Source organism: Microtus oregoni, unplaced genomic scaffold (assembly GCF_018167655.1).
Source record: "Microtus oregoni isolate MIOR12 unplaced genomic scaffold, Mior012 000006F_ref0000085, whole genome shotgun sequence".
Classification (NCBI taxonomy): Eukaryota; Metazoa; Chordata; class Mammalia; order Rodentia; family Cricetidae; genus Microtus; species Microtus oregoni.
Window position 1 is genome coordinate 43,973,865 of NW_024543065.1, and position 141,244 is coordinate 44,115,108.

Below are 141,244 nucleotides of genomic sequence, written 5' to 3' on the forward strand. Positions count from 1 at the left end.
TGAGGACGACTAATGAACATTTAAAAATGCCTATGACCCAGCACCTCATGGGTCACCCACCCAAAGCCACGCAGCAGAGCTTGTATAGAATGCATGTGTAAAGTGCAGATTGGAGCATCCTTGCCTGTCTCAGCTGCTTTTCTGTGCGCCTGAGGCAGAAGGGCCCGACTGTGTCCTATGCCAGACTACTCCGGGCATAACCTGAGCCGAGGCTTGCTCTCATTCCCCTCTGTACTTTGGGTATGAAGTGTTCTCGTCCCCAGCTGGGGCAATCAGACTGTGACTCACAACAGCATTCTCTCTTCCTCTCTGTTGCAGAAAGCTCAGTGCGTGACCCAGAAGGCGGCAGTGGACCAGTTCAGAATGACAAAGAATCAGATGATGAACGGCCACCAGGTTTGCAGGCAGGGTTGGGTGTAAACATGGATACACTTAAAGCCACGTGGTATATAGTTAGAGCCCTGAATTCTCTTTTTGTCATTGTTATTTGTTTTTTGAGAAAGGTTTTTCTGTGTAGCCCTGGCTGTCCTGGAACTTGCTCTGTAGATCAGGTTATGTTAAACTCATAGAGATTTGCCTGCCTCTGCCCTCCTGAGTGCTGGGACTAAAAGTGTGTGCCACCGCAGCCCAGCTAGACCCCCTGAGTTCTTATGTGTGTACATCCAGGATTGGAGTCTGGCTCCCAGCCCCCTCATCAGGTGGCTCATAACCACTGGTAACTCCAGCTCCAAGAGACCAACACGTCTGTCTTCTGTGGGCACAAGTGCTCACACATACCCACACAGACATGTAATTAAAATTAAACATCTTTTTAAAGGGGATTGTTTCATGAGGAATGAAGACTAAGGTTGACCTCTGGCATCGTCATCCACACTCAGCCTGTACTTTCCACATACCACACATACACACACAATTCTACTAAAGTGTCGAGACAGGTGCGGGAGGGTGATCTGGGGTTTCTCAGTTCTAGCTGACTGGCCTTTGAGCCTGTCCTTATACCACTACCCCCACTGACTTAAATGCTGTTTCTTTCCGGATCTATGACACTCTCCATTTTATCTGCAAAATTTGGAGGCCATTCTCAGTCCCACTAATTCTATCAGAAACTTTAAAATCACGTTGACAGTTTCTTGAGGTCAGCTGGACTCTTGATATAGATTGCGTTAAGCTGCATGAGCTGTGTTTGGGTATATAACTAGCTCTATTAATAAGGTTGAGTCCTGAGGCTTAAATTGTTCAGTCCGAAAAATGTTTGCTGCACAGGGACCCGAGTTCAAGTCCCAGAACCCATATTAAAGGGCCACGTGGGAGCGGTATGTGCCTGTAATACCAGCACGGAGGAGGCAGACACAGGAGGATCTATGGTGCTGGCTGGCCAGTCTAGATATATTGGTGAGATCGAGGTTTAGTAAGACACTCTCAAAAAGTAGATTGGGTTCCAGAGAGATGGCTCAGCAGTTCTGAGCACTGGCCACTCTTCCGGAGGAACAGGTTCAGTGTTCAGCACCCCTGTGCCAGCTCACAGCCATCTGAAACTCCAGTTCTAGGGTATCTGCTGCCTTCTGGCCTCAGCGGGCATAGCATGCACAAGGCCAAATAGTCATAAAGTAAAAATAAATACATCTTTAGAAATTTAGAATGAGGGTGATTGCAAAGGACACCAAAAGTCAGCGTCAGGTCCACATATATGCCCTCGAATGTGCACGTGAACCCTACCCACACGCGTGCACACATACACATAGAACATGAACAACCAACCAGAGGACACACCACCAAACAAAAGTGACTCCAAATGCCGAGACTTCCACAGCCAGCAGCAGAGTCTCCAGAGCCCCCGCCCAATCTGTGGCGGGATTGTCACCATGCAGGTGACCACAGCTGCACGACCTCATGTGTGCAGCAGCAGTAGCGTGTGCAGAGCACAGCATTTCGCAGCTCTCCTCCCCATCCTCCAGCTCTTACGTTCTTTCTGCCCCCTCTTCCCCTGTGCACCCTGAGCCTGGGGTTTGGGTAGTCGACACAGATGGCATCTCTGTTTAGAACAACAGACATAATCGTGCTAGATGATTTTGTGTTGTAGGAGGCCACTTGTTTGTTCCCAGCTGCTCAGCCCTGAAATAATCACACAGAAACCATATTATTTGCAATACTGTTTGACCAATAGCTTAAGTGCCTTGCAAGGAGGGGCTGCTTGTTTGTCCCTGCTGCCCAGCTAGCTTAGCCCCGAAATAATCACACAGAAATAGTATTTGTTAAATGACTGCTTGGCCTATTAGCTCTAACATCTTATTGGCTAATTCTTAAACACCTTGATTTAGCCCATTTCTATTAATCTGTGTACCGCCACGTGGCAGTGGCTTACCAGGAAGATTCAGCTTGTCTGATTCTGGTGGCTCCATGGTGTCCCTCTGACTCTGCTTTCTTCCTCCCAGAATTCAGTTCTGTCTTCTCCGCCTACCTAAGTTCTTCCTATCAGGCCAAAGCAGTTTTCTTTATTCATTGGTTAAATACAAGCAACACACAGAGGGACTCCCACATCATAAGCGTATTTCTGGAATAACACGTATCTTAAGTTAACCCATCTCCAATAATCTGTGTATCACCACGAGGCTGTGGCTTATTGGGTAAAGTTCCAGCGTCTGTCTCCAGCGGGGCTACATGGTTTCTCACTGACTCCACCTTCTTTTTCCCAGCATTCAGTTTAGTTTTCCCTGCCTAGCTCTGTTCTGCCCTACTCTGCTCAAAGCAGTTCTTTATTACCACGGCATACAGAGGGGAATTCTGCATCAATTTTGTTCTGTCCCTTTTACAGAGTTCTTTCAAGCTGAGGAACAAGATTCAGAGGCAGACAAAAGTGAACAAGGTGAAGAAAATGTCTGTGGCCAATGATAAGGGCATTCAGAGAGGAGGTGGGGTCCTGGTGTCACTGGTGTGTTCACCTGAACCTTCCTTGAGAGTCCTGGGGGTGAACATCACGGACAGAGCCATGTGGCTCACGGCAATTTATGTTGGGTGGTAATTTATGAGACGTTCAAAATAACCCATAATTCCAGCAATCTGGATACAAGCACAAGCTTATTTGATGTGTTCTAAACACAGCTGAGAGTAATTACCTACCCTGACCAAAATTAGAGATTTTATTTTTACTGTAAGTCCCTTCAGGTTCCTCTCCTCTATTTTTGAGATGTTGGTAGGCCATTGATAATTAGACTTATCTTGAAGAGATACATGTCCAGTTTCAACTACAAATAAGTTTTTTTTTTCAAATTTTGTTTTTCTTCTGCTCTCTTCCCTGACCTCATACCATCTAGACGGCCTGCATAGCTATAAGGCCCATGTGATAGCCAAGTTTGACACACATGAGGAAGTACACTATGACAGCCCGGAGATGCAGGTGCTGCTCAAGGCTTTCAAGTCGTACCAGAAAGCCTTCTGGCCTCATACGGTCATCCTACATGGAAAACCAGGCGTTGGAAAGTCATCTTTGGCCAGAAGTATCATTCTGGGCTGGGCACAGGGTAAACTCTACCAAGACATGTCCTATGCCTTCTTCTTCTCTGTTAGAGAAATAAAATGGACAGAGAAGAGCAGTTTGGCAGAGTTGATTTCCGAGGAGTGGCCATACTTGCAGGCTTCCGTGGCAAAGATCGTGTCCAAACCTGAAAGACTCTTGTTTGTCCTGGATGGTTTTGACGACCTGGACTTGGCCCTCCTGCAGGATGACATGAGGCCCTCTGGAGACTGGGAGGACGAGCAGCCCATATACATCCTGATGTACAGCCTCCTGATGAAGGTCCTCCTACCCCAGTCCTGTCTCATAATCACCACCAGAGACACGGACCTAGAAAAGCTCAAGTCATTGGCGGTGTGTCCCCTCTACATATTGGTCGGAGGACTGTCGGCGACGAGGAGGACTCAGCTACTCCTCGAGGACATCTCCAATGACCAGCGAAGAAAGCACGTGGTCCGTACTGTGATAGAGAACGACCGGATATTTGACCAGTGTCAGGTCCCCTCCATATGCTCACTGGTCTGTGAGGCTCTGAAGCTACAGGAGAAGCTGGGAGAGAGATGCGCCCCAGTCTGCTGGACTCTTACCAGTTTGTATGCCACCTTGGTGTTCCACCAGCTCACCCCACGAGAGCCTTTTCAGAGTTGCCTCAGTCACAGAGAGCAAGTTGCCCTGATGGGTCTGTGCAGTATGGCGGCGGAGGGGGTGTGGAACATGAGGTCGGTGTTCTACGATGATGACCTGCAGAACTACGGCCTGGAGGAGGCTGCCATCTCGGCCCTCTTTCGCATGAACGTCCTTCTCCGGGTTGACGACAGCACCGAGCGGTATTACATCTTCTTCCACCTCAGCCTGCAGGATTTCTGTGCCGCCTTATACTACCTCTTAAAGGGGCTGAAGAAGTGGAATCAGCAGTGTCTGTTCGTCGAAAACCCAAAGAGGAGCATCATGACGCTGAAGCGAACCAACTTCAACACTCACCTCCTTGGGATGAAGCGTTTCCTGTTTGGCCTCATGAACAAGGACACGATGAGGACCCTGGAGGCTCTGCTTGGATGTCCTGTGTCCCCTGCTGTGAAGCAGAGGCTCCAACATTGGGTCTTTGAAATGGGTCAGCAGGTCAGCGCCACCGGCCCAGAGGATGTTCTGGATGCCTTCTACTATCTCTTTGAGTCTCAGGACAAGGAATTTGTCTGCTGGGCTCTGAACAGCTTCCAAGAAGTGTGGCTCCAGGTTAACCAGAAGATGGACTTAATGGTGTCTTCCTACTGCCTCCAGCACTGTCAGAGCTTGAAGATACTCCGGGTGGATGTCAGAGACATCTTCTTAGTGGATAAGAATGCTGAGCTGTGCCCCATTGCTCTCCTGCAGTGAGTATCGGATGATTTTCATCCTAAGTTAGTAATTTTGTATGTTATCGGGTTAGACATGGCGTTCAGAAATATTTAAGGTACCAGATAGCTCTTAAAGGGTCTCACCATTTGGGCTCATGTATGGGTGGTCAGTTCTGACCCTTGGTCTTTCACTTACTAACAGGACCTGACAAGTCTAGGTCCTCATTAGCTGCTGGATAAGCCCTTTAAAAGAGTCCGATGCTGGGGGGGATATAGCTCAGTTGGTAGGCAGATCTCGGGAGACTGCTTGCCTAGCATGGATGAAGCCCAAGGTTCGATCCCCAGCACTGCTCAGACTGGGGATGTGGTGCACACCCACAAACCCAGCACTCAGGAGGTAGCAGCATCAAAGTAGCTTCCACCGGTAAGCCAATCAGAAGAACCAAAATAATAGTAAAATGCAGGCAAAAAGATTCGTGCAGGGTTGCCACATTGAAAAAAGGGACAAAAATCAGTAGGTCTCTATTGATGCCCGTCCGCATAGCCCATCTTTGGATCCCGCAGTGAGGTAAAGGTGCAGGTCATGCATATCTAAATGGTTCTGATCAAGGCATAATCCCTGCCCACCACTGACTCCTGGCCTTGCCTCGGTCTCTCCAACAAGGTGGGTTGCTCTGTGTGGAATCTTTTTCTGGGAGGCTAGTGCCAGGCTCCAGCCTTTTCCTTCTCCCAGCTGGCATTTGACTGTTTCCAAGTCCACATGCCTACGTCATCCATTCACCATTTGCATGCAGTCTGTTCAATAATCCTTCTTGTCTTACTGTTACCTGTAAACACGCATCACTCTCTGCCGCCTAAAGGCAAATGCGCGCGCGAGTGAGAAGTGCAGGGCACAGTGCTCACTCACTCCGCTTCGGCTGATGGCCCTCTTTGCGTCTGTTTCTACAGACAGCTGACTGCACTCGCCACAGACACATGGCACAAAGCCTGGAGGAGTCGGGGACCATAAGTCGAGAGCTGGCGCGAGTCACAGCACAGGCTATGACTTTTCTAGAGATATGAGCAGATCTCTTTAGACCTGTGAGGTCTGGAGTCCCCAAGAATGTCTTAAAGGGACAGGCCCATGTTGTAACAATACGCCAGCATGGGGCTCCTGTACCATGTCTTCCTTCTAGAGGTCCCTGTTTATTTCTCGTAGTAGCTTGCTCTGTAATGTTTTCCTAGAACGACACAAGCAAACCTCTACCCGCCCCACATAGGAAGTCAGCAAAAGCCTAGAGTTATCATTCTCCCAAAACTATTTTGGTGAAGGAGCAAGTTTATTGGGTTTGCTTAGAGAAACATGGATAACCCAAAGCAACAGCATCCTAATAAAGTCTCCCTCGTGCAGACAACAGCCTCATGGGAAACTGTCATGGAGTTGTTTTCAGTTAACCATTTATTTCCACATATAGTCTGCGGCACCCTCCTAAATTAGTTGCAGCTGAGGGAGGAGAGGAAGGAAGAGCTGGGCTAGCACCCAGGACAAGGGTCCTGTAATCCTCCTCCACTGCTAAGGAGTATCAATAGTTCGATTGCCGTATACCTGGCTGTTCCATTAATTGCCATAGCTAACTGAAAGTGGAAATCTCTAATACAAGAGATGAAATGATGATCGTATCATCTCAGACTTTAAAACAGATCCAGGCTAGACAGATGGCTCAGCAGTTAAAGAGCACCTGCTGCTCTTCGGACCGGAATGTGTTTCCTAACACCACACTGAGTGGCTCATAACTGCTGATAACTCCAGCTCCAGGAAGATCTGATGCTATCTTCTGGCCTCCATGGGCACATCTACACATGCATGTACATACCCACCCATTGACACGCATACATACGCACGCATGCGTTTAACCTTTAAAATAAAATCTTTTTAATGGCACCATTTGACCACTAGGGGGTGCTAGACTTTAAGCCGCCTGTGACAGGGAGGACTGTGAGGCTAGTGTGAGCACTCTAGCGTACCCCCCCCCCCATGTCCGCCTGTTCAATACTCTGTTTTCTCCTCGCTGACCAGGGCACAGGGTAAGTCCCTCATCATGGAGCTGTGGGAGGACTTCTGCTCAGTACTCAGCACGCATCCAAAACTGAATAAGCTGGATCTGGGTAGCAGCGTCCTAAACGAATGGGCCATGAAGATACTATGTCTCAAACTGCGGAATCCAGCCTGTAATATACAGAATCTAATGTAAGTGCCACCAGCCGGCTACAAGGCAGGGCTTGCCTTGGCAGGCTTCTCCTGCCTAGACAGGGCCCATCTATAAACCCTGAGAGGACCAGCACTGTAAAGGGTGCATGAAACAAGTTCCCAGAAACACAGGATGGGAGCTGACTGGAAAAAAAACTCATAAAGAGGTGCATAAGTTTTTTTGTTTTTTTAATATTTCTTATTGTTTATTTTATTTTATGCGCACTGGTGTGAAGGTGTCAGATCCCCTGGAACTGGATCTTCAGACAGTTGTGAGCTGCCATGTGGGTGCTGGGAACTGAACCCTAGTCCTCTGGAAGAGCAGTCAGTGCTCTTAACCGCTGAGCCATCTCTCCAGCCCCGTGAAGTTTTTATTAAATCCACAGAAATAAAAACCATTTTGTGAAGAGGGACTGGAGGATAGGGCCACCAAGAGCAGGAGTCAGGCCACCAAAGGAGGAGAGGGTATGGGGTAAAAGGACAGAGACCAGAGCTTGACCGGGCTGACCACAAGAGCTCCAGCTTCAGGGACCATCACCAGGGCCACCGGACAGCTCCTGAGAACTTAGGCTAGCACTGGGAAGGTTCAGCGGTGGTGGTTCTACCAGCACAGCAGAAAACTTGGTGTCACCAAAGGCATCATTCATGCGCGTCTCAAAGAAGCGCTGCAGGCCGATGATGGACTGCACATCCGCCTTGTCCTGGACCAATTTAAGAGTACAACGGTGAGTAGATCCTAGCTTTTTCCTCCCCCATCCCCACCCTCCAGTGTTCATTCTGCAGGCTCACCTCAGTCAGCTTGTTGAACTGCTTGAACATGCGGCCCACATCTTGGGCAAACTCCTGGGGAGAACTATAAGGGGGTGACAGCTTCTCTTGAAGGCGAGCACGTATCAGGGTCAGGTCTAGGGTACCACCAAGCTGCTCCTGCAGGGAGACACAACATTGGCATGAGGGGATACACCACCACTTCTTGACATCCCCAACCTCTCCTACGTTCTGGAACTCACCATGGAGAATGTAGAATCAGTAGCCAGCTTGTGCAAGGGGCGGCAGGGTTCATGGCAGAACAGGGCCAGAAGGACGCGCTCACATTTCTAGACAGCACAAGAGATGGCAGTTAAAGGATGGAGGGGGCTTCAGCCACTGGGCCACCCAACATCTAAGCATTCAGCCCTTACCCGCTGGTTGACTGGTGAGAGCTTAGCAACCACACCAGTGTTATCTGATCCATCCAGGCTAAGGCTTCCATCTTCCTCCTTTAGGTCAGGGATCACGTGGCAGAGTGAGCAACTCCACTCTTCCCTAGGGAGAAGAGTAGATGTGAATGATGACAAACACTCAGCTCTCCGTGATCTATCTTGACCCAGCCCAGCCTCACACATACCCTGGAACATCCTGCAGGGCAGGGAGGTGGCAATCCAGGTGGAAGCAAAACTCGCACTGGTTGCACATGACCAGGTCACCTGGCTTCTGGCAGACGCGGCAGATAGTGGCGCTGTCATCCAGGATACCTGGTCCCCCTACTGGGACTGAGGTACCCTCAGGAGCCACCACTTCCAGGCCTGAGCTAGTACTGCCACTCGGTGAAGCCAGGCATGGTCCCTTATCTTAGGCTTGTCCCACCAGCTCCCAGAATTTAACCCATTTCTAATCGTCTCCATTTTGCCTCGTGGCTTTCTATCTTTTTTTTTTTCATTCTGTATGTCTGACTCCCTTCAAGTCCTGTTGGTGTCTGATGAGCACCTGGATTCATCTACTTCCTTTCTCTCTACCTGGAAGTCCTGTCTATACCTCCTGCCTAGCCTCCTATTGGCCGTTCAACTCTTTATTAAACCAATCACGGTAATCTGTCTTCACACAATGAGCAAACATGCTATAATTTAAGAGAAAAAGGATTAGGATGTGACTGCATTCCTCATCTCTTCCATTTCTGCAGGCTTAAGGGTGCAGAGATAGCCGCTGGCCTTCAGTATCTCTGGATGACCCTCATTAGCAACCGAAACTTAAAATACCTCAACCTGGGGAATAATAATCTGAAGGATGATGACATCAAGTTAGTCTGTGAAGCGCTGAGACACCCTAACTGCTCCCTGGAGACTTTGCGGTGAGCTTCGTTCTGGTTATCAAATGCGTGGCTTTCAGAAAGTCTCCAGAAAGTCGCAATAAATAGAGGACTTGAGAGACGTCCCGGAGAAGGGTGGCCGTACTGATTTGGCAACACTCTCACTGGGAGTGGGAGAGCTGGGAGAATTGAGAAAAAGAGTGGACTGCGTGCCAACAAAGGGCGCATCTCAAATAGTAGATTTCAAGGTATAAATGCTGTGCCACGGTGAAACTCCTCAGTGTGTTGTAAAAATTAAACAGGACCAGTGAGATGGCCCAGTGGATAAAGAAGTTTGTCACTAGTCTGGTGACCTGAGGTCCATCCCCAGAACCTAGTTGATGCGGGGGGGGGGGGGGGGAGAGAAATGACCCCTGACCTCCACGTGCACACTGTAACATGTGTGCGCACACACATTCAATAAATGTGGGGAAAGACTGGAAACACTGCATGCTGCGGAGTATGTACCTGGAACCGTGGTCGCTGAGCTGGGGATGGTGAGCTTGAGAGGCCAGCCTGGTTTGCCTAGCAAGATCCTGCGTCTAGAAAAACAGGGTGGGGAAATCTGCGGATGTTGCTCGGTTGGTGAAGGGCTTGTCTAACATGCAGAAAGTGTCCCTTTAGTTCCCATCACTGCACAAAACCAAGCACAGGGCTTGTACGTTGAAATCCCAGCACCCAAGAGGTAGAGGCAGGAAAAGCAGAAGCCCAAGATCATCCTGGGCTACTTAGTGATTTTGAGGCCAACCTGGGCTACGTTGAGGCCTTGTCTCCAGAGGAAAAGAAGGGGTCGTGTGCACCCTCCGGGATTTTCTTTGAGTGGCCATGTGACCACGGCAAACTTTCTGAGCTAGAGCTGACATGGGTCACTTGTCAAGTCATGCTGAGGAGTTGTCACTTTCGTTCTTTTGCACTGGATTGTGTTTACTAATTTTGGGTGTGCGCGTGTGCATATGTGTGTGCTCATGCCACCGTGTGTGTGGTCAGAACAACTTGTGGGAATGGGTTCTCTCCTTCCAACGTATGGGTCGTGGTATCAAACCCAGGTCTCAGTCTTGGCAGCCAGCTCCTTTACCCCAAGCGTTCTCACCAGCCCAGCACTTTCTTTCATTTAGCGAAGCATAGATAACTTATTGTATCTATGGGGTATGGGGCGCTAGGTAAAAGCATTGGCGGGCTACTATAAGGAAAAGGAAAGGGGAAGCTATTTGTGTGCACCCACCTCCAGTTCCTAAGTAGCTGAGTCAAGAGTGTGTTACCCTGGGTTACCCAGGAGGGATGAGAAAAATGTCTCAGGCTATTATCTGTCTCTGCAGATTGGATTCCTGCGATCTGACCTCCACTTCTTACAGTATGATCTCCGAGCTCCTTCTCTCATCCACCAGCCTGAAGTCTCTCAGCCTGGCAAGAAATGGGGTGACAGAGAAGAGCATGGGGCAGCTCTGTGGGGCCTTGAGTAGCTCCAGGTGTACACTCCAGAAGCTGATGTGAGTCCCGCTCGCTCTCTGTCAAGCTGAGGTGTCTGGAAGACCAGGTGGGAGTGGCAGATGTTGCACTCTAGAATAAGGCCTCACAGGAAAGCCCTGTTCACTCCATCATAGCCCTCCTGTGCAAAAGGAGAGTAATAGGAATCAGCCCAAGACCTCTGTACTGACAGAGTGCCTTTGGAGCGTGAGGCTTACATGAGCCAAGTGGATTAGTTCACACTTGACTCCACGGTTAGAGATGATCTCGTTCAGTGACTAGTGACATCCTTCTTGCCTGGCCAAGCCCAAAACAACATGGGCATGGTTGGCACAGGGTCTGGTTGTATACGACTGTAATTCCAGTACTCAGGAGGCTAATACAGAAGGGCCATAACAAGTCTAGGGAGGCCTGAGCTACAGAATGAGCTCTTCACACACACACACACACACACACACACGGGAAATAGGTGTGCTGGTCAGGTGGATCTGTGGGTAAGGAGCATGTAGGAGCATGTAGAGCAAACGTGGGGACCAGAGTTCAGCTCTCCAGAACCCACGGAGATCCAGATAGACCTGATGGATTACACAGCACTAAGGAGGCAGAGACAGGATCCCCAGAGCAAGTAGCCATATAGCGGAAAGAAAATGGGCAGCCACCAAGTTGTCCTCTGCACTTCATGTGAAAGCTATGGCGCACACATGCCCCACACATACAGATAAAACCCGAGGGATGAGAGGGGAGCCATGGCGCACACATGCCCCACACATACAAATAAAACCCGAGGGATGACAGGGAAGCCATGGCGCACACATGCCCCACACATACAGATAAAACCCGAGGGATGAGAGGGGAGCCATGGTGCACACATGCCCTCATACATATAGACAAAACCTGAGGGATGAGAGGGGAGCCATGGCGCACACATGCCCCACACATACAGACAAAACCCGAGGGATGAGAGGGGAGCCATGGTGCACACACACAGACAAAACCCGAGGGATGAGAGGGGAGCCATGGTGCACACACACAGACAAAACCCGAGGGATGAGAGGGGAGCCATGGTGCACACATGCCCTCATACATATAGACAAAACCCGAGGGATGAGAGGGGAGCCATGGCGCACACATGCCCCACACATACAGATAAAACCCAAGGGATGAGAGGGGAGCCATGGTGCACACATGCCCTCATACATATAGACAAAACCCAAGGGATGAGAGGGGAGGAAAATTTTTAAATTTTTTGTACATGTATATACTAAGATTTACTTTATCTTGTAGGTATCTGTTAGGGCAGTACCTACAGAGGACAGGAGAGAGCATCGGATCCCTAGGAGCTGGAGTTACAGGTGGTGGGGAGCCATCCCGTCCAGATGCTGGAGATGAGCAGCGCTCTAACTACTGAGCCGGTCCTCCAGACCCCACACCTATATATACTGTCTGTGTAGCAGCTGTACACCCTACACCCATATTCTCTCTCACCCATAGCCGACGCAGCCATTTCTCTTCCCATGATATTCACAGTTGTATGTATCTACATAAAATCTTGGGCTGGCTGGTGAGGTTGCCGCCAAGCCTTGGTGATCTTAGCCCAGGTCCTTGAAGCCACATGGTAAAGAGTAAACTAACTCTTCAGTTTCCTGCTAAAACACACGGTGCCCCCATACATGCACATAATAAATAAGTAAACTGTGCTTTAAAAAGTATGAGGTGGCTGGAGAGATGGCTCAGTGGTTAAAAGCTCTGACTGCTCTAACAGAGGACCTGGGTTCAATTCGCAGTACCCACATGGCAGCTCACAGCTGTCTGTAACTCCAGTTCCAGGGGATCTGGCACCCTCACACAGACATGCAGGCAAGACACTATTGCACGTAAAAAATATGTAATTTTTAAAATTCTGTTAAAGTGTGAGGCTGCCAGTACTTGGGAGGCAGAGGCAGGCAAATCTCTGTGAGTTCAAGGCCAGCCTGGTCTCCAGAGTTCCAGGACAGCCAGGACAGAGAAACCCTGTCTCCAAACAACCAAGGGGTGGAGCTGGAGAGATGGCTTAGCAGCTAAACACCGTTGCTCTTCCAGAGGACCTGGGTTCCGTTCCAGCACCCACATCGGGCATCTCCTAGGTGCCTCTGACTCCTGCTCCAAAGAATCTAATGCCTTCTTCTGGCCTCCTTGGGAACCCAGATGGCGTGCACATATACAGACACGCACACATACACACACTTTTAAAATTTTTAGATTTAGATCTAGGAACCACAATGAAATTGGTTGAGTTCACTTAGTACACCTGTCTCTGGTTGCCTCCGTTTTCCTACAAACAACGCAACTTCGTTCTTTATGGTGAAAATGTTTCGCTGCCTGCATGCACATTTTCCATGTTGGCTGCTCTGTGGCTGAACACTGTCGCTGGCTCCATCGCTAGGCATCCTGGGTAGTGCTGTGGTGAACAGGAACTCATTGTCTCCTCTGGGGGGGCTCTCCTTGCAGACTGGACAGCTGTGAACTCAGCCCGGTCAGCTGCCACGGTCTGGTCTCAGCCCTTTCCAGCAACATGACCTTGACCCACCTGTGTCTGTCCAACAACAGTCTGAGGACGGAAGAGGTGAGACTGCTGTGCCGGTTCCTGAAGGGCCCGCGGTGTGCTCTCCAGCGGCTCATGTGAGTCTGGCTCCTTTCTCAGTTCTCAGGGGGAGTGACGGGCGGTGGCCAGAGAGATGGGGTGTGGTGGGGAGTGTGTTATAACACCCCGGCAGAAAGCAACTTCAAGGAATTTATTTTAGCTTACTGTTCCTGAGGGATAGAGTCCAGCATAGCTGGGGAGGCTTGGCAATAGTCAGGAAAAACAAAATGGCCAGACAGGAAGCAGCTGGGCAGGTTTTTATACACTCATGGGAAGCAGAGCAGGAAGTGAAGGGAGGCCACCACCTCTCTAAAGAGCACCCCCAACTGGGAACCAAGTGTTCAGACAGGACCCTTAGGTTGATATTTTGTGTTCAACCCACCACACCCAGTATGTGTAGGACTCTGGTTCTAGGACCCTCGTTGGTATAAAAACCATCTTGTTATTGCTGCATGGATGACGCAGAAGGATTGAGTGTATCAGGAAAACAGTCGTAGGTTTTTATGTTTGCTGTGTGTGGGGTGGAGGGGACAAGCATGTGCACCACCGCACACAGGTGGGAGTCAGAGTCGTCATAGACTCGTGCTCGGCACCTTTACCCGCTGAGCCGTCTTGTCAGACCACAGCTGGTAACACCGTGTTGGAAAGGGCATGCGCTGTCTGTCTCTACAGAGCTGAGAGTCTGTGTGAGAATTAAGGTTTCCAGGGAAGCTGGGCAGACAGCTCAGCAGTAAATCACCTGCCACAGATGCATGAAGACCTCAGTTCGGATCCCCTGAACTCACCTGATGATTAAAACAGGTGCTTGGTGCACCGTTCTAATCCCAGTGCAGAGAGCAGGAGACTGAATCAGCAGCCAGTTAGAGGGCTTGGCTCAAGAAACAAGCTAGGGTTGGGCTTGAGAGATGGCTCAGCAGTTAAGAGCACTTGCTGATTTTGCAGAAGACTGAGGTTCAGTTCCTAGCACCCAGGTGGAGGCTCACAACCATCCCTAACTCCAGTTCCAGGGATCTCATGCCCTCTTGTGGCCTCCAAGGGTACTGCACACAATAAACATCCATACGGCATCCAAACACTTCCACATACAAACTAAAAATCTTTAGAAATGAAAGTGCTCATGAGCAGCAGCTCAGTGGCTGCCACACACGCACATGAAAACACTTTTAGGTGGGTGTAGAGGACTCAGAGCTAAGGTCACAGATGTGTGGGATTGGCGGCTCCTAGGAAGGCCACACGCGTGGACTGCAGTGGGAACAGCCTTTCCCGTGGCTGCTGTGAGGCCATGTTTCCATGTAATTTCGTCAGCCTCTGCTATCTTCAGCCAGAAATCTTAGGCCTGGCAGAGTGAGAGGTTCTTGTTACTCGTATCGATGCCATTTGCTTACTCTGGCTATTATGGGCTGGCTTCTTGCTGCTTATTCTCTTTGAACAATCGGTCCACTGGTAACATCGTGTGAATAAAACATATACGGGGTGTGGCAGCAGGTGAAGGAGCTGGCCGCCATGCCTAATGGCTTGAGTTCAATAACCCAGGACCCACATGGTGGAGAGAGAGAGCCAAGTGTCACAGTTTGTTCTCTGACACACACACACACTGCGATCTGAACTCGCTGACACACATAGTAAATATATACGTGTGTCTGTCATAAACCAGGAGGTGTGTTAAGATAACCCGAGCGTGGTGGGGTGGTGTTTTACCTTATAACTACAATATTCAGGACGTGGTGGGGTGGTGTTTACCTTATAACTACAATATTCAGGACGTGGTGGGGTGGTGTTTACCTTATAACTACAATATTCAGGACGTGGTGGGGTGGTGTTTTACCTTATAACTACAATATTCAGGACGTGGTGGGGTGGTGTTTTACCTTATAACTACAATATTCAGGACGGCGAGGCAGGAATGTTCTGGGCTATCCTCATCTACAAAAGGAGTTCCCAGCCAGCCTGGCCTGCTGAAGACCCTGTCTCGGAAATATTAACTAGTGCCAGCAAGATGCCTCAGTAGGTAGAGGTGCCTGCTGTCAAGTCTAACAGTGTGAGTTTGATCCCGGGGACCTATTACGGTGGAAGGAGAGAGCCAGCTTCACCAGCTGTCCCCTGACCTCCGTTCACGCACTGTAGCATATGTGCAGTCTCGCACACAAACGTAAAATGTGATTTAAAATGTTTGAAATTCTTGCCAGGCGGTGGTGGCGCATGCCTTAAATCCCAGCTCTCGGGAGGCAGAGGCAGGCGAATCTCTGAGTTCGAGACCAGCCTGGTCTACAAGAGCTAGTTCCAGGACAGGCTCCAAAACCACAGAGAAACCCTGTCTCGAAAAACCAAAAAATAAAAAATAATAAAATAATAAAATAAAATGTTTGAAATTCTATTAAAATACAGGGGAAATAGGTTTGGAGAATCTGTGCACACACGTGCGCACACATACATACGCACACACACTACGCACACATACACATACGAACACACACACGTGCGCACACACACACACATACACATACCAACCACAGCATACATACGGGTGGCAGAGAAGCTAGGAGTTGGTAATCTCCTTCCACCATGTAGTTCCCAGAGAATGGATCCAGGTTGAAGTTCTCAGGCTTAAGGACAAGCACTTTACCTGCTAAGCCATCCTGCCGGCCCCGGTTGGAGCTCTCGCTTTGAGTGTGTCCAGTGCTAATAAGTATCCCGGTAACTGCCAGGGTCTTTAACCACCCACCACTTAAGGCTCACGGCAGTGGTCAATGTAAACATGAGCCCCGTCGTAGAGTAAACTGAGGCAGAGAGGAGCCCATCCCACCCTCCTCCCCTTTGTGTCCCCGTAGACTGAACCAGTGCGACCTCAAAGGAGATGCCTGTGGCTTCCTGGCGCTGACGCTGATCAACAACAGAACGCTGACACACCTGAGCCTGACCAAGAACCCCGTGGCGGACGACGGCGTGAAGTTTCTGTGCGAGGCTATAAAGGAACCAACCTGTCACCTGCAAGAGCTGGAGTGAGTAGACGGGGGTGGCTAAGGGTCGTCTCTGCCACCCTAGATGGCAGGAGAGGTGGACACGGAGACACGAGACTAGTCTAAAGGTCAAGTGCTCAGCCCTCTGCAGTCACACTGGCTGGGGAATCCGCATTCAGAGTCACCCTTGATCCCTTGAAGTTTGTTCATTTCTTCACAGATAATTTGGTTTGGTGACTTATGGTTGGTTGATTGGGTTTTGTTTTGTTTTGTCTGTTTGGTTTTGGGTTTTGTATTTTTTGTTATTGTTTTTGGTTTTATGGTTTGGTTTCCAGGAATGGAACCAAAATTCTTGTATGTGCACTCTACCACTGAGCCACACCCCCAGCCCTCACTGGGGGATTCTAGGCAGGGGCTCTACCACTGAGCCACACCCCCAGCCCTCACTGGGGGATTCTAGGCAGGGGCTCTACCACTGAGCCACACCCCCAGCCCTCACTGGGGGATTCTAGGCAGGGGCTCTACCACTGAGCCACACCCCAGCCCCTCACTGGGGGATTCTAGGCAGATGCTCTACCACTGAGCCACACCCCCAGCCCTCACTGGGGGATTCTAGGCAGGGGCTCTACCACTGAGCCACGCCTCCCAGTCTGCACAGTTCTTTTTCAAAAGATGCCTCCACTCATCCATACCTGCTGCAGGTTCCCCTCCACTGCTACCCATCTCCGAGGCTAACGGGCCACCCGCTCTGCTCCACTCGTGAGAACAGATAGAAAAGCTGTCTCTTGGGGATGGGGTCTGCCTAGCAAACCTGAAAACCTGCATTCAGATTTGCAGAGCTCACCTAGCTGCCCCCTGCATGTGCTTATAACCCCAACACTAAGGAGTCGGCCAAGCAGATCCCAGGGGATCACTGGCCAGCAAGCCTCTCTAAAATGACAAGTTTAAAGCATAGGGAAATAGAGGCGTATACCTGATGTCAGTCTCTGGACTCTCCACAGGCATGCACAGGTGTGAGAACATCCCTACCCGCCTAACACACATACGCACGCGTGCATACTCCATGCACAGTAAAGGCCATCTCCCTTTAAATTGCAGTGTGTGTTTTCTTATTTGGAGTGGAGGGCCTTTATGGGCAGCGGTGCCCACATGGAGGTCAGAAGACAGCTTGCAGGAGGCAGTTCTCACCTCCAACCATGTAGACTCCGGGGATGAAGTTTAGGATCATCACTCGGGTAGCAGGGACCCTTTATCCAAGACAGCCTCGTAGGAGAAAATAAAGGCAGCCGTTCCCAGTGTTCCTGAATATTGCTCCTGTGCTAGTCTGCCCCACTGAGGGCGTGGATTTCCCGTGTCCCTTGCAGACTGGTGGAGTGCTGGCTCACCGGGGACTGCTGCGAGAATCTGGCCAGCATGATCACCATGAACCAGCACTTGAAGAGCTTGGACCTCGGCTACAACAACCTGGGTGACAACGGAGCCATAGCCCTGTGCAAGGGGCTGAAACAGAATAACAGCTCCCTGAGGAGACTTGGGTAATCTCTTAGGGTCGCCTCTTCGAGGGGCTGAGCTCAGAGGAGGTGGTGGGAGGGACCCGAGCCATGACCCCAAGGTGGTGTGATGGGTGTCAGGGTCTAGCGGGTGGGGAGCTTTCAGATACTCGCTGAGCCTCCCCTCTGTGATTGGCACAATGCTGGGTACTGGGTATTGTGTGGTGGAAATAGTGACAACAAAGGCCTTGGTGGCACCGCACATAGAATCTAACGGGGAGAATGAACCCAAAGCAACCAGTGGTTAAGACTTTTAGTCTCAGCATCTCAACCATCTGACCAGAGTGCTACCCAGATATGGCAGCTCACACCTGTTGTTCTAGGAGAATCGTCTTGAGTTTGAGGCCAGTCTGGGGTTACATTGTGAGGTTCTGTGAGATCCTATCACACACGTGCACACCCACAGACACACGATATACACATAAATAAAAATAAAAGTAATTTTTTTTTAAATACTATGGGCCAGTGACATGGTTCGGTAGGTAAAGGCACCCAACCATCTGAGTTCTGACACTGGGATTCAAATAGGAGGAGAAAACTACCCATAGTAGATTGTCCCTTGACCTCCGCATGTACACAGCAAACACACACGTGTGTGCATACACAAAACTAGTCAGTGTGACTTTTCAAATATCAGAGCACACCAATAGACCATGATCCATTGGTTTTCTTTCCTCGGAGGTGGATGCTTTCTGTTCAGCACAAGTGGCCTGGATCTTATGTGTCTGTCTCAGCCTTTTGAGTGTGCGGGTGAACAGGAGGGCACTCCCATGCCCAGCTCAGTGGCTGCTGAATCTTTTTATTTACAATTTGCCCTGTGTGCTTGGGTGTGTGCCTGCTTGTCTTTATTTGCGCCACATGCTTGTCTGTGTCCACCAAGGCCATAAGGAGAGCACGCTCTCCTGGAGCTGGAGTCCCAGGCTGCTGTGAGCCATCTGACAGGAGTGCTGAGAAGCAAGCCCGAGTCCTCTCCAAGAGCAGCAAATGCTCTTAACCGCTAAGCGTCTTTCCGACGCCCTTGTCAGTGATGTTCTCTGGCATGCTGCTCTTCTCGGGAAAAAGCCCTAATTTTTTATTGCCATGCATTTTTCCTAGATAGTACTGGGTTTCCCAGGGACGTTCTCATTCAAATATACGTAGTTACTTCGACCATGTCATACACCTTTTGACCCCCACACACATCTCTGAACCTTCCCCTCTCACATCCCCCTCCCCATCCCACCAGTCCTCTTTATTGGCCTGGACAGCTTCACAGCTACTTTATGTATATGACTTTATGTATCTACTTACAAGCTAGGCTCCAAGAACAGAAAACAATGCAATATTTGTCTTTCCAAGTCTGACTTAATTCATTTAATACACTAATCTCCAGTCTATCCATTTTCTTCGATGCTAACCCTTTACTATAAGGTTTTCAGCCTCCCATGGCCCACAGAGTCCCTGAGCAAGCTCAGACCCGGACGTGGTTATCTGTTAAGGGTCCTCCCACTAGAGCAGGTCCATGCAGCTTCCGTGGATGTGCGTGTCTGGACATCTGCCTCCTTCACGCACTTCCCCATCCTTTGAGTCTCTGGAGCAATATCACTTTTGGGGGGAAGAGGGGTTTCTAGACAAGGTTTCTCTGTGTAGCCTTGGCTATCCTAGAACTTGCTCTGTAGCTAGGGTGGCCTCAAACTTAGAGATCCACCTGCCTCTGCCTCCTGAGTGCTGGGTTTAAGGATGTGTGCCACCACCACCAGGCATGGTATCACTTCTTAATCAGCTAGTATTTCTGTGTTCCTGTGTCCTTTGTATTCCCTATTTCAGTGTCTCTGGTCCCTTTCACAAAGACAGTTTGAGGTGTCCCCAGAAGCTCTCAGATCCAGAACAAGAACTTAAGGGTTGGGACTATCTGGGCTCTTCCCAAGAACAATTAAATCAAACTCTGGGAACAGAACCCCACTCAGATTTTTGTTTGTTTGTTTGTTTGGCTTGGTTTTGAGATAGTTTCTCTGTGGCTTTGGAGCCTGTCCTGAAACTAGCTCTTGTAGACCAGGCTGGCCTCAAACTCACAGAGATCCACCTGCCTCTGCCTCCTGAGTGCTGGCATTAAAGGCGTGCGCCACCACCGCCTGGCTTCCCACTCACCTTTTTTAAACACTGGGTTGAAGCTCTTCTGGGCTGAGTGACAGATTCTTGCTTGGGCTTCCGTGTAGGCTGGAGGCGTGCGGGCTGACTTTCGAAAGCTGTGAGGCCCTGTCGTCGACCCTCGATAGCAACCAGTGCCTCACCAGCCTCAACCTGGTGAAGAACAGCTTCAATACGCCGGGGATGTTGAAGCTGTGTTATGCCTTCCGCCATTTCACCTCCAATCTGCGTATAATTGGGTAAGTCCCTACTGATCGTCTCCTGAGACGTAAACTTGACTCTCTGACACGTTACTCGGAGAAGCAGCAATGCTTGGAAGTGATTGGGATCCTTGGCTTGGCAACTATCTTTATCAAAAGCTTTGGTTTTCAACCTTCCTAATGCTGTGACCACTCAGTACAGTTCCTCATGTTGTGGTAACCCCCAACCATTAAGTTATTTTCCTGACTTTTTTTTTTGGGGGGGGGGACAGTTTTGAGAGCGGGTTTCTCTATGTAGTGCTAGCTATCCTGAAACTCATTCTGTAGACCAGGTTGGTCTCAAACTCAGAGATTTACCTATCTCTGCCTCCCAAGTTCTGGGATTAAAAGTGAGCACTATAACTGCCCAACTCATTCGATTGTTTTCATTGCTGCTTCATAAATGTGATTTTGCTACTGTTAGGAATCATGATGAAAATATCTGATATACAACCCATAGGTTGATAACCATTTATCTAAAAGGTGAATCCCATTAAGTTGTGGAATGCTAGGCTAAGGGAACATGGGTGTAAGACAAGACGCATGACTCAGGGAGCTGACCTTTGAACGGGCAGCAGGAGGGAGGACAACACACGTTTGCCCTCACACTAAAAGCAGAATTGCTGTAGGGTCATCAATTTTACTTCTGGATATGTCATCAAAACCGTTGAAAACAAGGTCTCAAAGAGACGTCTGCACCAGGCATGATAGCACGCACTTTAATCGCTGGAGGCAGGTGAATCTGAGTTTGAGGTCAGCCTAGTCTACTGAGAGCAGTGCTTCTCAGCCTTCCTAACGCTGCGACCCTTTAATACACTCCCTCGTGTTGGGATGACCCCCCCCACCATAAATTATTTCATTGCTACTTCATAACTGTAATTTTGCTACTTTTATGAATCATAATGTAAACATCTGGTATGCAGGGTGTCTCATGGGGGACCTCAAAGGGGTCATGACCTACAGGTTGAGGACCGCTGACGGTTCCAGGACAGCCAAGGTTATGCAGTAAGCCCTGTTTGGGAAAAAATGTTAAAGAGATAATTAATACAGTCATGTTTATAGTGGCATTTTTCAAGACAGGGAATTTGATGCCTGCTCATCATGGCTGAGACACAAGGACTCTATGTTAAGAGAAGTCAGTCACAAAGCTGTTGTGTAACCATGCACACGAGGGCCCTAGATTTAGACTCCAGACAGGAAGACTGGAGGTTACTAAAGGATGAGACAAAGAGGGCCAGGTGGTGTGGAGAGATCTTTCTTAGATAGGTAAAGCCCTGGGTTCCATACCTGGCACTGCCAAAATTATTTTAAAGGGGAAAGGAACATTTAGAGTTCCCATATAATGTCTGCAGATTTTTCAGTTTGGAATGATGGGAAAGTTCTCTGGGTGACGGGCGTGGTTGCTCTACAGTATAGCTGTTAGTGTGATGCCTCGTATGCGCCCCAGGATGGTTAAAATGGTTCATTCTGCTGAGTCTCACACCTGCAGTCCTAGCCCTTGTGAGACTGAGACGAAGAAGATTGCCACAAACATGGCGCTAGCTTTGACTACATAGTGAGTTCCAGGGCGGTGTAGCCCACAGCCTAAGACTCTATCTCAATCAAAAGTAGACAAGTTTGTCCCCCATGTTAAACATTGAATGGAGCCACTGAGAAGTTGCTGTGTTCCGATAATTAACACCCCCATTCATGCAAGCAACTATAATTAAATGGAGTGGGACTCGAAAGATGGGTTGATGCTTGAAAGCATTTGCTGCTCTTGCAGAGGGATGATTTCTGTCCCCATAACCCACATGGTGACCCACAACAGCCTATAACTTAAGTTTCGGTGTCTCTGTGCTCTCTGCTGGCCTCTGTGGGCCCTGCACGTGCACAGTGCGTGCAGACACGTGCACAGTGCGTGCAGACACGTGCACAGTGCGTGCAGACACGTGCACAGTGCGTGCAGACACGTGCACAGTGCGTGCAGACACGTGCACAGTGCGTGCAGACACGTGCACAGTGCGTGCAGACACGTGCACAGTGCGTGCAGACACGTGCACAGTGCGTGCAGACACATGCAGTCTATTTCTTAAGATATTGTTTCTTTGTGTGTATGTGTGGAAATCAGAACAACTCGCAAAAGCCAGCTTTCTCATTCCATCATGAAGGTCCCGGGATAAAATTCAGGTTGACAGGTTAGCAGCCAAGTATCTTTATCCACTGAGCCATCTCACGTGCCCAAGTGTACTTAGAATCCAAGAAAGTAATTTGGCTGAAGTTCCAAGCAAAATGGCACATGCCTGTAGTCCCAGCTCTAAGGAAGCAGAGGCAGGAGGATTGCTGCACATTTGAAGCCAGGCTAGCCCACCTAGTATGTTCTGGGTAAGATCCTGCCCACAAAAACAAAGAATTGGGCTGAAGAGGATAGGGCTGGCAGCCCAGATGAGGTTGGTGGTGAGGTGGCTCAGTTGAGCGACTGCTCCAGGTAAGAGCCACGGGATGTATCCAGAGTACACGTTTTAGCACATGCCTATAAATGCATAAAGCCCAGGGGTGACTGTAGGGATGGAGTGTACCATTGGAGACGACAGGGAAGGGGCGGTAGGATGGGGAACCCTGGCTGGGTGAGGCTGGCAGTCTTTACATAAACATCTCACAAGGTGCGTGTGCAAACAAGCCCAAAGGGCAGAATGTTGGTTTAAAGAACCAACTGGAGCCAGGAGGTGGTGGCGCACACACCTTTGATCCCAGAACTTGGGAGGCAAAGGCAGGTGGATCTTTATGTGTTTGAGGCCAGCCTGGTCTACAGAGCCAGTGCCAGGACAGGTTCCAAAGTTACACAGAGAAATCCTGTCTTGGAAAAAATAATTTAAAAAAAAAGAGAGAGAGAATTTTACCAATGAGCCAGCAGTCTGACAGGCCCAGATGGTGAGTATGGTCTTAGTAGTTGGTGCAGTCTTGGGGAGATGGCTGTCTGTAAAGTGCTTCCTATACAAGCCTGAGGGCTTGAGAGTTCTGCTCCCTAGAACCCCTGTAAAAGCCAGATGTGGTGGTGCACACACCTGCAAGCCAAAACAGAAGATCTGGAGTTCATTGGCCAGCCGGCCTGCCTAGCCAGTCAGCAAGCTCTAGGTTTAGGGAGTTTCTCAAAGTGAAGAGTGAGGGAGAAAGACAAACGGCCATGATGCTGACCTCTGTTCTCCACCTGCACACTTGCATGTGTGTGCACATACACACAAAACAGCACAACACACAGCGCACACACGCGTGCACACACATACAAAACACATACACAACAATTACATGTACACACAATACACACATACACACTAAAGACACAACACGCAAATGCACTCACACATGCACATACACACAATACACATATACACACAAAAAACACAATACACACATGTAGACACAATACCGTGCACACAAAAAACAACACAGTACACTCACATATGTGCACACACAATATATACAATACGCACACACAAAAACATAACACACATACACATGCACACATACAATATGCACACATACATGCACAGCACACATACATACACCCATGCCCACACATACACAATGCAACACATACACATATGCACACACACACACATACTGGAGCACACCCACACACATTCACCACTACCAGTCCCACCTAGTCAGTTTTACCAGCTGATCTTCCAGAGGCCAAGTGGGATTTCTCTGCAGCTGTTGAAATGTTTTAAATAGCCCTCTTCTCAAGTGGGATGGGACAAACACAGCACACAGAGTGGATTTCCTTTGCATTTAGGACTTACTTTTACATGTGTGGATTCATGTGTGTTTGAGTGTGTGTACATCTGTGGTTCACATGCCTGCATGTGCCTATGCATTGAAGTCCCCAGAATGGCTGGGATGTTGTGCTGTTTGAGACAGGGTCTCACTGTATAGTCCTGGCTGTCCTGGAGATCTAGCTGCTGGGATTGAAGGCCTGGGCCACCATGCCTGGTTTGTCTTTTTTTATTTATTTTTTAATTAGTTCATAACTGACTGACCGCCCCCCTGTTAGTGCAGCCCACATGCACACGGGTGTGGAGTCCTCCTCGGGGGTTAGGGAATGAGCAGCCAGCAGTGGCCACGACCCCAAAGAAAGAAAAGTGATTCTCCTTCCTCTTCCACTGGGGGTGGGGCCTTGGGAACCACACCCCCGGTGCTTTTTAACTGTGGCAAATGTACTACTCTCTCTCACTGCGAGTTCTCAAAAAGGTTTGTAGTCCTTGGTTTGGCTTCCAGGACATCTGAGAAGGTGGGACAGGTCAAAGATGGGTCCTAGCATGACAGTCCTTTCTTCCCAGCCTGTGGAAGCAGCAGTACCATGCCGAGGTGAGAAGGCAGCTGGAGGAGATACAGCTCACCTGGCCCGACACGGTGATCACTGGTGACTGGTATTCCTTAGAGGAAGATGACCGGAACTGGTGGAAAAACTGAAGGCATGAGTCCCCCTCCCCCTTCAGGCCCTAGGACCTCCGTGTCTGTGAAAAACATTTGTCCTGCCTCGGAGGATGTAGCGGGAATGAAAATAAACACTTAGCATGTGGAAAAGCACCAGGTGGTCGTGTTGATCAGTCGGGGTATGGCGTGAGGGCAGAGGTGGAATGGGAGATGGCTCAGTGGGGACAGGGCTTACCGTGCCAGCAGGAGGACCTGAATTTGATACACAGAACCTATGTTAAAAAGTCAGGTGTGTTGGCGCATGCATGTAATCCCGGCACTGGGAGATGAAAAGATTCTGACAAAATCCACTGAAGGGAGAAACAGTTGATTTTTGGCTAATGGCTCACGAGGAGACAGCCTGTCATGGTGGGGAAGATGGGCCACATCCGTCACACCTAGAGAGTGAGGGATGAAGGTGTATTGCTGCTTGGCGCCCACTTTCCGTTTGTGCCGCCTACAGCGGGGTGAGTCTTCCCTGTCATCATCAGCTCTGTGTTGCTGTAACACAGCACCTGAGCCAAGCCAGGCAGCGGTGGCGCACGCCTTTAATCCCAGCACACAGGCAGGCTGATCTCAGTTCGAGGCCAGCCTGGTCTATAATAAAGTGAGTTCCAGGACAATCCAGGATTGTTAAACAGAGAAACCCTGTCTTGGGGGAGGACCAAAAACAAAAACTCCACCCAAACCAACTTAGGGAAGAAAGGGTTTATTTGACTAACATTTCCATGTCAGAGTCCACAACTTAGAAAAATCGGGGCAGGAACTGGAGCCGCGGCCGTGGAGGAACGCTCTTACTGGCTTGTTCCTTGTGGCTTGCTCAATTGGCTTTCTTATACAACCGGAACTTCAGTTGGTGACACTAACCCTCACATGGAGGGGACAGAGGATCCCTGGCACTGACTGGCTGGCCGGCCCAACCTCAGAATTCCAGAACAAGATACAGAAAGGTGGACAGCACCTGAGGAGTGACGCCTGAGGTTGTCCTCTGACATCCCCCACATCTTCAAAGCAGGGGCACCAGGCATGTACATGTGCAAGACATGCACGGAGGTAAAATGCCTACACATGTAAACGCAACGGAAGGTCAACAGGACCAAGGAGTCCAGCACTCGAGCTCCTCCCACACCTGTCTGTGGAGAGCGGCGAGGGTCCAGCAGGAAAGCCCCCAAGTTTATGGAAACGAAAACCACCCTCACAAACAGCATTTGGGGCTTACTCAAGTATGAATATTTATCAGCTGTGAACCTTCAACATTTCAGTTTGTCTTGGCTGACTCAAGGTGGGGAATCCTTATTTGGTTTTGTTTTGTATTTTTGTTCTTTCAAGAAAGGGTTACGCTGTAGTTTTGGAGTCTGTCCTGGAACTGACAGAGATCCGCCTGCCTCTGCCTCCTCCTCCCTAAGGGCTGGGAACCCTTAGTTGCGGTGTGTGCCTCCGCTAACGCCCTTGACAAGTTTCAGGTTCCTGTTAATTCTCTTGAGCGCTTGATGTTCTCTCAGTGAACACCAGATGGCAGTAGAGCACCATGTCTCAGAACGAGGGAGCTGGAGGAGAGGACGGCTCTCTTTCATTCCTGGTACATTTCCTGACATTGGGGCTGCCTACTTCTGTGTTGAGGGACTTCCTGTACACTGCAGGATGCAGGAAAGCATGCCTGTCTTCAACACACCACATGCCAGGAAGACTCACCCGCTCCAGGGGCAGCAACCAGAATTTTCACTAGATGTTGAGGGGGCAAATCTCCCTGACCAGGGTTGGAGAGCCAGGGGCCTACATTATTCGTGGAAATCTCAGTAGCACCCAACGGCTTTCCCGTTACCCTTGTAAAATACTGATTAAGACACGGTCTGTCCCAAGGTGTCTGCTAATTTCTGATTCTGTGATGGGGAAGTCACAGCCCTTTGGGGTTGTCTGTCCTTAGCAAAGCTGACCCATGCTGTAAGTTGTATCTCCACTCCTTTGGGCGGGATATTCCATCACGTGAGGATAGACGACCTCTCTGAGCAGGGCTGGGCCAGGACTTTTTTTCTAACATCTTTGGTTTTTGTTTTGTGGGGCAGGGATGACAGGCGCATGAGAAAGTGAGAGGACTAGCCAGGGTGGTGGTGGCACGTGACTTTAACGCTGGCACTAGGGAGGTGGGCAGATCTGAGTTCAAGGTCAGAGAGCAAATTTCAGAACAGCCAAGGCTACATAGAAAAATCCTGTCGGGGGGGGGGCAGGGGGAGGAAAAGAAATGAAATCAAGAGGAGCACTTGTGAGCAAGGGCTCTCTCTTTCCACCGCGTGAGTCCTGGGGATGGAACTGTGGTTGTCCCGTTTGGAGATAGGCACCTTTGCCTACTGAGCCACCTCGCTGGCCCCAGCCAGGTCTTTAGAGTACAGTGGAAACTGTTGGTCAAGGCTAGACTTACTGTGCCACCTCAGAAGCCCCTGATCAGTCCCTTGATTCTCTGGGTTGTAGTAATAGGGGCGGCGGGGCTGCGTTCCCAGCACCCCGGCCGCCTGCTCGGCTTATGCCCGAAATAACAACACACAAACTGTATTCATTTAAACACTGCTTGGCCCTTTAGCTCTAGCCCTTACTGGCTAATTCTGATATCCCGATCAACCCATCTCTAATAATCTGTGAGAACCGGTCTTACCGGGAAGATTCTAGCCTAGTCCATCCTGGGTCAGAGCTTCATGGCGTGCATCTGCCCAGGAGCCAGGAGCATGGCGTCTCTCTGAGGCGTTTGCTCCCGAGAGGAGAGCTGTTGAGTCTGAGCTCACTTCCTCTTCCTCCCAGCGTTCTGTTCTGTTTACCCCTCCCACCTATCTTCTAACCAATAAAATGGGCCAAGGCAGTTCCTTTATTAGCCAATGACCTTCCTCCATCACTGGGTCTACCTTCTCCATCTAAGGGAAGTGACATCTACAGTGATCCAAGCTGGTGGATATTAAATTCCCCCTCCTAGCCGGGCGGTGGTGGCGCACGCCTTTAATCCCAGCACTCGGGAGGCAGAGGCAGGCGGATCTCTGGGAGTTCGAGGCCAGCCTGGTCTACAAGAGCTAGTTCCGGGACGGGCACCAAAGCTACAGAGAAACCCTGTCTCGAAAAACCAAAAAAAAATAAAAAATAAATAAATAAATTCCCCCTCCTAGATTCAGGCATCCACCATGACAGTGCCTTGACTGGAGAAGGTGGGGGGTGTGGGGGTCAGCAGCCACCGTGTGCACCACTTGCTAAAGAGCACTGTAAGTTAGTCTCATGTCTCAGGAGTGAAACAGCTGTAGCCGTCGGAATCGAGCAAATGCGCATGCTCACACATACTTGAGTGCATACACACACACGTGCATACACCACACACACACACACATATGCACGCAAACACCTCTTTCATGGGCATAGATTCCTGCAGGGGTATTGGTGACCAGGAGGGATCCAGAAACAAACTGCATCCACCAAGAATGAACTGGAACCCTTGTGTCCATGCAGGGAGATGTGCGGCTGCTGTCCAAAGAAACAGATGGGGCCAAGCCTGCGGCTTAGTTGATAGAGTACTTGCCTAGCATGCTTGAAGCTCTGGATCTGAGCCCCAGCGGCACTTGTAACCCATCAGAGTGGCATACGCTTGTGATCCTGAGGGGCAGGCAGGATGATTACAAGTTCAAGCTTATTCTCGGCTGTGTAGCAAGTTTGAGGCCAGGTTGGGATGGGGAAGGGAAAAGCGGGGAGAAAGAGAGAAAGAGAGGAAGAGAGATACAGTGGGGAGAAAGAGGGAGAAGGGGGTGAGGAAAGGAGAGAGTGGGAGAGAATCCCAGATAAAGACACAGTTGATGGAGACAAACTGGAGCCGGGGGTCTAGCTCAGTGGCAGACTGCTCGCTGCGTGTGCACAAGGCCCTGGGCTGGACCCTCAGTGATCGGGAGAGGGTGACAGAGGGGTGGATGGGAGATACGCGGTTCCTGTTGATGACAAGTCATCTATGAACAGGAGGTGATGGTGCTAGTGGATGACAGGTGTGTAAATGGAGGGTGTGGGCACAGGCACAGGTATGTGCAGCACACCTTTGGAGGTCCAGGGACACCTTTGAGCAGTCAGTTCTCTCCTTCCACCTCGTGGAAACCAGGGAGTAAAGTGAGGCTGTCGGGCTTCCATGGCGACCGCTTCCACCCGCTGGAAAAGGCAATTCTTTAAACCCTCGAGTGCACCTTTTCCCAAGTGCAGAAACCAGATGTGTTTCTCTGAGCATATGGCATAAAAGCAGAAGGGAAGTGTTTATAGGACCATAGGAACTAACGAGCGAGGTGAAGGGAGGTGGGGGAGGGGCAGACATGAGCGCAGTACAGACACATTAGTCATAGCAAGACGTTTAAGATTGTGAGTGCATGTCTACACATGAGGGGGCGGGCACCTGCAGAGACCATATCAGGGCATGCAGGTGCAAGCAATTGTGAGTTGCTTGATGTGGGTGCTGAGAATTGAATCCAGGTCCTCCGCAAGAGCAAGAGGTGCATTTAACCACGGAGCCCTCTCTGTGGCCCCAGAAATACATCGTTTTTTAGCTGTGTGAGGCAGCAGACATCTGCAACCTCAACACGGGGAGGTGGAGGTAGGAGGATGGGTTGACGGTCGTCTTCACACAGCAGATTCCAGGTTAGCCTGGACTACATGACACCATATAGTGTGTGTGCATGCGTGTATGCGTGTGAGTGTGTGTATACATACATACATACACACATACACACATTATGCTAACTCTAAAAATATGCCCTATTTTTGTACTAAGTATTGCCTATGGATGATGCATGGAGTAAGGACTCTTGAAGATGGTATAGGAGGGACTTAGTATTTCCTCCAAGTATCCATGACTTTAAAAAATAAAATCATCAGATAGTGGTGGCATACACCTTTAATCCCAGCACTCGGGAGGCAGAGGCAGGTGGATCTCTGTGAGTTTGAGGTCAACCTGGTCTACAGAGGGAGTTTCAGGACAAGTCAGAGATACACAGAGAAAAAAACAAAAACAAAAGATCTGTTACCAAACATGAATTCCTTGCCCAAACTCCCCCAGCGTAGTTCTCATCAGCCTGCCCAAATAATGATACCGGTCAAGACAGTCTAGGCTGAGGAGGGGGCTCAGCAAGTCGAGGTGCCTACCTCCAAGACCAGTGACCTGAGTCTGATCCCCAGAACCCACATGGTAGAAGTAGAGAAACGACTCCTGCAAGTTGTCCTCTGGTTGCCACATGCGAGTGAGCGCACACAATCAAATCGATGTTAAATCAATTGACTGCTTCAGGGAAGCATGGTATATGGACTTAGATTCTGGATGGCTAACCTCCGCTATTCAACTATGGGAACACAGCACTCGGCCTCCATGAACCTGCTTCCTTTGCTGGAAAATGCGACACTGTTCCCCTATTCGGTGTACTCCCCTCAGACCAGGATGCCTGTGGACTAGGGCGGGGGGAGGGGGGGGTTGGGGAGAGGAGGGGCACCAGAGAACCTAGGGCCAGGCACTCTCAGGCTCTCTGTCCATGGTGCTGACATCACACCATGGTGGGATTTAACATACCACCCAGCCCCGAGATGCTCCATGAATGGAAGGTTTCCTGACTGATCAAGTTCAGAAGACACTGGATATGACATCCCAAGCAGTGCCTGCTCCTGTTCTTCCCCTTTCTCCCATGGCCCCCTTCATCACTGGACAGGAGCAGCCCACCCCTTACAGCCTGCTCTGCAGAGAATGCGGCTTCATGACTAGCTGGGAATGGGTTTGGGCAAGGAAGGGGTGTGCCATTTTCAGGTCTTCCAAGAGATGCAAGCTTGGGGGAAGGGTGCCTGACATCATGACACATGCCATCCACTGAATCTGGCACTCTCCCAAGTTACTGGCGCAGAGAGCCCAGTTTTCTCCACACATCACTGTCCCCCCAGCCACCCTCTAGGACACATTGAGGAGCAGATGATGTGTACTGCACTCAGGGATGGGAGGAGGCCAAGGGGGCACGTTCCTCTCTGCCGTGTCTGTCTGTCCCATACGCCCTTGGCACTCTCTCTAAGCAACTGTGCCGTGCCTTGCTGGTGTGTCTCCCTTCACCCCAGAGGACAAGCTTCACAAGGGCACAGACTGTGGCTGTCAAGGTCACCACCATGTTCCTGGAACTCAGGTGAGCCCCCTGTGTATAGCACATGCTCAGTAAACACAACCGGGTAGGACTTGACTCGGGAGAGTGTGGGGTTGCGGCTGTGGGTTGGGGGAGGGGTGTTCTGCTTTGCACAGGGATCGGGGTCAGACTATCCATGTTGGCTGTAACAGCAGAAGCTCCACATGGAAGCAGAGCTGGGAGCTTAGGTGGTTCAGTGGGTAAAGATGCTTGCTGCTAAGCCTACCGCAACCAGATTCCGATCCCCAGGACCCAGGTGGTGGAAAGTGAGCAGACTGTTGTAACTTGTCCTCCATATGCATGCACACACACACACACACACACAACATAAAATTGTTAGAGAAATGGATAGCATCATGGATGCAGAGCCACTAAATGGCATGGCATGCACCGAAGCAAACAGCAAACGGTGTTTCTGCTGTCACCACCTCTGTCTTCCTAAAGTCGAGGTTGTCCAGCCTTGTCTGTCCATCTGTCCACTCGTCTACTGGGACAGCTGCACCTCAGGCTGAGGACTAGATGGTGACTCCCAGGGGAAGGCACGCCTCACAAGACTGAGGCTGGCCTGGCACTGGGGGAGAGGGGACATGACACCCTGCCCTAAGTGCACAGACACATTTGCTCAGTGAATTCCCTATTAACTGAGTTACATTAAGCACCTGAGGCCCAAATGCATAGCGCAGAGCCAGAATTTAAGCACCAGCTCCTCACCGTTGTGTTCAGCTCCTGCTTGGGAGAGGTGCAGAGGCCCGCGACCCCACATCTGGCTTAGAGCACCTTCAACAGTTCATGAGACAGCCCAGCTCTTCCTTCTGCAGAGAAGAAAGCCAGTGGAGGACTAGAGAGGGTGGTTCACCTGCCCAGAGTAGCACAGCCTGTAAGAAGCAGAACCTGTCCATGTCCTGGCGGTGGGCTCCGGCTTACATCCTCAAGACAGAGTCTCCCCTCTCTGGCCTCCAACAACGTCCTAGGTCAGCATTCGGCAGAAAGAACTGAAGGGTTTTTAAGCAACATTTCTGTGATCTTTAGGAACCTGTGGCTGCTCCACACATAACTCTCCTTTGTGGTAGTACCTACCAGATAAGCTATTCTAGTGCCACTCACCCAAGCCGGGCAGTGAACACCCGAGCATTTTCCTGACCTACAACTACTATAAATCTTCCAAAGGACAGTTGCCCACTGTGACCTTGGGTTTTGACCTTCTCAACCTTCAGATGGGACAGGATGGACAGATATAGATGGGCACACTCAGGACTCATATTTCCTCCAACACCCATTAACAAGAAGCCTCACTGCTCCTTGGGATGGCTGGAGGAAATCTGTGTATCACCCCCACTTCCCCAGACTAGGCTGAAAGGACTCCCTGGCAGGGTCCACAATACGGCCTTCCAAGGCTCAGGAACAGGCGACATTGAGCTGAGGGCTGTGGGCCCAGGAAACTACACCCTAACACTAAAGGTGCCTTCTAATCCTGTGGGTGTGGTGTTCCGAGAGATGCCTTGGACTGACACTGAGCAGAACCTGAACAGAACATGCCAACATCCTGTCCTCACTTGGGTGCTGGATCCAGAGACACTGTCTACCCCAAGCTCATCTTCCTCCATTGAGATCCCCTTCCCTGGACAGTAGCAGTCATCACGATATAGCTTGCTCTGCAGAGAGCGCAGATACATGGCTCACTAGTAACCAGCACTTGGATGAGTCACAGCACTGGGGGTCTCTGGGAGCTGCACCCTTCTATAGAGATGTCAGCATCTTCAGTGACTTTCAGTGACCCTGTACCAGGTCAGTCAGGAGCTCCTTGGCAAGCAGGCCTCTTTCCTGGAACCGGGTGAGGGCAGTCTGGCCCAGTATGGTCACCCCTGGTCTGGCGCTTATCACTTGTATTTAACCTCTTTCCCTTCTCCGTCCCAAACTCAAGAACCAGGCAGTGCTGGATCAATTGAATAGTGCCATTTATTGCCCCCACATCCCTTCTCCACCAGAGTCCAGGGAGCACACAGGACTCTGTCCTCTCAATGAGACCGCGATGGGAACAGGAGGCTACTTCTTCACTCCTCTGCTACTGCAAATCCAGGAGGGAGAGGAACGACTTGAGCTAGAAAATCGACAAGGACCCATGGGGCAGAAAAATTAATGAACGGGAGGGGCCAAAAAGGTATGATTAAAAGAAAATTCTAGAAAGGAAGACCCTCTTGGTGCACAAGGCCAGGATCCCTCCATTCCTTAGGACACCGCAGCCCCACACCTGCAGTGGTGGATGGCCTCTCTATTGAGGGTCTAGTGCCGATTGATCTACACAGTTCTCTCACATAGTCTCTGATTCCCAGGCTGGGAACCTACAGGGCCGGTGCGAGTCAGCAGAGAGGCTGTGGGCAGTCCTGAGAACCTGCCCTGATGACTGCGGGACCTCTCAGACCCAGGTCAGCGTGGGCCAAGGAAGAAGGGAGGCTGCTGCTCCGCCCGGTCCGGTTCTCCTTGGGCCTCGTGGTCTTGCTCGCTGATAGTCCCCACTGAGCCCGAGGGGCCCTGCCCACCCCTCAGGCACCCCCGTCCCTACCGGGCCTCCCCACCACGACACTCCGCACACCGCGCACCGGACGACTGATCCTCGCCGTCCTCCTCCCCACCTGCCCGATAGAAACTCTGTCCGCAGCTGCTGCAGACCGAAGGCGCCCCAACCACGTGGATCTTCTTGTGTCTCCGCAGGGCAGCGCCCTGCACGAAGCCCTCGCCACACTCCACGCAGATGTGTGCAGGCTCCTCGCCACCCGCTGCCCCCAGCCCGTCCCCGTGCTGCGCGCATTGGTGGGCCAGCAGCCCGGCCCCGTGCCCAAAGCCCTTCCCACACTCCATGCACACGTACGGCTTGGGCGCCGGAGCCCTCCGTGACCGCGGCCCCGCTGCCCGCTGCCCTGCTCCGGCCAGGGCTGCGGCTGCCGCAGCACCGTCCCCCGGTGTGCCCACCACGATGATGCCCTCGCCGTCACCCACTGGGATGGCGATCTCGCCGTCCACCGCCGCAGCCTCCTCGGGCGCTTTGGCGCGCCGCACACTAGCCGCCAGCACCTTGGCCGCCACACCGGGCCCTGACAGCTCTGGGTGCAGCCGCAGGTGGCGAGCCAGGCTCTTGGGCTGGCTGAAGCCGCGGCCGCAGCGCGGGCACACGAAGGGCTTGAGGCCACTGTGTGAGCGCCGGTGCTTGGCCAGGCTCTTGCTCTGTGTGAAGCTGCGGCCGCAGTCGGGGCAGGTGTAGGGCTTCTCGCCCGTGTGGATGCGCTGGTGCTGCATGAGATTGGAGCTCCAACTGAAGCGCTTGCCGCACTCGGAGCAGGCGTACGGCTTCTCGCCTGTGTGGATGCGCCGATGTTGCACCAGGTGCGAGCTCTGCGAGAAGGTCTTGCCGCAGTCGCTACAGGCGTTGGGTCGCTCGCCTGTGTGCGTGCGCTGGTGTCGGGTCAGCTTCGACCAGTGGCTGAAGCTCTTGCCGCACTCGTTGCAGATGTAGGGTGCGGGCGGCCGCGGCCGGGGCGGGGGCCCAGGCGGAGGCGCCGACTGGGGTGGGGACAGCTTGGTCGGGGGCCAGCTGGGGACGTCGTCGTCATCCATGATGAGGATGTCCACTATAAGGCAAGAGGAAAGGAGGCAAGTCAGAGGTGGCGGGCCCATAGTGACTGTCCACGTGCAGGTGGCCAATGGATTGATTTCAGTTTAGTGAGCAACCTGGGGGCGGCTCATCCTTTCAGGGTTCGGACAACCCAGGGCCAGCTGGGTTGTGCCAGCTCGCAGCCTACACCCCTTATCCCATGGAGCACTGATCACTAGAGGTATTTCATAGCCCATCTCCCTAAACCTGCTCTTATTCCCTCAGAGAGGACTTCTCTGCTAGCCTTTCTCTGGACCTGTAGACCAATGGCTAAGGCTACCAGGGTCCCCATAAAGGTCTACCAACCAGAGCTATAGAGGGTCAAGGGTAAAGATGCTAAGAGAAACCCCAGCATAAATGGCACCTGAGTATCAGTGTGGGTGGGAGGGCCAGACCTGATCGCTGGAAAGGTAGGTCTCAGGTCTGCAGGCTAGGACATAATGGGAATGGTGTCACATTTGGGCAATCTAGCTGCAGGGTGGGAAACAAACGGGAAGGAGTTGGACGAACAGGAGGGAACACCAGCTTGTGATGTGCCCTAGCCTGACTATCTGGGCATGCAAGCCCCACAATTAGCCTATTACACCCCCACCTATCAAGGACAACTACAGTCTAGGGGTCTTGCTCTGAGCAACTGAAAACACCCAGGGTAGCCCCAACTCACTCCACATACATCCAGCTGCCTCAAAGCCTGCCTCCTGTCCAAGTCTAACTTGTCCTGCTCTTGAGGCGGGCTACACTTTCTCCAGGGGTCTACCCACCTCTTAAACTCCTCCAGCCCCCCCCCCTTACAGCAGAGCCGAGGCCCACGGTCATATGCCAGGGCCTCACCAGGTACATCCTGCCAACCAGCTCAGCTGAGCAGAACCCTGAAGTCTCTTCAAAATCAGGCTCACAGCCCACTGAAGTTCTCTTCCTCTCTCACCAGCTCCAAGTGCTCATAAATGCGGCCTCGGAGGCGAAGCTGGCAATGAGTAACTGGCCCAGTAGGCCGGAAGACACACTTGAGGCTGTCAACCCCACATCTGGTGGCTGCAGTGCAACCTGCTTCTTTGTAATGGGAGCTAGGTAGGAGGGAAGGACGCAACTGTCAAGGTCAGCTCTCTGACAGGTGTGTGAAGCCCCTGTCCCCCGTCAGGACTGGGGGAGAGTGGACTCGAGGCAAGGTCCCTTCTACTTCTACACTGAAGAAAACGCTTCCAGTGTCATAACCTAAGGAGGCGGCCTAAAGTCAGATGGACACAGGGAGACAAGGTAAGAAAATGCAGTCTCTGTAGTAGAGAGATGGACTTCATATGCTCCAGGGGCCCACGGCTGCCTGCAGACCTCTACATGTGTGTAGGTGTGTGTGTGTGCATGCATGCGCATGTTCTATGTCAAAGGTTACAGAGAACTCTCCAAGCAGCCCAGAGTTCCCATTCAGGAGCTGTCACTCAGGGCCTAGATAAAAAATAAACTCAGGAGATAACAATCACAGACATGCTGGGTGGCTGATAAGGGGTTAAAGCTGAAGCAATGGACAGATGTTTCAAAGTGGCTCCATTAGTGAAGCTGGGCAGGCGAGAGTAAACATGGCTATTCTGTCAGGGCCCAAATCTGAAAGGTAAGTGGAGCTTCCTCCGGGGGCAAGTTCCAGGCCACACACAGCAACTCTTAGCTGGCCAAAGGGTCAGGGCAAAGACTATAAAGATTAAATACTTCCTTCTCGGTGGATCCAAAGAATAGAGCTGCTCTTTCACCTAATACCCACACCACCCTGGGAGAACTGTGTGCACCCTCAACCAGGAACCCTAGTCTTCCTCATGTCTTGCAAACTCTATTTTTAAAAAAAGGAACCTCTACTGCAGGTGTGGCTGTCTCCCTTCTTTACCTTCTCCCAATACTTTGACCCTCAAGCTCACAGTAATCCCTCTCCCTCTGGCATGGATCGAACTGTCTGTCCTCAAGTCCCCTTCGGCATCTGGGAATGCTTTGATTAAGAACAAGAACCTTGGGGGGAGGGAGGCTCAATGCCCCGGCTATGCTTCTTTGCTTGGAAGAAATGTTCCTAGTTCCAGGTATAAGGGACTAAAGTAACAGTTCATGGTGACAGAACCAGAAATCGGCCAAGCCAAGATCTAAACAGCCACACCGATGGTCACTGCCCAACACATCTGCAGCAGTTCCAAGCTTAGAGTAGCCAAGGGCACTCACCCACCGAAGCCCTAGGACCTTCCGGCTTCACTCTGTTCCCCAATTTCAGCTGCACCGTCACAAGGCCAGCAAGGTGGCTCTCCAGGTTCAAGGCTGTGACACACTAGTCTAAGGCAAAGACTTTGAGAAGCGCCTGGGTAGAGAGCAAATCCAGGCACACAGTGGGCAGAGATACTCACTGCCAGTCTAGAAATTAAGGCAGCCTAGACGCCCGTCCCCAGAAGGATGGATAAGGAAACGTGCATGCGTACAATGCAATTTTATTCAGTGGTACAGAATGAAATGTGCAGGACAATAGGTGGAACTAGATTATTACATGAGACAAGCCAGACTCCAACAATATCACTTTTCCTCATACTAAGAAGCTAGGGTTAAGCTAGGGAGTGGTGGCACAGCCTTTAACCCCAGCACTCAGGAGGCAGAAGCAGGTGGATCTCCGTGAGTTCGAGTCCAGCCTAGTTTACAGAGTGAGTTCTAGGACAGCCAAAGCTACAGAGAAACCCTGTCTTGAAACACACACACACACACACAAAAGCAAGCAAACAAACAAACAAAAAAAACCAGCAGCAGCAAGATTTAAATATACGTATGGAGCTGGGTGGTGTGTGACTTACTGGGTAAAAGAACTTGCTGTGAACGCAAAAGGTCCCAAGTTCAAATCCTCAGCACCCATATAAAAGCCAGGCATGGCAGTGCAGGCCTGAATCTCCAATGCTGGCTGGTGGGTAGAGACAAATGGACTCCCTGGAAAGGCGACCTAGCAACAAACACATGCAGCTTCAGGGTCTGTGTGAAAATCAATACACTAAAACAATCTGCATGTGCCTCTGGCCTATGCACACTAGTGGATAGCCACACACAGTGGGCAGACACATGTTCGCACACTCTACACATACACAGACAAACATACATGTGGGAGGTAGAAAGGAGACTGGAGGAGGAAGAGGTCTAAAAGGGGCAGGCAAAATGCAAGAATAATGGAATACATGAGAGAAGCAGAAACAAAATAGTGACACGTATGTATTCAAGTGTCCTAATAGGGCCTGGGAGATGGCTCAGCAAGGAAATGTGACAATCTGAGTTCAGTCACAATGCCCACATGGTGGAAGGAGAACACCAACCCCTCAGGTTTTCCTCTGGCCTCCACATGTGTGTGGTGGCATGTTTGCACCTGTGCACATACAAAACACAATTTAAAACACTAAAGATTCAAAGTGCCAGTGTACCGTGTCTGTGCATCTCTGAGCAGTATTCGCAGTCATGACATGGAATCTGAATGTTAAATACAGCAGGAAGTCTGGGAGCTCAGGACAGAGACCTACAGGGGGCAGAAATGCATCCACCTCCCTTCAGGGCCATCACAGGCTAAGTGACAAGCTAGGGAAGAAGTGGATAAGCAGTAGGGGCAAGAACTCTGGTCACATGTGTTCCTTCCCGGGGCTCCAACTTTTTCTAAGTTGTCTGATTATTCAGTTAAGTGTGCCTGTTTTGTAAATGGGGCAGGCTGTTAAGTGATTAAGTAGAAGTTCCAGGGTTAACTCAGTCGTTAAGGGCACTTGTTGCCCTTGCAGAGAACTCAGGTTCGATTCCCAGCACCAACACAGTGCCAGAAAAATCACCTGCAACTCCAGTTCCAGGGGCTCTGGCACCCTCCTGGCCTTCACAGGCACCAGACAGGCACATGGTATACAGACATGCATATAGGCAAAACACATAAAATTTAAAAATATCAGAAAGAGGCACGCCCACATGCCTCTGCTGGCTACAGTCCACTCACCTCCTCTCGACTAGTGGACTGACAGACCACCCCTTTGTAGCCCAGCCTTGCCAAAGACAGTCTCGAGATGCCGTCCTGTCCTCTCCCCAGAGAAAGGCTCCTGGGATGATATTCAGATCATGGACCAACTGGCCACAGAAGGGGCAGCTATTTGTTCTGTTTGTGGGATAGCAGCTGTGATGATCTCAAGACAACACATTAGAAGTAAGCTCTTGGTGCTTCAAGAGCCCACTTCAGGAGGTTGTAGGCAGGACATTGGCCCAGTTTTTGAATGTAGGTTGGTTTCCTATTCTTCACCAAAGTGACCAAGTCTTTCCCCCTTCCCAACACCATAAAACGCAAGGACTACAGGCTGGTCCTGGTGGTGCAGGGTCTGCAGTATCTGCTTTCTGGGAGGCTAAGGCCTGCTCAAGGTCAGTATGGGCAACTCAGCAAGATCTTCTGACCACAGAAAAAGTAGAACAGGGCTGGGAATGCAGCTCTGTGGCAGGGCCCTTAGGTCCCCAGTACCACAACAAAAACAGGCACTCTTACATTCACTCAGGCTGAAACTGCCCATCTCCAGTGTGAGCGAGCCTCCTCAATGCTGCTGTCCTCCCTGGGTGCAGGACAGCATACCATCTGTTCTATATGCTGCTTACCCAGACCCATCACGGACAGCTTTCCAAAGCAGGACTCCGGAGCAGAATCGAAAGTGCCTGTTTGGGGTTTTGTTTTCAAGTAACTTGTGAATCCATACTGGCAACTGCCACGTGCACTCTCGGCAACCCAAAGTTTTTATTTCAACTATTTAGCATCTCCCACTTGGGTTGGCTCCCATCATCACTGTGGGCAACGATGGAAGCAGAACACAGGAATCACTTACTTGTGTGACCCACGCTGCCTTCTAGGGACAGCCATACTAAGTGCCCTAAGGGGTCCCTTTCCATTTTCACAGTATTTTCATAGGCAGGTATCTGGGTGGCCAGCCCCTGTTCACTGCCACCTTTTGCCTACCTCTCTTTGGTCACTGGAGTTGTCCAAAACTTATTCACCATCACATTTTTGGGGAAAGGACCACAGCTAAGGGGCTTAACTGGGCTCAAGTTCTGTCAAGACCCTTCAAATCCTCGGCCTGGTTGTCAAGGTTACGTTACTATTGTTTTGTTGGGCTGAAATGTTGCTGACAGGAAGTCTAACTTTACTTGTTGCCTTTATTTTTCCTTATAAGATATTCATTCTTTCTGCCAGGAAGCTGGATTTTGGTTTTATAACAAGTGGGATCAAGCGCTGAAGCCCAGGCATGGGAAATGAGAGCGCTACACTGAGCCACATCCTGGCCCTCGGCTCTGAACAGCTGCTCTCAGTGTTTGTGACTTGTTCTCAACAGAACTCAATAGTGGGGATTCTCACTTGGATTAGTTGTTAGGATATATCTGTGTTTGTGTGCGCGTGTGTCTGTGTAAATGCATGCCACAAGTGTACGATAATGGAGAGGTCAGAAGAAGGCATTGGATTCCCTGAAGCTGGAGTTACAGGCAGTTGTGAGCTGCCAGACATGGATGCTGGGAACGGCATCTGGGTCCACGGCAAGAGCAGCAAGTGCCATGTAGCCCATGAATTACAGTTTTGCTATAAATCCTATTTCTTTGCTTTGCATGTATCAAGGATTCAGTCTAATTGTGTATCACACCTTCTTTGCCTAACTTCAATATTCTTTACTTCATTGTAATCTTTTTTTAAAATTTCATTTTTGCTGGGAGACGGTGGCACATACCTTTAATCCCAGCACTCAGGAGGCAGATGGATCTGAGTTTGAGGCCATCCTGGTCTACAGTTCCAAGACAGCCAGCACTACCAAGAAATCATCTTGAAACAAACAAAAATAACTTGTTTTCATTTTAACAAGTATCCTGTTTCTCATCTTCTTAAATAATTTTAATTATATGTACTATTGAGGGGGCTGTGTATGTGGGTGCAGGTGCCCAGAGTCCAATTATCAGGCCCTCTGGAGCTGCAGTTACAGATGGTTCTTCTGCAAATACACGCTCTTAACCACTGAGTCATCTCTAGCCCCTCACCTTTAATATTCTGGGAACAATGTGCTTATTGACTTGAGCTCCTTCTAGTCTTTCCATTCTGAGATGGTTTGCCCCATATAAGAGTTCTATGATCACATGGTTTTTCTGTGTGCCGTGTTCTCACAATACACCTAAGCAATCTGGACTTTGGGGAGGGGGGGAATTCCCAGTCACCTGGCTGTGAAGAGGCTGCCCTGTTTCCTTATTAACCTAACAGCCTTCTAGGGCATGGGCCACGGCTACTTGTACAGGCAGGTGTCCTGGCTCATGAAGCAATAGGATGGAATTCTCCGCTGTTTTCATACTGTGGTCACACAAATGGCCACCAGTTTCCATCAGAACATTCTCTCTTTCCTCCCTCCCTGCTCACAATTAGCTCCCTAGACCATGCCACGCAAGTCTAGGTTCATTGGTTCAAGACCCCAGGCTGCTCCTCACTGGCCTCCCTGGCCTCTCATGTCTCACAGTTCTGCATACAAAACCTACTTTATAGCTATGGGTCCTCAAGTGTGTCCTTGCCCCCAAGCTTCCCAATGAACACCTGAAAGCCATCTCCTCTGCTTCCTTTCCCTAAGACATGCCTACACACCCAGGCTGAGGTGGCTTAGCCCATTTAATGTCTACTAGAGCTAGCAGGTATGCTCAAGTCCTGACACTTGCCAGTGTGGTCTAATGGCTTGGGGTTTGGCTGTGTTGGTGTAATACTACATAGGGACCTGGGAAAATTCAAGGACCATTGCAGTTGAAGTGAGCTCTACCAGGTGATGGAGGTGCATGGCAGGGTGAGTGCTATGTTCCACAGGGAGGACAGAGCCTCATCACCCAGTGGGAGTCTACCGCAATACTGGATGAAAGCCCTTTCGACTGGGACTACTCTACTCTTTGTCTGGAAATCCTGTTGCCAGGCTAAGAACTAAGACAATCTAGAAGGATTACTCTCGTCACGGCCACTGCCCATCTCATACGGCAGCTGGAGCAATCAGGAGAAAAGGAGCTTCGGGGACTGTGAAACCGCTTCAGCCCTAGGGAGCTCTAGCTCACCTGTGCACCCCATGCCTGAGCAAGCTGCTTGGCCTCTGCCCCAATTCGGCTCCCACCCACCACCAATATCCTTTCAGAAATAAAGCAGATTAACAGCAGGCAGCTTGACCTTCCCAGGCTCTATGCATGCTCACTGAGATGGCAATGATGGTGGGACAGACTGCAAGTGCCATTCTCGGTAACAGCATTAGTGCCTCTTTGAACAGGCTTCCCAGAAATATGCAAGAGTCCAAAAAAAAAAAAAAAAAAAGCCCTGCGATCTAATTCTCTGGAATGCCTCTTATTTTCTCAGCAACCACTCAGCAGAATGAGGTAACAAGGCTTCCGCTGTTCAGAGCAGGGCTCTGCTGAGGACCACCTTTAGAGACTAGTCAAGTCTGTGATGAACAGGCCAGCACCTAGACAAGGCAGAGCCCAGGAAAAGCAACGTCAGTGTGCTGGCCAGCTTTAACTGTCAACTCGACACAAGCCAGAATAACCTGGGAAGTCTCAATAAAGGGTCGTCTACACTGGCTGTCCTGTGGGCACGCCTGTCAGGAACTGTCATCAGCTAACTGATGTGGGAAGAGCCAGTCCATTGTGAGGGCGTCACTGCTCAGGGAATCCGAAACTGACATGAGGGGAAAGAAAGCAAACTGGGCCCGCGCAAGCAAACATGCATTTATTTCTCTCAGCTGTCGACTGTGGATGTCTGTGACTAGATGTTTCAAGCTCCTGCCCCTGTGACTTCACGCCATGATGGACTGTAACCTGGAATTAGAAGTTCAGATCAGCCCTTTCTCCCCTACGTTTCCACGGTGAGTTATTTTATCACTGCAACAGAAAGGAAACTGGGACAGTCTATATGCACTTCCGGCGCTCAGGGTCGGGCCAAACTTTTATTGTAACGCACCTCCCCCATGGATCTGTGGTTGTGTACAGGTGGAGGTGACGGGACAAGCCACCTCGGGTCATGACAGCAAAGTCTAAGGAACACTGAAGCAATGTGTTGCAAGCACTGATTTATTAAAATGGAGGGAGCCAACGCATCTGCCACAAGCGGCAGACAGTGTTCACTGTGCTGAATCATGAGCTTTCTTGTCATCACGCTGGTGTCACCAAGGAGAGGGATGAGGGTGCCACAGGCCAGGTTGGGTCTTACCCAACAAACCTAGGCACCACATACCCCACAGGGGAGTTTTGATCCACCCAATAATCCTTTATTAAACAAACAAAACACATGTTGCCAACACTTAAAAATGAATGACTTCATATTTAGCCCAGCCCACCCTTCCCAATCTTACCACATGACTAGATTCCCCTTCCTAGTACTTCACTCATTCATTACAACTTGCAGAACATGAGTTTGGGGGCCACTCCTGATGTGAGGAGTGCCCGTAAAGCAGCCACAGTGCTCCTAGAACCAGAACAGAGCATAGGGCACAAAAGGGAGTGCTCAACAATAGCCAGCTGGAGACATGAGACAAAAGGTGGACCCCAAGGATCTGGAGGGGCCTGTTAAAAGAACCCTTAGGGACTGGAGCATCAGCCTCTCACTCTAGCTGTGGGTGTGGGGCTCTTGGAGGGAAAGGGGCAGGGGTTCGGCTACCACAAAGTCAAAAGGATGGTTCCCCGGCCTGGTGGTGAGGCAGTGGGGTTGGCTGAAGAATCACAGAGGCCACCTCACCTGGGTTCTCATGACTGGCCATCTGCTGATCCTCAGAATCCAGCGGCCCCGGAGACCAAGCTTCTTCCCGCAGCTCCATATCTGGGTCCCTGCAGGAAGGGATAACACAGGAAGACAGATTACAGATGTGGACGGAATAGACGACTCTGCACAGCAAGCACAGTCACCACAGACAGGAGCCTGCACTGAGACAGTGGAGGCTAAAGCTGCAGCACCCTGACTGTTCAGTCCCCATGGCTACACAGGCCACAGCCAACTTCCCATCTCCATGACTCAGTTTCCTCATGGGCGAGATGGAGGGCAGAGGGTGCATGGGGCTACACAACCATGCAGATTTGACACTTAGTACAAGAGACTCATATGCCTCCAGACTGTGGCAGTGACATTCAGGTACAAGAGAGGAGAGAGCAGTGACAGATGCTGTCGATTTCTACATCAAGGTAAGAGCAACAAAAAGAAATTTCAGAGGCAGAAAGCCTGTACCTCCTGTATCAAACATGGACCGATTGGCTGCTCAAGTTTAGAACCATAGCAACAAGCCTGCTCCACAAGACAACAATAACACGTGGGTCTTCTAGGCCAGGCAATAGAAAGCCTGGGCTAGGTCTAGCCCTCAGGAAAACCCTGGACCACAGGTCCCCTACCAGTACAGCCACCTGGGACCCTTCAGGTGGTGTTCCTCCTAGCTCTGGAGAGCCTTTGAGCAAGTGATGACTGCTATGGTCATTGTCCCTGCCAGGCTGTGTTTGAAGTGAGAGTCACCTCCTTGGAAGACCTGTTTACCCTCCTCTACCCCCACCCGGCCTTTTCTCCGTCTCACCCTTGTAGTGATATTTTGTTTTTATCTTAACAAATAAAGTTTGCCTGTAGATCAGAGTGCAGAGCTAAACCACTAGAGGCCAGGCAGTGGTGGCACACACCTTTAATCTCAGGAGACAGGCAGACAGATATTTGTGAGTTCATGACCACCCTGGGCTACACGAAATTGATACAGTCTAAAAGAGAAACAGAGCTCACACAAAGGTGAACCTAGCACATAGGATCACACGCTTTTAATCCCAGCCCTATGGAGGTGGAGACAGGAGTGACTATGGCTGGGCTAGGTGGAGAGAGGACTATAAGACAGGAGGAGAGAGGAGCTCAAAGCAGTCTGAGAAGGCAGTCAGTCTGAAGCAGCTTGAGGACAGGATCACCCCTTTGGTCTGAGGATTCAGTAGAGGTAAAAACTCTCTAGTGACCGGTTCTGCTTCTCTGATCTTTAGCGTTAATCCCTGTATCTGACTCTGAGTTTTTATTATTAATATCAATTAGAATTCGTGCTACACACTAGGGCTCCTTCATGTTACCAGGTTAGTCTGTCTTCATTCATCCACTCCTAAGCCAGCACTACCCATAGGAATCCCAGCACCTACAACAGTGCCAGGCAGCCCAAGTACCTCAGAGAACAATAGTATGAATACATATGTGAATGAAACTGGGCCAAGGAAAGGTTTAAAAGAAAAACCCAATGAATTCTAGTACTTGGTTCTGCCCCAGGTCTGGTTCAGGAGGGGGAACCACATGAAACAGACACAAAGACCCAATAGGGCCCCAGTTGCTGGAGCCAGGTCTGAACAGTTCCGTGACTGCACAAGGCGGCCCTAGGTGCAATGTTTAAAGGAACCCTAGGTGATGACCTCTCCAGAAGCTACTGAGAGAAAACTCAAAACACTGAGGATGCTTCTCAAAAGAGCAAAAAGGTTTAAAACTGGGAAACCTGGAAGGACATCAGCCTATGGACAGGACAGAATGTCAGCAAACAGCTGCAGGCAAGCACATGCATGGTTGGGAAGAGCCATGGGTCATGGGGCTGTGACACTAGTGGGTCCTCCAGCTCTCAGAAGTGAGTCCAAATCTCTTCTGTTCTCTTCATTCCCCTCATCTGACAACCTTCAGGACTATATAACACAGAATAGGCAGGGGTGAGGGCACAAACAAATCAGAACACACACCCCAAGGTCTGTGCGGACATCAGTGACTCCCTTTCGCTCCTGAAAGCCAGAGCGCAGCTTCCTCTTGAGACAGGCTCTCCCTGTTCCAGGGGAGGAAACTACCTTATCAAGGCTGGGAGCCAAGGCCAAGGGATCTGGGAACAAACAAGCTTCCCCAGGCACAACTCTCTCAGCAGCACACAAGCCCCAAAGGGCCCTGCTCTTACATGATCCCACACACAAGGAGGCACCTGCACTTTCTGCTGGGTAATCGGCTTTGTGGCAGCTTATTTCTCAGACAGAGTGGAAAGCTCTGAGAGAGAGGAAGCTCTGTCCCGCCTACACAGGACGCACACTACGGGGCTCTCGGATGGAAGGAAGCTAGGTGTGGTGGTGACCATGTGTTAATAACAGCACTGAGAGGTGGAGGCAGGAGGAACAAAAGTTCCAGGCCAGCATTAGCTACAGAAGGCATCCAAGACCATCCCGGGTTACGTGACATCTTGTCTCAGGATAAAAAAGTGAGCCAACAACTCCAAGGAGAACTTGCAAGTACACTAGGAAAGTGCCAGGTGAACTGTCACATGGAAAACAAGCCACTTCTCAAACAGAAGGAGTGTCCGAGTTGCCCTACAGTTGCACTGTTGGCATATACCAGAGAAGAAACCACGCACCTGCATGACAGCGTGAGTGAACAGCATGCAGTGCTGTGCGTGCCAGCTAGAAAGCAGACAGCAAATACTAGGGAAAGAAACAGGCCTAAGCCTATTATTCCACGTACGTGGACTTCCCAAGGTCATGGACCCATTGAGAGCAGGGCCACATGGTTGCATGAAATGCCAAAGGTCACTATGCCCAGGGCACCAGTGTATGACTCAATGTACATGAACTGCCAAGGTCACTAAGCCCAGAGCTACAAAGTGTGTGGCTCCAGTGAATAAGCTGGCCAAGGTCACAAAGTCCAGGGCACTAGAAGTTTGTGTGTGAACTGCCCAAGGTCACTAAACTCAGGGTCAAATAAGCCAGGGTCACATGGTGTAAGGGTGTAAGATTCTGTATTCACCAACTACTCAAGGTCACTGAGTCCGTGGCCACATGGATTCCGTGGGTACGGGCTCTCTAGAGAAGCCCACTGACAGAAAGTAGACTAGGCCAGGAAGTGGTGCACGCCTTTAATCCCAGCTCAGGAGGCAGAGGCAAGTGGATCTGAGTTCGAAACCAGCCTGGTCTACAGAGTAAATTCTAGGACAGCCAGGGCTACACAGAGAAACCCTGTCTTGAAACAATAATTTAAAAACAAACAAGGCAGCAGCAGAAGTGACTGCAGTGCTGTGACAGCGTTGGAAAGGACCGAAGGAGGCGTGGGCTCCTGACACGGAATCACACACGGGACTAGACAGCAGCGACTGCCCTGAGATTCTGGACGGAGCAACTCGCCCAAGCGTGTGCTTTAAAACAGCGCATTATCAGCACACAAATATCTTTAATACAAAGAAAAATTTTAAAAACTACATATGCCTGATGACCATAAAACTGTCAACATTACAAGTACCTTAGGGGAGAAAAAACAGACAAACTACAGGCACTGGCAGGGGTCAAAGAGGTGGAAAGAGGGCTGTCCTACGAGAGGCTGCTGCCAGTGTGATATTGTGTTCTCACTTAAGAAGCCCAGAGCTCAAGCAGCCGGGAATTCCGTCTCCAGCCTACTTCCTGCAGGCAGGAGGGGAGGCAGGGCACTCCTGCCTCCTCTCTACTCACCTCACCCCTGCAGCAGGCCTTCCACGGTCAGACGAGGACAGACTCCACAGCCTGAAAGCCAGGAAAAGAAGCCTTGCTATTCTGACCAGGCAGGGAGGTAACCCTCAAGGGGACTGGCAGGGTGACCTGTGCTAGTTGGAAAATGTTTGCCAGACTAGCCAAATTCTTCCTCCTGACACTTACACCACGATGACTCCCCTCAAATCGCCACATTTTATATGTTCCTAGTCACCTATTAAGAATGACAGTTTTCTGTCACGCGGGAGACTGGGGTTCGATTCCCCGATGGGGAGCCAAAAAAAAAAAAAACAAAAACAAACAAAAAAAAAGAATGACAGTTTTGGTTCACACTGTGATCCATAAAGTCTAACATATTTAATACCTGGCCAAATAAAAGGAAGAGTTTCGTTGACTCCTAATGTTAAAGAACAAGAGATACAAAAATAAGGACAGCTTTCAAATCCAAGGACTGTGGGAGCCATGAGGAGAGCTAGGGTTGGGAGCACAGACAGGAGGCAGCCTCGCTTAGGTTTCAGGCCATGTGCTGCTGTGTTGATTTCTGTCTGTGAAGCCAAGTTGTATGTGTACGTTCCCCTTACCAAGGGAGCACACAAGTCCACAGCACTGCTGGGCCCAGGGTACAGGAAGGGTTGGCTCCTATCCCACGGGTAAAATAACACACAAAATGTCCCGGAAGGGTTTGAGGAGATGGATAGCTCGGTCCATGGAAGCCTGCCACACTAGCACACAGAGTGAGTTCAATCCCAGCACCTATGTAAAAGATGGATTTGACAGCGCACATGTGCCCCACTGCTGGAGAAAGGGACACACAAGGATTCCTGAGGCCAGGTAGTCTAGCAAAATGATGAACTCCAGGTTCAGTGAAAGACAATTTTAAAAAATAAGAAAATGACTGGGAAAGACTTGCCATCATCAATCAAAACCTGGCCTCCACACCCACACAAAATGTCCTGAAAGATTTAGACTTCAGAAGAGAAAGCATTCTGTTCTTCCTGCCTCGCTGCAGTCTTTTTGTTTTGCCCCAGGCCCCTGGGCACAAGAGCCTAAATTTCTGTGTGGGGTAAGGCAGATCTTCAGCGAGCCTCACAGGCTCTCTAACGTCCCGACTCCTCTAGTTAGCAGAACTACAGGGCGTCTAGATGGCTGCCTAGAGCAGTCCACTGTGCTCTCCAAGAGCTGAAATACCTGGCAGACATAGGCAAACAAGCTGGAAGCAGGTCTGGTACCAGCCAGGGGCACACACCTCTCTTCACCTGGCAAATCCCAGTCTGGAAGCTCAACCCACGTGTTACCACAGCTTCATGCTGTGACCCTGAGCAAATAAAAGCTCTTAGGGCTCAGCTGTGTCGTTTCAGGACAAGCGAGTCACAGAGCTGTGGGACACCCCCAGTGGCACCAAGCTTGTAGGGATGAATCAGGGATTCTTGCAAAGGGTTTAAGAAGGGCATCCAGTCCTCTTCCTCTCCTATCCACTGAGTCCCCCATTCATGGAGGTAGCTACTGGCTCTCTTGTTCTAGGTCTTGAGGCGCAGGACCCACCTGAGATCTCACAGCCTGGGAAGTAGGATGCTGCGTTTGCAGGGGAGGCACAGAGGAACCAGGAGAACCTTAGGAGCCACAAGCCCAGATCCATGGTAAAGAGCCCCACCTGAACACAAGAAAACTCCAAGATGTGCAAAGGTGTTCATGGCGGAGTTTATGCCCAGCATATGGCAGAGGCCCTAGATCTGACCCTCTAGGGTCAAGCTCCAGCACCACTGAAGAAATAACAGCAAACAGTCCAAGCAACACGATGCTTCTGACCAGGAGCCCTGCAGGTGTAGGCCACCTCTGCCTTCCCTCCTCCTCTCCCTTCTCAGCCAGTACTTCCAGCTTCTGATGTTCACCCTGCTCTGACCTCCTCCTTGCAGAAGTAGACAAGTGAGCACCCCCTCGGCCCCCACCCCTCCCAGCAGGGCCCTTAAGCAATTCAATTAGCGTGTGGATCTGACAGGGCTATTAAGCCCAGACAAATTATTGTTATTATTGTTGTTATTAGGTCCCACCCACCCCCTCTGGATGCCTGCCCACCAATTATCCCCTTGCTTTCTTCTGCTGCCAATCTCACCTCCTCCTCCCCCTGCCTGCTGGGACTGGGTGCAGAAGCAGCCCCTCCTGCCCCTCATCCTCTCTCCCTCACTTGCTTCCCTGTTCCAGCCTAGCATTCCTTGCTCCTTTCCTCCCAGCAGCACCTTACCTGTCATTCATCTCCAAACCACCGGTCCTCTTCTGTTTTCATTAGCAAACTACACTCTCTGACTTTTCTGTCACCAAGTGCCCACATTTGCTTTTGAGTCTCAAACACCCCTACCCCCACCTCCCCAAATCCCTGGGTCACCAGCAGAGATACCAACACCACTATCATCCCTTCTTTTTTCAAAGGCACCAAGCAAGCCATTGCCTCCTCTGTTCATTCCCTCTACTCCCTCCACCCACCCACCTACCTCAGGACCTGCTCCTGTGAACCTTCCCTCACTGGCACTCCAGTTCTGGATGCAGCCTGTGCCTCTCAAGACCGCTCTCCACTCCACAATCAATTAGTCTTTGTAAAAAAGTTACTTAGTTCAAATAACCTAAATAAAAACTAAGCAAACAAGCTGAGACATGGCTCAGTGGCAGCACAGTGTGAGAACCAAGTACACGTCCCCAGCACCCACATAAAAACACTAGGGAAAGCACTCCACACCTGCAACCCCAGCGCCAAGAAGCAAAGCCAGGCCTGTTTGCGGAGGGGGATTTGCAAGGCCAACTAACTCATCTACCCAAAAGGGTGAGCTCCAAGCTCAGTGTGACCCCCACCACAAAACCCAAGGTAAAGAGGCTGGAGAGATGCTACAGAGGACATAAATCTGGTCCTCAGCACCCACATGGCAGTTCACAACTGCCTAGAAATCCAGTTTCAAAGGAGCTGATGCTCTACTGGCCTCAAGTACTTGCATGTACATGGCACATATAAACAGGTACATACGTGTTAAATAAGTAAATAAATATTTAAATTAAGTGGTGCACACCTCCCAGCACTTGGGAAGCAGAGGCAGGAGGATCAATGAGTTCGAGACCAGCCTGGTCTACAGAGTGAGTTCCAGGATAGCCAAGGCTACACAGAGAAACCCTGTCTTGAAAAAACCAAAACTAACAAATAAAAGATAGAGTGCTCACACTCATAAGTATCTGCACATGTGCAGTCAGAGCACGCACACAAACCCCGCTGTAAGCACCAGGCCTAAATACCCTTTTCTCCAAAGAAGACATCCAGATGGCCAGTGGGCACATGAAATGATGCTTGCCCTGGGGAAATTCAAGTACAGCCACAAAGAGGATCCACTTCACATTACAGGCCACTGTCATAAGTGCTGGTGATGAGGTCGAGAAAGGAAGCCTCAGGCTTGGCTGACGAGAGGGCAAGGCGGGTGCACCTGCTTTGGAAAACACCTGGCAGTCCCTCAAGGTTGAGCAAACAATCGTCATCAACGCAGCAATTCCACTCCAGTCTATATGCTATAGCAGTGCATGGGAAAAACTTCCTCCACACGGAAATCTAGATGTGAATGTTCTGAAAATATAATCACAAAAACCAAAAAGTCAATATAGCCAGGCAGTGGTGGTAGCACAGGCTTTTAATCCCAGCACTTGGGAGGCAGAGGTAGGCAGATCTCTATGAGTTGAAAGACAGCCTGGCCTACACAGTGAGTTCCAGGATAGCCGTTACACAGAGAAATTCTGTTTTGAAAAACAAGAAACAAAAAAGCCAATAAAAATGGCCATCTAGAGAAGCATGGCACTCAGCCACAATTGGTGAGGCACCAACACACACAACAAAGTTGAAGCTCGAAGGCTTCCTGCTTGTAAATCAAACCAAATTTGGGGAAGCACATACTGCTGCATTCTATATAAGACCCTAAAATAAGCAAACCCATAGAAGAGCAGTTCTCAACCTGTGTGCTGTGACCCCTTGGGGGAGAAGCAGCCCTTTCACAGGCGTTGCAGATATCCAACACATCAGATATTTACATTACGATTTATAACAGCAGCAAAATTACAGTTACAAAGTAGTAAGGAAAATAATTTTATGGGAGGATCACCATGAGGATTAGTTTCTTTTTGTAACAAGGAAATTTTCTAAAATCTTGTGTGGTTTTGCACACACAAAGCAGTGAATATACTGAAAGTCAGCAAACTTGTGTGCTTTCTGTGGGTGAACTGTACCTTATGGAAACGATTCCCTAATTCAGTAAAACTTCCACAGGCAAGAAACAGTACCCTGCCTAACACAGCCCATTACAGTTCCATGCTGTAGCCACAAAACCAAAATTCGTCCAGCCCCCACAGCACCCCAGTCTATCCCAGGCTCTGCAAACTCCCATCTTCTCCCAGAGCCCCAGTCTCACTATCTACCCCTACCGGGCCCTTCTGGAGAATCCTGCCCCAGATCTTCCAGCTCCTCCCCTCTCAAGGGCTGACTCAAGTGCCTCCCCGCCCCCATGCCAGGGCCCCACCGCCTATCACATGCCAGCTGTGTCATTATCTCTAATCATCTTTCTATTTCCTTCTGTGCTCCCTGAGGGCAATCACTAAGTGTGCCAGGTACCTACCATTCCACAGTATGCTTGCTGCAGGTGGCCATCAGCCCACTGCCCTGCTGTCCTCCAGCAGGGTGTTCCACTCTGCTCTCCCTCCCTAGCAGATCCCTTCTGACTTCCCTGTCTGTGACTGGCCTCTCCCCTCACTCCAGACCCTCTGGCTTCCTCTCTAACCAAGCCCTGCATCCAACACCAGACCAAAGCTAAGCCCTCATCTCCTCTGTCCTAGGACAAGGCCTGACCATCCAGGGCATGCATCCCACCCCTGGGCTCTTACACTTGCCCTTCGGGGGTGAGCTCGTGGGGACTACTCCATCTCATCCAGTCAGTTTTAGTAGTGACAATCTGAGAACACCGTCTGTACCTCATCCGGATCTGAGGGTGTATTTAGACATGGCATGGAGCCAGGCAGAACTTCCTGGTCCTCATGCTCTCCTCTCCAGTGTTTTAGCTGAGGAGCCGCCTCTGCCTCCTAACTGGTCTAGTACACTCACTTCCTGTGGGCTCTAGTCTCTTCAGCAGACATGGACACTGTCAACCCTGGCTAGCAGGGCCTGACGGTCAAGGAAAAGAAGTAAACAAGGTCAGGATAGAGAAGGACCTTGACCCCACCTACGCCAGGAGAGCCCTCTAGATTCTAAATTCACTGTAAATCTGTGACACACTTGGCACTCAGCTGGAGCAGTCCCGAGGGGCACCCTGCTCAACCCTAGCCAAGCACAGCCAGGAAGCAGGAGCCAAGTCAGACGGGGACCTGCAGCATGAGCTCTCAGACTCAGTACGTCTGCAGATCTCCAGGGGCACTCATTCCTAAGCACCTGACTCCTAACCATTGGCAAATAACTGCAAACTGCCAAAAGCAAAATCCTCTTCAAGAATACACTGTGCAGGTTTACCAATAACTGCAAGTTAACCCAGGATGGGGGTGGAGTGGGATTCCAACAGTGGGGAACCTGGGATTGGTAGGAGGGGCACAAGGGAAGTATGCCTCCTACTCAACTTTTCTGTGACCCTAAAACTCTAAAAACTAGATCTTTACAGACAGACGAAAGACCCATGAGCCATCTCAGACCCACCCTCTGGACTGGGCTGTTTTCTAGGTGCAGACACCACCTGGTCTTATGTCTTTCTAGATGTGCTGAGGTAACAGGCCCATTTGCCAAGCCCAGCATCAACAGGTCCTCCCTCGGGAAGCCTTCCCTCTGCTGCGACTGTCCTCCTTAGCCAACAGTAACATCACATTCACCAAGTGGAGATTAAACCCCAAGCCGTGGGGTGCATGGTGCTCTAAGAGCATAAACTTAGATCCTGATCCCCTGAACTCCCTGGGAGAGGCCAGAGGACAATCCCTACAGGAAAGCTGCCAGGGTCAGAACCTACCCCGCTACTGACCAACCACGTGACCGAGGGAAGGTGCCTCATCTCACCCCGTGTCAATAGTAAATCATAAAACAAACCTAGTATTGAACAAGAAAGCTACTGGCACTTTATGCCATCAGACAAGGCAATGAAGCCTTTTCTGCACTCCATAACTGCTGTTCCTGTTCAGAGATGAGAAAGCCAAGATCTAGACAACTGTGAGGCTAACACAATGTCATACAGCCACAGAGCAAACTCCAGGTCCAATCTGGGTTGGCCAGACTTCCCCTCAGGACACTGGCACTGCTCTCAATTAATGTCTGTTCCTGTGGCCGAGTCCTCAGTCCTCTGGGAGATTCCTATCCGAACCCTAAAGCTCCTCCTATGGGTTTCCATCCCCTAACATCACTGGGAATGTCCAGCAGGTTGAGTCCTCAAAGGAGGCCAGGAACTAGTCTGACCATCCTGACCCTGCACACAGAGACAAAGCGATGCTCTGAGCAGCCTGACCCTGAGGCTGAGATTTTATCTGATGTCTAGTCCCCAGCATTATCCACGTCAGGGCAGGCACTCCAGCACGGAGCTAGACAGAACTCCCCATTGGGCACAGCAGAAAAGCCACTGTTCTGGGAGCACAAAAAGAGAGCCCAAGAGGCCAAGGCAGAGGAGCAGAGGCACGAGCAACCTGGGTCACCCAGCCCACTTGGACAGGGGCTGAGATGATTCCTCTACAGTTCTTTGCACTCCACCTTAGGGCCATTGATACTAAGACTATGACAGCTCAGCTTCCTACTCACCCTGCTGGCTAGTAAGGCCTCCACCACAGCTGACAGGGATCTCAATTCTCACCACCCTTCCCAGTCACCAGTAGAAGTCACCTCTGCTTATCCCACTAAGCTATAAGTCCCCTACAATAAGAGACTAGGTCTCAAGAGTCTTCTGGCCAGCAGTCCTGTATGTAGGAGTCTTCCTGACAGTTTACCCACAGAATGGGAAACCAGGAACCTCAACCCAATGGCTAGCACCTAAGAACAGGCCTGTAATCCCAGATCCAGGCTTGCCCAGAACTGTTCCAACAGTAGAGATGGCACTACAATCAGGGCCAGCTCTGGGCTCCTACAGAGACCATACTCTGAAGCTACTTTAGGGCCTAGGGAGTATGAACACCAGCACAAGCATCTGTCCTAGCCTGCCCAAACCAAGGTGACCACCTCGGTCCCAGGGACTCAAAGAAGTCAGCACCAGGTGCCTGCCAAGCTCTCAAAGCTCGTCATCAAATTTGCAGACTCTCCTAAATATGGGGCCCAACAGCCGGTACAGCCTGTTAGTCAGAGAATGCCAGTACGGATTTGGAAAGCTTGTGAAGTGGATCTGGGCACACCACCACCACCACGAGAACTATGGGTGCCCATCAGTGACTACATAGTTGTTGGTGGCCTTGAGCTCTGCATCCTGCCATCTCCCATAAGCCCTGGGGTTGCCTTGTCCAAGACCCACCATGCTAATGCCATTGTCCCTGAACTGAGATCTCAGTCCCCTTTCCCTGTAGGCCCCTAGGCCCATGGCCACTCTGGCATATCTCCCTCTTGGTCTGAACAACTCCAAAAAGGGACTACAAGATTCTTGTCAAGTTGACCAGTGTCACCCAATAGCAGGTCTGGCCCACGGAAACCTTCAGAACTTCTCTCCAACCTAGGAGGTGTCCCCACCAGAGAACAATGTCCTGGGGTTAGCTGTGTCTGTAGTCTTGTTGGGCTAGGCTCACTCAGGGAACTGCAACAATGCTCCCCACTTAAGGAGACTGTGGAGGAAACAGCCTGGGAAAGGGGAAGTGCTACACATCCAAGGTCACAGATCTGTAAAAGAGCCAAAACTGGGACTCAGGGGCGCTGGCTTCAAAGACCTTTGAGTAACTTTTGCCTGAAAGGAAAGTACAACAAGGCTTGTACTGGGGAGGATACTGTTATCACCTCCTGTGTCCTCATGGGAACAGAGTGAAGTTCTTCTCTATCGCAGAACTTAGGAAGCTGAAACACGGATTTGAGCTACAAAGCCCATCGGAATGAATATTCCCAGTGGCTGCTACTCAGTCTTAAACTTCACCACGGGCCAAGCTGGAGGATATGCCCTTCCCATCCCATCCTCAGCTCTTAGAGGGAAAATACATGAGAGAAGCGGAATCAGAACCCAATGTTAAAGTTCTCTGGGCCATGGCAGAACAGCACTCAGAAACTCCAGAGAGGCAGGCAGGGAAGGCTGACTGCACACGACCCAAGAGGCTTAGGGCCCACCTGTGCTTTCAGCAGAGCTGAGGCTATACACCTCAACGATGCCCGACATGGAGTCTGAACCACACACTACACAGAAGGAAAAAAAGAAAACAAAACAAAAACCCGAGTCTCTGCCTTTTTAATAACGCCCTGAACAAAATTCCCTGGGCCTGTGCTGGGTCAGCTCTCAGCTTCTGCTTTCCACCCCCTACGTTCACCTTCCTATCCTGGAGCCCAGCACCGGCCTGGCACTAAGACAGGCGTCGGTTCACGCTCCGCGCTCGCTTCTGTATCTGTAGATCACTTTTCCGACTGACCTCTGCAGGTGCTAGGGCACTCATGCCTAGGATTTGGGGGTCACCCTGTGACCTGCTCTGGTGCAGATTGGGGGTGGAGGCGGGAGGGCTGTTGAGGAGCGGGGCTCCGCGCGGGACCCAGCCCCGAAGCCGCCCCGGGGAAGGAAGGCAACTGTCCAGGCTGGGCCGCACGGCCCACGCGGCGCTGACCTTGGCCTGGTGCTTCCTCTCCCGGGACCTGTTTCCTGCCGCCCACCAGCACGCGCGGGGGAAAGAGATGAATGGGCCTCCCGCCGCCTGCATCTCCGTAATTACCCGCCGGATCAAAGACCGGCGCATGGCGCCCGGGGCAGCAACGGACCAGGCCGACTTGAAATGGGGAAGGAAGGGCCTAAACTGTCCCTGGGCCGCCGTTTCCGGTCAACCCGGTCCAGGCGGCTGGGCCCCTTTCCCCATCTGCCCCCCCACCCAAAGTCCCCGGCACTTCCGGCCATGGCCGGCGGCAAGCACGGACCGGGGGTCTTGGACCCCACCGCCCGCCTAGCGGAGATGCCTGCCAGCCCGCAGAGCCGCCTGCGTCGCGCACGCGCACTGCCCCAGCTCGCGGAGCCCATTTCCCCCCGCGCGCCCGCGCGCGAGTTCCCCGGCCGCGCGCCCGCTCACGCCCACCCCCACCTCTAACGCGACGCGCACGCGCACTCGCCCGCTCTGCCGCGCTCGCCCTCCCGCCTCCCCACCCACCCCCGTCCGAAGCCCGGCTTCCCGACGCACGCCCACCCCAGCCCCTCGGCGCACGGCCCCCTGAGTCCGCAGCCGCCCTCACCTCCTCGGCCCCGGGGCCGCCGCGCTGCACTCTTCCCCCTCTCGCCTGCCTCGCGGATGGTGGCAGCAGCGGCAGCGGCGACTCAGACCCTGGGGTCAGGGGGACGGGCGCCCAGGCCGGAAGTGACCTTCCCGGCCGCTTCCGCTCGCGCCTCTCCCTCTCCTCCCCCGCCCGGCTGCCACCGCTTCCTCACCGCTCTAGGCAGGCAAACTCCGCGACCCCTGGCCGCCACCCCCCTCCGGCTCTATGGTTACCGAGAGGCGCCTTAGGACGCCACTTCCGGATGTGTCTAGGACCCGGGTCCTCCGTCCTGCTCTATGGCGCCTCTCTCCGAGGGGCTCCGGCCCCGCCCCCTCCCAGGACAGAAGGCCGGGCTCGACCCGTTAGGAGCACACTTCCGGGTGTCGGGGCGGCCCCCAACCCAGCCTCACCACTCGCGCCTGCGTGGTGAGCTGCTCGCGGGGACGCTCCCGCCACTCCGGTCCTCCTGGCGTCTCTATCATCGTAACCCCTTCCGCTCCGGGATGCCTCCAGGCCAACTCCGGTCTTTTGAAAAGCTCGGTTCCTGAGATCTGCTATCCTGAATCTTCTGGATTGAGAGTTGCACTTTGAGACGACCTCATCTTGAGGTCTGTCCCCGTTATACAGATTAAGTGATATAGCAAGAATGACGGAGCCTGGGCTCGAACCTGCGGAGTATGCCACCCAATTAAGTGTTTCTCTATGACTTAAACTTTGCAAGGATGCTGATGATGGAGGAACGGAATGAAAGAATCCTCTGTAGCTAGTGCTTTCAAGGCACAGTTTGAAGCATAAAATGTCAATGTTAGCTTCTCTGAGACAAATGGCATAATCAGTGCTCTATAACTTTACAAAAGCAGACGTCTGTGCTGCCCGTATTTAAACTGAGAGATGGACCATTTTTGAAACAACCCCTCCCACACCAGAGAAAATCCTGTACAGCCTAAAGAAACAAAGCCCAAAGGCAAAAAGATAGATGACACCTGAGGACAAATTAAGAAAATGGAAAGCATAACTGTCCCCTTAGCAAGATGCCAACTTTATATGCCCCAGAAGCAGCACCCAGCCTTCGCTGCTGGGTCTGTTGGGCTGAGTAGAGAAGTAGGAAATTCAGGAGGAGGCTTGTGCCTAGCGCTGAAACGGAAAATCTCCAAACTGTCAGTTATTCATGTTCAAGGGCTGACTTCCAGGCCTAGATTAAAGATAAACCAGCCGACCTTCCAACTAGTGATAAAGATCACGGGCTGCTTGTAACTGGCTGAAAGAAAGACTAAAGGTGAACAAGGACTGTAAATAGAATTGATTATTCCTCCCTGGCTCTGAGCTACCAGAGCTAAAGGGTAAGCTGGCCACAGTGAACACGCTTAGCTATCATCCCATCCTGAGTCCTGGCCATGCAGAGGAATTCTTAGAATGTTAGCTGAGTTATATGAAGGTTAACTATTTCCTCCGTGGTGAACCTCGGAAGGCAGAGGCATGCTCACCGGTCTCATTCTCACAAAACCCTGTTAGGAACAGCCCTGTGCCCCCTTCAGTAACAACTACAAGGTACAAAGGCTCTGGGTGCTCCAGGCTATCTCTTATCTCTCCTGACTTTTTTACTCTGTCAGCAGGTTCCCTCCCACACACTCCCTCCCACACACTCCGTCTCCCTTCCCACTACACTTGCACTGTGGTGCTCAGGGTGCACACACACACATACACACCCAACACCAACCACGGTGCACACACACACACCCAACACAACCAGCTATCTTCCAGTCACTTGTTGTAGCTGATTTGTTTGGGTTTTTTTTTTCATTTCCCTATGTGTGTTTGCACATGTATGGGAACACATGTGGGAGTCCGCGTGTTGACACGTGGAGACCTGAAGTTGATGTCAGGAATCATACTCTATTGCTCCCAGCAAACTCCATTGAGAATCTCTCACCAGCGATCGAATGGAATCTTTAAATGTTGTACGTGTGTGTCCACACACAGGTGCCAGTGCACACACACATACGAGTGTGCATGCACTCGCCACAGTGTGCATTTAAGGTCAGAGAACACCTTTCAGGACTTGGTTGGTTGGTTCTCTTCGTCTGGCATGTGATCCTGGGAGGTTAACCCAGGTTGTCAAGCTCGGCAGCAAGCACAGTCAACCAGCTGAGCCCTTTTCCCAGTCCTAGCGATTGAATCTTGTCACTCTGAGTTCCATGAGCCATGAGTTTTATGAGTTTGCTTACTCTTCCCGATTTCAACCCAAAGGAAAGTTAGACAACACTACCCACCCACCCAGTCCTAGGGTATTTCTGTAATAGTTACCTCTCTCCTTTTGGCAGCACAATATCAAACCAAAGCAACTTAAGGGAGAACAGGTTTGAAGATTCAGTACATCGTGGCATTGCAACCACCTCCAGGAAGTGGACAGGCGTGAATTACTGGTGCTCAGCTCTCCAGAAATTCCAGCCAGGGGAATAGTGCCACCCATGGTTACAGTGGGTCTTCCTGTGTGATTTAACCTAACCCAAATAATCCCTCGCAGTATGCTTGGGGGCTAGGTAACTCTACAGTCGCTCAAATCAGTCATCAATATCTTTTTAGATTTTCATTTCGTTTTTAACTGTGTATGTGCGCATGCCAGTAAGTACACTGAGTCCAGGTGCCTGCAGAGGCCAGAGGCATTAGATGCCCTTGGAGCTGGAGTTGCAGGTATTTTTAAAATGCCCAACGTGGGTGCTGGGATCCAAGCTCAGGTTCCCTGCAAGAGGACCAAGTGCTCTTAGCTGTTGAGCCACCTCTCAGGTTTGGCAAGCAGTCTTATTTATTTCTTTATATTTTATGTGCATTGCAGTTTTGCCATGGGTATCTGGTCCTCTGGAACTGGGATTACAGTCAGTTGTTTACAGACAGTTGTGAGCTGCCATGTGGGTGCTGGGACTTGAACCCAGGTCCTCTGGAAGAGCAGTCAGTGCTCTTAACCACTGAGCCATCATCCAACCCCTTGGCAATCAATCTTAACGATCACGGTTTCCCGCACAGTTGCAGTGACTGCTACAGCCAGCTCTTCTTTGCCATGGAATTACACCAGATTATTGCTGGGGTGTCTCTTCACACCCAGGGGTTACACTTCTCTAGGCATGAGTGTTGCCTTGTGTTTGGTTCTTACCAGTAAGATGGAGCAGAAATGACATAGGCCACTTGCAGGCCAAGGCACTTAGCAAACAAATATGTCTGCCTGGCATCCTTTAGCTTTTTGATAGATATTACATGGACCGGAGAAAGTGGTAAAGTCAGAGAAACCTGGGTTTGCGACTGGGTACCTTGTGTAGACATGTCCCAGCCCCAATAAAGATGGTTCCATGATCAAAAACTAAGCATTTTAGGCCAGAAATTGGTGAGGCATGCCTTTAATCCCAATACTCGGGAGACAGAGGCAGGTGGATCTCAGTGAGTTCGATGCTAGACCTGGTCTACAAAATGAGGTCCAGGACAGTTCAGGATGTTACACAGATGAGGGAACAGAGTTTAGTAGAGAAAGGACAGCAAACTGGGAAGCGTGGAACTGTCATCTGACTCAAAGTGGCCAATCAGTGGCCTTCCCTGGCATTCTCTGGTGCTGTGGGTCCTGAGGTTGACAAGCTTTGGAGCTAGGAGCTCCCTTGTCTCTCAGCCTGTGGGATGAGAAGAAACAGATAGAGAAAGGCCCAGCCCTTCCCAAGCCAAAAGCCTCGAGTGCCCCTAAGGCTTCCTGGCATTCCTATTGGCTTCTCTCATTCCACTATCCTGAGCAATGTCTCCAAACTCCCAGGAAAACCCATATTGGCCTTTATCTGCTCCTGCCTGCCTGGGTTTCTGTCACCAAGCATCTCAAACTCAGCTCCTGCGTTAAGCAGCAGGCAGTTACCTCTGAGGCAGTGAGTCAGCCTCCAGAGTCACCACAGTCACAGGAATTCCTGGGTACAGATGTCTGAGTGGCAGCCCCCACCAGAGAACCCTTCACAAGCCCTCATCCTCCCCGGGATGCCCTCTCCCAGAGAGTGATGGGAACAGCTGCCAGTACAGGGGCTGCAGCTGTTGTACGATCCCTGAAGGGTCCCTGGTTCACCCCACCACACACATATACACACATACACTCACACATACACACATTCATACACACACTCTCTCACACACACCCTTTGCAAATTGTCATTACTAAAATTAACAATCATATTTTAGCTGTCATCCGGAACTGCAGAGATGTTTATTTAATCTTTCCCTCTCTGCATGAGGGAGTGTGGTCCTTTCCTCCAGGTGAGGACCTCAGATTGCAGTATTGGCAATTCCCAAAAGCCTATGGGGAAATATGAAATCGCGGATTCCTTTTTAGACTAACCGAATCAGACCTGTAATTTTTTTTAAGATTCACTTTTTTCAGAATTATTTATTTATTTCGTATGTATACAGTGTTCTGTCTGCAAGGCTGCCTGCAGACTAGAAGAGGACATCAGATCTCATTATGGGTGGGTTGTGAGCCACCATGTGGTTGTTGGGAATTAAAATCAGGACCTTTGGAAGAGCAGACAGTGCTCTTAACCTCTGAGCTCTCTTTCCAGCCCTACTTTATTGTTTTTATTTATGTGTATGTGTGAGTGCCCCCCTCGCATTCTGAGTGAATACCATGTATGTGCCCACAGAGGCCAGAAGAGGACACCAATTCCTTAGAGCTGGAGTTAACGGGTGGTTGTGAGCTCCCTGACATGATGCTGGGAACAGAATGTGGGTCCTCTGGAAAAGCAGCAAATGCTCTTAGCTTCTGAGCCTTCTCTGTGGTCCTCAGAATCTGCCTATGAACCCTGACCCTGAGGTATCCTTCCACCCCCAGTACTGGAATACAGTACAGGTTCTTGTCCAGGCTCAAAATGAACAATAGGAAGGACTAGGTGAGGTAAACTGTCTCTACCCTCCACTTTCTCTTCTCTAAAACATTGCATTGGTGACCCAAAAATGGCTCAGTGAGAAAAGGTGCCACCAAGCCTGATAACCTAAATCCAATCTCCACATGGTAAAGAGAGAGAGTCGACTCCCCCAAATTGTCCTCTGACCTGCGCACACCATGGTGTGCACCTCCTTCACTTAATTAGAGCCGGGCGGTGGTGGTGGCACATGCCTTTAATCCCAGCACTCGGAGGCAGAGGCAGAGGCAGAAGGATCTCTGTGAGTTCAAAGCCAGCCTGGTCTACAGAATGAGTTCCAGGACAGCCAGGACTGTTTTGTAGAGAAACCCTGTCTCGAAAAACAAAACAAGCAAACAAACAAATATTTAAATGTAAAATAAATAAATAAAAGATTGTATTGCCGACTGGCAAGATGACTCAGTGGGTAGAGGCATTTGCCACCAACCCCGAGAACCTGAGTTCCACTCTCCAACTGGCTAAACAAAATTTAACTCTCCAGACTGCTAATAGAGCTCAATGAACCCTTGGGCACTAGGCTAGCACTTGTCCCTTTTATCCAATATCCACAATAAGGAAATGACGAGCCTTCAGATTTCCATCCAGTTTGAGATGAGCTGCGCCAGGGCAATGATAGGCTGTTGAGACTAAGGAAACGGGGTCTAAAGAAAGAAGCTGGAGAACCTGGTCAACTTTCTCTTTCTGGGAGTGGCTGACTTGTCTTGGAAACTAGAAAGAGTTCATCCGCAGGTTCTACATGATTCTGGGAAATGCTCCCATCCCTCTCTCTCCTTGAGTTCTCGAGGGTGTGTGTTCCTGACAATACTGTGTCCCACAATATAAACTGTCCCTGTTGTGACTCCAGTCTGATCTCGAATTTGTATGTTGCAGCTGTTGAGGTGGTGCAGGCCGTCACGAAGGTGACCAGGCTCTTTACTCTCAGATCCCCCGGGTGTGAGGGTGGAGTGGGGAGAGAGTCTGAGATAGGGAGAGCCACTATTGAGACCTTCGGGGTGATGCATGACAGAGGTGCAGGAAGCCCTTGACACTCGAGCGTCTCTGGCCTGATGGAAGCCACTTGAGAGACTTGAGAATGTCATACCGTTCAGTCGACAGAATGCTCACCTGGAGTGCACAGAGTCCTGGGGTAGATCGCCGGCATCTTGTACATAACACGTGGGGCACACCTGCAATTCCAGCACTCTGGGGTGCCGGGAAGGGGGTGCAGTGAGTCCTCAAGGTCATCCTCAGCTACATCTTGAGTTCAAGGACACACATCTCATAGGTCTGCAAGGCAGTTCATTTCATGTTCTCAGGACCCTATCCTGAGAAATAAAATGTTAGTCTTTCTTTTTGCTTGTTTAAGGGTTTGTTTTATTTTTAAAGATGTTTTTGTTATTTTTATGTGTCTTTGTCTGCAAGTATGTATGTCTACCATGTGCATGCCTGGTGACCAAAGAGGCCAGAAGAGGGTGTTGGATGCTGTAGTGAGGAGCGGTCATTCCCGCCCAGCTCCCGCACGGCTAGCTTTACCCGAAATAATTACATGGAAACTGTATTCTTTTAAACACTGCCTGGCCCATTAGCTCTATCCTCTTACTGGCTAACTCTCACATCTTGATTAACCCATTTCTATTAATGAGTGTAGCACCACGAGGTGGTGGCTTACCAGGAGGGATCTTAACCTGCATCCATCTTGGAGAGGAGAGCTATAGCGTCTGCTTCACTTCCCTTCTTCCCAGCATTCTGTTCTGTCTAGTCCACCCACCTATGTTCTATCAAGCCAAGCAGTTTCTTTATTAATTAACCAATGAAAGCAATAGATAGACAGATGACCCTCCTCCATCAGGATGCCTTGGGACTGGAATCACAGGTGACTGTGAGCCAGCATGTGGTGGGATAACTGAACACGGTCCACTGGAAGAGCAGCCAGTGTTCTTAGCTGCTGAGCCTCTCTCCAGCCTCAGTTTTTTTTTTTTGTTTTTGTTTTGTTTTTTTTTGAAACAAGGTCTCATGAGCCCAGGTTGACCTCATACTTGCTGTGTAGCTAAACATGATCTTGAATTGCTAGTCCTCCTGTCTCTACCTCCTCCGTGCTAGGATTACACACGTGCCATCCCACCCACTGTATGTTACAATGGAAGTTCTTGGTAGTACACGCCTGTGATCACAGCACTGCACTCAGGAGGGAGATGGAGACAGAAGGATCAGAAGTTCAAGGTTGGGGCTAGAGAGATGGCTCAGCAGGTAAGAGTGCATTCCTCTCTCCCAGAGGACTTGAGCGAGTTCCCACCCTCTTCGTGTATGGGGTGTGTGTGTGTGTGTGTGTGTGTGTGTGTGTGTGTATGTGTGTGTGCACAGGTCAACATCAATGGTTGCTCCTCATGTCTGTGTGGGTATGTACTCATAAATACAGGTATTCAAAGAGGCCAAAAGAGTGCATCAGATGTCCTGGATCTGGAGTTACAGGTGGTTGTGAGCCTTCTGATGTGGGTGCTAGGAACTGAACTCAGGTCCTCTGTCAGATCAGCAGACACTGTTAATCCCTGAGTTGTACCTAACCCCAATTTTTAAAGATGCTTTGTATTACATTGTATTTGTGTGTACAAATGTCTGTCCGTGTCTGTGTGTCTGTCTGCCCTTGTGCAGATGCCCAGAGAGGCCACAAGGTTGTGTCAGATCTCTTGGGACTGGAGTTACAGCATTTGTGAGCTGTAGATTCTAGGATCTAAATTCTGGTCCCTGACAAAGCAGCAAGTGTTCTTAACCACTGAGCCCCCTCTACAGGCCCAATCTTGTTCATTTATTTGTTTGTTAATTTTTGACAGTGTCTCACTATGTGGACCCCAACTGACTTGGAACTTACCATGTGGACCAAGCTGCCCTCGAATGCCTAGAGCTCCACCCACCTGCAGCTGGCTCTCACTCTCAAGTGCCGGGATTGCCGTGCGACCACACCCGGTGAATATGGTGTTTTGGATTGAACCCAGGGTTGTTTGTGTGCATGCTAGGCAGGCATTCTACCAACGGAACCACATCCAGCCCCTCATTTAACTGGCCTTTCTCAAGCGTCTCAGTGAACCTGTTATCAGAAGATAACCCACACTCAGATCTCAGCCCTAGGCACTCAGGCTCGGAGACTCCATGAGACGCAGAGGGATGGACTGACCACTTGTTCGCTGTGCTCTTTCCCAACCCCCTCTCCTCGGGAGCTCACCTGCTCAGCCCATCCATCATCCATTTGTCCAATAAATATAATCTGAGCCTTCCAGTGCCAGGGGCCAGAGACCTAGAAATGAACCAAACCACATCCCTGCCCTGCAGGATCTCGCCGCTTCAAAGCGCCGTACAAAGAGAAAGCGCTAATTATTATTTTGAGCCGTAATTATGGTGGTGCTCCGAAGAGGCTGGGGAGCTTTAAGAAGGCATGAACTGTGTTTGCTGCCAAAGGAATTCTCACCCTGGGGCCTGGGAAGTCAGAAAGGAACCCCTTTCCTGGAGTCTTCACTCCTTTGAAGGGCAGGTCCGTCACTGGGATCAGGGACTGAGGGCAGTGGTGTCCCTGATGGGGGGTATTTGCCTGGGCTGCAGAGAGCAGTGACATGCACATTATATTGGTAAATCATCTTGTACTATTTGTGCTATTTGACTGAGAAGCAGTCCCGGGAAAGTGGGGTTTCCCTCCCCACAATTCAGACCTGTGTATGCTCCTCTCCAAATGTCCTCCAAAGCCTGAGGGCAGGCTGTTCCCCAACTCTGATAAGAAGGGAATAGCACAGAGCAACAGCTCTGAGTGAGAACACGGTGTCCTAGAGAACGGCCAGAACTCGCCCACAGACGCCCGTCCTCGTGTTCGTGTGTGTCTACGGTGGGAAAGGGAAGCCGGAACGGGAAGTTTAACCATAGGAATTAAGCCATGGATGGGAAGCTCAGCCGTGGAGAGACAGCTCTGGGGCTAAAGAGACAGGATCCGTGGTTAACTAAAAGTAACTTACATTCTTTTTTTCCCCCCAAATAATGGCTAAAATGGCTGAGGAGGGTGGGTGTGGTGGCAGATGTGGTATTTTAAACACTCTGGAGGAAAAGGCAAAGGATTAAGTTCAAGGTTAGCTTGGGGTACGCCGACAAGATCAAGGCCAGCCGGTTTTCAAAGCAAGAACTTTCTCAGAGAGGGGAGAGGAAGCTGGTGGGGGGGGGGGACACCAGTGTGAATGCATCATGTCTGGTGTAGTTAACCCACCACCCCACAAAGGACTTGGGAGCCTCCCCTCCCCTCTAATATCCTTTGTGGAGGTCCTGACTATCACATGGGCTTCCTGGCCCCCAGACGGCTCCCACAGGTTTTTCATGTGTGTACTTGTGTGCACTCATCCCCTGTGTGTGTTGGGGGGGGGTGTCCATGAATGCCAGCAGAGGCTGGTTGGTCCTCTGGAGCTGAAGTTACAGGTAGTTATGAGCAGCCTGATACGGCTGTCAGGAACCAGACCTGGGTCCTCTGCAACAGCACACGACGATTTTTCTCTTGGGCTGTTGTTGGGGGACAGCCCATCCTCAGACGCTGGAAGATACCTTCTTTCCTCCCTTCCTTCCTTCTTTCTTTCTTTCTTTCTTTCTTTCCTTCCTTCCTTCTTTCCTTCCTTCCTTCCTTCATCCGCCTGCTTCCTCTCTCTTTCTCTCTCCCTCTCTCCCTCCCTCCCTCTCTCTCTCTCTTCTCTTTCTGTACCCAATAGTTTTATGGAAATTTGACACAATCTAAAGTCCTCTGAGGGAGAACCTCATGTAAGAAAATGCCTCCATAAAGGAAAGGGAGTAGGAACAATATGTAGCTCAATAAAAACAAATTTAAAAGGAACACTAATAATTAAAAAAAAACAGAAAGGAAAATGCCTCCGTAAGATTGGGATTGTAGACAGGACTATAGAGAATTTTCTTAATTAGTGATTGGTGGGGGAATGTCTAGCCCATTGTGGGTGGTGCACTGGTACTCCTGGGGGTCTATAAGAAAGCAGACTGAGCAAGCCATGAGGAGCCAGGCAGTAAGCAGCAGCCCTCGTGGCATCGGCAACAGCTCCTGTTCTGACTTCCTTCAGGGATGGACGATGACTTGGAAGTGTAAAGCAAACAAACCCTTTCCTCCTAACTTGCCTTTTTGTCATGGCGTTTCATCGCAGCAGTAGAAACCCTAAGTCAAGAACTGAACATTCTTTTTTTTATATATTTATATTTATTTATTATGTATACAATATTCTTTCTGCGTGTATGCCTGAAGGCCAGAAGAGGGCACCAGACCCCATTACAGATGGTTGTGAGCCACCATGTGGTTGCTGGGAATTGAACTCAGGACCTTTGGAAGAGCAGGCAATGCTCTTAACCGCTGAGCCATCTCTCCAGCCCCAGAACTGTACATTCTTAAACACTGAGGCATTGCTCCAGCCACATGGCTGTCAGCCTCTAGTGTCACCTGCAGGCCACTTTGCAGGACAATGTTTTCTTTTTGATGATCTCATTTTCATAGTGGAACAAACAGTTCCAGAAGCCCCACTAGCAAACCCATCCAAGGCACCCAAACACATGAGCAAGGACTCTGTGGTATCTGAATTGGCTTTAGACCGTAAGTATCCACCTCTTATTGGGCCTTTTTCTTTTTTTATGGATCTTTTCAGTTTATTGTATGAAAGCTATATATTAGATTATGTTAAAAGTGGACCCCTGGGGGCTGAAGAGATGGCTCAGTGGTTAAGAGCCCTGCTATTCTTGCAGAGGACTGGAGTTCGGTTCTCAGCACCCACATCATGGTGGCTCACGGTCACCTGTTACTCCAGTCCCAGGGGCTCCAATACCCTCTTCTGACTTCCTCCAGTACAGACTCATATATACTAAAATAAACCTTTAAAAAGCACCTGTCCCATGGTTATCTGGGCTGTGAGGTTTTTAAACCTGACAATGGATAGAAGGGAAGCGCTAGCCGTTGCAAGGACAGCCTCACTTGAACTTGCGGACACACAGATCTTCAGCTAGCTCATGGTTCTTAGCTGGTACCGCTCTGTCAGGAACCGGCATGTGTTCTGGTGTTGGTCTGCCTGAATTCCTTCCTCATCCCTGGATGGCCAACTACAGTGCCCCGGCAGGTAAACTTCTTCAACACCTTCCTGAGTGTCTTTCAGCAGTCATCAGCAACCCTGGGATCTTCCCCTGTTCTCGGATGAATTATTGCATTTACGTGAATGTACAGACTCCTCAGTAGCAGCAGAAAGCAGGCCACCTTCAGTTGTACCAGCAGAGGGGTGGGAAAGGTAACAGACATATGCCATGATACCTTAACTTCAGTGGGAGCAGCCTGCTGAAGGCAGGAAGGTGCTGGAGAAGTCTGGGTCGGGGCAAGAGAGGGTCAGAAAGCAAGGGCACTAGAGAAGGCAGCTAAGTCCTCAGCCATGGCTCAGTGACAAGAACTGCATCTCATTTTTCTTTTTTCTTCTTTCTTTTGGGAACTGAACACAGGATGGGTTGCATGTTAGGTAGAGGGTCTACCACTGAGCCACACCCCAGCCCTCACTGGGGGATTCTAGGCAGGGGCTCTACCACTGAGCCACACCCCAGCCCCTCACTGGGGGATTCTAGGCAGGGGCTCTACCACTGAGCCACACCCCAGCCCCTCACTGGGGGATTCTAGGCAGGGGCTCTACCACTGAGCCACACCCCAGCCCCTCACTGGGGGATTCTAGGCAGGGGCTCTACCACTGAGCCACGCCCCCAGCCACTCACTGGGGGATTCTAGGCAAAGGCTCTACCACTGAGCCACACCCCAGCCCCTCACTGGGGGATTCTAGGCAGGGGCTCTACCACTGAGCCACACCCCAGCCCCTCACTGGGGGATTCTAGGCAAAGGCTCTACCACTGAGCCACACCCCAGCCCCTCACTGGGGGATTCTAGGCAAAGGCTCTACCACTGAGCCACACCCCAGCCCCTCACTGGGGGATTCTAGGCAGGGGCTCTACCACTGAGCCACACCCCAGCCCCTCACTGGGGGATTCTAGGCAGGTGCCCTAACAGTGGACCAGGTCCCCAGACCCTCAATGGTACATATTCTGCTGATGAGCTATGTATAATCTCTGCTCTCTTTTGTGTTGTGTGATGTATGAATGTGTTTGTGTGGGTGTGTGCATGTGTGTCATGTTCAGAGACAGGTGTCAGGTGTCTTTGACAATTTCTGTTCGCCTTGTTTTAAAGGTTTGTTTTTTATTTGTAACTACACATCTAGGTATGCATGTATGCATGTGAATTTCAGGTACCTGAGGTCAGAAGTCAGATGTGTCAGATTTGCCTGGAGCTGCAGTTACATGTGGTTGGGAACTACCTGAAATGGATGCTGGGACCTGAACTCAGTCCTCTGCAAGAGCAGTCTGTGCTCTTAACTGCTGAGCCATCCCTCCAGCTCCAGTCACCCTAGGTTTTGAGACAGTGTCCCTGACTCAGCTGGGCTGGCAGGGCCATGAGCCCCGGATGCACCTGTCTTTGTCTCTCTAGCTCTGGGATTACAGACTGTGTCACTGTGACTTGCTTTCGCGTGAGTGCTGGGGACCCCCAACTCACACCCTCATCACACAGGCACCTCACTGACAGGGCCATTGTGCTCTGTCTCCAAAGAGCTTCTTTTCTGTTCCCACATTTGACCTCAGCCAAGAGGCCAACTAGCAATCTTTTTTACCCCTTGTTCTGGAACAAGGTCTCAATAACTTGCCCAGGTTAGCCTGGAATTTACTGCGTAGCTCAGGCTCCCAAGTAACCAGAATGTCAGGCCTACACCACCAGCTCTAGCTGCTTCTCCTCCTCCTCCTTCTCCTCTTCTGTTTAGTTTTGGAGCCAGTCCTGGAACTCCCTCTGTAGACCAGGCTGGCCCCAAACTCACAGAGGTCCTCCTGTTTCTGCCTCCCAAGTGCTGGGATCAAAGGTGTGCACCACCACTGACCAGGCCTTTATTAATCTAACTATTAATTATTAAATTTTAATCTCTATCCTAATTCTCTGAGTGTCAAATATTTCTGCGCAGGTGTGTGGGTTCACGCGGGTCTGAGAAATGGAGACTCAGAGACACTGAGAATGAACTTAGCCTCCGCAGCTGCAGGGGGCTCAGTCTCTGAACTGAAGCCCTTGCCTTATTTTTTCTTGCATTTTAGCTAGACAATTTCCATATCTCAAAACAAACTGATAGAAGCTTCTAACTATACAATGCTAGGTACAAAAACCTGATTCGTGAGGTACCACGGCAAAACCGGGTTTCCCCTGAACTAAGTTTTGCATAGGCTTTGTATCCATGGGAAACTCTGAGTCAAGATTCACACAGGACAACTAAAGGGTTTGTAACTCAAAGGAAGGCCTGGGGGCTGTGTGAAAAGTCCAGAGCAGGGCAGGTATAACCCAGCATGCTTTCATGACTAGTGGAGGTTACTTCCTATCCTTTTGGCACCAGGCCACCTGGACACTCTACCATACCTACGTCTCCGATGAAGATGATGGCGAAGGAGGCAGCTAGGAGGCTCACTGGGTAGAGGTACTTTCTGCTAGGTTTACCTGAGGTCTATCCCCAAGACTCACATGGCAGAAGGGAAAATGTTCAAGGTCAGCCTGGGTTACCTGGTGAGTTTCAGGCCAATCAGGACTACATGTGACCCTGTTTCAAAAACACAACGCCATCTTGAAGCAAATTGTTGGACACTGTAGGAGCCAGCCATGATAGGCTAAATAGAAACAGGCCATCCAAAGGAAGTTCTTTACTTACAACCATTATCACCTGTCAGAGGAGGACTCAGCCATCCATAAGTTTAATGGAGACCTGAGTCTCAGTGGTTTACTCTGAGTTTACCTGGTTGCAGGAAGGACCACAAACTGAGATAGCCCGAGCACCATCCAAGAACAGACCATGCAAAGGAAATGCCTAACGTTCCAACTGTTTTAGATAGGATCATCTGCCAGCACACTCACCAGAACACCCCTAGACAAATGTCAGCCAATCAGGGGTCCTGAACCTCAGCAACCCCTCACCCCCATCTTTACTACTATAAAAACCCAACTCTAACTGAGCTGGGGGCTCTCCGATTATTCCAATATGTTGGACACACAGAGAGACCAAGTTTGCAAACTTGCATTAAAATAAAGGCTCTTTGCTTTTACATATGGGACTCGGTCTCCTCGTTGGTTTGCAGGGACTTTGCGGATCTGAGTTTCTGAATCAGTCGCTCTGAGGACTGGGCCAGCATTGCGTGTGTGCTATACTCCCAGGTGACACTCTGTGCCAATGGCAGCATCAGATTTTGACAAACCACTCTTAGGAGCGTACACGAGCAAGTCTCTTTTACAAAATCCCACACTCACGCTATTGAGTTGGGTCCACGGGGGTCGCGCAAAGATGGGGGTAGACCACTGAAGTTTAGTAAACCAGAAGCAAACTTTATTCCAGGAAAAAAAATTAAAAAATAAATATCCACAGGGCACAAAAAGCTCATCAGCTAGCTGAGACTACAGCCAGAGTTCAGGCTTGTAAGGCTGTGGCAAATGACAGCTTCCGAACCCCACCTTTTTATGGTAAGGATTAGGCAATAACAAAAGAATTTTTACAATCTCAAGGTAAAACTCAGATACAATTTCCACTAACAGGGTTTTTTCGGTTAAGCCAGTGGTTTGTATTTAGCCCATTGTTTCTCTCTGGTGCTTGCTGATGGTGTTTACCGAAGCCTTGCCCTCCCGATACTGCCACTTTTACATAGCAGGGAAGGAAAAGGGACAATGTAAAACCAAAGAGTCAAAAGTCACGTACATTCCACCATTTAAAAATTAACTCAGGGGAGCTGGAGAGATGGCTCAGAGGGTAAGAGCACTGGCTGCTCTTCCAGAGGTCCTGAGTTCAATTCCCAGCAACCACATGGTGGCTCACAGCCATCTGTAATGAGACCTGGTGCGTTCCTTGCCAGCAGTACATTGTATGCTTAATAAATAAATAAATCTTTAATAAAAAAAAAAGTTAACTCAGCTCACATCAATTGCTGGTCATGAGTGGCCGGGGGGTTATCTTAGGGCTAATTCTCAGTGTGCAGAGCTGACCCTCAGTTTCTAGAAGGATACATTGGTCTTATAAACAGAGCAGCCAGTTGTAAAGCAAAGTAGCCCACTGTTATTAGTGAACCCATAAGCTGCTGACAGCCTGCTCTCATTCTCCTAGGCTTACAACTTTGTATTTATTTATTTATTTATTCATTTTTATTTTTGGAATCTACTTTTCTATATTCTTATTTTTGGACTCTTCATCGAATATTTTACTTTTTTCTGAGCTGCAGTATTTTTCTCTTAACTGTTATGTCTATATTAAAATATCTTTATTAAACATCAATTCTGGCCAGGTGGGGCCACACACCTTTAATCCCAGCACTCAGGAAGTAGAGTCAGGAGGACCTCTGTGAGTTTGAGGCTGGCCTGGTCTAAAGAGTGAGTTCCAGGATAGTCTCCAAAGCTACAGAGAAACCCTGTCTCGAAAGCCAAACAAAAACAAAAACAACAACAACAACCAACTCTAGAGAGGGGCTTGGAGAACGTGAATATAGACAGGTGACCCGTGCATTGGTGCAGGTAGGGATTGGGGAAAGAGGTGCTGGGCTGCAGGTCCGTGTGAACCTCACACCCAGTCTATAGGCATCTGGCCAAGCGGGAAGTGGAGGTGGAAATATTTCTCCTAATCTATTGGCTCTGTTCTCGTGCCCCAGCCCAGGCCTGCTGCTTCTGAGGACCGTTTCTGTTCACTTCAGCCTGCTTCTGCTGATGTGAACAAAGACCCTGTCCCTGCAACAGGATCTTGGATCTGAAGAGTCAGACATGTGGGGTGGTGTACGGGAGAAACTCAATTGTGTATGTTGGAAGGTTTCTAACAGACAAGCTAAAGTCTTCTCCATGTCTAAAGGATCCCTCTCATGCATGGATAAGCAAAATGTTGTGTATCCATATGATAGGATCTTATTTAGTCCTGTTCTTTGTGGTGTGGGATGAGTTCAGAAGCCTTTTAAAAAAGGTTTATTTGCTTATCATGTATTCAGTATTCTGCCTGCATGTCTGCCTGCACAAGAGAGCACCAGACCTCATTAGAGATGGTTGTGAGCCACCACGTGGGTGCTGGGAACTGAACTCAGGACCTCCAGAAGAACATTAGTGCTCTTAACCTTTGAGCCATTTCTCCAGTCCCCAGAGTTCAGAGTCTTAGCATATTAAGCTTTCTGATACTAAGCTATGTCCCCAGACTTTGTTGTTGTTATTTTTAATTGGGTGGCTGGAGATATGGGTAAGTAGTTATTAGTGTTTGCTGTTCTTAAAGACAACACCCACACACATCTTTATAAATTAATTTTTTTTTGTTTTTTCAAGATAGGGTTTCTGTTGAAGGAGCTGCGGGTTGCATTCCTGCTGCCCTGCTCCCAGCCGCCTGGCTAGCTTATGCCCCGAAATAATTACATGGAAACTGTATTCTTTTAAACACTGCCTGGCCCATTAGTTCCAGCCTCTTATTGGCTATCTCTTACATATTGATCTAACTCATTTCTAATAATCTGTGTAATACCACAAGGTGGCTTATCAGGAACAATCTTAACCTGTATCTGTCTGGAGTAGAAGAATCATGGCGACTGACTGACTTGGCTTCTTTCTCCCAGCATTCTGTTCTGTCTACTCTGCCTACCTAATTTTCTGTCCTATCAAAGGGCCAGGGCAGTCTCTTTATTTAACCAATGAAATTAACACAAAACAGAAGACTCTCCCCCATCAGGTTTCTCTGTGTAACAGCCCTGGCGGTCCTGGAATTTACTCTGTAGATCAGAGTGGCCTTGAACTCACAGAGATTCCTTGCCTCTGCCTCCTCAGTGCTGGGATTAAAGGAGTGAGCCACCACTGCCCAGCTATAAATAATTAAAAAATTTTTTTGAGACAGGGTTTCTCATGTAGCTTTGGTGCTTGTCCTGGAACTAGCTGTTGTAGACCAAGTTGGCTTCGAACTCACAGAGATCTGCCTGCCAGGTGCTGGGATTAAAAGGCAGTGTGCCACTTCCGCCCGGCTATAAATAAATATTTAACAAATATTTTTATAACAAATATTATAAATCTATAACATATTCTGTGTGTGTATGCACATGCCTGTAGGTCAGAGGACAGCTTGCACAAGTCAGTTCTTTTCTTCTAACAATCACCACAATCAAAGACTGTCACGCTTGGCAGCAAGCATCCTGACAAGCTGAGTCATCTCACTGTTTTTTGTTTGTTTGCTTTTGCTTGTTTTGTTGTTGTTGTTTGGTTCGGTTTTTCAAGACAGGGTTTCTTTGTGTAGCTTTGGAGTCTGTCCTGGAACTAGCTCTGTAGACGAGGCTGGACTTGAACTCACAGAGACCCACCTGCCTCTGTCTCTATAGTGCTGGGATTAAAGACGTGTGCCATCACCACCCAGTCTATCTCACTGTTTTTTGAGACAGTGTCTCATGGAGCCCAAGCTGGCCTCAAACTCACTGCACAGCCAAGGCTGAAATCTTGAGCTCTGGATCTTCCTGTATCCACCTCCTATGTGCTGAGATTACAATTTTCAGTTTGACAATGAAAGGAAATCGGGCCGTTGAGCTCAGTGGATAAAGGCACCTGTGGTCAAGCCTGATGTCTTGATTTTGATCCCCAGTCTCCACTTGGTGGAAAGAGAACCAACTCCTGAAAGTTGCCCTCTGTCCTCGACATACAAACTGTGACACTCACCCCCCCCCCACTAAATCAAAACAAACATAGTTTAAAACAATGTAAATAAATGTGAAAATGAAACCGGGCATGGTAGTACATACTTGTAATTCCAACATCCTGGAGGTGGAGGCAGGAGCATCATCTTTGACGACATTGTGAGTTTGAGACTAACCTGGGCTACAAGAGACTCTGTCTTAAAAGGGCTTAAGAGTATATCTAAGGAATGAATTCAACCGGAAGGTGAAATACACTATATAGGAAAGGAACAGAAGCACAGCTCGTGTGACTGGCACACTTAGCAAGATGAGGCACACAGGACAAGAGCGTGGGGCAGGATCAGGTTCAACAGCCATGGGGTAGAAGGTTGGTACCCAGTTCTGCAGTAGCTAGTAGATAGCTGTAGAAGCTAGAAGAACGGTCTTGTCCATCCACGGACTTGGTGAAGTCAATAGCAACTTCTGCTTCATGCATGCTTGCCTTTGACACTGTCACCTCTTTCAAAGTCCAGTGAGGAGGGGAGAGTCTCTAGTCTGTCTGATCCACCACTTGCTTGTAAGAGCCATCCATCATGAGCTGGAGAAGAGGCTCGGCGGTTAAGAGCACTGGCTGCTCTTCCAGAGGTCCCGAGTTCAATTCCCAGCAACCACATTTGGTGGCTCATGTGATGTGATCTGATGCCCTCTCCTGGCGTGCAGGCATATGTGCAGACAAAACACGTAAAAGTAATACATAAATAAAACACACACAAGATACATTAATAAATAAAATTAAAAAAGAGCCATCCATTATTCGAACTGAAACAACCTCTCATTACCTTGTAGGGGGAGATGTGGGGGAGTGGAGGGAGAGGCTAGAGAGATGGCAAAGAGGTTAAAAGCACAGGCTATTCTTCTAGAGGACCTAGATTCAATTCCCAGCACCTACATGGTCACAACAGTCTGTAACTACAGTTCTAAGTGATCCCACGCTCTCTCCTGGCCTCCATGGGTATGGCTTGGACGCGGTGCACAGATTCACATGCAGGCAAAACACTCATACAAAAAACAAACCCAAAACCTTCTTCCTGTTTCTGAGGTAGGGAAACGAAGGCTGTAGTCTGTCCGATGAGGCTCTACAAGGGCCGCTTGACAGGTAGTATTCTCCTTCCTTTGCTCGTGAGGGGAAACGGAGGCCAAAGAGTGGGCGGTTCCGGGTGAGCTTTCGTTCACCAGCTCAACTTTCCTTTAATCTAGTACTGGAGAGGGCGGGCGAAACTGCGACCGTTGTCAAGGAGACGGATCTCCCACTGATGATTGGGGGAGAACTCTGGCCAGGCCTCCTGGACCTCTTCTACTGGCGCTCAAAGGTCCGGAAGGCCGAACTCCAAAGTGTGCTGCCTCCACCGGTTTCCACGACAACGATCCCACCGAGTCCGCCTGTCCTTCCTCTGCGCATGCCTGAGGTCCGCCTGCGGGGCGTCTTGTTCTGAGGGCGGGGGAGGGGGGGAAACACCATGTGATATCTGGGAAATGTAGTTCAAAATCAGAAGCACTCCTTTTGCATCAGTGTGCCAATAGGGAGCGGGTTTGCTTCTATGCATCTCGAGAAATGTAGTTTTTGTGCAGGCAGAGATGGCCGGCTCAGGTCCGAGAGTCATTACAGTGAGGGCCAATGGGAAGCTGGTTTTGTCGCGATGCTTCTTGGGAGTTGTAGTTCCCAGCTGGCCGAGGAGGAACGGAGTTATTGGATAGAACTGGCGGTTCCGAGTGTTGGGGTGAGGGGATGTAGGGACGGGGGAGGGACGGGTGAGTTTGGCGCAAAGCCTGCTGGGGTATGGAGTCCTGGTGAGCTTTGTGCGCATGTGCGGCAAGGTGAGGGTGCTTTGGGGGCCTCGCCCTGGAGAGTGAGGTGAGCTAGGGGGAAAGGGAGGGACGGGATGCGGGGGGGGGGGGGGGGGTCTGGTATACGGGGACAGACGGATCACAGGGAGGGGTACTTGGGTCTGGAGGAGGAAGAGAGGAAAGGAGGGGTGGGCGGCTTCGGGGAGGGAGATGATAAAGAGACTAGGGCGGATTGGGGTGCTGGGGGTGGGCTGGGGAGGGGAAGGGACGCGAGGTGCAGACGCGGGAGAGTTGGAGGCCCGGGGAGGCTGGGCAATGGGAAGGTGGTGAGATGCTCGAGGTGGAACCCTGGGATGGTTGGGAACTAAGCGTGGGGTGTAAGTCCAACCCTACTGTGGAAGCCTGGGTCGCCGGGATCTCTAACCTCTTCGAAAAGGATTGCGGGAAAGGGGCTCTTTCAGGGGCACCGTGCCATAGCAGCGTAGATGGGTTGCAGGTGGCTCGCACTGTGCTCTATTCGCAAGTTCACGTGCACTTCTGTCGAGTTGAGATTCTGCAGGACAAGAACCTGTTCTGTTCTTATTAAAAGAGTACCCGCTTCTTTAGCTTGTCGCTAGAGGCTAAAATCGTGAATGTGCAGAAGGGGCTTGGAGACTGATTTTAACCGGATAAAATGGATTTACTCCTCCCAAGTGCTGAGATTACAAGCGTTGTAATTACAAGATTACAAAACCAGCTTTTTTGTTTAGTTTTGTTTCAGGCAGGGTCTTGTGTAGCCCAGGATAATCACACTCATTGTGTAGCCAAACTAAGCCTTGAACCCCTACTTTCTGTCTTCACACCCCGGAGGATGTGCTGGAATAAGAAGAAAAGCACCACAACACTCGTCTTCACCCCCTTTTAACACCTGTTCCAATTTATATTTTAGTCTTGGGCGCTTGTTTCACAGTGTGCTTTTCCTAACCCCTCACAAGGAACTTGGGGGTAAACTCGCGTTAGGAGTAAATGCAAACTTGAGTACCTAGATGGAATTTATGAGTTTGTTTATTGCCAGGTGCTGTTCTGGGTCCTTTTTTTTTTTTTTTTTGGTTTTTCGAGACAGGGTTTCTCTGTGGCTTTGGAGCCTGTCCTGGAACTAGCTCTGTAGACCAGGCTGGTCTCGAACTCACAGAGATCCGCCTGCCTCTGCCTCCCGAGTGCTGGGATTAAAGGCGTGCACCACCATCGCCCAGCTGGGTCCTTTTTTTAAAAAAAAAAAAAAAAGAGAGAGAGAGAGATTTTTATTTTACCTGCATTGGTGGTTTGCCTGTATATATGTCTGTTGAATCCCCTGGAACTGCAGTTACAGACAGTCGTGAACTGTCATGCCAGTGCTGGGAATTGAACCTGGTTCCTCTGAAAGAGCAGTGCTCTTTTTTTATTTTTATTTTATTTTATTTTCGAGACAGGCTTTCCTGGCTGTCACGGAACTTATTCTGTAAACCGGTTTGGCCTTGAACTCACAGATCTGCCTGCCTTCATCTCCTGAGTGCTGGAATTAAAGGTGTGGGCCACCACTGCCTGGCTGCAGCCAGTGCTCTTAACCCCTGAGACTCTCTCCAGCCTGGATTGTTGCCCCCATTTTACAGCCAAAGACATGGAGATTGTCTGTGAAAGGTGCGATTGTTCTTTGCCCAAGGATGACGGTGGCTGGAATTGGCCCCAATTCAGCAGTTCTTGTTCTCCGAGTAAATATTTGGTGTGTTGTATAGCTGAGGGCAGAGTCCCCAGTGCAGATTCCTGGCCCCTTGAAGGACAGTTGAGTGTCAGGGAGCGAGGGGGAAGAAGGGGACACTGAAAGTTATACACTTCATAGAATACAAGTAAAAAGCAGTCGGGTGGCAGAGACAGGTGGATCTCTGTGCCTTCGAGGCCAACCTGGTCTTCTAGCACAGTCAGAGCTGTTACACAGAAAAACTCTTGTTCAAAGGTAAAAGCAAACCAAATCAAACTGGATGGTAGAGGGATGGCTCAGTGGTAAAGGTGCAAGCTGAGGGCCGGAGTTGGGAGTTGGGGTCAGTCCTCAAGGAAAGGTTGAACACAGGGACACCTCAGTGCCACACCTCCCTGACTTGCCATCCCCGCTGAAACAGCAAGCCTTAGTTCAGTAGGAGACTTTTAAAGATAGGTAAACACGCCCAAACTCCACCTCAGGCCTCCAGAGGCAATTTGCAAGGGAGTGTGTGAGCACCCCCTCCCCCAAAATACCAACAACTTGGAGAAATCAAAAAGCAGAAAACAATGGTCAGAGGTTATTGAAGGGGGACACACAACTCCCCTCCTCCTATAGTGGACCTTGGGCAAGAAGTCAGCCGCCTGTCCGTGTGGTCAACAGGAGGGAATCACTTTAACCAGCTTGTTGCCCTCCGCGGCTGGGACTAGCGTCACTGGTTTACTTTTTAGTTTCTAAGCTCCGTGCAGAGAAGGAATAGCTCACTGCTCAGTTCACTGTCCCTGCTTTTCCTGTGGGGCCGGTTTCGAGACCCCCTCCCCCCATCACTTCAGCTCTAGCCCTGCAATCAGTTACCAGCGAGCAGTCTGTGATCTTTATCGCCCACTTGAGTTTATTTTTGAAGGCTGGTGCCTGGACGTGAGTTCCAGGCGGCTTGGAAGTTTTCCCTGTTAACCTTTGACTTAGTCCAACTTTTGAGTTTTATACATCACACACACAGGGCTCAGCTGTGAAGGTCTGCAAGCTACCTCACCCAAGGGTCAGTTGTGGAGGGTCTGCAGGCTGTCCCACCTTACACACACACAGGGCTCAGCTGTGGAGGTCTGCAGGCTGTCCCCCACCCCATCCAAGGCTCAGCCATGGAAATCTGCAGGCTACCCACCAACACTCAGCTGTGGAGGTCTGCAGGCTGCTGTCTAGGGTACAGCTTCTAGGGGTATGAAATACACATCTCACTTTATGTGGACTGTTACCTCACCCACAGGTGTGAGGACTTTCTCCATCTGGCTTTAGGCTGGCCACTTCAGCTCATAAAACTGGGTTTTCTCTTTATTGCAGGAATTGGGTCTTGCCTCAGTGGAAGTCTCCTGAGAGACATCTGCCATGGGCTTTCATAAGGGGCTACTGACCGCTCACACCATTTGTCCGAGGACACGAATGTGTTGATAGGTGTGTCTTCCAGGTTCCTGCGAGGAGGGCAACGAGGGAGCCTTTCCCATTCCTCCCGCCTAGCATCCTACCACAGTGGTGCTCAACCAGGGTTAGTTCTTTGTTTCCCTTCCCATCCTGTAAGAATGGACTTGATCTGGGAAACTGATAAGGAGCTTTTCTGTTGTTTGTTTGTTTTTCCGAAACAGGTTTCTCTGTGTTTCTCCGGCTGTCCTGGAACTCACTCTGTAGACCGGGCTGGCCTCGAACTCACAGAGATCCGCCTGCCTCTGCCTCCCGAGTGCTGGGATTAAAGGCGTGCGCCACCACTGCCTGGCTACTGATAATGGAGTTGATGGCAAGTTTTAACAATACAGTCTGCCGGCAGTGGTGGCGCACGCCTTTAATCCCAGCACTCGGGAGGCAGAGGCAGGGGGATCTCTGTGAGTTCGAGGCCAGTCTGGTCTACAAAAGCTAGTTCCAGGACAGGCTCCAAAGCTACAGAGAAACCCTGTCTCAAAAAACTAAAGAAAAAAAAATACAGTCTAACTCAATCTTAAAGACAAATGGGCTGAGGGCTGGCGGCTTGGTTCAGTGGTTAAGAGCACTTGCTGCTCTTGTAAGATGACCAGGGTGATTGATTGAATGACTGATGTGTATGTGTGTATACTCACATACACACACACATATCTATATTTATTTTTACATGTGTCGGTGTTTTGCCTACGTGTATGTCTGTGTGAGGGTGTGAGAAACCCTGGAACTTGAATTACAGACAGTTGTGAGCTGCCATGTGGGTTCTGGGAATTGAACCCAAACTCTCTGGAAGAACAGCTAGTGTTCTTAGCCATTGCGCCATCTCTCCAGCCCTGATGACCAGGGTTGAAATCCCATCACCCGTATGGTGGCTAAAACAGTCTGTAACTCCAGTTAAAAAAAAAAAAAAGCATGCTGGGAAATGCTTGATCCTTTTGCGTTTTTCTGTGGGGTAAGGAGGAGTGGCCCCGACATACCATGACCTACATATAGGATGTCAGAGGACAGCCTGAAGGGGTCGGTTCTTGCTGTCACTCACTGTCGGGCTCTTGGGCTCAGACTCGGCTCTTTGGACATGGAGGGGAGGTGTGCACCTTTCTCCGCTGAGCCATCTCGCTGGGCCCTGGCATGCTCTTACTCTTTGTAGGAGTCCCTTTACAATGTCGGGTACCCAGCCTCTGCCTTTTGGAGTGATTTCAGCTGCCTGGCTGGTCATCACCAGGAGCATGGGAGTATTGTTCTTCTCTTTACCTCTTTACATTGCTACTCTCAGCTGTATTCAGTTAATCCAGCTCTCAGCAACTCTTTATATTAAAAATTAAAGTATAAAAAAAAATTAAAGTATAATAACATTATTTTTCCCCTTTTTCCCCCAACACCTTGAATATTCCCCAGTACTCCCAAGTTGACGGACTGTTTTTCTTTGACTGTGTGTCTGTACACACACTATACACACAGAAACACACACACACACACATACATATATATACATATATAGTGTATAACTATATAAACACAACCTGCTCAGTCCGTTTAGTGTTGCTTGGGTGTATAGCCATTTGGTATTGTAAAGCCAATTAGGGGACTCATCCCTGAGAGAGGCTAATTCTTCCTCTCTCAACAGTTGTTAGTTCTTTGTCTGGGGTAATCCATGGGATCTCCATCTTTGAGTTAGCACATGTATTGATTTTCCACTGTTCTGGTCTTGTTTCAGCAGCTGTACCGTTGAGGTATCATGGTTGTCGGTTCTCTGTCATTTCTAGGAGATGAAACCTCACAGCAGACTCCATGGTTCTTTGACTGTTATAGTCCGTCCACCCCTTCTTGTGCAGCCTCCCTGGGCTTTGGGTGCAAGAGTTGTGTTGTAGATGTAGCCTTTGGGATTCGTCTCCCAGCAGTCCACTGGTCTCTGTTATTACAGTTGAGGTGTTCTGTAATGGTCTCCGTTTGCTGTTAAACGAAGTTTCTCCGTTAAGAGGGGAGAGCTACACTTATGTGTACAGATATAGGAGTAAGGTTTAGCATGCAGTTAGGAGTCATGCTGGTCTGGTAAGTGGAGGTAAAGGTTCTCCTCTAGATCCAGAGCTCACCAGCCCAGGCAATTCTCTAGGTTTCCGTACTGGAGGTAGGAGGTGGCCTTTTGATGGACAGGACAGCTGTATAGCTGCTGTGTAAAGACCCTGGGAGAGACTGGAAGATGTAGAGGTGCACCCGTGGCAGACTGCTGGGGAGTTGTGCACAGCATGGAGTCGGCAGACAGTAAGCTAACTTTAGCAGCCTGATCACAGTTTACGGCGAAGATAAGAGTTGTGTGGTGTGGTGTGGTGTGGGCTGTCTTGTGCGTGCATTAGTGAGCTCTTGGTGCCAGTTACAGAACCTAAATCTATGGGAGGTTCTTTGTGTTGACTTAACAAGCAGCCCAGGGCTCTTAAGCTTAGACATGAGAATGATACCCCTGCCCAGTGCTTCTGACAGGCCCTCAGGAGTTCCAGGGCAGTGTTTTTTCATGTTGGCACAGTTGGCACGTGGTGCTGGGTGCTGTGTTTGGAGAACGTCCCTCTTGTGTGTCCCAGGTATTCTGGTGCCTCTGATCTGTGCCCGTCGGCCACCAGCCAGCACCGTCCACTCCACCTCCTGTCTGACGATCAGAACGTCCAAGTCCTTCCAGATGTCCCCTGGGAGTCATTCCAGCTCCCAGATTTGGAGCCATAGCCTCATCCCCCATTCGCCTTCAGGAACTGGGAAAGCGGAAGGAAGGCAACTGGCTTCCTTGGGGCTTGGAGGTATTACGTGCAGATAGGTACTGGGGAACGCTTGGCAGTTGGCCACATTCACCAGCTCTCACACGCAATGTGGGACCTACTGTCGCAGAGCCTGTGTTCCCCAGTGCTCACTGACTTGACCCTAGCCCCCAAAGTGGTTGTTGGAGGAAGTTGTGGCGCCATGGAGTAGAACCTTCACTCTCGGGACTAGTGCCCTCTTAAAAAAAGAAGAGCTGGCATGGTGGTGCATACCTGTGATCTTAACATGGGAGGCAGAAGCAGAAAGGTCAGAAGTTCAAAGTTATCCTAGGCTACGTGGTGAGTGAGAGGCCAGCCTGGGCCACACAAGACTCAAAAAAAAAAAAAAAGTCAGAAACTGGGTGAAATTCTGCAATAACCAGTTAGTAAATGTTAGGGCAGGTAGTAACCCTCACTTACTGCAGGCCAGGTACCAGCGAAAGGCCTTCCTGTGCTCTCTTTAAAGCCTTTAAAGATTTAGTTATTTATTATGTATATAGTGTTTCACCTGCATGTGTGCCTGCACACCAGAAGAGGGCACCAGATCACATGGTAGATGGGTGTGAGCCACTGTGGTTGCTGGGAATTGAACTCAGACCTATGAAGAGCAGCCAGTGCTCTTAATCTCTAAGCCATCTCTCCAGCCTCTCTTTAAAGCCTTTTAAAAGGGTTTTAAAGGTTTTGTTTATGTATGTCCACATGTGTTGGAGTATGTGCTGCACATGTGTGTCCACATGTGTTGGAGTATGTGCTGCACATGTGTGTGTCCACATGTGTTGGAGTATGTGCTGCACATGTGTGTCCATATGTGTTGGAGTATGTGCTGCACATGTGTGTGTCCACATGTGTTGGAATATGTGCTGCACATGTGTGTGTCCACATGTGTTGGAGTATGTGCTGCACATGTGTGTCCACATGTGTTGGAGTATGTGCTGCACATGTGTGTCCACATGTGTTGGAGTATGTGCTGCACATGTGTGTCCATATGTGTTGGAGCATGTGCTGCACATGTGTGTGTCCACATGTGTTGGAGCATGTGCTGCACATGTGTGTCCACATGTGTTGGAGCATGTGCTGCACATGTGTGTGTCCACATGTGTTGGAGTATGTGCTGCACATGTGTGTGTCCACATGTGTTGGAGTATGTGCTGCACACGTGTGTCCACATGTGTTGGAGTATTGCTGCGCATGTGTGTCCATCTATGTTGTATGTGCTGCACATGTGTGTCCACATGTGTTGGAATATTGCTGCACATGTGTGTCCACATGTGTTGGAGTATTGCTGCACATGTGTGTGTCCACATGTGTTGGAGTATTGCTGCACATGTGTGTCCACCTGTGTTGTGTGTGTCCACATGTGTTGGAGTATGTGCTGCACACGTGTGTCCACATGTGTTGGAGTATTGCTGCGCATGTGTGTCCACATGTGTTGGAGTATGTGCTGCACATGTGTGTCCACATGTGTTGGAGTATGTGCTGCACATGTTTTGGTGCCCAGCGAGGCCAGAAGGGAGTCAGATGTGAGCCACCCAGTCTGGGTGCTGGGAACAGATCCTGTGGAACAGCAGTAGGTGCTCTTAATTGCTGAGCATCTCTCGAGCTCCCCCCATTTTTAAAAAGGTGTTTATTAGCCCATGTTAACTATGTTAATAATGATCCCGTGGCATATATGTATTTAATGTATTTTGTTAATAATGGACTCCGTGACATATATGTATATAATGTATTTTGATCATATTCACGTGAACTTCATAACCCTCTCTTGACCCTTGTCACTCCCACTGGTCCCTCCCGCTTCTCAAATTGTCTCCCTTCTTTTGTGTATTTTTTTTCCTTTTTCATTCGACCCCTAGGCGTTTAACTGGGTTACTTACCTGAGCGTGGGTGAGGGGTTATTCATAGGCGTGTAGACAATGCCTGGCCCTACATTCTTCCTTCTCCAATTCCCTATACCTTGAGCCTTGGAAGGAGTAACATAGATGTCCCACTTAGAGCTGAGCATTTAAAAACTACTTATAAGCCAGGTGGTGGCAACACACACCTTTATTCTCAGCACTCTTTAAAGCCAGGCAGTGGTGGCGAACGTCTTTAATCCCAGCACTCAGAATGCAGAGGCAGGTAGGTTTCTGAGTTCAAGGCCAGCCTGGTCAACAGAGTTGAGTTCCAGGACAGCCAGGACTACACAGAGAAACCCTGTCTCAAAAAACAAATAACAGAATGATTTGTATGCCCAGTGAAACTGTTGGAGAAACCTAATTTTTAGTTTGCAAGTGGTCATCAATGGAATACAGCTTCTGGGTTAGGGATGAAGGCATGTGCTCCCTGCTCTCAGCTCTGGGACCCCATGTAGGCCTGGGGCATACTGCCTCCGTCTCTGAGTTCATGTGTGTCAGTTGTGTGTGTTTGGAAGGCACTGTTTCCTTGGTGACCTCCATACCCTCTGGCTCTTACAGTCTTTTTGCCTCTTCTGCAAGATTCCCTGAGCCCTGAGGGGAGGAGGGATTTGATGGAAATGTCCTCCTTACGACTGAGTGTTCCAAGGTTTCTCACTGTGCACATTGTCCCATTGTAGGTCTCTATTGCTCTTGTCTACTGTAAGAGGAAGCTTCTGTGATGGCTGAGCAAGGCACCAGTCTCTGAGTCTAGCAGATACCACTAGGAGTCATTTTATTGCTCTAGTCCTTTAAAAGAAGAGCAGTGTTTGGTTTCCCCCAGATCCCTGGCCTGTCAGGTCCCTGATTCCTGGCCACCTGAGCAGTCAGGGTTGGTTCCATCTCATGAAATGGGCCTTCAATCTGATCAGACAGTGGTTGGCCACTCCACTATTGCACCGGGGCATCTGGTAGGCAGACTATTGTTGAAGGAGGAGCTGCGGTTGCATTCCTGCCGCCCCAGCTCCTGGCCTCCTGGCTAGTTTATACCCCGAAATAACAACACACAAACTGTATTCATTTAAACACTGCCTGGCCCATTTCTATTAATGTGTGTAGCACTGAGGTGCGCTTACCGGGAAGATTCTAGCCTACGTCCATACTGGGTCGGAGCTTCATCGTGTATGTCTCAGAGAGGAGAGCTATCGAGTCTGAGCTCACTTCCTCTTCCTCCCAGCATTCTGTTCTGTTTACTCCACCCACCTATGTTCTAACCTATGAGGGCCAAGCAGTTTCTTTATTTTTTAACCAGTGACCTTCCTCCATCAGACTATGATTGTTGATTGAAGGGTTTCTAGCTGGGTGAGTGTTTACCTTTCTCCTTTGGCCTTGTGCAGAGTGTATTCCAGGCCAGTGAACACCCGTCCTGGGTGAAGCTCCAGGTAGGCACCAGTGGAACTTCTCTGTCTGTGTTCAGTGAGTTGTCTAGGGCCAGTTTGTGGAGAGCTACCAGTAGCTTTGACAATAGCCTGGATTGTTTGGGGGTTCCCATGGGGCCCTGTTAGTCAACAACTTGATTGGAGGTATCCATTCCTGGAAGTTTCATTTGGTGACAAGAGATGTTCAGTAGGGGCTCTGTCTCTCCAGTTACTTGGACAGACAGACAGACACACACACACACACACACACACACACACACACACACACGGAACCTTCTACTGTATTTGGTTTCCATTCGGCCCCTAGAAGAGATGATTCCAATCAGCCTTGCTTCAGCACTGATCACCACCTCACAGGCACTGATGGCCTGTCTTCTCTTCGGTCTAAGTGGCAAGCAGGCAAGCTTTCGTTGTACAGAGTAGGAAATCAAAGCCCAGGAGGCTGCTAAGGGGACGAGCAGGTAGTGGTTGATGTCCGTTTGGCTTCAGGCCAGTTCTCTCCCACATATGAGGCCATAGTCCAGACTGCTGACCTTTACCCTCCTGTTACTGACTGTTCCTTTCTGCAGGCGCTGGTGACTCGAACCCAGGTGGCCCCATGGAGGCCCCAGCAACCCAGCCGGTGAAGCAGGAGACCTTGTCCGTAGAGGCTCTGACACTTGACTCCCCGTGGCACCGCTTCCGCCACTTCCACCTGGGCGATGCAGCGGGACCACGAGAGGCCCTGGGGCTGCTCCGGGCCCTGTGTCGGGACTGGCTCCAGCCAGAAGTACACACCAAGGAGCAGATGTTGGAGCTGCTGGTTCTGGAGCAGTTCCTGAGTGCCCTCCCCGCAGACACCCAGGCCTGGGTGTACAGTCGCCGGCCCCAGAGTGGAGAGGAGGCTGTGGCACTGCTGGAGGAGCTCTGGGTGAGCAGGAGGCCGTGGTGGCCGTGGCTGTGGGAGGGGTGTCACTGAATTGTGCTTCTCAGTACGCGACTGCACATCACATATAATCAAAAAGTCCCTGGACATGAAGGTGTGGTCCACGGCTGGGCTGGGGTGAAGTTGCTCTTCCCGAGGTACAAGGGTGCTTCTCCAGTGTCATCTGTACATCAGGGTCCCCAGTTCCTCCTTCAAGTGATAGTTGAGGAAAGGCCTAGCTGAAGGCTGCCTTGTCCAGGGTCTGCATAAGTGCAGAACAAGGACATCAGCTAAGGGAAGCCCCGGGAGCCAGCACAGGTGGTGGGTGAGGGTGTCTCGAGAAGATTCCAAGCCATCTGACAGAACGGGGCCAACTGGTATTAGCTACAAAGTGGCGAGCTGAGCAGGGAGCCTTCAGTCTGGTGTGGTAGTTCACACCTGTAAAAGGGGCTAAGGCAGGAAGGTCATGGAGGGCAGTCTGTAGCCAGACCCTGTCTCGTTAAAAAGAAGCATACCTCACAATAGAGCAAGAAGCAGGGAGTGCCTTCAGTTAGGAAGCCTCACCTTGCAGTCCAGAGTTTTTACTAGGTCCCAAGCTTGGTAACATGGTGGCTTGCGACGTGACTGATCTGTCACCAGCTCTTCCAGAGCTTGGCTAATCTTGTCAGGTCCAAACCGCCACCTCAGATCTGTTACGGTTTTTTGTCTGGTCTGGGACCCAGGCAGACACCCTCTTTCTAGGTGTGACCTTTGAAGCTTTGCATATGACTTCCCAGAAGCCAGGACAACAGCCAGCCTTCTCCGGCACCATTAAAAGTGTTTTCCGTGACAAGTATATGTATTTGTGTGGTGGTGGTGGTGCGTGGGGGGCCAGGTCAAGGGGCAACTGTTAGTGTTGTCTCTCTCCTTCTGCTATGTAGGACTCACGACTCTGTGTCGGGCTTGACAACAGGCACCTCTACCTGCTAAGCCATTTCAATGGCCCACCCTGTTTTTGTTACATATATCTAGCAGAATTTAGGGGGAAAAAAATCCTTCGAAGACCCATGTGTCAATACACACCTCTAATCTCATTGTTGGGAATTAAGGTAGGAGGATTTTGGTTTTAGAGCAGCCTGGGCTACAGAGGAAGGCTGTGTCTGCAACAACAACCACTTTTATTGGCTAGGTGGTGGGGAATTCTATTCAGAGAGTCTACAGGTGCGGAAGTCGTTGGGCACTGTGTTCTTTCCTTTGTGTTGGTTTTGAGACAGGGCTTCTCTGTGTAGCCTACACTGTCCTTGAACTCCATAGACCAGGCCGGCCTCGAACTCACAGAGATCCACGGGCTCTCTTTTCAGAAGACTCTGCTTGGCTCCTTGTGTTCTAGGGGCTTGAGGGACATAGGGAAACCTCTCCCAGGTTTCCCTTAATGGTGCTTGCATCACCTGTCCCATCGGTGTGGTAAAGTACCCTGCCGAGAGCAGCTCAAGGGAAGCTTTGGGCTCCCAGTTCAAGGGTGCAGTCTGTGGTGGAGAAGTCACAGCATTCGGAGCTAGAGGCAGCTAGCTCATCAGAGACCCAGGCTGAAAAACAAACACGGTTTCTCTGTATATTCCTGGCTGTCCAGGAACTTGCTGTGTAGACCAGGCTGGCCTTGAACTCAGAATCCACCTGCCTCCAGGTGCCGGGATTAAGGGTGTGCACCACCACACCTGGCTCTTGGCTCTCTTCTAGATTCAGTCAGTGACCCTGGCCATGAATGGCCAGCCACAGTTAGGGTGCGTCTTCCTCCTCACAGGCATGTGCAAAGAGGGGCTCCTTCCTAGGTGATGCTGGAACTGTCGAGGTGTCAGTGTAAACCACCACAGTGCACTTGTTGCTCCTCAGTGGTGGGCCTGGTCCAGTCTGCATTGTAGAGTCAGCCCCATTTGTCTGTCCTGTTCATTCATGTGTCCCTGGTGGAGTAGCGCCTTGCGTTAGTAGGTGCTGAGTAAACACTTGTTTCATAGCCGAAGGCCAGGTGTATTCTGGTTGATCTTTTTGATCTCTAGAGACAGCCTGACATGCCCCATAAGACAGAATGATTCGCCCGTAGTCATCCAGCCTCTGGATGGAAGCCATGGGACTGTGTGAGACCCTGGGAGCAGGGTGTCTGCCGACCCAAAAAGGCTGGTGGCTGGGCTAGGAACCTGGGAGAGGCACCTCCAGCCAGTGCCTGTGGTTAAACAACAGGAAACGCCACACCAGTTTGTCTCAAATCAGAATTGAGGGTAGTCTGCCCCGGAGGCAGCTGGGAGCATGGAAAATCACCACAAATGTGTGTCTGTGACAAGAGGAAAAATTAGTTTAAAAAAAAAAAAGAAAGAAAGCAAAGAAATAATCCAAGGCATGTTGATTGCTAGAACCCAAAAGTTGACTTCTGAAAAGCATCAGCGATGGCCAGTCGGTGGCACACGCCTTTAATCCCTACACTCAGAAGGCAAAGGCAGGTGGACCTCTGTGAGTTCAAGACTAGCTTCGTCTGCAAAGTGAGTTCTAGGACAGCTAGGGCTACATAGAGAAACCCCGTCTCAAAAACAGAGCAAAGCAACAACAGGGGGGGAAAAAAGCCCCAAAGCATCAGAGAGTAGCATAAGCCTTCTGCAGCAAGTTGCCCAGGAGCCAAAGGAGAAACAGCAATAGGCACCAGAAACAAAACCACAGCGGTGCGGGCGTGAGCAGACGAGAAAACTGCTACTGGAACAGCTTGTACAAGTGTAAACCCTAGAGGGAGTGGACACTGTGGGGCGGGTTAGAATTCAAACTGCCAAAGTAGTCTCATGAAGAAGCAACAGATTGAACCTGAAAACCAGAGGTCAGAGGGCTGAAAACAATGACCAAAGACCTCACACTCAAAAGACACCAGGCCCTGATAGCCTTATGTGTTGCTAAATCTCTAGGAAAGGAGCTTTCTTCTGTTTCACAGACTGCTTAGAGTATGAAGTGGGGTGGCACCCAGCTCATTTTGCTAGATTGCCAACCCCCTGGCCTCACCACCCCACAGTCTAACCACGCCATACAAGGTCAGCCTAAAACAGGCAAGCCCAGGCCTGTCTAAAGGAGAATAGATCCAAAGATCTCCAGTAGAATATTGTTCACTTGACTCCAGGCAAGGGTTGTCAAACCATGTGTTCTCAAAGAATGTTCTGTTAGGAAATTTAACAACGACTGCAAAGACCGAGGGCAGCCTGCAGTGGAGCCCAGTGGAGCCTGGGGACTCGGCAGAGACCAGCATTAGCACAGAAGCAAACAGCGCAGGACTTGGTGTTGCACACCTTTAATGCCAGCACTCAGGAGGCCCAGGAACGTGGATCTCTGCGCGTTCAAGGCGAGCTTGGTCTACAGAGCTAGTTACAGGACAGCCAGGGCTGTTACACAGAGAAACCCTGTCTCGAAAACAAAGTTCTCTGACCTCCATATGTAAACACACACACACACACACACGGTGGCGAGAAGGCTCTCCCATTAAGAGCTCTTTCTGCCCCTGCAGAGGACTGGAGTTTGGTTATCAAGGCCTTTGTCAGGTGACTCACAACTTCTGTAACTTCAGCTCCAGAGGAGCAGATACCATCTTCTGCCTCCGCACGCATGCGTGCCTATGCATCCCACCCAAGCATACTAGCTATAAATCTTAAACAAAAAGCAGGCAGGGCTGGAGAGGTGGCTTAGAGATTAAGAGCTCTTCTGGAGGTCCCGAGTTCAATTCCCAGCCCCCACATGATGTCTCACAACCATCTAGAATGAGATCTGATGCCCTCCTCTGGTGTGTAGGTTTTCATGCATACAGAACATTGTGTATATAATAAAATATTTTTAAAAAGAAAGAAGGCAGGGCTGGAGAGATGGCTCAGTGGTTAAGAGCATTGCCTGCTCTTCCAAAGGTCCTGAGTTCAATTCCCAGTAACCACATAGTGGCTCACAATCATCTGTAAAGAGGTCTGGCGCCCTCTTCTGGTCTTCAGGCATACACACAGACAGAATATTGTATACATAATAAATAAATATTTTTAAAAAAAAAGAAGGCAGGATTTGAGAACTCTGTAAAGTGTGGAGGGAGGGAGGCAAAAACAGGCTATTGTAATCTCTCAATTTGGCATATGCTATCTCATTTCAGGGCCCAGAAACCTCCCCAGATCGGTCCTCAGCAATGAGGGCACCTCGGGATATGACAGAAGCCTCGGGGGTCAGTGTTGGAAAGGAAGAAAGTGGGGCGACTCCCTTAGGTGAGCAACTGGCCTCTTTTCCAGCTTCCTTCCTGATGATCAGGGGTTCTTGTGTCGCAGGCTAGGGCAGGGACTTGCCTGGCCATTGCTACTTGCTCAGTGAGTGCCCCTGGGATAGCTCAACACATGCCCGTGCCTTTGGGAAGCCCATGGAAGGTGGAGTCAGACTCTTGCTGTCTGCCAGGTGCTGCTTTGCCGGTGCATAGAACCCATAGCAGCACCTAACAGATGCGGTCCCTGTAGTTAGGGCCTCCCTGTGTAGCCCCGGCTGGCACAGTCTCTGCTCGGCCTCCTGAGTGCTGAGATTACCGGCATGCCTGTAGCATGCCCCAGTGAGAATCGGCTGCAGTGTATTTAGATCCAGGGTTCCAAAAGGACTCTCCCAGGGGTGCGTGCTGCTAAACCACGATTGGGCCCAGGCAGCCTGCTTCAGATCCTGTGCCCCCTCAACCCCTTTCAGATCAGCTCCCACTTTTCCCTCCCCGCTGCTGTGTCAGGGCTCTGTATCATGTGCCCAGCCCTTGAGATGGGCGTGGAGTCTGTTCCATCTCTTTAGGGTGAGGTGACTCCATGTGTCTCTAGACAGTGGGCCAGAAGCCAGATATCCCGGAAGATACCGGATAACTGCTGAGGGTGGGGCCGGAACAAGGGGAGACAAATGGGCATTTCAGACAGAAGAGGACACTAAGTTCATGATGTAAAACTACCAAAACCAAGGTTGTGGAAATGCCTAGGGCAGATAGGACACCTGGACAGAGCAGACATATATACTTATCTCTTACCTGCCTGTACCTGTTTGTTCTGTTCGGACCCCCTCAGCCTTACCCAGTGAAGTCAGCCCACCCATCTGTGTACCCTTCCCTCCCCACACCTGGTTTCTTTGGTCCACTCCCGCAGTGCTCCACCCTCTTGCCCGCTTGCTGTTTGTATTTGTTTTGTTACTCCCTCCTCGGGTCCCTATCTAGTCAGGTACCCCTTGACCTAGTATTCATCAGGGAGTGTCAGGCTCCTTGCTAGAAGACACAGGGATGGGAAACCTGCCCTTCATGCCACCTCCGTGTCCCCAACTGTGCTGCCCATCCTGACCCTGCTGCTTCTCCCTACCCTTGCAGGAACCAGGGCTTCCGAGACAGAGGTGCCTGCAACTGAGAACGCAGGGGCCACGCGCGTTTACAAGCAGGAGCCGGGCAGCCCCCCACCAACCCCGCTGGCACCCGTCCCCGTCCTCCCTGCTTTCCTGGCGGCCCCTGGCACCGTATCGTGCCCCGAGTGCGGCAAGTCTCCCCTGAAGCCGGCTCACCTGTTGCGCCACCGGCAGAGCCACTCAGGCGAGAAGCCGCACACATGCCCTGAGTGCGGCAAGGCATTCCGGCGCAAGGAGCACCTGCGACGCCACCGTGGCACCCACCCTGGCAGCCCGGGGCCCGCGCTGCGCCCCCTGCCGGCGCGTGAGAAGCCACACGCATGCTGCGAGTGCGGCAAGACCTTCTACTGGCGCGAGCACCTGGTGCGCCACCGTAAGACGCACTCTGGCGCTCGGCCCTTCGCCTGCTGGGAGTGTGGCAAGGGCTTCGGGCGGCGTGAGCACGTGCTCCGCCACCAGCGCATTCATGGCCGGGCTGCCGCAGCGCAGGGGACTGCAGCACCAGGTCCGGAGGGTGGCGGTGCCTTCCCACCCTGGGCCCTGGGGTAGCTGCAGTTCCAAACACCTGCTGAAGCGGCATCATCCCCTTAGCACCCCACCCACCTCCCCGACACCTCTTTCCCGCCCAAATGGTGCTTTCCCTTTTCAGGCCCCGTCTCCACTCCTTTCTCCCTTCTGGAGCGTTCGGCTTTCACCTGCCCCTACAAAAGATCCTTCTCTCTCCGCCTCCTTTCCTTCTCTTTTTTTATGGTGGGGAGACCTGTCCCAGGACACCCTTCACGTGGGAAAAGGAGCTCAGGGAAGGAGGAAACCCCCTCCTCCTCCCGCCTCCTGAGGAAGGCAGTCTTGGGCCTCAGGACAGAGTCAGGGCCAAAGGCAAGAGGCGGCAATAGTTTTTGAGGAGCAGGCTCAGACTAGGATCTGGTTCTCTGCACAGCTCAAAGGCATGAGGTGGGCAGAGGTGCCTGAGAAGCTTGTTAGAGATGGCAGGTCAGCAGCATCAGTGAGAGTAATAAAGTGACGGACTCGGTGTGTACAGGAGTCTGGGACTCTCCTGTGTTGTGGGAGGTTGAGCATCTGAGGCACAGGGGACTTGGGTGGGGCTCCACCTCACGTTCACATTGCAGAAGCAAGCTCTAGGTTCATGGAAGGTCTGGTACCAGATCCGCTCCAGTCCAGCTTGTCCTGGCTGCGGAACTTCAGGCAGGTAGTGCCCCTCTGCAAGAGTTCAATTTATGTTTTGTATCTTTTGAGACAAGATTTCTCTATAGCTCTGGCTGCCCTGGCCTCCTGGGTGCTGGGACGAAAGGCCTGTGCTACCACGGTGAGAAGTTCCAATTTCTTGTGCTTCACTGTCACCCCCCACCCATGCCGAGTTATCCAGTTAGGTGACTCCGTGTCATCGAGGGACCCCCAGATAACCAGTGCCAGCAGTCTGGGACAGTGCAGTTTGCCAAGAAGACTCCATTCTGGCCTTGGAAAGGTGAAGGCTGCCCTTTGTCCTCAGTCTGCCCCGTCACAGTGCAGCAGTCTAGACCTGACTATCCAGGGAGGAAACCCACATGGGAGGAAGTGCAACGACCCTCGGCCCGCCCTGCGGGGGTCTTTGGACACTCGATTTGAGCCCCAGGAATCTGCTTCCACACCATCTCTCTATGTAACATGCACAATGCGGGGGTACAGTGGAAGGTCCCCAGTGCTTTGAGATGGTCTTGCCAGAGCAGCTCAAGCTAACTTTTGAACTTACTGTGTAGCCAAAGATGACCATGCGTCTCCAATTCTGTCTCTGCCCCCCGGTTTTGGGAACATAGCTGTGCATGATGATGCCTGGGGTTAAATGCTGTGCCACCATGCCCAGGTTTTATTCTCTATGTTTGTTTTTTGGTTTTTTGAGACAAGGTCTCTATGTAGTCCTGACTGTCCAGAAAAACTTACCATGTAGATCAGGCTGACCTCAAACTCCCAGAGCTCCGCCTGCCTCTGCCTCCTGAGTGCTGGGATTAAAGGTGTGGGCCACTATGCCTAGTCCTATTCATTTATCCATTTATTTATTTGCTTGTTTTTCAAGACAGGGTTTCTCTGTGTAGCTTTCGTGCCTGTCCTGGAACTACCCTTACTTATTCTTAATGGACACATGGGACCTTCCCTGGAAGATGTGTCCAAAGAAATGGTCAAAGCAGGATGCCTTTATACGTTTTATAAAAGGAATAATCAATGTATAAGTAAATGAAAGAATATGGGTGGGGCTAGGTTCCTAGAAGAAATTGAGTGTTCACTAGGAAATATGCTTCGGAGGGTAGTGTGGTAGGAAACCAGGGCTGGCTGTCTTCACCAGATCAGACGGTCATTTGAAGCAATGACGCCCTCTAGTGGTAAGAGCTCTTTCTTGAACTGAGAAGGTGGCTGGGAGGTCTTGCAGCTTGCAGATAGGAAAGAAGGGTGGACAGCCCTTTCTGCAAAGAGAATTTCACCAGTGTTCCAAGGACCTGGCTAATAACACAGCCTCCCCTTCACACCAGCAGTCCTAATGGAGACGTCCCACCACCCCACCCCGTCAATCACGCTGCAGCTGCCTCTGGCTTCCAGTTCTTGTGGTCGTGGGTAGGGCACTTCTAATTGGATTGTCCAACATTTTATAGCCACTCTGTAGCTGTGAATGTAGACGTTCACAAAGGTGTAGACACAGATGGCAGGTGGGTGCCACCAGCACCTTTGACGAAGCTGCCAAGCCCCAGTGCCCATCCTAACATGGCCAATGAAGCCCAGTTCCAATACCTACACCAATGCCTTGCTGCAGAGTACGGGAAAGGCCCCGGGATTGTCCACACTCATGCAGTGTCTTTCATGGCAGCACTGTGGTGAGATCTTAGCTTTGCCATGCGGTGGGATAGGCTGAAGTCGCATGATCAGCTGCAGACTGTTGGGTGCCTATGAGGAGGGTGGAGCAGTGGGAAAGTGGGGGTGTCATGCAGGCCCAGGGAGTTTAATTTGCAACAACAGGAACCATGTGGTCGAAACCCTGTGCTGGGCTGAGAAACCAGTAGGTAAGAGCACTTGCTCTGTAAACGTGGGACTCGGGTTCAGTCATCAGCACCTGTAGCGTCGCTGGGTGAAACAGAATCGAGAACACATAGTCCTACAGCCATGGATTTTATTTATTTTTGACCAAGAAGACTGGAGAAAAGACATCATCTTAAACAAATGGTGCTGGTCACACGTGATGTCGGCATATAGAATGAACATAGATCCGCATCTATTACCCTACACAGATGGGTCAAGGACCTCAACATAAGACCAGATACACGGGCTCTCATCAAAGAGAAAGGGAATATAGGCTCGAACTCATTGTCCCAGGAACAGAACACCGATAGCACAGGCACTAAGACCAACAGTTAATATATGGGGCCTCATGAAGCTGAAAGTTTCTGTAAGGCAAAGGGCACCATCATTCAAGCAAGTGACAGAATGAGAAATGTTTACCAGATATATATATATATATATATATATATATATATATATATATATTTCAAGACAGGGTTTCTCTGTAGCTTAGGAGCCTGTCATGGAACTCTCTGTAGATCAGGCTGGCCTTGAACTCAGAGAGAACCACTTGGCTCTGCCTCCTGAGTGCTGGGATTAAAGGCATGGGTCACCACTATCCGGCCCAGCTACAGGTTTTACAGAGATTTTGTAGCTAGAATATGTAAAGAACTAAAGAAACAAAACATCATGAAAACAACCCAGTTTTAAAACTGAGGAAAGGAACAGAGTCCTCCAAAGATTAACCACAAATGGCCAAGAAACATTTAAAAATGTTCAGCTTCCTTTCCCATCAGTGAAATGCGAAAAAAAAAAAAAGATTTTGGGCCTTGATGACACACATCTTTTAATCCCAGCACCTGAGAGGCAGAGGCAGGTGGATCTCTGAGTTTGAAGTCAGCATGGTCTACAGAGCGAGTTCTAGGGCAGTCAGGGCTACACAGAGAAACTTTCAAAAAACCAGAACCAACCAAACAAATAACTTGATGACAAGTTCTGGTAATAGTGTGGGGGAAGGCGGACGTGCTCTCATTGTAATGAGAGTACAAACTGGTGCAGCCACTACAGACAGCATCGTGGTTTCTAAAGGGATGGATGGAGGGAGGGAGACAGAGAAATGGAAAGTAGCTGTAGCACATGATCCAGCCACACTGCTCTGTTCATTTACCCCAAAGACGGGACTGCCACACTATAGAGACACCTGCCCATCCGTGTTCATTGCTGCTCTGCTCATAGTAGCCAGCAGGCGGAAGCTACCTGGATGCCCATCGATCAGTGAACAGATAATGGAGATTTACATTTACACGAGGGACTGTTATTCAGTGTTGGAAAAACAAAACGGAAATTCACAGGTAGATGGAGCCGGAACCAATTATTCTGCATGAAGTAAATCAGACACAGAAAGGCAAACACCCCACATTTTCTCTCATTTGTGCATGTTAGCTTTAAGTTTTCACATTTGGCCAGGTGGTGGTGGTGCTCGCCCTTAATCCCAGCACTCGGGAGGCAGAGGCAGGCAGATCTTTGTGAGTTCGAGGCCAGCCTGGTCTACAAGAGCTAGTTCCAGGACAGGCCCCAAAGCTTCAGAGAAATCCTGTCTCAAAAAAAAATTCACATTTATCTATTTCATTTGGACACCCCCTGAGGTGAGAAAGTAGTAAGGTGTGGTGGTAGGGGCTTTCAAGGGAGGGGAGCTAGAAAGTCGTGGTAGAAACGCCTATTTTAGAAGTGGAGCCCCAGAGGAAGTTGACTTTTATCAGTGAGGCATGGGAGTGGGTAACTTGAGGGGCAGAGATGGAGGGGTTGTGGAGGAGAAACTTAGCTACCCAGGGTGGCCACCCAGGCTTTCTGTCATAGTGCCGGCTCAGACATGGCCTGGATCTACCTGAGTTTGGCTCCCTCTTCTGGCGACAAAGAGACACAACAACTCCCCTGGCAAGGAGAGGCAGAGAGGAAAAAGGAGGCAGTGAGAAGAGGTGGGGAGGAGTGGAGAACCCTGGGAAGGAATGTGGAAATGTGGAGATGGGAGAAATGGCTCAGGGCCTAAGAGTGCCTGCTGCTCTTGCAGAGGACCCAAGATCAGTTCCCAGCACCCATATCTGGTGGCTCATGACTGCTTGTAACTCCAGGTCTTGGGGTTCTGACACTCTTTCCTGGCTTTTGTGGGCATCTGTATATATGTGACACCCCCCTCTTTCTCCTGTATATATGTGATCTCTCTCTCACACACATAAATAAAATGAAAATGAAATTTTGCTGGGTGGTGCATACCTTTAATCCCAGCACTTGGGAGGCAGAGACAGGTGGATCTCTGTGAGTTCAAGGCCAGCCTGGTCTACTGAATGAGTTCCAGGACAGCTAAGGCTACACAGAAACCCTGTCTCAAAAAAAAAAAATAAAAAGAAGAAGAAAAAGAGAGAGCGAGAAAGGCTAGCAGTGAGGTCTTCGAGTCTCTCTTCTCTCCCCTCCCTCTCTCCGCGTCTCCTGGTAACCTTTTCTAGGCTTCCATCCCACAGCCCTTCTGTCCCCTCTCCTGAGGACATCACTGCTCCTCCTCCCTTCCAGTTCCCAGAAAAGCCATTTACACCTCCTTGTCACTTTCTCCTTCCTAAGTCTCTTCCTCGTCCTCCCCCAGATCTGAGGTCTCCCAGAAGAAACCTCAGGACAAGGGCTTTGTTGTCTCCCCAGCTCCTTTCTTTCATTCCTCCCACGACTCTACCTTGTTCAGCGGGAACAAAGATGGACAGGGCGGGGCAGGGGAGGGGTTCCCGTAGGAGCACTTTGAGGGTGGGGTGAAGGCGGAGACCGAGACAAAGTCGTCCCCGGTCCGAGGAATATGGGAAAGAGGCCTCTTAGCAGAGAGGAAGAAAAGGTCCAGGAGACCTGGACTCTCCACGGTTTCTCCCGGAGCAGCGGCCAGTGGCAGGGTTGAACTCTCTCCTAAGGTTCATCCTCCGGAGACGGAAATGGAGGGACAGAATAAAAAGATGGAAGGAGTTAGAGCAGACACAATGGCCTCCATCAGTAGCCATCCTACAGCTGTTTATCGAGATCCAGGAACTATTTAAAAAAAAAATTATTTATTGGCCGGTGAGATAGCTCAAGGTTGACAACCTGAGTTCAATACCCAGGACTCTCTTCATAGGACTGACTCCTACAAGTTGTCCTCCTGCCTCCACACATATGCTTTGGCATGTGCCTGCCATAAATAAATGTCATTTTAGTGCATTTATGTGTATGTGTGTGTGTGTGTGTGCGTGCGCGTACGCGTACGCACGTGCATGAGTGAGTGTACCTGTATGCACACACAAAGGCACAGAGGGCATTGGGTGCCCTTTTGCACCATCCTCCACCTATTCCTATGAAGCAGTGTCTCTCCCTGAACCTGGACCTCATATTTTCTGGGTTAGGCTGGAAGCCAGCAGGCCTTGGTGATCTACCTGTTTCTGTCTGCACCCTCCCTGCACTTTAAAATTGGACTGGAGTCTCAGGGAGGTGCATGGTATCTGGCTGCTACAGGATGCTGGAACTCAAATTCCAGTCCTCAAGATTGTGCTACAAGCACTATTAACTGCTGAGCCATCTCCCTCGTCCCTTGTTTTGTTTCTGTTTGGATCAGAGTCTCACTAAAGTCCAGGAACTCATGATCCTCAGGCCTCAGCCCCCAAAGTGCTGGGATCACAGGTGTGAGTCTTCAAGCTACGCTCCAGGAGCCATTTCAGTATCATTTTAGCCACACGGATGTCCTGTGCCGTGTGAGATGCGGAGCTAGAGAGATGCTGCACCAGGGGGAGACGAGGTTTGTGGGAAAGGAAACCACTGAGACAGACAGAAAGACACACACACACACACTCAGCCACACGTGCGCACCTGTGTGCACAAAATGGAGGCTGGAGAATCAAGAGTTCAAGGTTATCCTCCGCCAAGACGAGTTGAGGCCAGCCTGGATTCCAGATGCCTTGTGTCAAAACAGAGACAGAAAAGAAACACCAGGGGGTTGAGATGGCCTGAGGGACCCACACAGTTGAAGGAGGAAACCAGTACTCACAAATTGTTACGCCGTGGTGAGTACTCCCCACCCTTGCTGTGGCACGGCCCACTAACGGAATACACAGGTCAGATGGAGGATAAAGAGACAGTGGGGGGAAGTCAGCGTGCCTCCAGCCGAGGCTCTGCCAGGGGCGGCTGAGGCAGAGCAATGTTCTCTGCCACAAAGCACCTTTGTCTGACCTCACAGACCAGCTAATAAACACTCAAGTGGATGAGTCCTCTCTCCGCCTCCATCCTTACCCCGCCCACCCTTGTCTCTCTCTCCCTAACCTCTTCCAACTTTTCATTCTCCTCAGAAGCATAAAAGCCAGGACCCTGAGAGCTGCTGAGTGTGGCCGACTGCACCCAGGTTTGAGCCCGGGCCGGAGGGGAGGTTGGAGGCTGGAGGGACTGAGGGCTGTCATGCTAAAAGTGTTCTGGGGAATGACAAGAACATGAGAGGATGGAACTGCAGAGAGATGGGCATCGGTGATGGGTCACTAGGAAGGGACTGGCAGAGACAGAAGCAGAGTGCAGATGGTGGGGAGGAAAGACTGGGCATGGGTGAGTTCCGTGGATGGGTGATAGTGGGTAAGAGACGGGCGCGGGGAGGGGAGGAGTTACTGTGCCCCTTTCTATCACAGTTTTTATTAGTTATTTTTTTAAGATTTATTTATTATGTATACAATGTTCTGCCTGCATGTGTCCCTGCAGGCCAGAAGTTGACACCAGATCTTATTACATGTGGTTGTGAGCCCCCATGTGGTTGCTGGGAATTGAACTCAGGACCTTTGGAGGAACAGTCAGTGCTCTTAACCGCTGAGCCCCTATCACGTTATTTATTTATTTATTTATTTTGTTTTTGTTTTTTGTTTTTTTTTTGGTTTTTTCGAGACAGGGTTTCTCTGTAGCTTTGGAGCCTATCCTGGAACTAGCTCTGTAGACCAGGCTGGCCTTGAACTCACAGAGATCCGCCTGCCTCTGCCTCCCAAGTGCTGGGATTACAGGCGTGCGCCACCACCGCCCGGCTACGTTATTTATTTTGTGTATGTGTGTGCTTGCCTATGTGCCCCAGGCATGCTTGGAGAGTTCAGAAGACAGCTTCTTGGAATCATTTCTCTTCCCTGGGAACTGAACTCAGGCCGTTAGGCTTGGCAGCAAGCTCCTTTCCCTGCTCAGCCTTCTTGCTGAGCCCTGTTGTTGAGACAGGCTGTAATCCAGGCTGGCCTGAAACTTGCTGTGTACAAGAGAATGACCTTTGCCCGACGGTGGTGTGGCACACACCTTTAATCCCAGCACCTGAGAGGCAGAGGCAGGTAGATGGATCTCACTGAGTCTGAGGCCAGCCTGGTCTACAGAGGGAGTTCCAGAATAGCAAGGGTTACACAGAGACATCCTGCCTTGAAAAAACAAAAACAAAAACAAATTAAATTAAAATTAAATAAGTAAAAATTAAAGACACACACACACACACACACACACACAGAGAGAGAGAGAGAGAGAGAGAGAGAGAGAGAGAGAGGTGGGGGGGGGATGACCTTGAATTTCTAATCTTCCTCCTCCACCTCTGGAGTATTGAGATTACGGGTGTGTACCGTCACATCTGGCTCTGGTGACCAATACTCTATTCTTTTCCTGTCTCATTTTTCTAACAGTTAGCTTTCTATGCCACAGCTTTTAAATCAGTAGATTCAAATAATATAAAAGTTACCAGGGAAGGCCAGTTGGATGGCTGAGCTGATAAAGGTGCTGGAAGCTAATTGTGAGTTCAATTCTTAGGACCCACAAGATGGAGGGAGAGAACTGAAATTTGTCCTCTGACTTCCACACGCAGACTATGTATGGAGGATTTTTCTTTCCCTTGTGCGAGGCAACATTGTCTAGAGGCAAGCTAAAGTATACAGGAGGGGCCTGGAGAGTTGGCTCCGTGGTTAGGAGCCGCTGCTGTTCTTACAGAGGACCTGGGCTCCGTTTCCAGCACCCTCATCAAACGGCTCACAATCATCGACTGGCTCACAATCGACTGGCTCACAATCGATTATAATTCCGGATCTAGGGGCTCTGGCACCGGTTTCTAGGGCAGATGCACATAGGTTCTGTGCAAACGGCAGATTTGGAGACCCGTGGGGAAAGGTCCCATGAGCACTGAAAACAGTTGTATATACTTGTACATTTTCCGTTAACTGACTCTCTCGTTTCTCCCTCCTCTCTACTCTTTCCCGTTTGTTTTCGAGTGCTGTAGGGTAGGTGTGGAGGTCGGGGGCAATCCGAGGTTTGATTCTCACCATTCAGCCCCTTCAGCTTGTTGGATGCAAGGTCTCTCTCTCTCTCTCTCTCTCTCTCTCTCTCTCTCTCTCATTTATTGAGTGTACATTGGGGTTTTGCCTGCATATGTCTGGTGAAGGTGTCAGATCCCCTGAAGTGGAGTTACAGTTGTGAGCTACCATGTGGGTGCTAGGAATTGAACCCGGAGCCTTTGGAAGAGCAGTCAGTGCTCTTAGCTGCTGAGCCATCTCTCCAGCCTCCGGCTGCCAGGGTCTCTTGTTTATAGCTGTGGAGCTGTGGATACCCGAGTAGCTGACTGTGAGCTGCGGGCACTTTCCTCATTCCACCCTCCATTTCAGTGTAAGACAACTGGGGTTACAGAAGCACATTCCTGCAATCGACTTTTCCATGAGTTCTGGGGATCCGAACGCCAGTCCTCAACCTTTCTAGGCAAGTGCTTTGTCTGTCTACTGAGCCATCTCTCCATCGTGTATGCTCACTTCCTCTCCCTCTCATTCCCTTTTCAAGATTTATTTCATTTGATCTTACATGCATATGCACCATGTGTGTTCAGGTGCCCGTGGAGGTCAGAAGAAGGTGTTAGATTCCTTAGAACCAGAGTTAAAGAGGTTGTAAGCCACCTGGTGTAGGTGCTGGGACTGAACACAGGCTTCTTCTTTCTTCTTCTTCTTCTTCTTCTTCTTCTTCTTCTTCTTCTTCTTCTCTCTCTCTCTCTCTCTCTCTCTCTCTCCCTCCCTCTCTCTTTTACAATAGTAGCAAGTGTTTTGTTTTGTTTTGTTGAGACAGGGTCTCTCTGTGTATCCCTGGCTATCCTTGGAACTCCCTCTGTAGACCAGGCTGGCTTTGAACTCAGAGAAATCCACCTGCTGCCTCTGCCTCCCGAGTGCTGGGATTAAAGGTGTGTACCACTACTACCTTGGTAGTAGCAAGTATTCTTAACCACTGAGCCATCTCTCTAGCTTCATCTTTTTTATGAATTTGTGAGTGTGAGTGTGTGTATCCACAGAGACCAGAAAAGAATGACAGATTCCCTGGAGCCAGAGTCACAGGCAGTTGTAAACTGTCAGTGTGCATGCTGAGATTGAAACTTGGGTCCTCTGGAAGAGAAGGAAGCACTTTGAACTGCTAAATTATCTCTTCAAGTTTTCTCTCTCTCTCTCTCTCTCTCTCTCTCTCCCTCTTCCTCTTCCTCTCATTCTTTCTTTTTTTGTTTTTTTTTTCAAGACAGGGTTTCTCTGTAGCTTTGGAGCCTGTCCTGGAACTAGCTCTTGTAGACCAGGCTGGCCTCGAACTCACAGAGATCCGCCTGCCTCTGCCTCTTGAGTGCTGGGATTAAAGGCGTGCGACACTGCCGCCCAGTATTCATTTTTAAACTGTATCTTGTATTCCAGTTTAGCTTCAAACCCAAGGATGACCTTGCATTCCTGACCCTCCAGCCTGTACCTCTGGGGTGCACAGCCTATTCCTTTAAAAAAAATTATTTATTTATCATGAATACAGTGTTCTGCCTGCATGTATGCCTGCAGGCCAGAAAAGGGCGTCAGATCTCATTGTGAGCCGCCATGTATGTGTGCTGTGAATTGAACTCAGGACTTCTGGAAGAGCAGCCAGTGCTCTTAACCTCTGAGTCCTTGTTTTATTTAAGCACATATTTCAAAATGAAGCTTAAAAAAAACCTTAAGCCAGATGTGGCATATACTTATCATAGGAGGATCAAAGTTTGAAGCAAGCCTGAGTTTAAAAAGTGAGCATCCTGTAGGTTTATCCTGTAGCACAAGCCTGCTATTCTAGTTGCTTAAGAAGCTGAGGCAGGGCTGGGCAGTGGTGGCACACCGCACGCCTTTAATCCCAGCACTCGGGAGGCAGAGGTAGGCGGATCTCTGTGAGTTCGGGGCCAGCCTGGTCTACAAGAGCTAGTTTCAGGACAGGACAGGCTCCAAAGCTACAGAGAAACCCTGTCTCAAAAAAAAAAAAATGAAGTCAAGGTTACCTTGAGGAAATTAGTGAGATTCTATATCAAAATAAATCACATTAAAAGTACCAGCAATGTATAGTTTAAGGATAGAGCTCCTGCTTAGAATCCCTCGGTGAGCAGCTGGGGGTGTGGCTTAGCGGTAGAGTACTTGTATGTGAGAAACCCGAAGTTCAGTTTCCAATTCCCAACCTCTACCCCTACACAGGCAAAAAACACAGAAAGAGGAGAGATGCCAAAACAAACAGATCAGAATGTTCATTTTATTTTTCTATGATACATTTAAAATAAAAAGACCCTGGGCAGTGGTGGCACAGGCCTTTAATCCCAGCACCCAGGGAGATAGAGGCAGGTGGATCTCTGTGAGTTCGAAGCCAGCCTGGTCTACAGAGTGAGTTTCAGGACAGCCAGAGATACACAGAGAAACCCTGTCTCAAAAAAAAAAATTAAAAATTAAAAAAAAAAAGACATTTTCTACCCACTGTTGGGCACCGCAGTGATGTCACGCTTCATGCATATGGCCAGACTCATTCAGCTCCAGACACCGTGTGCACTTTCGTTTTTTTCTGGGGGGTAGAATAGATCAATTCCATTCATTAAAACTCTTGCCACCATATCACAGTGGTACACAACCCTGCTGTGGAGAATAACTTTTTTGTTTTGTGTTTTTGAGACAGGGCTTTTCTGTGTAGCCCTGTCAGTCCTGGAAGTTTCTGTAGACCAGGCTGACCTCGGACTCACACAGAGGTCTGCTTGCCTCTGCCTCCAGACTGTTGCGATTAAATGCGTGCGCCACCGCCACGCAGTTTCAAGGATAACGCTCGCTCTGTCTTTGCAGCCTCCATCAGCTGTGTGCTGTGTTCTTCCAGCTTCGGAATGGCCTGCTCCATGCATCTGGTCCTCCTTGTCGTCATCTTGCTGAGCCTGGCAGGGACACCCGAGACTGTGCCTGTTCGCAGGGTAACTAACACCTCCCTTCTGAGGAGAGGTTTTACATTGTTTTTTTCTGGTTTGATCCGGGGGGGGGGTCTTGTTGTAGGGGACAAGCTAATGTCATAAACCTGAGAAGAAAAACGGGGGTGACCTCATCAGCTTGGCCCTGGGAGTGGAGTGGAGAACAGGTGAAAAATAGATGGTTGGGATTGAGTTTCTTCAGCCCAGTGTGATGGCGCCTGCCAGTCATCCCAGCGCTCGGAAAGCCGAGGCAGAAGGGTTGTGAATTCAAGGCCAGTGGACAACATAGTGAGATTCTAATAAAAAATAAAGAGATAAGAAAAGAGAGGGGCTGGAGACATGGCTCAGCGGGTAAGAGCACTGACTGTTCTTCCAGAGGACCCAGGTTCAATTCCCAGCACCCATATGGCAGCTCACAACTGTCTGTGACTCCAGTTCTAAAAGATCAGGCACCCTCACACAGACATACGTGCAGTCAAAACACCAATGTAATATAATAAATAAATATTTTTTTCTTTTTTTTTTAGAAAATAAATAAATATTTTAAAAGAGAGAGAGAGAGAAAAGGATGATGAGTGTAGCTCAGTTGGTGGTGTGCCTGTCTACGAGGGAGAAGCTCTAGGTCCCATCCCCAAGGGCATGGTGGTGTGTGCCTGTAATCCCAGCACTCAGGAGGCAGAAGCAGGAGGGTCAGACATTGGAGAGTAACTTGAGCTAGTCCTGTTTCTTACAGTCTGTCTGTCCGTCTGTTGTGGGGGTTGTACATTATGCAATGGGATAAGATAACCTGCAGGAGTAACATCTGTTCTTCCATGTCCTGCTTGAACTACGTCATGCTTTCACCAAAGCATCTTTATCCACTGAGCCACCTTGCCCCGGCCCTCCACTTGCTAGGTTATAGGAGATCCTAACTGCACAGGGCTGAACTAGGGACTAAGCAGAGCTGTGTCACTGGCTAGTATCAAGGTGATATTGTGATCTGCATTACCCTAGACTTCTGGGATCTTGCCACTTTCTTATCTTGGTCCACTTTTCTTCATCTCTTCCAGGGACGAGGAGGATGGACCCTCAATAGTGCTGGTTATCTCCTGGGTCCTGGTAAGCGCTTTTTCTCCATATTCTGACCTTCACTTATGCCTACCTGATGCCAGTCGTGTTGTGAACCCAACAAAGATGCTGAATCAGTTGCTTTTACATCACTATGACCAAAATGCCTGATAGTCAAGGGTGGAAGGATTCATTGTGGCTCATGGTTTTAGAGGGGTCCCCTCCATCATGGTAGGCAAGGCTTGGCAGGTCAGTATGCATCGCAGAAGAGGGAGGGTGTGGAGGAATTCAGGGGATCACTGTGTAGCCAGGACTATAGGTCAGACTAAAACCTTCAAAGGCCTGCCCTTAGTGACCCATTTCCTTTGGTTAGACCCCACCTACGAAAGGTTCCACAACCTTCTAGAAATTCTAGGGGAATGAACAAGTGTTCAAAACCTGAGCCTGATGTGGGACGCCCCTCTGTATGCTGTGAATGTGTTTTATTACCATTGGTTAATAAAGAAGTTGATTTGGCCAGTAGCCATGCTGAATAGAGTCGGGTGTGTGGGGGAAATCCAAGCAGAAACACAGGGAGAAAGAAGATGGAGTCAGGGAGATACCAACAGCTGCCGAGGAAGCAAGATGTGAGGTAACAAGCCATGAGCCTCATGGTAAATACAGAACGATAGAATTGGGTTAAGTTAAATTAAGAGAGGGGCTGGAGACATGGCTCAGCGGGTAAGAGCGCTGTTAAGCTAGTTAATAATAAGCCTGAACTGATAGGCCAAACAGTTTGCAATTAATATTAAGTCTCAGAGTGGTTATTCAGGAACTGCTAGGTGGGAGAGAAACCTCCATTTACATGAGCCTGTAGGGGGTGGTTCAGATTCAAGCTATTCCCTCTGTAGTCCAGGCAGAAGACTGCAGGCAGGGCCTGCCATGATATTCAGGGTTAGTCTCCCTGGGTCTCCATTTCTGGCTCTGAGACAGGGAAGACAATGGTGGTCCCCACATTGGGGAGAGGGTTATGAGGTTTAAGTAAGTTGTCTACATAGCTCAGTTGGTAGAGCTACTGCCTAGCTCACTGAAAACCTTGGGTTTGATGCCAGAACTGTATATAACATTAGGTGTGGGATCACAGCCCTCTGATCTTAGCACTTGAGAGGTACAGACAGGTGGATCAGGAATTCAAGGACATCATGAGCTACTTTGGGAATTTGAGACAAGGGGTACCTGAGACCCTGTCTCAAAACAAATAATATAAAAAATGTTCATTAAAATGGCTCAGTGTGTAAAGGTACTTTTTGCCTGATGGTGCAAACCAGATACCCTGAGTTTGAGACTAAAATCCACATAAAGGGAAAGGGGAAGGGTTAACAAGATGGCTTTGTGGTTTTTGCCTCCAAGCCTGATGACCTGAGCTCCCAGTAGCCACATGGTAGAAGGAGGGAACCAGTTCTTACAGGGTGTACTCTGCTCTCCATAGGGGTGAGGTGGCACGAGTGAACTTATGCACAGGGGTGAGGTGGCACTGGTGAGCCTAGGCACAGGGGTGAGGTGGCCTGGGTGAGCCTAGGCACAGGGGTGAGGTGGCACTGGTGAGCCTAGGAACAGGGGTGAGGTGGCCTGGGTGAGCCTATGCACAGGGGTGAGGTGGCCTGGGTGAGCCTATGCACAGAGGTGAGGTGGCCTGGGTGAGCCTAGGCACAGGGGTGAGGTGGCCTGGGTGAGCCTATGCACAGGGGTGAGGTGGCACTGGTGAGCCTAGGAACAGGGGTGAGGTGGCCTGGGTGAGCCTATGCACAGGGGTGAGGTGGCACTGGTGAGCCTATGCACAGGGGTGAGGTGGCCTGGGTGAGCCTATGCACAGGGGTGAGGTGGCACTGGTGAGCCTAGACACAGGGGTGAGGTGGCCTGGGTGAGCCTAGGCACAGGGGTGAGGTGGCACTGGTGAGCCTAGGCACAGGGGTGAGGTGGCCTGGGTGAGCCTATGCACAGGGGTGAGGTGGCCTGGGTGAGCCTATGCACAGGGGTGAGGTGGCCTGGGTGAGCCTAGGCACAGGGGTGAGGTGGCCTGGGTGAGCCTATGCACAGGGGTGAGGTGGCACTGGTGAGCCTAGGCACAGGGGTGAGGTGGCACTGGTGAGCCTATGCACAGGGGTGAGGTGGCCTGGGTGAGCCTAGGCACAGGGGTGAGGTGGCCTGGGTGAGCCTATGCACAGGAGTGAGGTGGCCTGGGTGAGCCTAGGCACAGGGGTGAGGTGGCCTGGGTGAGCCTATGCACAGGGGTGAGGTGGCCTGGGTGAGCCTATGCACAGGGGTGAGGTGGCACTGGTGAGCCTATGCACAGGGGTGAGGTGGCACTGGTGAGCCTAGGCACAGGGGTGAGGTGGCCTGGGTGAGCCTATGCACAGGGGTGAGGTGGCACTGGTGAGCCTAGGCACAGGGGTGAGGTGGCCTGGGTGAGCCTATGCACAGGGGTGAGGTGGCCTGGGTGAGCCTATGCACAGGGGTGAGGTGGCCTGGGTGAGCCTATGCACAGGGGTGAGGTGGCCTGGGTGAGCCTAGGCACAGGGGTGAGGTGGCCTGGGTGAGCCTAGGCACAGGGGTGAGGTGGCCTGGGTGAGCCTATGTACAGGGGTGAGGTGGCCTGGGTGAACCTATGTACAGGGGTGAGGTGGCCTGGGTGAGCCTATGCACATAAACACATACATGATAAACAAAGGCCGAGGAAATGTGGTTTTTAACAATGAGTTACACAATACCGACACACAGTGGGTATCAGTTTCTCTTCCCACAGTGGGCACCGTATAATGATTTAGATGCCTTGCTTTCCGGTTTTTTAACAATGAGTTACACAATACCGACACACAGTGGGTATCAGTTTCTCTGCCCACAATGGGCACCGTATAATGATTTAGATGCCTTGCTTTCCGGTTTTTCTTCCACCCCTGCCTCTTCACTTCCCCCAAATGAATCTTCTTCGGAGCACTTGCTCTTAGCCACCAAAGTCACCACACGCTATGCCGGAGGCTAGGCTCGGCTCACTAGAAGTTAAACTGGGTTGGGTGGGTGGATGTGCCTTTTCCAGCACTTGGGAGGCAGAGGTCAGTGGGCTCAAGGCCAGTCTAGTCTACGTAGGGAGTTCCAAGCCAGCCAGAACTACATTGTGAGAATTTGTCCCAAAATAGAGAGGAGGCCACAGGTTAGGGCTTATGGAGTGTTCTCCGCATTTAGTCAGCACTCCTGCCATTTGAGGCTGGCGCCCGCCCGGCCCTACAAACTGTGAGCCACACTGCTTCACTTTTCCTATCCTAAGTCTCCCGCGCTTTTATTCTGAAATGAAGATCTGTTTCCCACAGGCTTCAGTTAGAAGCCAGCAAGTTGGCTAGATGAGTAAGGATCAGGGTTCTAATCCCAGAAGGAGCAAACTGACTCCTTTTAAGTGTCCTGTGACCTTCATTCAAGTGCCATGGCGTGTGTACTGCTCCCTACATCTCTCTCTTCCTCTCTCTCTCTCTCTCTCTCTCTCTCTCTCTCTCTCTCTCACACACACACACACACACACACCTAACAAATAAATGTAAAAGAAAGTAAGGAAACCCCATGTTGCCTTGACAACATGACAGGAAGAACTGAAAACGTGAGATTTGTCCTCAGACATAGGTGGGTTACTGTAGGTGGACCTGTCCCGACCACCTGCTCCCAAATAATTATTAATTATTATAATTAATAATCTATAAATTATAGATGCTTGGCCAATAGCTCAGGCTTGTTACTAACTAACTCTTACAATGTAACCCATTTCTATTTGTCTGTGTGCTGCCCCAAGGTTCGTGGCTCTTGCCCCTATCCCATCTTGTGTGTCCTACTTGTTCTCCGTCTGGCTGGCGACTCCCCTGACTCTGCCTCCCTCATTCCATCATTCTCAGTTTGGTTCTTCTGCCTCTTTATCCTGTTCAGCTATTGGCCAGTCAGCTTGTTTATTAAACCAATCGTAGTGACATACATCACACAGTGGGCAGAAGGATTATTCTGCAGCAGGTTACAATCCTAGGCTAAGCTAAGTAAATCAGGTCTGGTCAGTGCATATCCTATCCTTGTGGCTTTGGTTGGTGTGATTCTGCCAAATGCTAGAAGGACTTGCTGGGCCCCGTGTGAGGTCATGCTGTTAAACAGCTCTCTTGCTTTATCCCATCCCTTCTCTAGTCGCCCACCTTCCCTCAAATGCAGACCAAGGCAGGAAGAGGGACTCGGCTCTTGAGATCCTAGACCTGTGGAAGGCTATCGGTGAGTAGCGGTTTCCTGCATCTCCAGCATCCCCCTCTACATACCTTCTGGTTGACTTTGGAAACTGGTGGATGTGGGCTCCACCCCCTCACCCTGTCACTTCCTAGGTAGAAGAAAGAACTGTAATTCTGTCAAGCTTTTCATTTCTCCCCAGGTAAAATCGTAGCCACTATCTCATTTGGGTGTAGTGGTCCATGCCTGTTATCTCACTTGGGATCCCAGGCAGGAGCATCAGGAGTTTACAGTTACCTACAGTTACCTGGTGATTTCTAAGCCGGTCTAGGTTACATGATACCCCTTCTCCACACTGCCCTCCCCAAGAAAGAACAGAACCAGAAAGATAGCTCAGTGGGTAAAGGCACTCGCTGCCTAGTCTGGCCACTCGAGTTTGATATCCAAGACTGACAAGATGGAAGGGGAGAACTGATTCCATAGGTTGTCCTGTGATCTGCATACCTGTGCCAAACAAACACACATACATACGCACATACACACTTATCACACATACCAATACATACACACATACCCATCACACATACATACCACACATACACACACACACACACACGCAGAGACACACACATATACCCATTCACCACATATACCCACACACACATATACCCATTCACCACACATACACGCACATACACACCACACATACACACACGCAGAGACACACACATATATACCCATTCACCACACATACACCCACATACACACCACACATGCATGCACACAAAGGCACACAAACACCACACATACACACACACCACACATACTTACACACAAACGTACACACCACACATACATGCACACAAACACCACACATACACTACATACAATACACATACACCATACATACTTAAACACAAACACATATATACTCACCACACATACATATACACACATACACAATGAATAAACAAAAATGTAATAGTAATAATAATAATAAAATTATAATTAACTATGCTAGGCCTGGGAAGACAGCTCAGTCATAAGGTGCTTGCCATGCAAGCATGAAAATTCAAGCCCAGAAACTACATAAGAAAGCTGGGCAAGGTGGTGTGAGTCTGTAATCACAATGCTGGGACACACAGCCCTGAGCTTCCTGACCGGCCACTCTAACCAAACCCTTGGTTTCTGCAAGTGCTCATGAGCATGCTCAGCAGCCCTTGCTCAGTTCCAAAACCCTAAACAATCTGGCACACTGTGGAACCACAGTTCTCCCAAGAGAGAGTCTTGGACGCTGGCTGGGAGGGGCCAGGGAGTGCTCCCCTCCCCACTAGTGCCCAGCAGTTCTTGCCCTGAGCTGCCTCCTCCTTGTCACCTGCAGGGGACAGTGCTGAACCCATGTGCCTTGGCTTCCAATGTTGGTTTTGTTGAGGGTTGGAGCTGGGTCCCTCTTGGCTGCTGGGAGCCAATCCTAGGTGACACTGCAGCATATCTGGTTTCTACACATCCGAAGCTGAGAGCGTTCCCTTTCTGCTCAGCCACGGAGGTCCAACACTTCCCCAGATATGGCTGAATGTCTCTCACAAGGACAAAGGCCTGACTGAGAGCCACTGGACACTCAAAGATTCCAAGGGAATAAAGAAAGGGAAACCACATATTGACCGTCATGAAACCTCTGCATTTACTTATCTGCCTATTTTGTTTATTGTGCATGTGTGTGCACAAGCCACAGCTCTGTGTAGAGGTTGGAGAGCAACTGATGGGAGAGTCAGTTTTCTCCTTCTACCACGTGGATCATGGGAAAGAAACTCAGCTAGTGTTGCACTGGCTCGCTGGCCCCTCTTTGGCGTTTTAGTGCGTCATGATTGTTAAAAATAACCCTTAAAAAGAGCCTCTCTAGCCGGGTGGTGGTGGCGCACGCCTTTAATCCCACCACTTGGGAGGCAGAGGCAGGTGGATCTCTGTGAGTTTGAGACCAGCCTGGTCTACAAGAGCTAGTTCCAGGACAGGCTCCAAAACCACAGAGAAACCCTGTCTCGAAAAATCAAAAAAAAAAAAAAAAAAAAAAAGAGCCTCTTTGCCGGTGTAAAGAACTCCAATCAGGGCTGGAGAGATGGCTCAGTGTTTAAGAGCATTGCCTGCTCTTCCAAAGGTCCTGAGTTCAATTCCCGGCTCACAACCATCTGTAATGAGGTCTGGTGCCCTCTTGTGGCCTGCAGACATACACACAGACAGAATATTGTATACATAATAAATAAATAAATATTAAAAAAAAGAACTCCAATCAAACCAGATTAAACTAAATAAAAAATGCCCATGTTTAATGCCACATTCCTGAGTGGATGGGGACCGCATGGCGGGGAAAGGAGCCCACGCAATCCCGAAGACCACGTGTTTCTTTTTCCAGTGCGAGCCTAAATACCCTGTGGGAGTGGTCCTGACCCTCCCTGGGGAGGGGTCAGTGCTTGGCAGGCTGGGAGTTGGAGTCCGGACCGGGGCAATTCCCAGGCCAGGGGCTGGGGTGACACTTCCAACTCAATATTACATTCTAGACTCTTTGGATATAGGGGTGTTAGAGGGCCAGGGCCTCACTTTTGACCGAACAATGATGTCTTGTCCCTTTCCCTAGATGGACTCCCTTATTCCCGCTCTCCACGGATGACCAAGAGGAGCCTGGTAGAAACGTTTATCAGACCAAAGAATGAAGGTAAAGATGGGGAATGTAGGCGAGGAGGGAGAAGAGGGGAAATGAAAGGATGGGTGAGCGGCAGGAAGCTTGGGGAAGGAGTGGCAACCAGCCAAGAGAGTCTCTCTGCAAGCCCCTCTCGCTTCACACACCCGCCTCTCCCTTCATCTCTTGCCTTCATCTCTCAGGTCAACAACAATTCCTTCACTTCAGATTCGGCCTCAGGGACCAACTCTAATTTCCCCATGCTGTCCCAAGATCTTACAATTGAGCACTTTCCCATTTAAGGCCCTAGACCAAAACTTGATAGTGCCTCTGTTTCTAAGCCTTGCATGGTCAGACTCCTCGAAGTCCTTCAGAAACTAGTTGAGCTGGGTGCTGGAGGCACACACCTTTAATCTCAGCCCTCGGGAAGCAGGGGCAGGCAGATCTCTGTGAGTTTGAGACCAGCCTGGTCTACAGAGTGAGTTCCAGGTCAGGCTCCAAAGCTACACAGAGAAACCCTGTCTCGAAACTGCCCTTCCCCAATCTGTAGCTAAGGAGGTGACTCAGTTGGAAAAGATCTTGCTACGCAGGTGAGGAGACTTGAGTTTGGATCTCCAGCACCTACATAAAAGTAGGGATCCTAGGAGATGATCCTAGTCTGGCTGCTTTTACCAGGCTCCAGGTTCCATGAGATACCCTGACTCAAAAACTAAGGTAGGAAGTGGGAAGAAGGCTCAGCAGTTAAAAGCGCTTTACTGATCTTGCAGAAGAACCAGATTCTGTCCCTAGCACCCACAGAGTGGCTCACAACCATCACTCCATTCTCAGAGAAACGACACCCTTTTCTGGCCTCTGCGGGCAGCAGACACACATGTGGTACACCAATATATATCTGGGCAAAACACAAATAACACATAAAATAACAACATAAATCTGAAATATTAAAAACCAGTACACTGTGGTCCGACATGGGGACAGAGTAATGGATTTGTAAGGCACCCAGGCCTCTGTATCATTGGTAGAGTGGAGTTACTCAAAGTCCACCTGCTGGGGCCAGAAAGATGGCCCAGAGGTTAAAGTCTTTGCCTAGAAAGCCAGGTAACTGGGGTTTCATTTCCGACACCCAGGTAAAGGGTGGCCCCACAAAAGAAAGAACTGACCCCACAAAGTTGTCTTCTAACCTCCACACATGCACCACGGCAATATTCACACTTCCCACACCCCCACACCACACATACACATGGCATATACTCACACTTCCCACACCCCCACACCACACATACACATGGCATATACTCACACCTCCTACACCCCACACCACACATGCGCCACGGTACATACTCACACCTCCTACACCCCACACCACACATGCGCCACGGCACATACTCACACCTCCTACACCCCACACCACACATACACCATGGTAATACTCACACCTACACCCCACACCACACATACACCACAGCATATACTCACACCTCCTACACCCCACACCACACATACACCACGGCACATACTCACACCTCCTACACCCCACACCACACATACACCACGGCACATACTCACACCTCCTACACCCCACACCACACATACACCGCGGTAATACTCACACCTCCTACACACCACACATGCAATGTTAATAATAAAATTTAAAACTTAAAACTTGAAAGGACCTCAATAGGCTTAGGACACCCCAAGTCCAAGTTCTTAGCACAAAGGAGATTTATTTGCCCCAGAGTGACAGAGGGCAGGGAATAAGAGACAGAGATGGGAGATAGAGGACCAGGGAGAAGGGGAAGGGAACAAGGGAGGTGGGACGGGGTGTTTGTCCTGGAGGAACAAAGGACTGCCTCTGGATAGAGAGGAGACAAAAAAAGACATGGCCCATGAACAAATGGTAGTTTATTTTATTTATTTATTTATCTATTTATTTATTTAGGTTTTTCAGGACAGGGTTTCTCTGTATAACAGTCCTAGCTCTTCTGGAACTCGCTCTGTAGACCAGGCTGGCCTTGAACTCAAACAGATTCACCTGCGTCTGCCTCCTGAGTGCTGGGATTAAAAGACGTGCACCACCACCAGCTGAGCGTTTAATTTTAATTAGGAATGTTAATTAGGGTAGCCAAAGGGGGCTTTGATTGCTGGACTTCAATACTTTGATAGCTGGACCTTGGTAGTCAGTCTTAGGAGAAGGATGTGGGGGGCTGAAGAGATGGCTCAGAGGTTAAGAACACTGGCTGCCCTTCTAGAGGTCCTGAGTTCAATTCCTAGCAACCACATGGTGGCTCACAACCATCTGTAATGAGATCTGGTGCCCTCTTCTGGCCTGCAGGGATACATGCAGGCAGAACACTGTATACTTAATAAGTAAATAAATAAATCTTAGAGAGAGAGAGAGAGAACTGTAATCTAATGGTTTTTAGCAAGGGGAGGGGAAGGTAAAAGCAAAACCTGTCAGCGTCATGTTTGCCATTGCTTGTGCCTGCTAGAACCCTTCAAACATTAACCCATCTGCCATTGCTCTCCTGTTACAGATCTGCACGTCCTGGACAGGGATATTCCCAGGGAAGCCGCCCTGATAGAGACTTAGCCATGCCTCACCCCTTACTCTTTTCCAGCTCATCCGGCCTTCCACCCCCTCTCATTGCTCTGAGACCAAGACCCTACAAAACTATCCCCAAATCTCACTACAACATGTTGTAATATTTAAAGAATTATGCGGATCTAACTCTGGAGTGTCTCTGGTTTGATTGATTATTCTTGGGGTAAGTCTAAGGTGTCATGGGGGACTGGAGAGATGAGTCCGTTGTACAGAGCAAATTTTGCTCTTCCAGAGGACATGAGTCCTGTTTCCAGCACCCACACTGTCCGGCTTGTAGCCCAGGGTAACTCTAGCGCTCCTGACACCTCCTGCAATACCTCTGTACCTACATTGTCGGGCTCGTAGCCCAGGGCAACTCTAGCGCCAGGGGCACTAACGCCTCTGGCCTCTGTAGCCACCAGCATTGCTTTCACAAATTCACAGACACACTCGCATGCTGAATCTTAATACATCAATAATAAAAAATAAATACTTTTTAGAAAACGAAAAATTGGGGGCTGGAGAGACAGCTCGTGGGTTAAAAGTACTTCCTGCTCTTACAAAGGACCTGTGTTCCATTCTTAGCATCCATGTCCAGAGTTCACAACAACCTGAAACTCCAGCTCCAGGGAACCCAACGGCTCTAGCCTCCAACGGCACCTGTACTCAGGTACACACAGCCATGTGCAGACACAAAAGATGTCATTAAGGGACCTAAGAGTCCTAAGGGGACACTTTGGAGGCAGGTGGGCAACCATAGAACCTTCCTGCAATATATTCTGGCTAATTGCATTTTAAAAAACTCTTATATTGGGCTGGAGAGACGGCTCAGTGGTTAAGAGCATTGCCTGCTCTTCCAAAGGTCCTGAGTTCAATTCCCGGCAACCACATGGTGGCTCACAACCATCTGTAATGAGGTCTGGTACCCTCTTCTGGCCTGCAGACATACACACAGACAAAATATTGTATGCATAATAAATAAATAAATATTTAAAAAAAAAACTCTTATATTTATTTCTAGTCCTGGGAATCGAACCCAAGTCATGAGGATGGCTGCAATTGTCTTTACTGGTTGAGCCATCTCTCTGGCCCAGACTAATAGCATTCTTTTGGGATAATTCTCTGGTCTTCAGCCAACACCTAAGTGTCTGAGAGCCTTTGCTTGAGAAGACTCTCCGAGGCATCATTGCTGCTTCTGCCCCCACGTCAGAGAAGACCGTTTCGCACTAGACCTTGTTAAGCTGTGGATCAACGACCAGGCACTGCAGACTTCAAGGCCAGCTTCGGTACTAGGATCAGGTTCACCTAATGTTAGGCTCTGCCCCACCCAACTTGCCCGCCTGTTCCTAGTGGCCCCTGTATCTTGTCCCCCCCCCCCCCAGAACTGAACAGGGTCCCTTAACCCATACTCCCCAACCTTCTCCTTTCCCAAACTGCCAAAGAGCTAGACGGCCAGGGGTTGGGACAGGGTTGGAAAGAAGGCCCCGTTTCTTTGCAGCCGCCTTCATCTCCGGGCTTCCATTTCCCGGATTTTGGAAAATGTATGCATATTGCACCAATACTCTGTTGAAACATGAGCGGCGGGCTGCATCCCCAGCACCCGGCCGCCCGCATGGCTAACTTTATCCGAAATAATTACATGGAAACCGTATTCTTTTAAACACCACTTGGCCCATTATATCTAGCCTTTTCTTGGCTAACTCTCACACCTGGACTAGCCCATTTCTTATAATCTGTGTAGCCCATGAGCTGGCTTACAGGAATGATCTTAACCTGCGTCTGCCTGGAGTGGGAGAATCATGGCGACTCCTGATTCAGCTTCTTTCTCCCAGCATTCCGTTCTGTTTACTCCACCTACCTAAGGGCTGGCCTATCAAATGGGTCTAGGCAGTTTCTTTATTAATAAGAAATCACTCCCACATCATTTCCCCTTTTTCTGTTTAAACAAAAAAGAAAGGCTTTAACTTTAACATAGTAAAATTACATATAGCAAAACAGTTATCAAGCAAGAATTACAGTTACAATATTTATATCTATTTTATCTTTTATCATAACTAAGGAAAACAATAACTATCTATTCATTCTTCAACTCCATCAAAGACTCCAGAAGGATATAATACTACCTAAGTAAACAAGAAATAAGAAAACTCTAGAAATGACTGAGACATCTTGCTGCCTGGATAGTCACCCAAAGTTCTTTTGTATGGTTGGGGCATCCATCTTCAGCCTTCAGGCCCATAGTATCCAGCAGACATTTCCATGAAGCAGGAAATTTCAAAGACAGTTCAGTCACTATCTGCTGTGTCCTGCAGAATGTCTCGCAGACTCTTTCATGAGTCATGAACCCCAAAAGACCGTCTCACCTTTAGGCAAGTTCAGCAGTCCTCTCTCTGCGGGTTCTCTGTGTCCATTTTATGCAACAGTCCAGGCAAGAGCAGTTTCTTGCCCAAATGGCTATCCAACTCCATAAGGAACTTCTTCGATGCCCATCTTCCTCTCGAAGTAGATTGGTGCCACCAGGAGCAGATATGTCTCATTGTCATGAAAAGTCCTAAGTTATTAAAACATTAAATGCCATATTCTGCAGTCTTTTAAAGATATGAAGAATGTCTATCTAACTGAAATGTATCTCTATATATCTAGAAAATCTAACTAACATGACTACAAGATTGACTATTATTGATGATTAACCATTAACCTATATTTCTTAATTATACATTACATTTTTAAATGAACTACACAATCACAATACCTTAATCAAGATCAGAAATACATATACATATAACAAAATTGACTGTAAAATCCACACCAATGCAAATTACTCATACCTATATCATTTCCCCCTTTAAATGTAAAAGAACATTTACAAACAATATTTTGGGAACATGGGCGCAGTTTTTTCTCTCCAAACTGCTTCCTGCTGAATGGGGGCGCTGTTAATCAGATCATTTAGGGTGTAACCTGTGTGTCAGGTTTATCTCAGTTGGCAGTTGAGTGAAGTAATTTTTTGAGGGTGTTTGCAGTAACTTTTCGGGAGGTCGTGGTCTATCATACCATATTGGGATAGATGCAATCCACAGGGTCTGGTCCTCTGTGAAAACAAAAGAAGACCCTCTCCAAAGCATCATATCCGTAGACCCAAATTTTGAAATCGTAATACCCTTATATCCATTCTGGTTTAGCTTGGCAGCCCATGTAATGAAATGTCTGTCTGTACTTAGCTCCTTCACAGTCAAAAATTTTAAAGAAAAACCAATATACATAATCCAGACTCTCTGTGAATTTTCCATTTTTACATGGCTTATTTTTCTTTATTTCTTTTAATCTCTTAACTATCTGTACTCTGTCTCTTTAAAGACTTTACCTTTTTTTTAAACCATTAACTTTATTCTCTATATTCTTTTTCTTCTTTCTCTCAAGCCTACGTACATTCATCCAACAGTGTGACTCATTTAGTGGTCTGAATCTGTCCTATTGTGAATCTGCAATTTTTTACTATCCAGGAGCACTTTTGATTTGCGCCTTTAAATCACTAGGCGCTTAAGAATCTAAGCTGTGACATTCCTAGGTCAAAAACAGGTACTGCCTGCTGGCCCCGCCCAGTCCAACATGGCGGAGCCGCTCGTGCCTCTGATCCTTGCACATTGCACCACTAGCATGGCAGAGCTGCTTGTGCCTCTGAGCTGAGGCACGCAATGTCCCCTTTTAGGCACACAGCAGTCTAGTTGCCATCAAACAAATTGTAGCACTTTACTCCAAATGCTCCATTCAAAAGCTCTGTCTCCCACAGGAGCCAGACAGAGATTGCAATGGCGGCACAGCCCAGAAAGCCAGCATTTTAAAACAGCCAGTTTTTTCCTGCTGCTGAGTCAGGAAAATTTCAAAATGGAGGACGTACCATTTTGTGCTAGCTCTGGGGCTGCCAGGTAGGAGCGGCACTCAGCACTCTAATTCTGAGACTGAGCGTGCAGCACAGAAATTCTTTTCATCCAAGTTACAGCCAAATCTGACATGCAGAGCTGCCTGCCTGAGCCTGATTCTGCAGTCTGCCCAGGTGCAGGTGGGGAACGCTGAGCCATTGGCAGGGTCGTAGAGCACTCTCCTTTTGATCCCAAGCCGGAACACAAACATCCAGTCCCATAAAATCCATTGAAATGCTTTAAAGCCAGAGTTCATGCTGGCAGCACAGCCCCAGGAAGCTGCGCTTTAAAATGACACAGCGTTTTTTCTGCTGCTGATGCTGAATCAGGAAATCTCTCTATGGCACGCCATTAACAAACAGCAAAAATCTGTGTTAAACGCTCTCTCCCTTATTTTTAAGCCTTCTCAGGTTTTTAAGTGAATTTAGTCCATCACGTCTGGGCGCCACTCTGTTGAAACATGAGCGGCGGGCTGCATCCCCAGCACCCGGCCGCCCGCATGGCTAACTTTATCCGAAATAATTACATGGAAACCGTATTCTTTTAAACACCACTTGGCCCATTATATCTAGCCTTTTCTTGGCTAACTCTCACACCTGGACTAGCCCATTTCTTATAATCTGTGTAGCCCATGAGCTGGCTTACAGGAATGATCTTAACCTGCGTCTGCCTGGAGTGGGAGAATCATGGCGACTCCTGATTCAGCTTCTTTCTCCCAGCATTCCGTTCTGTTTACTCCACCTACCTAAGGGCTGGCCTATCAAATGGGTCTAGGCAGTTTCTTTATTAATAAGAAATCACTCCCACATCAATACTCAGTCCCAAGCAGAGAAGAGACCTCCCCTTCTGCCGTGAGTTAAGGAAAGCTAAGCTTTCCTAGGTAAGGTGGTTGTTAGAAGACCACTAAAGCCAGGCAGTGGTGGTGCACGCCTTTAATCCCAGCACTTGGGAGGCAGAGACAGGCGGATCTCTGTGAGATCGAGGCCAGCCTGGTCTACAGAGCTAGTTCCAGGACAGGCTCCAAAGCTACACAGAGAAACTCTGTCTCTAGAAAGCCAGAAGCTGAGGATGTTCTTGCTTAGCATGTGTAAAGCCCTGGGTTTGATCCCCAGTTCCTCATAAAAATCAGGTGAGATGGTGCATGCCTTGGATCCTAGCATCTGGGCTCCCAAAGAGAAAAAGAAGGTAGAAGGGAGGGGAGGAGAAACCACTTTAGAGACAAGACATGGGAAATCCTTAAACAGGAAGTGTGGGGGTGTGACCACATGCAGAGGAGGACACAAGACACTGATGTGTGGTCCTGAAACAGAGAGTGTGTGTGCGTCGGCGTGCGTGTTTGTGTGCGTGTGCGTGTGTGTGTGTGTGTGTGTGTGTGTGTGGTGTGTGTGTGCGTGCGCATGCAGGGAGAATCCCATGAAGCAAAGATCCCTGAGCTGACACTGCTGAGTGGGCCCTGGTCACCACAACTGAGTCCCATTTTCCAGGGGAAACCCAGCCTCACAAATGCCCCAAGGCTATATACACACAGTGTCCTCCCCTGTTTATTATAAAAATCTGCTGTTTCTGGTCTCTCTGCCCAGCTCTCTGGAAAAAAGGGATGGATTCTGAGCTTGACTTCCTATTTTATCTTGCAAACAAACCACATTTTGTATTAGGGATGATGGGTCCACAGGGGGTCGTGCAAAGATGGAGGACAGACCACCAAAGTCTATTAAATCAGAAGCAGACTTTATTCCAGGAAACATGGGGGCACAAAAAGCTTATCAGCTAGCTAAGCCCACAGCCAGAGATGGACTTGTAAGGCTGTGGCAATGCGCTGTTTCCGAACTCCCCTTTTTATAGCAAGAAGAAGCATTATGCATGAACAAAATATTCTTTATAATATCAAGGTAAAACTCAGATACAAATTGTACAAATCGCCTTTTAAACAATTTCCACTAACAGGGTTTTTTTTAAAACTAGTGTTTGTGTTTAGCCCACTGTCTTCTTCTGACACTTTCTGATGGTGCTTACCAAAGCTCTATATTCCCCTGATACTGTCAGTTTTGTGTAGCAGGGAAGGGCATGGGAAAATGTACAACCAGGAAGTCAGATACATCCCATCATTTCAAAGTTAACTCAGCTCACAGCAATTGCTGGTCATGAGTGGCCTGAGGTTATCTAAGAGCTGATCCTCAATTTGCAGAAGGACCCCCAGTTTGCAAAGGGACCCTCAGTTTGCAAAGGGACCCCAGCTTGCAGAGGGACCCCAGTTTGCAGAGGGACCCCAGCTTGCAGAGGGATCCTCAGTTTCAGCCTTGCAGAGCTGTGGGTTGTAAAGCAGAGTAACCCACTGTTAACAGTTAATCCTTAAACGGCTGAGAAAGCTGCTGACAGCCTGCTCTCATTCTCCTAGGCTGACAACTTTATATTTCCTTATTTCTACATTCATGTCAGGGTCTGTGGCCCTACTGCAGCCAGAGGACTGTGCTGATGTCTGAGGCTCCTGCCACCACTGAAGGTGCCGTGAAGACACCTGAGACTGAGGGCCATGTTGGTGTCCGAGGGCCATATTGCCCTTAGGCCTGTGCGGGTCTGGGTGACCTATACTGACACCTGAGGCAGTGGTGACATCCAGACCCAGCTGCTGCCGAGGACCATGTCTGGGTCTGTGGTTCTACCATGGCTGGAGTCTGTGCTGAAGTCCGAGTCCCATATTGCAGCCAAAGGTCACATAAAAGCCCATGACCTGAGGCCTTGGTGGTATCTGGTGGCAAGAACCACCCAGACCTGAATGGCCATTCCTTCCACTCAGAGACAGGATGTCATCCAGGCCCAAGCTACCACAGAGGGCCATGTCTGGGTCTGTGGTCCAGCTGCAGCTGGGGTCTGTGGTGATGTCTGTGGCCTGTGTCACCTCAGGAGCCCTTAGGAACGATTGCAAGATGGAATCAGAGGGCCCTGCTGAGCTGGCCCTGCCCTTTGCTGGCCTGGGAAAACTTGCCTTGCCTCTCACTGGTCACTACAGCAAGAGGGATGGCCCCACCCCTTACCACAGGGGAGGGTGAACTAACCCTCAGGGCAGAGGGAAACTGACTCTGCCCCCTCGCCCTAGGTGGGAGGCCCCAGTGGCCAGGAATGACCAACTGAGCTACTACCCAGGCCCACAGCTGGACTTTGGGTTGGCCCACCCTAGCATCTACCCCATCTAGGACCTGCTGGAGGTTCTGAGGGACTGGTCCTGGAGAAGGATACCCACAGGATATCCAGGACTCTGGGTGACAAGAGAATATCCCAGAGGAGTTCCGGTGAGGATCCAGAGGCAGGAAAGGAGAAGCTAAGAGGTTTTGTTTTGTTTTGTTTTGTTGAGACAGGGTTTCTCTGTGGAATAGCCCTAGCTGTCCTGGAACTAGCTCTGTAGACCAGGCTGGTCTCAAACTCAGAGATCCACCTGCCTCTGCTGGGATTAAGGATGTGCACTACCACCGCCCATCAGCTAAGAGTTTTTTTTTTTTTGTTTAGTTCCTGTTTTTGTTAGTTTGCTTACTTTGTTTTGTTTTCTTGTGTGGGGAGCACTGCAGAGGGGAGGGGAGGATATGGAGGACTGGGGGGTGAGTTGAATTGGGGTGCATGATTTGAAAATCCTAAAGAATCAATAAAGAAGTTAAATTTAAAAAAATCTGTTCAATCCATTCAATTTATAACATCAGTTAGCACCAGCATCTCCGAGCTTTTCTCTAGCTGATCTGATTCTTGGCGAGAGTGGAGTATTGAAATCTGCCATTATTGCCGGGCGGTGGTGGCGCACGCCTTTAATCCCAGCACTCGGGAGGCAGAGGCAGGCGGATCTCTGTGAGTTTGAGACCAGCCTGGTCTACAAGAACTAGTTCCAGGACAGGCTCCAAAACCACAGAGAAACCCTGTCTCGAAAAACCAAAAAAAAAAAAAAAGAAAGAAATCTGCCATTATCAGTGTGATGTAAGCTGTAGTCGTGTTTCTTTTACAAACTTGGGTGTTCTTGTTTTTGGTGCCCAGACTTTAAAAACTGGAATGTCAAAAAAAAAAAATGAAATATCCTCTTAGTGAATTTTCCCTCTGATGAGTATATACTGTCTCTCCCTATCTCTTTTGATTAATTTTGGTTTGAAGTTTGAGGTCTATTTAGTCAGATATTAAAATGGCTACACCGATTTGCTTTTTTTTTTTCTCGAGACAGGGTTTCCTCTCCTGGAACTTACTCTATAGACCAGGCTAACCTTGAACTCACAGAGATCTTCCTGCCTCTGCCTCCCCAGTGCTGGTCACCACCTGGCTACTGCTTCTTAGATCCGTTTGCTTGCTTGGAATGTTTTTTCCAACCCCTTTTCTCTGAAGTGATGTCTGTCCTTGATATTAACTTTTTTCTTGTGCGTAGCAGAAGGATGGAGCCTGTCTTCTATTCCAGTCTGTTAGTCTGTGTCTTTCTGTTGGGGACTTGGAAACCCCTGATGATGAGAGGTATCAATGAACAATGTTGATTGCTGCTATTTTGTTGTTGTTGGTGGTGGTGATGGTGATGGTGGTGATGGTGTGTGTGTGCTTCCCCTTTTTTTATTTGATGCTCTGGGATTATTTATTCCCTGTGTTTTCTTAGAAGTAGTTAACCTCGCCGGGCAGTGGTGGTGCACGCCTTTAATCCCAGCACTCAGGAGGCAGAGGCAGGCGGATCTCTGTGAGTTCAAGGCCAGCCTGGTCTACAAGAGCTAGTTTCAGGACAGGACAGGCTCCAAAGCTACTCGAAAAAACAAACAAAAAAAAAAAGTAGTTAACTTCTTTAAACTGGAGTTTTCTTTCTAACACCTTCTGTAGGGCTGGATTTGTGAATAGATATTGCTGAAATTTGGTTTTGTCGTTGACTGTCTTACTTTCCCATTTACAGTGAGTTAGGTTCCCTAGCACCAGTGTAAGAATCCAGGTTCAGGGTGGGCAGAATGGCCCCTGCCTTCAAGCTGTGCTCAGTCCCCAGCATGGTGGTGTACACCACCAACTAGTGAAGGATTAAGACATTAGCGTGGCATGTATTGTATATTTAAAGTTTTCTGAAAATGGATTTTATTTTATTTTTTTTAAATTTATTTTATTAATTTATGTTTATTGGTGTGAGGGTCAGATGCCCTGGAACTGGAGTTACAGACAGTTGTGAGCTGCCATGTGGGTGCTGGAAATTGAACTCAGCCCGTGCTCTTAACCACTGAGCCATCTCTCCAGCCCCAAATGGATCTTATTATTATGGTTTATTTTGTTTTATAGGATGGGGGCGGTAGGAGGAGTTCAAGGTCTGAATATATAACTTTGCCTGTCCTGGAATTCACTATGTAGGTCTAGCTGGCCTTGAACTTGTGAGCAAAGTTTCTCCCTCAGCACCTCCCCTCGAAGCCCATAAGTTATAACCGAATAACAAGAAAGTAAATGTAAATGTGCTGGGCAGGTTGTGATGTGCCTCTTAATCTCAACACTTGGGAAGATGAGGCAGGAGGATTGTTGCCGATTTGAGGCTAGGCCATACTGAATAGTGAGTTTTAGTTCAACTACATAGCCAGACCATCTCTGATAATTTAGATCCAGGCATGGTGGCAAACACCTTTAATCCGAGCCCTAGAGAGGCAGGCAGATCTCAGTTTGAAGTTAGCCAGGACTACATAGCTCATGAAAATGGTCACCGAAAGAAATTTTAAAATAATAAAATATCAAGGGCTAAGATTTTAATATATAATAAGAATAGTAATGTTATTATTATTATTTGGGTTTTTGCTTTTATTTTGATATTTATTGAGCTCTACATTTTTCTCTGCTCCCCTCCCTGGATCTCCCCTCCCCCTCCTCAACCCTCCCCCAATGTCCCCATGCTACCAATTTACTCAGGAGATCTTGTCTTTTTTATTCTTTCTACTTCCCATGTAGATTAGATCTATGTAAGTCTTTCTTAGTGTCCTCCCTGTTATCTAAGTTCTCTGGGATTGTGGTTTGTAGGCTGGCTTTCTTTGCTTTATATTTAAAAACCACCTATGAGTGAGTACATGTGATAATTGTCTTTCTGTGTCTGGATACCTCACTCAATATTTTCTAGCTCCATCCATTTTCCTGCAAAATTCAAGCTGTCGTTATTTTTTTCTGCTGTGTAGTACTCCATTGTGTAAATGTACTGTTGGACCCTATAGTCCAATCACCGAGTAGGAGTCGCCCCAAGAGACCATCTCTCACACCAGAGCTGATGTAAAAGCATGAGAATTTTATTAATTCTGTCATGACAGGGTCTTTCATCATTAGAGAGGCCAGAAAGACCCCAAATAGCTGGTACAGACTACTTTTAAAGAAAAAAAAATCCACAGAAGCAAGGGGGGGTGTCTGGGGGTTGTTCTTTAACTATTATGATTGGCTTATTCAAAAGGGCTATTACCATTAATTGGCTGGAGAGCAGTTGCCAGATAGATGAGGTAAGAGGAAACATCTGAGGGTCACTTTGACGCTTTTCCCAGGGGCTGAGTCAACATCTTAAAGGTTATCTTGCCCCAATTTCTGGAGAACATTTACAAAGACTCAGGGAAGTGGAAAGTTTCCAACATTTCAGTACGTGTGTGGGTAATTGTTAGACTTCTGGTTCCCAGGGGAGGGGGGACACTAAGGCTGAGAGGCCTGAGTTGTCCGAAATGGCTTTAGAGTTATTTTAGAGTTCTACAGTACCACATTTTCCTCATCCATTCTTCAGTCAAGGGGCATTTAGGTTGTTTCCAGGTTGTGGCTGTGACAAACAAAGCTGCTGTGAACATAGTTGAGCACATGTCCTTGTGGCACAATTGAGCATCCTTTGGATATATACCCAAAAGTGGTATTAATGGGTCTTGAGGAAGGTTGTTTCCTAATTTTCTGAGAAATCACCACACTGACATCCAAAGAGGCTGTACCAGCTTGCATTCCCACCAGCAATGCAGAAGTGTTCCCTTTTCCCCACAACCTCTGCAGTTTAAGTTGTCATCAGTGCTTTTGATCTTGGCCATTCTTACAGGTGTAAGATGGAATCTCAGAGTTATTTTGATTTGTATTTCTCTGATGACTAACATTTGAACATTTCTTTAAGTGTCTTTCAGCCATTTTAGATTCCTCTGTTGAGAGTTCTCTGTTTAGGTCTGTACTCCTTTTTTTTTTATTGGATTATGTGATCTTTTGATGTCCAATTTCTTGAGTTCTTTGTATACTTTGGAGATCAGACTTCTGTCTGATATGGGGTTAGTGAAGATCTTTTCCCATGCTGTAGGCTGTTGTTTTCTCTTGTTGACTGTGTCCTTTGCTTTACAGAAGCTTTTCAGTTTCAAGAGGTCCCATTTATTAATTGTTTCTCTCAGTGTCTGTGTTTCTGGGGTTATATTTAGAAAGTGGTTCCCTGTGCCAATGCGCTCAAGTGTAGTATTATTTGTTTTTTTTAAGACAGGTTTTCTCGCTGGGCGATGGTGGCACACGCCTTTAATCCCAGCACTCGGGAGGCAGAGACAGGCGGATCTCTGTGAGTTCGAGACCAGCCTGGTCTACAGAGTTAGTTCCAGGACAGGCTCCAAAGCCACAGAGAAACCCTGTCTCGAAAAAAACCAAAAAAAAAAAAAAAAAAAAGACAGGTTTTCTCTGTGTAGCCCTGGCTATCCTGGAACTTGCTCTATAGACCAGGTTAGCCTGGAACTCAGAGATCCGCCTGCCTCTGCCTATCAAATGCTGGGATTAAAGGCGTGCGCCACCACCACCGCCTGGCTCTTCACAGGTTTTAGAAATATTCAGGGTGCTTTGCCTGCACACCATGTGTGTGGCTGCTGCCTGAGGCTGTCAGAATAGGGGCTGGGTCTCCCGAGACTGGAGTTACTGGGTGTTGTGAGCCACTATGTGGATGCTGGGATTCAGATCCTCCCAGGGGCTTCTGCAAGAGCAGTCAGTGCTCTTAACCACTGAGCCATCTTTCCAGCCCTGAAGCACAATAAATAAAAACTTAGGGTCAGAAATTGGGGTTCAACCTGAAGATCCGAAAAACAAAACAGCCAGTCAGTGGCTCTTACCTCGACCTCAGTCTGAAAATGGTGATCCTGCCCCCAGGAATCTCAGAATGAGGCTGAGTTTGAGAGCTGTCTCCCCCCCCCCATTTTATATTCCTCTTTAGGGCTGGGATTAAAGGCATGTACTACTCGGTTTCTATGGCAGCAAGTGGGTTCCGGGATTCAAGGTGTGTGTCATTGTGGCTACTGGAATTAAAGGTGTGTGCTACCATAACCTGGTCTATAAAGCTGACCAGTGGGACTGTTTTACTCTCAGATCTTCAGGCAGTCTTTATTTATTAAAATACAATTGGGGAGCCGGGCGTTGGTGGCGCACGCCTTTAATCCCAGCACTCGGGAGGCAGAGGCAGGCGGATCTCTGTGAGTTCGAGACCAGCCTGGTCTACAGAACTAGTTCCAGGACAGGCTCCAAAGCCACAGAGAAACCCTGTCTCGAAAAACCAAAAAAAGAAAAGAAAAAAAAAGAAAAAAAATACAATTGGGAGCCAGGCAGTGGTGGCGCACGCCTTTAATCCTAGCACTTGGGAGGCAGAAGCAGGCAGATTGCTGTGAGTTCGAGGCCAGCCTGGTCTACAAGAGCTAGTTCCAGGACAGGCTCCAAAGCCACAGAGAAACCCTGTCTCGAAAAACAAAACAAAACAAAACAACAACAACCAAAAAAAAACAATTGAAATGCAACTACATAGCCCCTTCTAACACATTTAAGCCAGTGTCATTTTAAAATCTGCACCACTCAAATTGCCCTTAAATGTTAAGCAAGTAACTTTATCCTAAATTCAAAACAAATGTGTCAAGACTCATAGAATATTTGGTGTCCCTTGATAAGCACCATACAGCTTCCAAAACTATAACTATGCCTACACTTCATTGTTATTTAATATTGAATCAATGACTTAAACAATAAGATACCTTCCTGAAATGAGATATAGCGAATGTTTCCCAAACCTGCAGGGTACACAAGCGCTCTGTTCTGGTGCCCTTAAAAATTATTTGATTTTAGCTTGGCAGTGGTGGCACACGCCTTTAATCCAGCACTCGGGAGGCAAAGGCAGGCGGGTCTCTGTGGGTTTGAGGCCAGCCTGGTCTACAGAGCTAGTTCCAACACAGCCAGAGCTACACAGAGAAACACCATCTTGGAAAATAAAACAAAAAGATATTACAAAGGTTTCAATGAAGAGATGCTAGGACCAAATACAGGGATGTGGAGCCTCTGTACCCTCTCTAGGTACCACTATCTCCATGACTTCAACATCCTAGAAGGAGCAGATCTCAGTTTTTTTAAAATTCATCCTTAAAAATATTTATTTCTGGGATTGAATAAATGGTCCCAGAAAAAAGGTTAAGAGCGCTGGCTGCTCTTCCAGAGGACCCAGGTTTGCTTTCCAGCACAAGCATGGTATCTCAGAATCAACTGCAACTCCAGTTATACTTGCAGATATTTGGGCAAAACAAAACAAAACAAAACAAAAAAACCCAAACCAAAACAAAACACATGAAATAAAGATAAACCTTTTAAAAAGAGATTTATTTCTGGCTCCTTGAACCGGCACAGTGTATAAAGGCACTTGCTGCCAACCATGACCTGAGTTGAATCACCAGGACCCATATGATGGAAGGAGAGAACCGGCTCCCGAAAGTTGTCTTCTGACCACAAGGGTGTTTGGCACACCTGTCCTTACCCCCATTGTACTCACAAAATAAAGAAATAACGTGTAATGAAAAAAATTGGGCAGGGGCGTGTTTGAGACAGGATTTCTCTGTGTAACAGTCCTGACTGTCTTGGAACTCACTTTGTAGACCAGGCTGGCCTCGAACTCACAGAGATCCACCTACTTTTGCCTCCCGAGTGCTGGGGTTAAAGGTGTGTGCTGCCACCGCCTGGCAATGTAATGATATTTTTAAAAGAAATATTTATTACAGCAGGGCGGTAGTGACACTTGGGAGGCAAAAGCAGGCGGATCTCTGTGAGTTCGAGGCCAGCCTGGTATAGAGAGTGCTTTCCAAGACAGGTTCCAAAGATAGAGAAAAACCCTGTCTAGAGAATAGAAAGGGAGGTCAAGAGGGAGGGAGAGAGAGAGAGAGAGAGAGAGAGAGAGAAAGAGAGAGAGAGGGAAAGAGGGAGAGAGGGAGAGAGGGAGAGAAGAAAGGGTCTCTTGTCGTTCAGGCTACAGCGAAAGTACCTTAAATTTCTGAGTCTCCTATTTGGGATTATAGGTGTGTGTCACCACACCCGGGTTTTATGCAACCTTAGGGACAGATCCTTGGCCGCTTGTGTGCTATGGCAAACACTCTGACGTCTGAACTGCATTGCCAGCCGAGGCTGATAAAAGGATTTGATTACTCATTCGTTTTTTTTTTTTTTTTAAGTTTTAGAGGGCATCTTTTTTTTTTTTTTGGTTTTTTCGAGACAGGGTTTCTCTGTGGCTTTGGAGCCTGTCCTGGAACTAGCTCTGTAGACCAGGGTGGTCTCGAACTCACAGAGATCCGCCTGCCTCTGCCTCCCGAGTGCTGGGATTAAAGGCGTGCGCCACCATCGCCCGGCTCTTTTTTAAAAAAATATTTATTTATTATGTCTGTGTGTATCTCTGCAGGCCACAAGAGGGCACCAGACCTCATTACAGATGGTTGTGAGCCACCATGTGGTTGCTGGGAATTAAACTCAGGACCTTTGGAAGGGCAGACAATGCTCTTAACCTCTGAGCCATCCCTCCAGCCCCTAGGGGGCGTCTCAACGAACGTCCTCAACTGGCCTTACACTCACTCAGGAGGCCAGGCAAACCTTGACTTTACGACCCTTCTGTCTCATCCTCCCCAACTACAAGGCGTTAGAACCACGCCCTGGTAGTTTAACAAATTAATCCCCTCCCTGTGGCAGTCCCAGGTTAAATCATCTTTTAATCTCGGGAAAATGACGCCTTAAATGGCGACTAGGGGCTCGAGGCAATTGCTGGGCGGATTCACAACCGGAAGACAGTTCCCTTGCTTCCTTATATAAGCGACGACGCTAGCGCTTCTGGGCTCTTTGCAGAGAGAGCTTGCAAACATCTAGACTGCGGAAGCGAAGACAACACCAGGGGTAGGTGAACCAGGGAGGAAGGTGAGTGAGTGTGGCTGTGTGTTCGGATGCTTATGCAATGGAGGTTCCTTCATTGTTTAGCTGGGCACGAAGCCCCTGTAACTCCGCACTCGTGGCTGAGGCAGGAGCATGCGTGTTCCGGGTAGATGGGGCAGCAGGTGAGGCATTCTTAACAAACAAAAAGAACCCCCAGGAACCTACCTAAGAACTCCTACAGTGTTCTTGGATGAATTTCTTTCTTCCTGGTAAGTCACCAGGATGCTGTTTTGGACTCCAAGCGCGGGTTCTACTTCGGTCCCATTTATATTCCTCGACACATTCGTCGCTAGATCATGCGATTGCATAATTGAATTTGTTTTAAAAATTATTTTTATTTATTTTATTTTTTCTTTTGAGATGGGGGTCTAGTTTCGGATTAGTTTAGTTCCTCCTGCCCCAGCTTTCGGGGCTGGAATCAGGTACAGTATTCCTTTTTGTTTGTTTGGTTTGGGTTTTCAAGACAGGGTTTCTTTGTGTAGCCCTGACTATTCCTGGAACTCACTCTGTGGACTAGGCTAACCTCGAATTCACAGGTCTGCCTGCCCCTGCCTCGAGAATGCTGGGATTAAGGCATATGCCACCACGGCCTGGCAGTTATTCTTAATCAACACAATTATACTAAGCCGTGGGGATAAAGAAAACAATAATTCGTTGTGGGAGGCTATGGGCACGCTTGCCTGTAATTCCAGCTCTCAGGCGGCAAGTTGCTGAATGAAATTCAAGGCAGTCTGGGCTGCATAGCCCTACTCTTGTGTCAAAATGAAAAAGAAAGAGAGCCAGGGAGGCAGAGGCAGCTGATCTCTGAGTTCGAGGCCAGCCTGGTCTACAAGAGCTAGTTCCAGGACAGGTTCCAAAGCTACAGAGAAACCCTGTCTTGATAAATACAGTACCCGCAAACCATTATGGAACAAGTTTAAGTCAATGATGAAAAGTTGCAATTCCAGAAACGTTTAAAAAATATTAGATTTTTAACACTATTTTGGGAGGAATCGGTGGTGAAGTTTGTTGTTTATAAATTTATTTTTGCAGGTACTGGGCATGTGACCCAAGATGTCAGGTAACCACCCTACCAACTGAGCTGCATCTCCAACTTTATAATCTCCTTTTGTCTTGGACAGAGACCTATGTAGCCCAGGCTGGCCCAGAAGTCACAGATATTTCTGCCTCTGCCTCCAGAGTGCTAGAATAACAGGCGTACACCATAATGCCTATCTTGCAATTAACTGTGTTTTTATTTTATCATTTAAATTATTAAAATAATTAAATAATTAGGTCAGGCACTAGATAGACAGCTCTCTGAGTTTGAGGCCAGCCAGAGCTCCACAGAGAGACCCTGTCTCAAGCAACATTTTGTGGGCCTGGCGGTGGCGGTGGCGGCACACACCTTTAATCCCAGCACTCTGGCAGAGGCTGGTAGATCTCTGTGCTTTCAAGGACAGCCTGTTCTCGAAGGACAGCCAAGACTGTTACACAGAGAAACCCTGTCTTGAAAAAAAAAAAAAAACCCAAAACAGGCATTGGTGGCCTCTGACTGGCCGGAGCTGGGATTAAAGTTGTATGTCACTATGCTCGTGAGCCTCAACGTGGGTGCTAGAAATTAAATCTGAGTTCTCTAGAAGAGAAAGGAGTGTTCTTAACTGCTGAGCTATCTCTATAGTACACAAAATGGCTTTTTGGTTTGTTTTGGGTTTTGTTTGTTTTTTGTTTGTTTGATTTTTGATTTTTTGAGACAGGGTGTTTCTGTGTAGCAGCTCTGGCTGTCCTAGAACTCGCTCTGTAGATCAGGCTGGCCTCAAACTCACAGAGATCCGTCTGCCTCTGCTTCCCAAGTGCTGGGATTAAAGGCGTACACCACTACCACCACTGCCCTGCGAAACTCTGTCTTGAAAAACAAAGTGAATCTCTTGTAACCCTCATCTCTTTTTTACTTAATACTTGATAGTTAATGCGTAATTTAGGGTGGTTTCAAAATTACGGAAAGTGTTGGGCTCCCACCTTTTCTTTGCCTAGGATTACGGGTACATTTAATCATACACATCTAAAATAACTGATTTAAATGATTATCTTGGGGGCTGGAGAGATGGCTCAGAGGTTCAAAGCACTGGCTGGTCTTCCAGAGGACCTGGCAGCTCACAACTGTCTGTAATTCCAGTTCCAGGGTACCCGACACCCTCTCACAGATATACATGGAGGCGAAACACCAATGGGATGGAGGCCAGAAGACAGTTTGTCAGAGTTGGTACTCTCCTTCCACTATATAGGTCCAGGGGATTTAGCTCAGGTCATTGGGCTAGACCGGAGACACCTTTACCCCCTGAGCCATCTCGCAGATCCGTAAAATGGATTAATTTCCGCTTTACTGAACAGGCCCCGTGTGTTTGGGGATTTAGGAGGCAGCAGAGTCAGACTGATCTGGTTCCTTCTTCTCTCCCAGGCTTCGGGACCAACACTGGGCTTATTGGCTGTGGCTGAAGGAGTAGGTCTGTTTAGACAGGAATCACAAACATGGCTGCCAGTGTACCACCAGACAGCCTCCAATCAGAAGAGACGCCATCACTAGTATCCCAGGAAACAAATGCGGAAAAGCGAGACTACAACTCCAAGTATTGGCACCTAAAATTCAGAGAGTTTAGTCCCTCAGAGGGGTCCGATCCCATCCAGGATCTGAAGCGGATGTCTGAGCTATGCTTTATGTGGTTGAGACCGGACCTGCATAGCAAGGAGGAGATCCTGGACCAGCTAGTGCTGGAGAAGTTTATGATCTCTGTGGGGCCAGAGCTGCAGGCCATAGCGATAGAGAACGGGGTGAAGAGCTGCAAAGAACTGGAGAAACTGCTGAGGAGCGGCGGGAAACCGCGCCAATGGGTAAGCAAGTGGGCTCAGGGGAAGGACAGCCATGGGGGCTGCTGTGACCTGAACGCAGCTGAGACCGCTGAGGCTCTTGCCCTTAGTCAGTGGCCCGGAAGAGGAGAGTTTTGCTTCCTAAGAGTTAAGTGGCAATGTTTGGGGACTTTTGTGGACTTGTTTTGTCTGTGATTGTGGCACAGTAACTTTATTTAGAAGCCAAGGAATTGTACAGGTCAGAACTACTGTAAGTTAACAGGCTAATCTCGAATCAAGAGTGCGCAAGCCCCACCTTCTGTTTTTTTTTGTTTTGTCTTTGTTTTGCTTTTGTTTCGTTTTTTTGTTTATTTGTTTGTTTTCTGAGCAGAGTTTCTCTGTAGCTTTGGAGCCTGCCCTGGAACTTGCTCTGTAGACCAGGCTGGCCTCGAACTCAGAGATCTGCCTGCCTCTGCCTCCTGAGTGCTGGGATTAAAAGCATGTGCCACCACCGCCCAACTCATTTTGTTTTTTTCTTGTTTGTTTGTTTTTGTTCTTTTCGAAGACAACATTTCTCTGTCTGTAGCTTTGGAGTCTGTCCTGCAACTAGCTCTTGTCGACCAGGCTGGCCTCGAACTCACAGAGATGCTCCTGCTTCTGTCTCCCAAGTGCTGGGATTAAAGGCGTGCGCCACCACCGCCCAGCTCATTTTGTTTTTATAATCTATGTATCCAGGTTACCACGTGTATCAGGTGCTCCTGGAGGTCAGAAGAGACATCCGATCCCTTTGGAGCTGGAGTGAAAGACAGCTGTGGGCCACCACCATGTAGATTCTGTGTCTTGAACCCGAGTCCTCTGAAAGAGCAGTCAGTGCTCTTAATCTTTCCAGCCCCCACCCCACTCCTTGTGTGTTGCGACAGGGTTCGATGTAGCCCAGACTGATCCCTAATTCACTATGTAGCTGGAGTATGACCCTGTGGGTCAGTCCATGTCCAGGAAGACAGATTTGCAAATAAATCAAGTTGGGTTGCTAAGTCAGCCCAGGAACAGTCGTGCGAGAGGGATAGCCAAGACTTACCCAGGGTCTCATCCTGTTCCTTTCCTCCCCTCCCCCTCCCCAGTCCATAATCCACTCCCAAGGACAAATGTACCTCTTTCGGCATCCCGGTACTGAGGATGCTGCAGACGTGAAGAATGGATGGGGTGACATGAGATGGTCTGCAGAGTACCCATCAGAGAGCGAGGAGCCCCCCAACAGAGGCCAGGCTCGCCCAGAGTTGCAGAACCTGCTGGAGACTGAAGAGCCGTCCACCAGTCAGGCAAGTGTGTGACACAATCTCTGGTGTGGTTTGGGAGAAGGAACTAGAAGGTCGGAGTTTGTGGGCCATCTGTTAAAGGCTAGGGTGGGACACACCAGCGGTGGCTGTACGTCCCCATGCTTAAGACATTGTTATGCAGAATGGAGACCTGCCTGCCCATCTGCTTTAAAGCTTAGCGTTGAGAGTATGGAGAGAGCCTCTCTGACAGCTGGGATAGGTGTTGATCTCTGAGTATAGCAGAATATCACCAGGCAACATTGCATCGATGCCTGTGTTGGCTGCAGGCTGCGTGGGACTGACCTAGGCCCTCTGTGTATGTGTGATAGTTCTGTAGCTGGTTTCTTGTGGGACTCCTAACAGTGGGGACAGGGTCTGTCTCTGACTATTACTGGCTTTTGGGACCCTACACCTCATACTGGCTTGCCTTGCCTATCCTTAATACAAGGGGAGGTGCTTAGTCTTCCTACAACTTGATTTGCCCTGTTTTATCTATCCCTGGGAGGTCTGCCCTTTTATGAATAGAGACAAAGGGGGGAGTGGGAAAGAGGTGGGGGAGGAGGTGGGAGAAAAGGGAAAGGAGGAACTGTGGTGGGAATATAAAATAGATAGGCCTGACGGTGGTGGTGCACGCCTTTAATCCCAACACTGGCGGCGGAGGCAGGTGGATCTCTGAGTGTGAGGCCAGCCTGGTCTACAAGAGCTAGTTCCAGCCAGGGCTACACAGAGAAACCTTGTCTCGAATTAAAAATAAATAAATAATACACACGTGCGCAGAGTGACACCCTGTGTGACAACAAGAAACCTGTGAAGCCAGCATCAACATCAAACTGCAAACACAGTGTGTGCCCGTACCTGAAACCAGCCAGCTGTTGTGGGTAGGGATAGGGGAAGCATGGTTTTTGTTTGTTTAGGGGTGGGGTTTCACACTGTAGCCCAGGCTGCCCCGAACCTTGGCACCTTGGCGTCATCTTCACTTCAGCTTCCTGAGTTCTAGAACTGCAGGCAAGGTAGTTTAGATGTAGAAAAAGAGCCTCTCTCCCTCTCTTCCCTGTCCGCCACTGTGTCTCTCACTGTCTCTCTCTCTGCTTGGGGACCAGCTCATCCACATAACACCATGTTTCTGTGGGTAAGAGGGAGATCTCCGCGTGAGGCATGGGGCTAGCGTGCAGACTGACGAGGATTCAGATAGAACTGCTTGTACGCACCGAGGAAATACGGTATTAAGGAAGATAAATTTGCTGGTAATTCCAGCTGGAATGCTAAGTCAAGAAAGAAATGGAGTTGTGAGAGCCATCACTAGAATCTTACCTGGGGTCTCTCACCTGTTCCCCATCCCCCACAGTCTGTCATCTCCCAAGGACAGATGTCCTTTCTACGTGGTTCCGGTTTGGAAATGGCCAAAGTCAAGGCGGATGACTGGGGTGAGAACATGGTGGTATTGTCGGATGATAGTCTCAGCGGTGACGAGGCTAGTCCGGGGTCACAGAACCTGCCAAGGACTGAGTCGTGCATCAGCCAGGTGAGCGCATAGCACCATCCCTGGGGAGAGATGGGAGGGTTGGTGAGGGTTGGGTTCAGACCCACATGCGTGGACACGGGAGAAAGCAGACTTGCCAGTTAGTCCATCTGTCTCCCACTAAAACGTCATGAAGATCATGGAGAGGGGACTAGAGAGAGGGCTCAGCTGTTAGGAGCACTTGCTGCTCCTCTGAGGGCCAGTGTTTGAGTCCCAGCACCGTCTTCAACTAGGGGACTCTACCGTCATGTTTCCTTGGGCACAAACACTGAAATGGCATATACTCACACATACACAGAAATAAAGGCTTAATAGTACAGGAATGCTGGAGAGATAGTTCAGTGGTTAAGGCAGGCGCTTGCTGTCCGGTCTGATGATCTAATGTTGATTCCTAGGCCCTTGAAAATTCCAAAAAGTGGTTTGGCCCCTGGGGGTAACGGCTCCGGGACACTTTAGGTTTTGTTTTGTTTGAAGCAGGATGCCCTGCAACTCAGGCTGCCCTTCCACTAGTCGCTTAGGGGAGGTTGCTCTTGAGCTCGTGACCTACCTGCCTTTACCTTCCAGCCACTGAAACTGCCTGTGTGGTCTACTACACCCTCTGAGCTTGATTTAGATCTGTTAACCTACATGGAGTGTCTAGAATTTTTTTCCCCTTTGATGAACGGTCTCTTGACATGGCCCCAGCTGTCCTGGAACTTACTATGTTGGTCTTGAACTCAGAGACTCACCTGCCTCTGCCTTCTGAGTGCTGGGATCAAAGGTGTGCAAGGCCACACCCAGCTGCTGAGAGTTGTAACAGTGTCCAGTCACTATCAAAGTGCACACTGTGCCCCAGAGGAGACCCCTCCCCAGTCAGAAACCATCCTTCAATTGCCCGACTTGTTTAAGGTTATCCTCTATTTACATGTGTGGCTAATTTGCTTGCATGTATATCTGCACACCACATGTGTACTTGGTGCCTGTGGGAGGAAAAAGGCATCAGATCCCCTCCACAAGAACTGGAGTTACAGATGGTTGTGAGCTTCCTTGTGGGTGCTGAGACTCGAACCCAGGTCCTCTGAGCCATCCCTCATCTAGTTTCATTAGCCCCATATCTTAAAAGTACCTGGGTTGAGAGGCATTTTGCATGTAGAGTCAAAGGCAGGGAAGAAAATTAAAATAGCAACCAACATGAGGTTTGGAGGTGTGGTAGCTTGACATTAATTAGTAACAGACTTACAAATATTAAGAGGAGAATATTCATTTATGTGGGGTACTGGGGTGGACCGTAGAAGTGTGAACATTCCCTCAACCCTGGGAAAAATTTAGTGGTCCAGATCAAGTAGAAACAGATTTTTTTCCCTTCTTTTGTTCTCTTTCTTTCTTTAGATTTTTTGTTTATTTTATATGCATTGGTGTTTTGCTTGCATGTTTGTGTGAAGGTGTTGGGTTCTGCTGGAACTGGAGTTGCAGACAGTTGTGAGTTGCCGTGTGGGTGCTGGGAATTGAACCCGGGTCCTTTGGAAGAGCCCACTGAGCCATCTCTCCAGTTCCATAGAGGCAGATTTCTATGCTCCTGCTCTCCACTGGATGATACACCCCATAATTGTTCTTCATTGTCTCCTGTCTAGGAAGAGGAAGTTTTCCTGGAGACGGTTCCTGGGAGCAGAGAGCCAGACTACCTGAGACCTGAGTGGAACCAGGGGAGTGACTTGGTACAGGACTGGTACAGGACTTGGTACAGTGACCTGTTTTTACCTCAGGATCCTCAGCCGACGCAGGATCCTGGTGAGTACGAGGTGGGAATTTACTACCCCTTGTCCAGCATTCCCATCCCCGTGGGAGGAAGTTGGCCACCACCCCCCGCCCCCCCACACACACCTTCTTTGTCACCAACTTTCCAGAGAGTGTTACAGGTGAGCTCTCAGACCTGGGATGTCTTCGTGGGGAAAGGCACTTACCACTAAGCCCGATTGCCTCTGTTCAATCCCCAGGGCCTTCATGCTGACATGAGAGAACTAACCCAAAAGTTATCCTCTGCCCTCTGCATTCTTAGGGTGACATCCCCCCCCCACACACACGTAATCAAGCAGATAAGTGTAATACATCTTTGAGATGGGCTCTCAGGTTTTAAGTGTTATATGTGAAATCCCTCCCACTAGATCCTCTCCAAGCAGAAGCTGCCTCAGTGATGCTCAGGGGAGACACAAACATGTATGCGGCCATACCGGTCACCCGTGTTCTAGCAAACAGGGATGCAGCTGTGAATACAGGTCTTCAGAGGCTTAGCAGCTCCAGGGCAGACAGCTTGCCCACTCCCCAAGGAAGGGCCTCCTGTGTGGGCAATACAGAAGATGGGCAGTTAGCGGTCGCCACCCTACGGCCTGAAGAGTCGGTGGTTCACCTTGCTGGCCGGGTTCCGTTTGGGTGCCATCAATGCAACAAGAGTTTTCGTTATAAGTCTCAGTTTATCCTCCACCAGAGGACCCACACAGGAGAGAGACCCTTTCGGTGCCACTTGTGTGAAAAGGGATTTCTGCAGTCCTCAGACCTCCGAGTTCACCAGCGCATCCACACAGGCGAAAAGCCTTACGGGTGTAGCATCTGCAACAAGGTGTTTACCCATGAGTCCTCCCTGCTGGATCACATCAGGACCCACACGAAGGAGATGCCGTACGTGTGTGAGAGCTGTGGAAAACGCTTCAACCACAAGGGCAACCTCAAGGTCCATATGGACATCCACAGCAATGCAAGACCCTACAAGTGCATGGAGTGCAACGCGGTCTTTCGACAGAAGGGGACGCTGATGCGGCACATGAAAACCCACTCGAAAGAGGTGCCCTCTCGGGAGGCAGAGGCAGGCGGATCTCTGTGAGTTTGAGGCCAGCCTGGTCTACAAGAGCTAGTTCCAGGACAGGAACCAAAAAGCTACGGAGAAACCCTGTCTCGAAAATCCAAAAAAGGAGGTGCCGTTGTGATTCTATTTCGGGCTTGAGGTCTTTTCTCTCCTAGGGAGACAGTTGCTAGGTTACCTCTGTTCCGTGCTTCCTGTACCATGGAAGCACTTAGGATTGTCTCATCTCCTGAAGGTCTGAGGACAAATGGGTTTCACTGTGGCCCCCCACTGGTGTTTGTTTGAGACTCTCTGTATCTTTGGCTGTCCCTGAACTCACCATGTAGACCAGGCTAGGTTGAAACTAAAGAGACCCACTTACCTATGTAACCCAGATTGACCACGAACTTGTGACCCCACCCATACCTCTGCTGAGAGTGTTGAGATGCCGCTCCTTGGCAGGCTTTTATACACACATTGTTACTGGTTGATTATGTATTGTCAATATTGTTGTCAATATTGAATGGCAAAATGGGAGTGACATTTGTCCCCTGATAACACTGTAAAATGTGGCTTTTCCAATAAATTACTTGACAAAAGACAATTTTATAGTAAATTGTGTAATTTCCCCATTACCATTGTTTTTCTTAATATTTCAGTGAAAATTGAGTTTTAGAGCCAGATGTGGTGGTGCATGACGTTAGTCCCAGCACTCAGGTGGATCTCAGGAGTTCCAGGCCAGCCTGGGCTACAAAGTGAGTTCCAAGACAGCCAGAGTTACACAGGGAAATTTATGATGAAAATTGAGTTTCAGATAAATGTTTAGAACATGTATACTCAAACTAATGTTTTAAACTTAAATTTTTCGTGTATTCGTTTGTTTATTTACTTTGGGACAGGTTCTCTCTCCGGAGGGGTGGCTGGCCTGAAGCTCATTTATGTAGACCAGATTGGCCTTAGACTCACTGAGAGCCTCCTGTCTCTGAGTGCTGGAATTAAAGGTGTGACCCACCCAGCCAGGGTTTATTTTTCTGTGTATTTGTGGGTTGCTCATTCACCTCAATTTTGTAAATATTTTCTGTTTTTTTTTTTTTTAAACGCTGCAAGATCCCTGCGGCAGTAGGCAGCAGAAATGCTGTAGGTCCCAAATGGTGGTAGTTGGCCATGTGGCGGCAGACAGCGGGGGCCCTGGGAGCAGCCAGTCCCTGAGCGGCAGCCTGAGCAATGACAGCGGGCCATGTGGCAGCAGGCAGTGGGCCCCAGGCAGAGACGGCTGCTGGTCCCCGAGCAATGGCTGGTCCCAGGCAGGGAGACACATGGCAGGCGGGCAGAAGACAGAAACATGGATAGACACGACATGCAGGGTGAGGTTGAATGTTTATTCAGGGGGTTATGGAGGAGGAAGGGTGAAGGGGGGACAGAGGGAGAGAGAGAGAGGGAGAGAGAGAGAGAGAGAAGAGGAGAAAGAGACAGAAGGGGGGAAGCAGAGAAGTGGGGAGAGAGGCAGAAGCGAAGCTGCCTCTCTGAGAGGAAGATGGAAAAGAGAGGAATGAGCTCAGGCCGAAGCTGAAGATCAGCCTGCCTCAGCGGATGGGGGAGGGAGTGGGCGTGGTTTGTCTCTTAAAGGGACCAAAACCATAACATTCCCAGGTCTTATAATAAAAACCGGGCACGCCAAGGAAGCAGAAAAGGAAGGGCCCAAGATGGCGGCAGGCAGGTCAGAGGTAATGGGAGTGGGCGTGGCTTGTCCCTTAACGCGACTTGGGAGGCAGAGGCAGGAGTGTCTCTGCTAGTTGAAGGCCAGCCTGGATAAATCCAGGTGCCCCCCCCCCCCCAGCAGGAAGAAAATAGCCAAAAATCTAAGCAGGAAGAGAAGAATCAGAAATCTAGGATTAGCCAGTTCCGTGACTGTTTCAGGAACTAGCTGAAGATAAAGTTAGATTGTAATCTTGAGAAACAGGGAGTTTCCCCCTTGTGATCAGCACTGGTATTTTTGGAATACTGTGTTTCAAGAACTAGCTGATTATGACCTTGAGTGATCTTGAGAGGCAGGGAGTTGTCCCCTTGTGATTTTCTGTGACACCCTCCCTGCCCTTTTTGGATTACTAGGCTGTGGTTTCTTCCTATAAAAACCCTTCTCCAGGTCACTCGGGGTTGAACTCTTCCTTGTGTGGGTTGTGAGTCTCGGCCCCAGTGCACTGGTTCCTGTCTCATCTCCTCCATTAAAGCCTCGTGTGACGGCAGCAAGGACAGTCTCTCATGAGTTACTGGGGGGGGGGGGGTCGTGTTATCCCGAGACTTGAGTGAGAGTCTCCCCACACAGGGGGGTCTTTCAGCCTTCTGCCTCTGTCTTCAGAGTTCTGAAATTACAGGTTTAAGCCTAAACCCATCACATGGAGCTCAAAAAAAATTTGACACAGAGTCTCACCTTGTTTCCCAAGCTAACCTTGAACTCACTGTTATAATTTAAAAACAAAGCCGGGCGGTGGTGGTGCACGCCTTTAATCCCAGCAGAAGCAGGAGTGTCTCTGCTAGTTCAAGGCCAACCTGGTCTACAAGAGCTAGTTCCAGGACAGGTTCCAAAGCTGCAGAGAAACCCTGTCTCGAAAAACAAAATTAATTAATTAAAAATACATAATTTAAAAGCAGCGGGAAGGAGTCATGCCGTACAACAGGGCTCACATGGAAGGTTTATTGGAAGAGGAGAGAGAAGGGGACAGAGAGGGGCAGAGAGTGGTCCCTGGGGACAAGAGTAGCAGGCAAAAAGATGGGAGGCAGGCAAGGCTCACCTTTTAAAAGGGAACCTAGTGAATGTGCACAGGAGCTGTTCTTAGTGGTAGCAGCTGAGGACGTATCCTGTCAGGACCCCAAGGGCAGGCCAGTACAGATGCCTGAATACTAACAGTCACTACCATTCTCCTGCCTCAGCGTCTGGAGTTCTGGGTTTTACAGATTTGAGCCAAGACATCCAGTGTATTTATATTTTTTTAAACAGCGATCATATGTAGTTATGAAAAATGTCCAGCAGGGGGCAGCAAAGTCCATTTTCTGATCTGTGGGGCAGACGGGTTCTGCTTTGACTAGACAAAGGGAATGCTTTTCTTTTTTAATGTTTTTAGATTTATTTATTGTTTTATGTGCAGTATGTACCATGAGTGTGCCCGGGACCTGTAATGGTCAGAGAAAGGCATCAGATCTCCTGGAGTTGCAGTCATAGACAGTTGTGAGGCACCATGTGGGTGCTGGGAATGAAATCTTGGTCCTCAGAAAGAGCAGCAAGTGCTCTTGACTGCTAAACTCTCTCCAGCCCAAGCAAATGCCTTCTAGTCGACCAAACAGTAAAAGAGAACCTTTTAAAATCGGAGTTTCGCGCGTGCAGTGTGAAGCTAAACTCACCCCACCCCCAAATTCGGTTTTTAAAGATTTATTTAAACTAAATAAAACAACAGCAAAAGCAACAACAAAAAGCCTAATGTTGCCAGGTGGAGATGATTCACGCTTTTAATCCCAGCACTCGGGAGGCAGAGGCGGGAGGATCTCTGAGTTGGAGGCCAGCCTGGTCTGCAGAACAAGTTCCAAGA

General features: G+C 49.5%; 5 protein-coding genes across 19 annotated transcripts; 4 read left to right on the top strand and 1 right to left on the bottom strand.

The window, feature by feature from the left end:
- The first annotated feature begins 3,388 nt into the window (after positions 1 to 3,388).
- On the top strand, positions 3,389 to 24,585 carry Nlrp5 (NLR family pyrin domain containing 5). The gene is made up of 8 exons (XM_041654808.1): positions 3,389 to 4,881; positions 6,902 to 7,072; positions 9,012 to 9,179; positions 10,493 to 10,663; positions 16,089 to 16,259; positions 17,582 to 17,752; positions 19,963 to 20,133; positions 24,453 to 24,585. The coding sequence occupies exons 1-8, from the start codon at positions 3,389 to 3,391 to the stop codon at positions 24,583 to 24,585; spliced, it is 2,649 nt and encodes an 882-aa protein (XP_041510742.1).
- An 8,100-nt stretch (positions 24,586 to 32,685) lies between these two features.
- Znf787 (zinc finger protein 787) lies at positions 32,686 to 56,696 on the bottom strand. 12 transcript variants are annotated; one of them, XM_041653703.1, is made up of 4 exons: positions 55,630 to 55,860; positions 46,855 to 46,905; positions 43,127 to 43,215; positions 32,686 to 34,366 (listed from the first exon to the last, which is right to left on the bottom strand). In XM_041653703.1, exons 3-4 carry the CDS (start codon positions 43,203 to 43,205, stop codon positions 33,300 to 33,302), a joined length of 1,146 nt encoding a protein of 381 aa, XP_041509637.1. In that variant the 5' UTR covers positions 43,206 to 43,215; positions 46,855 to 46,905; positions 55,630 to 55,860; the 3' UTR covers positions 32,686 to 33,299. The 12 variants fall into 12 exon arrangements, with proteins under 12 accessions (XP_041509637.1, XP_041509638.1, XP_041509632.1 ...); XM_041653704.1 differs by lacking the exons at positions 46,855 to 46,905; positions 55,630 to 55,860 and adding an exon at positions 56,674 to 56,696; XM_041653698.1 differs by lacking the exons at positions 46,855 to 46,905; positions 55,630 to 55,860 and adding an exon at positions 56,497 to 56,661.
- Positions 56,697 to 75,687: 18,991 nt separating this feature from the next.
- Znf444 (zinc finger protein 444) lies at positions 75,688 to 93,273 on the top strand. 4 transcript variants are annotated; one of them, XM_041653710.1, is made up of 5 exons: positions 75,715 to 75,817; positions 78,800 to 79,001; positions 85,585 to 85,925; positions 90,055 to 90,163; positions 91,276 to 93,273. In XM_041653710.1, the coding sequence occupies exons 3-5, from the start codon at positions 85,614 to 85,616 to the stop codon at positions 91,854 to 91,856; spliced, it is 1,002 nt and encodes a 333-aa protein (XP_041509644.1). In that variant the 5' UTR covers positions 75,715 to 75,817; positions 78,800 to 79,001; positions 85,585 to 85,613; the 3' UTR covers positions 91,857 to 93,273. The 4 variants fall into 4 exon arrangements, with proteins under 4 accessions (XP_041509646.1, XP_041509644.1, XP_041509647.1 ...); XM_041653712.1 differs by lacking the exon at positions 78,800 to 79,001 and having other exon boundaries at positions 75,688 to 75,817; XM_041653713.1 differs by lacking the exon at positions 78,800 to 79,001 and having other exon boundaries at positions 75,732 to 75,780.
- A 10,236-nt stretch (positions 93,274 to 103,509) lies between these two features.
- Positions 103,510 to 114,144, top strand: LOC121449362 (galanin like peptide). Its single transcript, XM_041653721.1, has 5 exons — positions 103,510 to 103,593; positions 104,637 to 104,685; positions 108,826 to 108,906; positions 111,488 to 111,565; positions 114,064 to 114,144. The coding sequence occupies exons 1-5, from the start codon at positions 103,510 to 103,512 to the stop codon at positions 114,117 to 114,119; spliced, it is 348 nt and encodes a 115-aa protein (XP_041509655.1). The 3' UTR covers positions 114,120 to 114,144.
- Positions 114,145 to 131,701: 17,557 nt separating this feature from the next.
- On the top strand, positions 131,702 to 137,857 carry LOC121449842 (zinc finger and SCAN domain-containing protein 5B-like). The gene is made up of 5 exons (XM_041654513.1): positions 131,702 to 132,061; positions 133,138 to 133,335; positions 136,462 to 136,618; positions 136,993 to 137,687; positions 137,843 to 137,857. Exons 1-5 carry the CDS (start codon positions 131,702 to 131,704, stop codon positions 137,855 to 137,857), a joined length of 1,425 nt encoding a protein of 474 aa, XP_041510447.1.
- Positions 137,858 to 141,244: the final 3,387 nt, after the last annotated feature.

What these genes read in the sequence shown, in the direction of transcription:
- Nlrp5 (XM_041654808.1), top strand. Translation starts at nt 3,389, where the DNA reads ATGCAGGTGCTGCTCAAGGCTTTCAAGTCGTACCAGAAAGCCTTCTGG. An exon ending in TGCCCCATTGCTCTCCTGCA is followed by an intron (nt 4,882 to 6,901) that starts GTGAGTATCGGA and finishes CTCGCTGACCAG; the next exon opens with GGCACAGGGTAAGTCCCTCA. An exon ending in TCCAATCTGCGTATAATTGG is followed by an intron (nt 20,134 to 24,452) that starts GTAAGTCCCTAC and finishes CTTTCTTCCCAG; the next exon opens with CCTGTGGAAGCAGCAGTACC.
- Znf787 (XM_041653704.1), bottom strand. Translation starts at nt 43,205, where the DNA reads ATGGAGCTGCGGGAAGAAGCTTGGTCTCCGGGGCCGCTGGATTCTGAG. An exon ending in GGCCAGTCATGAGAACCCAG is followed by an intron (nt 34,367 to 43,126) that starts GTGAGGTGGCCT and finishes CTTGCCTTATAG; the next exon opens with TGGACATCCTCATCATGGAT.
- Znf444 (XM_041653712.1), top strand. Translation starts at nt 85,614, where the DNA reads ATGGAGGCCCCAGCAACCCAGCCGGTGAAGCAGGAGACCTTGTCCGTA. An exon ending in CACTGCTGGAGGAGCTCTGG is followed by an intron (nt 85,926 to 90,054) that starts GTGAGCAGGAGG and finishes ATCTCATTTCAG; the next exon opens with GGCCCAGAAACCTCCCCAGA. An exon ending in AAGTGGGGCGACTCCCTTAG is followed by an intron (nt 90,164 to 91,275) that starts GTGAGCAACTGG and finishes CTACCCTTGCAG; the next exon opens with GAACCAGGGCTTCCGAGACA.
- LOC121449362 (XM_041653721.1), top strand. Translation starts at nt 103,510, where the DNA reads ATGGCCTGCTCCATGCATCTGGTCCTCCTTGTCGTCATCTTGCTGAGC. An exon ending in AGACTGTGCCTGTTCGCAGG is followed by an intron (nt 103,594 to 104,636) that starts GTAACTAACACC and finishes CATCTCTTCCAG; the next exon opens with GGACGAGGAGGATGGACCCT. An exon ending in TGGTTATCTCCTGGGTCCTG is followed by an intron (nt 104,686 to 108,825) that starts GTAAGCGCTTTT and finishes TCCCTTCTCTAG; the next exon opens with TCGCCCACCTTCCCTCAAAT.
- LOC121449842 (XM_041654513.1), top strand. Translation starts at nt 131,702, where the DNA reads ATGGCTGCCAGTGTACCACCAGACAGCCTCCAATCAGAAGAGACGCCA. An exon ending in GCGGGAAACCGCGCCAATGG is followed by an intron (nt 132,062 to 133,137) that starts GTAAGCAAGTGG and finishes CCCCCTCCCCAG; the next exon opens with TCCATAATCCACTCCCAAGG. An exon ending in TCAGCCGACGCAGGATCCTG is followed by an intron (nt 136,619 to 136,992) that starts GTGAGTACGAGG and finishes CCCTCCCACTAG; the next exon opens with ATCCTCTCCAAGCAGAAGCT.